This window comes from Coptis chinensis, chromosome 2 (assembly GCF_015680905.1).
Source record: "Coptis chinensis isolate HL-2020 chromosome 2, ASM1568090v1, whole genome shotgun sequence".
Lineage (NCBI taxonomy): Eukaryota > Viridiplantae > Streptophyta > Magnoliopsida > Ranunculales > Ranunculaceae > Coptis > Coptis chinensis.
This window is the reverse complement of record NC_141457.1, coordinates 2,500,389-2,644,567: the sequence shown is the minus strand read 5'-3', so window position 1 is coordinate 2,644,567 and position 144,179 is coordinate 2,500,389. Positions and strand designations below refer to the sequence as shown.

At 40.0% G+C, this 144,179-nt stretch overlaps 9 protein-coding genes, 2 long non-coding RNA genes and 2 pseudogenes across 12 annotated transcripts; 7 read left to right on the top strand and 6 right to left on the bottom strand.

Annotated features, from left to right (window-relative positions):
• Positions 1-13,248: 13,248 nt before the first annotated feature.
• On the bottom strand, positions 13,249-13,836 carry LOC147514364 (uncharacterized). Its single transcript, XM_086592566.1, has one exon. It carries the CDS (start codon positions 13,834-13,836, stop codon positions 13,249-13,251), a length of 588 nt encoding a protein of 195 aa, XP_086448692.1.
• A 22,921-nt stretch (positions 13,837-36,757) lies between these two features.
• LOC147514363 (S-norcoclaurine synthase 1-like) lies at positions 36,758-39,344 on the top strand (annotated as a pseudogene). Its single transcript, XR_015207669.1, has 4 exons — positions 36,758-37,096; positions 37,553-37,799; positions 38,610-38,933; positions 39,026-39,344. The product of XR_015207669.1 is annotated as an S-norcoclaurine synthase 1-like (transcript).
• Positions 39,345-49,477: 10,133 nt separating this feature from the next.
• LOC147514362 (uncharacterized) lies at positions 49,478-50,230 on the top strand. The gene has a single exon (XM_086592564.1). It carries the CDS (start codon positions 49,478-49,480, stop codon positions 50,228-50,230), a length of 753 nt encoding a protein of 250 aa, XP_086448690.1.
• A 3,399-nt stretch (positions 50,231-53,629) lies between these two features.
• On the bottom strand, positions 53,630-56,362 carry LOC147514361 (uncharacterized). Its single transcript, XR_015207665.1, has 2 exons — positions 54,480-56,362; positions 53,630-54,407 (listed from the first exon to the last, which is right to left on the bottom strand). It is a non-coding gene; the product is annotated as an uncharacterized LOC147514361 (long non-coding RNA).
• Positions 56,363-63,501: 7,139 nt separating this feature from the next.
• On the bottom strand, positions 63,502-64,128 carry LOC147514360 (putative pentatricopeptide repeat-containing protein At1g03510 pseudogene; annotated as a pseudogene).
• Positions 64,129-82,975: 18,847 nt separating this feature from the next.
• Positions 82,976-85,282, top strand: LOC147514358 (S-norcoclaurine synthase 1-like). The gene is made up of 4 exons (XM_086582534.1): positions 82,976-83,462; positions 83,604-83,851; positions 83,942-84,266; positions 84,994-85,282. The coding sequence occupies exons 1-4, from the start codon at positions 83,211-83,213 to the stop codon at positions 85,231-85,233; spliced, it is 1,065 nt and encodes a 354-aa protein (XP_086438660.1). The 5' UTR covers positions 82,976-83,210; the 3' UTR covers positions 85,234-85,282.
• On the bottom strand, positions 83,870-84,987 carry LOC147514359 (uncharacterized). Its single transcript, XR_015207664.1, has 2 exons — positions 84,815-84,987; positions 83,870-84,444 (listed from the first exon to the last, which is right to left on the bottom strand). It is a non-coding gene; the product is annotated as an uncharacterized LOC147514359 (long non-coding RNA).
• Positions 85,283-87,407: 2,125 nt separating the features above from the next.
• LOC147514357 (uncharacterized) lies at positions 87,408-88,976 on the top strand. Its single transcript, XM_086582523.1, has 2 exons — positions 87,408-88,149; positions 88,270-88,976. Exons 1-2 carry the CDS (start codon positions 87,712-87,714, stop codon positions 88,462-88,464), a joined length of 633 nt encoding a protein of 210 aa, XP_086438649.1. The 5' UTR covers positions 87,408-87,711; the 3' UTR covers positions 88,465-88,976.
• A 16,321-nt stretch (positions 88,977-105,297) lies between these two features.
• LOC147514356 (uncharacterized) lies at positions 105,298-106,128 on the top strand. The gene has a single exon (XM_086592563.1). It carries the CDS (start codon positions 105,298-105,300, stop codon positions 106,126-106,128), a length of 831 nt encoding a protein of 276 aa, XP_086448689.1.
• A 3,005-nt stretch (positions 106,129-109,133) lies between these two features.
• On the bottom strand, positions 109,134-109,478 carry LOC147514355 (GRF zinc finger protein). Its single transcript, XM_086592562.1, has one exon. It carries the CDS (start codon positions 109,476-109,478, stop codon positions 109,134-109,136), a length of 345 nt encoding a protein of 114 aa, XP_086448688.1.
• Positions 109,479-125,999: 16,521 nt separating this feature from the next.
• Positions 126,000-128,057, bottom strand: LOC147514354 (uncharacterized). The gene is made up of 2 exons (XM_086592560.1): positions 127,923-128,057; positions 126,000-127,367 (listed from the first exon to the last, which is right to left on the bottom strand). Exons 1-2 carry the CDS (start codon positions 128,055-128,057, stop codon positions 126,000-126,002), a joined length of 1,503 nt encoding a protein of 500 aa, XP_086448686.1.
• A 9,421-nt stretch (positions 128,058-137,478) lies between these two features.
• On the top strand, positions 137,479-137,913 carry LOC147514353 (uncharacterized). Its single transcript, XM_086592559.1, has one exon. It carries the CDS (start codon positions 137,479-137,481, stop codon positions 137,911-137,913), a length of 435 nt encoding a protein of 144 aa, XP_086448685.1.
• A 1,061-nt stretch (positions 137,914-138,974) lies between these two features.
• On the top strand, positions 138,975-139,769 carry LOC147514352 (uncharacterized). Its single transcript, XM_086592558.1, has one exon. It carries the CDS (start codon positions 138,975-138,977, stop codon positions 139,767-139,769), a length of 795 nt encoding a protein of 264 aa, XP_086448684.1.
• Positions 139,770-144,179: the final 4,410 nt, after the last annotated feature.

Sequence of the window (144,179 nt, the reverse complement as noted above, 5' to 3'; positions counted from 1 at the left end):
TACTAGATACCGAAATAGAAAATGAAGATCCTACACCTGTAGAGGTACCAGTTAAACCATAACCCAAGAAGAAACAAACGGCCAAGGTTAAACATCCTGTTGATCCATATGCTAAATATATAGAGAAACTACCGTTTCCCCAAAGACTAACCATATTAAACAAGGATACAAATTTTGATGAGATTAAGGAAGTTTTTAAAAATCTTACGATAAACCTACCTTTTCTTGAAGCTATTAAAAAGTTACCACAACATGCTAAGTTTCTAAAAGAGTTGTGCACTACTAGGCGTAAAACAAATATTCCAAAAGACGCCTTTTTAACTGACAGTTTTTAACTTTATCTAAACACAATGGAATCGTTAAGTACAAGGACCCTGGTCGTCCTACTGTATAATGCACCTTAGGGGATACCCACCCGACAACTGCTCTATTAGACTTGGGGGGCAAGTGTTAACTTACTCCTGTATTATCTATATAGACAAATAGGTCTACAAGAGATGCAACCAACTAAAATGATATTGCAATTAGCTGATCATTCTATTAAGTATCCTGAGGGTGTAGTTGAAAATGTGCTTGTTAAGGTTCAAGATTTTTACAATCCAGCTGACTTCGCTATCCTCGACACAGAAGTCGCTAACGACTCTGTTCCTATCATCTTAGGGCGTCCATTTTTGGCAACTGCCAATGCACTCATAAACTACCGCGATGGTTTGATGTCCATGTTCTTTGGCCATCTTTCTGTGGAGGTAAATGTTTTTAAAATGATGTAACAGTTACCCGATACGACTATCGATGGAGAATTTAGCATGATCGAGAGCTTAGCTCAAGATTATTTCAACAACATGTTTCCAGATAATCAAACGCATCAATTCCTTTCTTTCAGAAGTTCAGATTTTGATGATGACTCCTACGTAGAGGAAGTCAACGCCCTTTTCGAGTCTACTCCTATCTTAGATCCTTCTATAACTCCATCTTCCGAGTTTGAAGACCTTCTACCTAAACAAGTCTTCACTATTCAAGACGAGGACCCTCCAGAAGCCTTTATAAACATTCCTCCCACCCCTGTGCTTAAACCTCTTCCTTCTAAGTTGAAGTATATTCAACTTGATCCGGATGGTAGTCATCCGGTGATTATATCTTCTCAGTTGTCTGCTAATGAAGAGGCATGTTTGATTAGGGTGATTCGGGAACATCCTTCCGCGATCGGTTGGTCCCTAGACGACAGTAAGGGGATTGACCCTAATGTATGCACACAGCGTATACATTTGGAGGATAATGCAAAGATTTCATGAGAACCTCAGCATCGTTTGAACCCCGCCATGAAAGAGGTGGTCAGGGAAGAAGTCTTACGGTTACTCGATGCGGGTATCATATATCCCATCTCCGATAGTGAATGGGTAAGTCCCATTCACGTAGTTCCTAAAAAATCGGGGGCTACCATTGTGCGTAATGTTGCGGGTGAATCTGTTTCCACACGAGTTCCTATGAAATGGAGGATCTGTATTGACTACAGACGCTTAAACACCATGACACGAAAGGATCGTTTTCCTTTACCTTTTATAGATCAGATGCTCGAACGTCTAGCTAGTCATGCTTATTATTGTTTTTTAGATGGCTACTTTGGCTATTTTCAGATCATTATCGATCCTGATGACCAAGATAAGACTACCTTCACATGTCCTTTTAGAACATATATCTTTAAACGAATGCCTTTCAGCCTTTGTAATGCTCCTGGTACCTTCCAGCGGTATATGCTTCATATCTTTAGTGACATGGTGGAGCGCTTCATGGAAGTTTTCATGGATGATTTTTCTATCTATAGAGACTCTTTTAGTGACTACCTTTCTAAGGTGTTGACACGGTGTGAAGAGAAGAATCTGGTTTTAAATTGGGAAAAATGTCATTTTATGGTTAAAAAAGGAATAGTGCTAGGTCATATTATATCTAGTGACGGCATAGAAGTAGATAAGGCCAAATTAGATAAAATAGCGTCTCTACCTATACCACGAACTGTCCATGACATTCGAGCCTTTTTAGGCCATGCAGGTTTCTATAGGCGTTTTATCAAGGATGTTTAAAAAATAGATAGGCCTTTAACTAATCTGCTTTTAAAAGATGTCATCTTTGATTTCAATTTTGACTGCAAACAGGCTTTTGAAACTGTAAAAGCCATTTTAATGTCTGCACCGATTATACAGCCTCTCGATTGGTCTAAACCTTTCGAACTTATGTGTGACGCTAGCGATTATGTTGTTGGTGATGTGTTAGGCCAGAAACTAGATGATAAGTCCACTGTTATTTATTATGCTTGTAAAACTTTAAATGATGCTCAAAGAAATTATACTACCACGGAAAATGAATTTTTAGTTGTGGCTTATGCTTTAGATAAGTTCCGTCCTTATTTGGTCGGTACAAAGACCGTAGTCTACACGGACCATGCAGCTCTAAGGTACCTTCTCGCAAAGAAGGATGCTAAACAGAGATCGATCTGATGGATTCTTCTACTGCAAGAGTTCACCTTAGAAATTAATGATAAAAGAGGAGTCGAAAATGTAGTTGCCGACCACTTATCTAGATTAACCAATGACAATGATAGTGATTCTGAGTCCATACCTGACTCTTTTCCTGATGAGCATCTTTATGCTATTTTTTCTACACCATGATATGCTGACATTATGAATTATTTAGCTTCTAATATTATTCCTAATGTTTGGTCAAGAAATTAACATAAGAATTTTTTTGCCAGAGTTAAGCTATACTACTGGGATGAGCCCTACCTTTTTAAGTATTGTGCAGATCAGATTATTCGTCGTTGTATTTCCCAGTGGGAGTAGAATGAGGTTCTATCCTTCTACCATGACAAAGAGTGTGGTGGCCATTTTAGTGGTATGAAAACGGCAGCTAAAGTTCTTCAATGTGGCTTTTATTGACCTACCCTTTTTAAAGATGCCCAAGTGCATTGCAAGACATGTGTTCTTTGCCAACAACTTGGGCGTATCACTAAACGTAATATGTGCATTTAAATCCCATTATGGTAGTAGAAATTTTTTATGTATGGGGCATTAATTTCATGGGTCATTTTCTTGTTTCCCATGGTTTTATTTATATTCTTGTTGCCGTGGACTACGTGTCTAAATGGATAGAGGTCATGTCTTGCCGTAGCAATGAACATAAGACAGTTGTGTTTTTTTGTTAAGGAATACATTTTCTGTTGTTTTGGCATTCCTAAAGCCATCATCAATGATGGTGGAACGCATTTTTGCAACAAAGTTGTTACTTCTTTAGTTAAAAAGTATGGAGTTACCCATAAGGTGGCAACTCCTTATCGTCCATAAACTAGTGGCCAAGTAGAAGTCTCTAATAGGGAAATTAAAAAAATACTAGAAACAATAGTAAATCCTGATCGGAAAGATTGGTCTAAGCGTCTAACTGATGCCTTATGGGTGTATCGGACTACATTTAAAACTCCTATAGGTATGTCTCCCTTTAGACTTGTGTTTGGAAAACCTTGTCACTTGCTCGTTGAATTGGAGTATCGTGCTATGTGGGCTATAAAAAGCCTTAACTTCAATTTTGATGAGGCGGGTGTTAAGCGCAAATTGCAATTAAATGAGCTTGAAGAAATCCGTAGCGATTTTTATGATCTCGCGAAGGATTATAAAGCTAACATGAAATGTGTTCATGATAAACAGATTTTGCGTAAAGAGTTTGTAGTTGGTCAAAATGTCTTGCTTTACAACTCCCGTTTACATATTTTCCCAGGAAAATTAAAAACCGTTGGTCTGGTCTTTTTCTGGGTACTGAAGTCACCATTTACGGGGCAATCACCTTGGTAAATCCCAAGGACAATAGTACCTTTCAAGTTAATGACTAACGTTTAAAACATTTTCACGAGTTAATGTCCCCAGATGTGGAGAATGTCCTTTTGCAGGACCCTGTCTATGACGACTGACCTTTGATGTTTGGTGTACTTCCTCTTATTTCCATATATTGGTAAGTGCACCATTAAGATAATCGGGCCCTCCTATTGGAGTGTGTGGCTGTAAGTACCGGATCATAAGTTCACGTTTAACGTAATTCACATTTTCCACTCTTGCATGTTTTCTCGGTTTTTTAGTCATGTTTCTCTATTGAGTTATTTACGCCTTTATTGTTTTATTGTTTTCCTTTATATTAAACCTTATTCATAAAAAGTAAAAAATACTAAAAGCATAAAAATAGTAATCTAGCAAGTCTTGGGAATCTGACTTTAAAATACCCACATTTTAAAACAAATTTTTGAAAGCATAGAAAATTTTCTAAACTCTGCTTTCAAAAATTTGTTTGGGGGTAGCGTGTTTGGTTTTTCCATTCTTGATCACTCAACTTCCTATTCTTGTTGTTTATGTCGTTTAGTCGTATTTTGAGTCGATTTGACACTATCTATAAATTTAAATTTTATTTGATCACATAACTTATGTCATTCACGCACTTTGAGGCGTTTTCCATCTTCTTATATGTCAACCACGGTTAGATTTGTGTTTTTTTATAGATCATTGGATTGTACTCTTTGTGCTGATCGTTTTCATAGCTCATTCGCAAAAATCAGATCGCTAACGAATCGGGTATTTTAGTTTTAAGTTTACGAGGCAACGAATAGGATGGGTATTTCGGAATTTGTTTTGGGCTTGGGCCCAAACCAGTTTACCCTACGTACGCACGTGTCCCACACGTGATTTCCAAAAACCAAAAGTGGGAGAAAAACGCTTCGCGAGTTCATCTTCTCCACGCCTCCACGCCTCTATTAAACCACCGAAAAAAAATATATATATATATATATACAACAACCACCGCGACCCACTCCAAATTTTCGATAGAATTTCAATTAAAACTCTTCCCCACCTTGCATTCAACCAAAAATTCGAATTCCAAACCTCAATGGCTACTCAAAACCGAAAAATTCTTCCGGAACAAGCTTTTATTTTTGACCAATTTTCACCCTTTTACAGTAACAAGATGATTAGTAGGAAGTGGCAAAAGTTGTGGTATTCGACGAATGATTTTTATCACACCGATTTGGTGTTGAATTTTTATAAGAAAAGGGAGATTGAGGGTCGGAAGATTATTGTGAAAGTGAATGGTAAGAGGAGGGAAGTGAATGCAGCTGTGTTGTCTAGGATTCTTGGCATTGAGGAAAGAGACCTCATACTTACATTGCAGGAATCTCAGTGGGGTGGAATCGAGGCTTTGATGAAGGAGACTGTATTGGTAGGGCAGTACAATGCAAAATCACATTGTGTTCGACAATCATCTCTGAGAACCAACCAGTTGGCTGTAACTCAGTGGGTTGGTAGAAATGTCATTTGCACCACGAGAGTCAGTGACATTAATTCAAACTGTCTGCACGTTCTTTGGGTCCTACAAGAGAAGAGGTATGATTTTTGCATCCTCGACTTTTTGATATCTGAGATTAGGTGCATTGGTATAAATACTGCACCCTTCCCTACATTGATTACAAAGATTATGATGCATTTGGGATGTGTTCCGAAGATTGATAGGATTATGTTGAAGTTGCATGAAAATGCATGGATTTATAAGGAATGTATTCAGATGGAGTGGCGGATGCCTGAGGATAGGGGTGTTGAGACGGAAGCCGATGAGAAAGACACAACATGTTTTGATGCAGACGCCTTGGAAAGGGCTACTACTGATACAGAACGCATCGTATTAATTCATCGTGGCCTGTGTTCCCTTAATGACAGTTGTGAGGATCTCCGGACTAGGTAGGATACCATTATCACTAACCAAGTGAACCTGCAGAACAATTTTGAACTGATTCAGGATAGTCACCGGGATCTCCAGGCTAACATGGAGACTCGCGTCTAGCGAGAGGATGAGCGCTGGGAAGCCATGAGTGCATTTATGGAGATACAACGGAAATTTCAAGTAAAAGTTCTACGACGCTTGCCACCTCATGAGGGTTCTTCTTCTTATGACTCTGTGAGGCATGAGCGTCGTCGACGTAGGCCGGAGGACTCTGGCCCATCCTCATCTTGTGGCTAGTTTTGTTGGATTGTTGTTTTCATGTATTTTCCTGTTTTTAGTAGAATTGGATTTTTAGTTGTTTAGTTAAGTAGTTAATATTATATTATGTATTTGTTTTTGAGTAGTTAATCGTTATTTGAATTTTAAGTTAATTTAATTTTTGTCCAAGCATGCTATCCTTTTTTTCATGAATCTCACCTTCCAGATTTGTTTGGGGGTGGCATTAATTGTTTAGCATTGTATTTTACTCAATCCACCATTTTGGAAGTTATAATTGCAAGATTGTGAGAATATGAATTGTGGGAGCATGATGCTAATTTGGTGTCGCTAGAATTAGCTAGTGTTGGGTTATGCAACTTCAAGGAGTGGAAATTAATTGGAAGGTTGCTATTTTAGTTTCAGCCAAAAAACTATTGGTTTGATTTTGGAATATGCATCTGGTCTGTTTCTATTTTGGATGTAGAAATTTTTGTTTCCATCAAGTTGCCTTAAACAATTTGGGCAACTTGTGGAACTTAGATTAAGAAACTAATCCTCTATAAATCCTTGGTTCACTCTAAACTTAAAACCACACCTCTCACTTTGCACATCTCACTTTTATCTTCACTTCACTTCATAGCACTTCTGGTACACGGAGCGCGCACGCCCCCTAATTTGCCTAAAGTCTGAGCACGCCCACCCCCAAAACACTGTAGCTCTCGTCAAGCAAGAGCGCGCCCACGCCCTTCCACAGGCAATCTTGAGTGCGCCCGTGCCTTGGCCTCCGCAGTCACTTCCACTTCTGATTTTTTATGGGTTCTTCTGAGGTTGCTTCCAGGAATTCTAAAGTGTGTTTGTTGCTATGAAGGATCCTCATATCATACCGGAGCAGTCCTTCGAAGATTTGTTCTCGAGTGACACCTATGGATCTTGGTTCCGCGAAGTGATTATACAGGCAGGATGGCAGCCTCTAATGGTAAGTTCTGATGAATTATATTCTCCTGCACTTACAGCTTATTTCTATGATCATTGTAAGTTCTTTTATCGAACGGATGGAGAACAAGTATTCTCTATCACCATTAATGATGAAACAATAGACATAACCAAGTTCTTGTTAGCCTTCGCTATTGGACTTTCAATGCCTGCTGAAATCCCAAATTTATGGGGCTATATGGTAGACAGTATGTACACCTACAACTATGAATTTTTGCATGAGACTTATGGGGCAGGAATTTTCCGTGTAGAGGACCAAGGGCAATATAACGTAGCCCTTGGTAGCTTGTCCCTAAACGTGGGCACTATTATGTTTTTTTATCATGCTAAATATCTTAGGGGAATGGCGTTTTTCTTCTGCGAATGACGCCACTTGTGACATTTTCCTTCCTCTAGTTGAGGGACGTATGCTCTATGACCTTCCCAAGACCTTAGTGTCTAGTTTAGCACGAGCCCATAGTATGAGGCATAAGTACCTTCTTATGCCTGTTTTAGTTTGCCGCATAATGCTATGTTTCTTTCCTGCGTTTTGTACCCGTTTCACGGATTGGGTTGGGGTTGACATTGTAAGACCCACCAATTGCATTATACGTTCATTCCGTGCAATGACTTGGCGGGAGTGGAGGCTACAACCTAATTAGGTTGCCCCTTACACTCCATCCGACCAAGTGGCGCTTAATATGTTAGCAAAGGTAGATGATAAATGGCGTGAGGCCTGACAAATTATCATTGCATGGCAGGATGCAAAAGAACCTCACTTCTTTATAGAAGAGGAGGACAACACTTAAATGCTGGATATGAGGTAAGTTTTACTTTTTGTTCGTGTCTGCTTATGTCCCAAGCAATTTAATTTTTGTTATCCCCATAATGGGTGGAACTCATATAGAGTTGCGTCTATTTTTATTTATCTATATTAGTATGTTTTAAATTTGTTTTGCAAATGCTCTAAATTTTCATGCGTTTCCATGGTATTTCCTACCCTTCTTATTTCTATACTTTGAGGACAAACCATGCTTTTGTTTGGGGGTGGCATAGAAACACGCATAATTTAAGGCTATATATATATATATATATATATATATATATATATATTTTATATATATATATATATATATATATATATATATAAATATATATATATATATATATATATATATATATATATATATGCTTGTTTTCTAGTAAAAATTTCAAAAATTCAAAAATATAAATAAAAAGTTTATGTTATACACTTAGGAATACTAGTATTGTTTCTTTTTCTATGATGATAATAATCTATAAGTTTCACGTTAGCTCTTAAATTATAATAGTTTTTAAAAACTTAGGTTAATATGTAGGTAATAATCATTACATCTTTTTATAAATATATTGCATAAGCATCTATGTTTGTATTGGCAGCAAGTTTCTGAAATCTAGGTTAGTATACTTATTCTACAAATCTGGTGAGAATATAGCCTAAAAACCTTATATGAGTGAAATATTCAAGTAATGACACAAGGGATAAGTAAATTCCAAATAGAGAAATCACACGTCCACTTGCTTGATCACTATGCCATATCCTAAGAGAGAATTTAAGCCCTTTTTGGATTGATATAGGCTGAAATTTAAACCTATATGAAATTATTTTCCGCTAGTCGCCCCTCTAAGTCTTTCTTTAGCCTTTCATAAACCATAATTCCTTTACCCTTTTACAAAAACAAAACAAAATAAGAATCAGCCTACCCATTTTTGAATGAGTCTGAGAATAGAGATGAAATGAAGAATAGAAAAGAGAAAGACCTGTGAAACCAAGAATTTGTTAGTTGCTTCAAATAAGAAAAGAAAAAAAAGTTTCCATCCAAAGAAAAGAAAATAAATAAATAAATAAAATAAAATAAAAAGTTAGAACTCCAAAAACAGAATCAAAGGAGTCAAAAGCCAAAGAAAAGAAAAAAAAAATGGCTAAGGATGGAAACAAAGTATAGAAGCAAAGTAAGAACAAGACTTTCTCTAGTTACATAATATGAAGACTCTATTATCTCAGACTTGTCCTTTTGAATATCCATTTCCTTCATTCTTAAACTATCTCCTAATCCCCGTAACACCTAATAAAGACATCTAGCTCAATTAGGAATAGGGTAGTGTGATAGTAAGTGGCAGATGTGTTTGATCGACTTCGACTTCCTTGTGTGTCATTGAGATTGTAAGGTAAAGTGTGCCCACTGCACACTGGAGTGAGTGGAACTTGAGTGGAAAAATCATAGTGGTTTTTGTCTTGACATATTTGTGAGGACCTACTTAAGGACGTTATTCCAAAGTTTCAGAAACGGACCTGTTAGTGCATTTCATAGCACAGTTCATTATATATATGTTTATCCGTAGATGATTGATTATTATGTACATATTAGTTTAGGTTTCGACTTGATTATTCTGTATTCATTACTAGTGAGATGTATAGATATTTGAGAATAAATAAGGAAACAATAGTTTTATTTCTTAGTCGTTGTAGTATAGATGAAGTTTATGAGTACCTTCTCTGGAAAACTCTCACGAGGCTATAACTCGTCTACTAGGGAATTCTTAGTGGTTTAAGGCCTTGTTGCATATGGGCAATGCAATCGCACTCGGCGAAACGAGATTAGTTAGAACTCCATTTTTGGTCACTTATTTTAATTTCTCATATTTGCTTAAGGGCAAACAAAATGTTGTTTCGGGGTGGTTTGATAAGAGCCCAAAACTGTAGTTTTAACCCCTTAATAATATTACATTTAGACCAATTATGTGATTTATAAATACGAGTTAGTACTGTTTACGTGTTTTTGTGTATTTAAGGCATTGGAGTCAAATATGTGAAGAAATGTGTCCCTTTTGCAAGAGAAAAGAGCAAAGGCTGGTTTTTTTTTTGCAAGCAAAATGTGAATATATTAATATTAATATAAGGTTACATGATGAGTCAACCTTAACAATTTACATACAAGGATCCCACCATATTGCAAAAGGAGGGAACATACTCTAGCTAAATCTAAAGTACACCTGATCAGGACTCTCAATTTTGGGTACAAAAGATGGTCGTGATGCACTCCATTCCGATGCATCTAAATCCAGAGTCGCCCCATGCTTTGCTGCCGAGTCCGCACTAAAGTTAGCTTCTCTCCAACTATGTGTTATCCTGTAGGATATCAAGTTTTGAGTGGCTCTTTCCCATCTAGTCTTCAGTTTCCATGAAATGTGACCATTTGCAAAAGTTGAGCAACCGATTGGGAGTCAGTTTCTATCCATATTACCCTCCATCCATGCGCAATTGCTATCTCTGCTGCTAATACAATCGCAATGCTTTCTGCCTCATAATTGGTGACCACCCCGAGACCTTGTGCCTGAATTCCAAGTAAGTTGGATTGGTAATCTCTGAATGTTAAACCAGCGCCTCCTCTTCCCGGATTTCCAAGTGAACATCCATCACAATTGATTTTAATTTCTCCTTGTTCAAAGGGTACCAAATGACTGTTGAATCTACAGACCGCACGGCTTTGGCTTGCATTCGATATCTAATGAGTGTAGAATAGCAAGTTCGGCAGCAGTGTTGTACATGCAGCTCATAGATAGATGCCCAGTGACTTGAATGCCCTTCCTTACCTGGTTCTTTATGTGTCCGGAGCTGAATCTTGCGTCATTGTATCTTTGACAATTTCTCATCTTCCAAATAGCTACTAGCATGCTTAGAACTGCCGCAGTCCACAACTCTCTGATCAAAGGACTTGCAAGTCTTTTTGCTTTGAAAAGTCCCTTTATGTCTACCTCTCCTGCTACTAATTGCGGATTCAAATGAAATAAATGAAGAATCCATTCCCAAAGTGCTTGAGTGGTGGGACAGCTCCATAACAAATGGTCGTAACTCTCCTCCTCTTCTTTGCATCCATCACACCTGGAAACAATCGGAATGCATTTACTCTTCACCTTATCATCAGTCGAGATGATTCTTTGCAGTATTTTCCATGCTATACCAGCTGTCCTGGGGTCCACATAGCTGTTCCAAATGATTGTACCCCACCAAACAAATGCCCCGCTCTCTCTCGATGGTGTCGGGCGCGGGGACACCGAGAATTTGCCTTCCTTATCCGGTTTCCATATTCTACTATCCTCAATTTCGGTACTTGGAGGCAGCAGAGAGTTGAGATCCATCCCTAGAAGAGCGAAAACATCGATCAAACTATCAGGAAAGCTCCATTGATTGTTCACTATCAAGTCTCGAACTTTTGAAGAATGATTGCTCCAAATCGAAATGTGGATGCAGGGCTATTGCCGAAGTTTGGACCAGCCCAATCATCTCTCCGGGATGACTACCGATCCAATAGACCAGCCCATGTGCCCTTTCATTTCTTCCATCGCCCATTTCAGCCCTTTCCAAATGGATGAGCATTTGTGGCTAGCCAACCACCTTCCGTGCTTCAATTTGTATTTCTGCACCATATACTGCGACCACTGGTTGTCCGTCGTGATCATTTGCCATGCCAGTTTCATGAGCGATTAAGGTTCAACTCCTTCGGGGTCTAAGGCCTAGTCCCCTTCGCCTTTGGCTTACACACTTTAAGCCCATTTTAGCGTGATAGTCTTTCTTCTTCTTTGGGTTTCCGGACCATATGAAGTTTCGATGGCTTTTTCCCCTTCCTTTATGCTTTGTCTCGCCATTTGTAGATTCCCATGTTGTACAATCGGTATCTTTGCTCAAGATAGGCTGTGCAAGGACCACTCTCCCCTGAAAAGAAAGTAACTTTCCTGCCCATCCACTTGCTCTCTTTTTTATCTTGTCAACTAGAATTTGCATGCTGGATTGAGTGACATGACCTTTGAATAACGGGACCCCCAGGTATACTTCAGGCAAGGAGCCTTCCTTCATGTCAAAAATTGCTTCCACCTTTCTTCTTTTGGTGGCTGTCATGCTTCCGAGGAACAACTTACTTTTTTCCCTGTTTATGAGCTGTCCAGCCGCTAGTTGGTAGTCATTGAGGCAATTTCTCAAGTATCTGAGTCCTTTTAAGCTTCCATTTGCAAAAAGGATGATGTCGTCCGCAAACAGCAGATGTGATGGAGAATATGTATTCCCAACAAAAGCCATAGGGATGGTTTTGCCTGAAGTTTGCAGTCTCACTACGCTTCTGCTAAGAGTATCCTCCGCGATAGCAAAAAGAAGCGGGGATAGAGGGTCTCCTTGCCGAAGACCTCTTCCAGTGCCAAAGAACCCACATGGTCCACCGTTTATCAAAATAGAGATCTTTGCGCTGCTGAGAATGGCCTTGATCATATCGCGGAACTTTGGGCTGAATCCAAAGCTCTCCAGCACCATAAGAAGGAAATCCCAGCTTAGAGAATCAAATGCTTTAGATATGTCCAATTTGATGACTGCATTCCCACCCCATCTTTTTATATGCATATCATTAATGAGTTAAAGGCCATTGCAATTGCCGTACTTCCCGTTCTCCCCTTCAAAACCATGTTGCTCACAAATGGATGATGTTCATGACAATAGAGGTTAGCGGTTAGCCAAAATTTTAGTAACAATCTTAAAAAGGAAGTTACTTAAACATAGGGGCCTATACTGACCAATCTCCCGGGCGTTTGTGCACTTCGGAATCAGCACCAGAAAATTTGCGTTCATTCCTTGCGGGATGATGTGATCAGTGAAGAATGATTTAATGGCTCGACAAACATCAGTGCTCATAATGCTCCAACAATTCTGGTAGAACATGCCTTGAAAGCCGTCCGGACCTGGGGAGCTTTGTGGATCCATACCCATGACTGTGTCTGTTATTTCTATCCTGCTAGGTATAGCTATGAGCATTTCATTTTGCTGATCTGTAGCCGCTTGTGGAATGAGTTTCAGAAGCTCCTGGTTTTGCAATACCGGTATGGCCTCAAACTTGGCTTTGTAGGCTTGCACCATGTACTCCTTGATAAGGCCTTGATCATGCAAGATAGTACCTTCAGCTGTCTTGATCTCCTCAATAAAATATTTGAATTTCTTTGCATTCGTGCTTTTAACCCGGAAATAGGCGAGTTTCTATCCCCTTCAAGCTCCTCTTTGATGCTTGCTCTTTGTTTCCACATAGTGGCTTCCGTGTGCATGAGGTTTGAGATGAGTTTCTCCGTTTCCATTTCTTGTAAGTGCAGCTGGACATCAAAGGTCTCCTGCTCTTGCTGTTTTTGGATGTCTTTGAGGGATTTGGTTGCTGCGCAATTTTATCTCTAGTGCCCCGAAATGTATCTTTATGCCGGCCTTTAGAGTACCCTTGAGTCTTTTGAGCTTACGCGTGACAAGGCGAATTGGGCCATCACACGGCTTGGCTCAAATTTTAACTTTACCATATTCATAAACTGATTGTGCTCAAGCCAGATCTTTCTAAACCGAAATGGCACATTTTCCGGCTTAGTGTTTTTGTGACACCATCCCATTACTGGAGAGTGGTCAGAGAACTTGCGTTGCATTATCTTGCATCTCCAATTAGGATTTTCTATCAGCCAGCTATTGCATACAAGAGCTCTGTCTATCTTTGCCAAAATCCGCTTCTTCCCTATTTGCCTATTGCACCAGGAGAATCTATGTCCCAGAGTAGCCGTGTCCAAAAGAGCATTGTTGTTAATGAAATCCACGAACTCATTCATTGCTCTTTGGTTCGGACACCTTCCACCTTTCTTCTCAGTTCTTGTGGTGATGGAGTTGAAGTCGCCAATAACAAGCCAGGGAGTGTTTAGTGCACCAACAACCCCAAGATCTTCCCATAAGGCTCGTCTTTGTATATAGAAGCATTTGGCATGTACAAATGAAATGAAGCGCTGATTCAAATTTACAGTTATATCTTTGTTCATTAATGACAACCACATTCACTGCCATGTCATTCTTCCAAAAAACCGGATATTTCCTATTTTGCTCTCCGGTGGTTATCGCGCAAAATTATTATCAGATCCCCGTTAATCAGCCATGAAGGAGTAACAGTGGGTGCTATAAGAGGCTCTGCCAAACCGATCAAGTCTGGCTTGTGCTTCTGGATGATGTCTTCTAAGTATAACTTAGGAGATGTTCTTCTCATTCCGCGAACATTCCAGAATAGGACGTTCGTCATTGATTTTGCAGAGTTATTTTTCCTCGCCCTTGTGGATGGAGGAGAGTACTCCTGCAACATCCATTTCGGCTTATTCTTTTTCTTAACTATCGTCTGCCATTGCTCTTCCCCGGGCTCTTCATTCTCATCATCCACTAAGTCAGCCCAGTTAACTGATCTCATCAGTGAATTTGCCTCATCTATTAATTTGGATCTGTTTCCGTCACCCAAGGATGTATTCTCAACATGTCCCGCCGATGTCGATGATTCTCGAAGTCAAATCCTCGCCATTCGAACCCTCATCTACTTTGCGCCTCCTCCTGGCGGCGGTTATGTTAACCACTCTTTGATGCGGCTCGGTAGCTCCATTTTACAACCCAATCCTCTGTCAAAGAGTTTTCCTCAACAACCTCTTCATGGGTGAAGTTAGACACTATGTTGGAGGTAGGTCCATGTGCTTGCGGAGAGGAGCAAAACTCTAAGCCCATAGCCTTGGTGTTCACCACTTGTAATCGGCGACCTCGCAATATTTGTACGAAAATTGAGCTAAGATAGATGGAGGCTCTTTATGCTAGAGCGATCTTCGGCATCCCCCACTTTCGAAAAAGCGATCTTTGATCCGCAGTACCTTAGCCCCATTATCTGCCCTGCTTTCCATCCCTCTTGCCACATTTGGACTCTTCCAAATGAACCTCTGTTTTCGATCATTTCCTTATCGGTCATCTCACTTTTCTCTTTGGGTGACATAGCACATCCTCCACTGGTTTCTCGGTTCTACATCCCGCTGATCATACCCATCCATTGACTTACGCCCCACAGCTGAAATCACTTTCTCACCCTCGGTATAAGAAGTCTCCAAAGACGCCTCAATATGGTTCTCGGGGATCCCCTCTAGGGAAAGATTCACTGCTGTGGACTGCTCTTTTGCTCCCTCTGCATCACCTTTCGATGTTGTGTTACCTTCTTCACCTGGTAACAGCTCTCCTTCAAGGCCTGCATATGATAGCCTCTCCACGAAACGATATTGTCTGCTGTAGCGAGCTTCTCTGCACTGGATAGTGCCACTGCTTTCCCCATGTTATTCTCCGTATATTTCCCTGCTGTGAGGTCCTCATTGGGAGCCATAGTGTGATCGTTGTCCTCCACTGTGTGTATCTCATCCAATTCAAGCCCCTCGAACCGGTTTTGCGTCTGAACTTCCTTGGGCTTGTCCTTGCTTTTCACTTCCCACAAAGACTCCCCTTGCTTGCTGGTCTCTCCAGAGTTCTTTTTCTTTCCGTGTCTTCTTCGTCTTTTTTCTCCCACCGGTTCTAATGGGGAGAGGATGACATCCACTACTCCCTCCTTATCCTTGTTTCCATTGTTTATATTGTGCCTCATATCGTTTCTAAGCCTCCGGCATTCAGTTACCAAATGTCCCACTACTTTGCAATGTGTGCACATTTTTGGTAGTTTGCCCACCTCGACGGTTTTGCGGAAGTTGGTAAACTTAGTCCCTTACAAATTTGATCCGCAGGGCCGGTTGGATAGGTCCACATCAACCAATATATTAGCATAGTATCCATACTCTCTGTTGAGGGTTTTCTCATCTATTTGCATAGGATACCCCACTCCCCGAGCTATGGACATCAGAGCCTCCGGCTCCCAGTATTCCTGACCAAGTCCAGGCAATCTAATCCAAACCAAACCATGGGATTGCTTTTGATTGTTGGGATTGAAGTTTGTAGTCCATTGACTGATTCTCATAAACATTTTGTCAAAGTCCCACGAGCCTTTCGCCCAAACTCTGTTTAGATCCTCTGCATTCGAAAATCGGAGAAACAGAAAACCTTTCCCGATGGGTGTGATCAACCATTCTCCTGATGGATTCCAAATTTGTGAGGCAATGACTCTCACTCTCTCCAGCGACACTTTTTTCAAATCTATCCTTCCCACTAAACAATGCTTGCAAAATGTCAACCCTTTTTCAAGAGCCTTCTCTGGGATAGTGATTCTTTGGATAATCCCCCATCTTTTCGAGGGATTGGTAGTTCACGGAATTCCACCGGTTGCCTAATATGGAGCTTTCGCGGCATCCGCTCGTAAGAAACTCTCGTATTCTCTGCTTGAGCTGCGTCGGCTCCCTTCTCGAGAGGGATGACGAATTATGATGTGACATTGTGATAGTCGACATCGATAGGTTTTCTCAAATTCATATAGGTCCATGTTAGTATGCCTAGTCGAACACATGACGTATATCGATTAGTGGGATTTCACGATAGGTAATAGAACCCGAGAAATGTGGATGAAGAGAAGAAATACCGGTTTCAAGCTTTTGGAACTCACCGTGTTCAAATAAGGATTTAACCCAAAAGCTTTTGATTTTACCGCCTTCCGAACTCTCACCGTTAGCGGTGGAGGATTTTACCAAGAGGAAGGTTTATTGAAGATGAAGAGGATAAGAGTTTTTTCTAAATTTGGTTTTAGCTAAAAGCAGCAAACTAGAGGAGTACCGAAGCATTGAATTAGCTTAAGTTATCTCGCACCCTGTCGCCCCACTAAAGGACCCCATTGAATTAGCTTACTAATTACTAGCTATAGTATTTCAAATCCAGCAAAGGTTGGTTGGTAACATAGCTAGTAAATTCGTTGACGGAAAAAGTTCGGTACGTCAATTATTCGCCTAAGATTCGAAATTTTCAACAATAATACTTTTAAATATTCGGTCCAATAAAACGCTAACGGTAAAAATACGATATACGTGTTTTAAACGGGTATAATACGAATATATTTCTTTAAAATTCGGCTATATATTTTACATTTAAAATTTTGATATATAAGTATATAACGTTTTTATTTTTATTTTTACAATTTTATTCATGAAAAAATAATACAAATGTCATTTTATTAAGCCAAACCTTATAATTAGTGAATAATTCGCGAATAATTCGCAATTATAAGCCCGACCCAACCAATTAGCGAATTAAACCGTATCATTCAAAAAAATTAGCCGAATTATTCGTTTTATTCGCCAAACCTTATAATTCGCGAATAATTCGTGAATAATTCGGCGAATTACTAGCTATGGTTGCTAAGAAGTTCTATGGTTAAAGCCCAAGTTTCAAAGAGAAAAAACCTTGTTAAAGCCCAATCAAAGCTGAAAAGTCAAAGTCAATGCGGGCAGAAATAGCGCATAAAAGTCAGCAGAACTTCCGCAGGCCGTATCTTTGGACTCAGACCTTGGAATTGGGCCTACCATATGTCAATATGACCGACTTGGAAAGAGCTTTCTAATGGTCCAGGCCTTGATCCAATCAGAGTAGTAGAAGTGGACGAAACAGCTATTGCAGTAATTTCCAGCAGAGAAACCCTTTTTGAACTTAAGTAATTGGGTTTTGGGTTCGATTTTATGGCCCAAAACATGGCTCCAAAGCCCATACACGAAATTGTAGACCTAGCCCTCTTTTATATAAAAAGGACTAAGGCATAACTCTCTAGGGAGTTAGTTTTTAATCCATACTTAGATTTTAAATCATAGATTTAGTTTTTAATATAGTTTTGAATCCTTAGACTCTCTTCCATTTGATTAATAAAGAAAATTTATATTATTTCAATGATGCCTTCTTCTAATTCTTCTATTAATGATAGTCTGATAAATCTAAACTAAACCTCCATTAGAGGGGTTTGATGAAGGTTGGATGAAGACTTCATGTGTTAGTTAGATTATTGCTTTTAAATAGTTTATCAATCTAGAGGCTAGTTTATTCTCCATGAGAATGGGTGAAATTTCCTCTAATGCTTTCTATTATTTGGTTAGAGATGTCATGAATAGTTAGGAATCAAATATCTAAGCTTTATTGATTGGGGTTGCAATAATCTACACTAGCATATTAGGAATTTTTCTCAGTGAATTCAAATCCCCCTAATCCCTTATTCCCATAAAAATCCATATTAAAATTGCTATAATATAATTTAGTTATCTTATTACTAAGACCCATCACAGTAGTATAATTAAAATATTGCTCTCATTGATTTTAAGTAGAATTGATTAAACTAGTGAAACTTTACATCTAAACAACTACGAGTGGAACGAATTCTCTACTCAACATATTGCATGATTAACGAGAGTAGAACTTTGATCAATTAGCGTAAATTCACATGCTTTTACTTCTGCCTAAGTTTAATTAGTTAACTAGGAGTAAACACCTATTTTTACGTTTATCACCATGGATCTAGGAGGTCCTGCTCCACATCTCGTTCGGGCTTCATGAGCATCTCTTCCCCCCAGGTGGGATCCTCCGCCGGGAATTCTGCTAGAAACTCTGCCACTGCCTAAGCCTACTCCGCTGTCCTGATCTGATACTGGATTTCATAAGAACTTAACATCATTGCCCATTTCAGCATTCTCCTAGATTTTTCTGCCTTCAGTGCTTGCTTGAGGGGCAGGTTCGTCACCACCACCACCGAATGTGCTTCGAGGTAAGGTTTCAACTTTAGGGCCGAGAATATCGGTGTTAAAGCATACTTCTCCACTCTACTGTATCGGGTTTCTTCATCCAGCAAGGTTTTGCTTTGGAAATATACTGGCTTTTCCACCTTGTCCACAACCCGGATGAGGACCAAGCTAACCGCGTACTCTGTAACCCCCAGATATAGGTAAAATTTCTCCCCCTGTTCCGGTTGCGACAATAACAAAGGAGCCTTGCCTAGATAATTCTTCAGTTCCTGAAACGCCTTCTCACATTCCGGCGTCCACACGAAATCCGGGGTGCTCCTTAGCATTTGATACAACGGTCTACACTTATCGGATGACTTCGAAATGAATCTGTTTAATGACGCAACCCTTCCCACTAACCGCTGCACTTCCTTAACGTTCTGAGGGGAGGGAATTTCCACCAAGGACCTTATTTGTTCGGGGTTAGCCTCTATGCCCCGATGAGTAACAATGTAACCCAGAAACTTCCCGGTGGTCACTCCAAATGTACACTTCTTTGGATTGAGCTTTAAATTATCGTTCAGCGATTCGCGAATGTCTCCTCGGGCCCCTCTAAGTGTTATTCTTCCGACATGCTCTTTTCCACCATATTATCTATGTATATTTCAATTCCCTTTCGAATCTTGCTCTCGAACATCTTTTCTCCCAACCGCTGGAAGGTGGCCCCAACATTCTTCAACCTAAATGGCATCCTTGTATAACAATATATACCCCCTTCCACCACAAAGGATGTCTTTTCCTAATCCGGACCGTACATCGCGACCTGATTATATCCCATAGAAGCATCCATAAACGAAAATATTTTGAAACCTGTTGTTCTATCCACTAACTCATCCACTCGTGGCATGGGGTAGCTGTCTGATAAGAGCCCAAAACTGTAGTTTTAACCCCTTAATAATCATACGTTTAGACCAATTATGTGAGTAATAATTAAGAGTTAACACTGATTACGTGTTTTTATGCATTTCAGGCTTCAAAGTCCATTATGTGTAGAAATTTGCCACTTTAGCGAGATAAAGAAGCAAAGGTCAGTTGCTAAGGAGTTCTGTGATTAAAGGCCAAGATTCAAGAAGACAAAGCCTTTCTAAAGCCTGGTCAAAAGCTGAAAAAGTCGATTGGGCGTAAAACAACACACAAAGTCGCCAGAAACTTCGAGGCTGTATCTTTGGACTCAGACCTCGGAATTGGGCCTACCTTATGTCAAAACGACCGGATCGGAAAGAGCTTTCCAATGGTCTAAGCGTTGACCCAATCAGAGGAGCAGAAGTGGACAAAAAGTCTGTTGAAGCCAACTACAGCTGAAATGGCCTTTTTGGACTGAAAGAATTGGGTTTTGGGCCTGATTCTCTGGCCCAAAACATGGCTCCAAGCCCATGCACGATTTTTGGATTTGAATGTATAAAAACCAAAGCTTCACTCTTTGTTAATGGTAGATAGTTAGACCTAGATTAGAAATTAGATTAGTAGCCTCCATTAATTAGTTTTAGATCTTAGTTTTAGAATTTCATTCCCTGTTTCAGATTAAAACTTTAAATCATTGTTCTTTATTGATTAGATAAATAAAATAGTTATTCTTGTCAATTTCGATTTTTGTCATTTACAATTTATTAGATCTAATTTCAATTCTTGTTATCATTCAATTCTTAGTTATTAATTAGATTTCGATTATTGTTTAGTTAAATTTCATAAAGTTTGAATCTTTGTAATATGTTGTATTCAATTTCAATGGGAAATGATGGTTTGATGAATCAAGGCTAAAACCTCCATTAGAGGGGTTGATGAATCCTTGATGAAAACTTAGTTGTATAATGTAGAAGCGTTGTAGAGTCTATTCCATTCTAGAAGGTCGTGTTTCGCCATGAGAATGGGTGGACGACCTCACATGCTAGTTATAATTGGTAGAAATGCCATGTTAATTAGGGATTAGAACGAGCAATTCTTACCGTAAGAACGTAAGAATTGGATTACAACAGTCTATTCTAGGTGATTAAGTTGGATTCGAGGTGGATTCAATTCCCCTCTAATTCTTTATCTAGATTCAAGAACATTAGTATTTCCATATATTTCGTAGTGACATTCAACATATTGCTTTTCATATTGCATCGTAGTATAATTCCCCTTCGTAAAGCTCTCATTAGACTTAAGACCGACTAATTAGATTAGAAAACATTTCATGTTATAGCACTAGGAGCGGAACGAACTTCCTACTCCACTATATCTCATAAGATTGAGAGTAGAGAAATCTTTGATAGGCATCATAATTTAGCTTAATTTTACTTGCGTTTGTAAGTTTCATCGCTTATTTCGTAGGTAAAACTATTCATTTTAAGCGTTATATCAAATGGCGCCGCTGCCATCTTAGTTGCACTTTAGCATTGTTTTCATAGTAGAATTAGTCATTTTTGAGTCCCATTAAACCCACTCACCGTTGTTTGATTCATACTGTGGTTATTCGTTTCAGCGTTGAAAAATTCCGGGACAAAATTACACCGAAGCGATCGGCGCTTATAAGGAGCGTGCTGCTCATATAGTCGGCACCTGGCGACCATGCCCTCACTTATCGGACTTCGAGCGACCGCCCTCATACCAAAGCGCGACCAGCTCCCCTTTATGGACAAGGAGCTGACCAAGCTTCTCTCTTGCGCATTTGCCAGCCTAAAGCCAAATTTTCCGAGATTTCTTCGGGTTTGTTTGAACCCGATTTTTCAAGTTTTTCGTGTTTTAACTTGTTATATACACACTGAACACGCGTAAACAAGGCGCTATTCATAACCGAAGCAAGGGCCTTGTCGGTATTCCTTTCTTCTACACCTCGCATCTCCGGTTAGAGGTTTCTACTAGTATATCGAGAATTGTTTGGAGTGTTGCATGTTTAGTTATGTTAGACTTAGTCTTGCATGAGATTAAGGTCCGGTCGAAGAAAAACAACTAACATAATTACACGGCTCGTCAACAAACAAGTCTATCTAGTTTCCCACCCACTACACCTCTAGCTACTATTTCACACACACCACCCGATATTATGGTGAAGAAGAAAGAGACTCCTCTCTCGACTTTTATAAAGCCTTGGCGATAGCCCTAAATCTTGCATCGTTCTAGCAGACCCGATTGGGGATTTCGCATCCCCCAAATATATTTAATTTGTTACCCGTTTTCATGGTTTAGACCATGAAAAACCTTATTAGCATATCGTAGGATTGAACAAGTCCTTACAACATTCCACCATCCTACGGTTGGTGCGGAACAAATTAAATTGAGGGTATTCCCTTTCACCTTAGGCGATAAAGGCGGCGTCTTGGTTAACTGCCCAAAGCGCCTAATTCTGTGGACTCGTGGGCCAAACTTGTTCAAATTTGTTTATGGAACATTTTTACCCACCCCTAAAGGCCGGATGAAATGCTTTCCAAGATTCACTTCTTTCGGCGAGAATCCTCATGAATCATTTTCGAGGCTTGGAATCGTTTCACCGATCTCCTTATAGAGTGTCCACACCATCACCTAGCAAAAGACACGTTAGTTAAATGCCTTTTTCAAAGGACTTCTACACCACCATAAAGAAGTCCTAGACATAATGAATGGGGGTAGTTTCCTAAGTAAAGGAGCCTCGAGGCATATAAATTTTTGAAGATCGGACTAAGCGTAATAATAATGGGGGTAGTGACGATTACTCCGCTCCAGCTAGTTCTTCTTTAACGATTAAAAGGCTACCGGTATGTTTGAGGTTAAATCAGATCCTGAGCTTAAAACTCTAATTGAATCCCTCACTAAAAAAGTAGAGGCCATTTCTGTACAACAAAAGCCTATCCCCGTCATGAATGTAAATTCAAATCCATGTAGTTTCTATTGGAGTCCTGAGCATCCCGACTCCCACTGTCCTATAGCCTATGAACATTCTTGTTCCGTTAATAGTGAACCTAACGCCCCTTGGAGACAAAATCCCAACTTCGGTTGGAGAAATAACCAACAAGTCACACCTATAGGGTACAATAATCAATATGTTAGGCCAACGCACAGTTATAACCAAGCTCCACCACAACAAGGACAGGATTAGGGTAATTATAATAATTATATCAACCAAAGCGCCTTACCCTCGACAAAAGTCAAGCACAAGGTCAATGTAGTTATAATAATTATAATGCTAATAGAGGTATCGTTCGGTAAATAATAACTATCACAATCCGCCCATAAATAATCAACGCGAGATAGTTCCAGTCACACCACCCGTGACTACTACACCCACACAACCGGATCGTCTTGACACCTTCATACAAGTGAGCCAACAACTTTTCCAAACCATGGCTCAATCTAACCAACACATTCTACAATCCGTTAATAATTTAAACCAACAGTTAGCCCAAGAGAAAGCCCAATCAAAGGCGTGTTTCCGGCCAAAGCGATACCCAACCCTAGAACGAAAAACACAGCCTTTGAGGTAAACGGTAATACTAGTACGGAAACTACATTCGTAGGTCAGCTAAATGCCATCACCACTCTCCGTTCTGGAAGAGTGGTTGATAACAAAGTAACTATGCCTATAGTTACCCCATTAGTACTCCCTACACCGGATATCGAACTAGATACCGAAATAGAAACTGAAGAACCTACCACTGTAAAGGTACCAGTTAAACCACAACCTAAGAAACGTAGCCAAGGTTACACATCAAGTCGAGCCATACGCTAAATATAAAAGCGAAACCACCGTTCCCTCAGAAATTAGCCATGCTAACCAGGGATACTAACTTTGAGGAGATTAGGAACGTTTTCAAAAATCTAACGATAAACCTTCCTTTTCTCGAAGCTATAAAAAGCTACCTAACCACGCTAAGTTTCTTAAGGAGTTGTGCACTACTAGGCGTAAGACCAACATACCTAAAGACGCCTTTCTAACCGAGCGGTTCCCAACTTTATCCGAAAATAATGGAATTGTTAAGTATAAGGACCCCCGGTTGTCCCACTTGCATAATGCACCTTAGGAGATTCTCACACGGCGACCGTGCTACTAGGCACGGGGGCGGTGTTAACTTACTCCGTTTTATTTGTATAAACAAATAGGTCTAGAGGAGATGCAACCTACTAAAATGACATTACAATTAGGCGATCGGTCTATTAAGTATCCTAAGGGTGTGGTTGAAAACGTCTTTGGTTAAAGTCCAAAATTTTTACTACCCAAATGACTTCGTTATCCTCGACCACGAAAGTCACTAACGACTCTGTACCTATCATTTTAGGGCGTCCCTTCTTGGCTCTCGCCAACGCTCATAAACTGCCGTGATGGTTCGATGTCCTTGTCCTTTGGCCATCTTTACGTTGAGGTAAATGTTTTCAAAACGAGGACACGGTATCGATTCATCTACAAATGGCGAGGTTAGCATGATCGAGAGCTTAGCTCAAGATTACTTCAAAACATGTTTCCGGAGAAACAGATTAACAAATTCCTTTCCTTCGAAATTCCGACTTTAACAATGACTCCACGGTAGTAGGCGAAATCGAAGAAGAATTCCTCGCAACTCTTTTGCACGCTTCTTTACCACTTCAGCGAGTCCCCTTGCCAACAACCATTCATCCCTTGATGCTATGGCGGAAGATGAATTTTTCAATCTCTATCCCAGTGATCCTTTTGACCCACCTATTGAGGAATGTCTTGCATATATCAAGATTTCGATGATATGGACTTGAGAGCTCTAGGCGAGAATCATTCACCTTCCATCACCAATATTCCCCACCCTCCACCTTTTCAAAGGAACCTCGAGTTTGCACTTTCGATCCTTTAGTTTCTCCCGTGCTTCATGAATTTTTAAATCCACCTAGTCAACAAATACTTCCCAAGGATAAACCACTTGACACCTTCATTTTCAGACTTGGAGACAAAGTCCCCTAACTACACCATGAATGAGTTTTGTCGCGAAACCCCACATCCTCATTTTTCCATGCTTTTCTCTAAAACTTATCCCATCCACCATATCTTCCCACAACCATTCACTTTTCCACGGTTATTCACTAGGACACCCTCTCGTTCAAAGATGAAACATAAGGTGCATGCTTTCGGTTATGTTATAGGTATATCCGACTTAACTTTCATTCTACTAGGTCACAATCGTAGGAAATCTTGGTGCTTGATTGTGTTTGGATATGTTTTCTGTGATATTTATTTATGGAACGATCCACAACTATTTCGGTTGTTGATATATGATAAACCTGTATATTCATACATATATTTAGATAAAGTCTCGAGTATCGACTATAAATCCACTCAATTTTTGTGTTTGGTGCATTTCCTTTCATTTCCATATATTGGTGAATGCACCATTCAGGTAACCGGCCCTCCCTATGGAGTGTGTGGTTGTAAGTACCGGATCTTAAGTCCACGGTTCACATAATTCACGCTTTTCCACTCTTGCATGTTTTCTTGGTTTTGAGTCATGTTTCTCTATGGTGTGAATTATGTCTTTACTGCTTATTGTTTTCCTTTATATTAAACCTAATTCATAAAAAGTAAAAAAGTTTAAAGCTATAAAAATAGTAATCTAGCAAGTCTAGGGAATCTGACTTTAAAAGACCCAAGTTTTCGTACAATACCAACTTTCAGAGTATAGGCCAAACAAAATTTTTCAGGACTTAAAAGAGTTTTCCAATTTTGTTTGGGGGTGGCGTATTTTGGTATCCATTTCAAATCATGTTGCCACCCTAAGCCTGTCATGTTTACTCCAGTAGAGTTTGTGTTAGTTAGTACGTACCAGTTTAATTGTGCTTCATATTATCATATCATCTTTACAATATTTCATTACAGTGCACCGCCAATTTTTGCCACGTTTCTATGGTAAATTCTTTCCTTATCTCTTTACACTTTGAGGACAAAGCGTTCGATTGTTTGGGGGTGGGATAGAAACATTTGCAAAAATTAGACACTTTTAGGATGTAAATTACGCACTTTTATTTATAAAATGTTAAAAATTATAAAAATTAGTTAGTTACATAATTTAATTGTGCTATTGAATTGTTTCATGAACCCCTTCTCCCAAATTGTTTGGGGTGGTATAGAAACACGATGTAAATGTTAAGCACATATTAGGTTGTATATTACGTATTATTTGTCTTAAAAAAAATAAAAAAATAAAAAGTTTATGCTATACACTTAGGAATATTGGTATTGTTTCTTTCTCTATGCTCTTAATAATCTAGAAGTCTCAATGTAGCTTTTGCATTAGAATAGTTTTTAGAAACTTAGGTTAATATGTAGGTAATAATCTTTGCATCTATCTATAAATATATTACATGAGTATCTATGATTGTTTGGCAGTAAGTTTCTGAAATCTAGGCTAGAGTACTTATTCTACAAATCCTGTGAGAATATAGCCTAAAGTCTTATATGAGTGAAACATTTGAGAAATGACACAAGGGAGAAGTATATTCTGAATAGAGAAATCACACGTCCACTTGTTTGACCACTATACCATGTCCTAATAGAGAATTTAGGCCCTTTTTGGATCGATATAGCTAGAAATTCCGACCTAAGTATATTTTCCGCTAGTCGCCCCAATTGAGCCTTTTATTAGCCCTTTCATAAACCACAAATCCTTTACCCTGTTAAAAAAAAAAAAAAAAAAAAAAAAAAAAACCTACCCAAATTAGATAAGTCTGAGAATATAGAATAAGGAAGAAAAGAAGAAGAGAAAAAACATGTGTAAACAAAAGTTAGTTAATTGCTTCAAAATACGAAAAAGAAGTTTCCATCCAAAGAAAAGAAAAAAAAAAAATAGAAATAAAATAAAAACTCCAAAAAATAGAATAAAAGGAGTCAAAAGCTAAAGAAAAAAAAAAAAATATGGCTAAGGATGGAAACAAAGTGTAGAAGCAAAAGTAAATAACAAGGTTTTCTAATTACATAATATGAAGACTCTATTATCTCGGACTTGTCCCTTTTGAATATCCATTTCCTTCCTTCTTAAACCATCTCCTAATCCCCAACACCTAATAAAGACCTCTAGCTCAATTAGGAATAGGTTAGTGGGATAGTAAGTGTGCGATGTGTTTGATCAACTTCGGCTTCCTTGTGTGTCATTGAGATTGTAAGGTAAAGTATGCCCACCGCATTAATGGAGTAGCAAAACTTGAGTGGAAAAATCGAGTGATTTTTGTCCCGACTTTTATGTGAGAACCTACTTAAGGACGCTTATTCCAAAGTTTCGAAACGGACTTGTTCTTGCATTTCATAGCATTACTCATTGTATATATGTTTATTCATAGATGATTGATTATTATGCATATATTAGCTTAAGTTTCGACTTGATTACTCTATATGCATTCTTAGTGAGAGGTATAGTTAATTTAGAGCATGAATAAGGAAACAATAGTTTTATTTCTTAGTCGTTGTAGTATAGATGAAGTTTGTGAGTACCTTCACTGGAAAACTCTCCGCGAGACTATAACTCGTCCCACTAGGGAATTCCTAGTGGTTTAAAGCCTTGTTGCATATGGTCAATGCAATCGCTCACTCAAAAAACGAGTAGATAGAACTCCATTTTTGGTCACTTATTCTAATTTCTCATCTTTGCTTGAAGACAAGCAAAATGCTGTTTAGGGGTGGTTTGATAAGAGCCCAAAACTGTAGTTTTAACCCCTTAATAATCATACTTTTAGACCAATTATGTGAGTAATAATTAAGAGTTAACACTGATTACGTGTTTTTATGCATTTCAGGCTTCAAAGTCCATTATGTGCAAAAATGTGCCACTTTAGCGAGATAAAGAAGCAAAGGTCGGTTGCTAAGGAGTTCTGTGATTAAAGGCCAAGATTCAAGAAGACAAAGCCTTTCTAAAGCCTGGTCAAAAGTGAAAAAAGTCGACGCTTGGCGCGTAAACAACACACAAAGTCGTGAACTTCCGGGCGCCATCTTCTTTGCACTTAGACCTCGGAATTGGGCCTACCTTATGTCAAAACGACCGGCTCGGAAAGAGCTTTCCAATGGTCTAAGCCTTGACCCAATCAGAGGAGCAGAAGTAGACGAAAAGTCTGTTGAAGCCAACTGCAGCTAAAGAGGCCTTTTTGGACTGAAAGAATTGGGTTTTGGGCCTGATTCTCTGGCCCAAAACATGGCTCCAAGCCCATGCACGATTTTTGGATCTGAATGTATAAAAACCAAGGCTTCACTCTTTGTTAATGGTAGATAGTTAGACCTAGATTAGAAATTAGATTAGTAGCCTCCATTAATTAGTTTTAGATCTTAGTTTTAGAATTTCATTCCCTGTTTTAGATTAAAACTTTAAATCATTGTTCTTTATTGATTAGATAAATAAAATAGTTATTCTTGTCAATTTCGATTTTTGTCATTTACAATTTATTAGATCTAATTTCAATTCTTGTTATCATTTAATTCTTAGTTATTAATTAGATTTCGATTATTGTTTAGTTAAATTTCATAAAGTTTGAATCTTTGTAATATGTTGTATTCAATTTCAATGGGAAATGATGGTTTGATGAATCAAGGCTAAAACCTCCATTAGAGGGGTTGATGAATCCTTGATGAAAACTTAGTTGTATAGTGTAGAAGCGTTGTAGAGTCTATTCCATTCTAGAAGGTCGTGTTTCGCCATGAGAATGGGTGGACGACCTCACATGCTAGTTATAATTGGTAGAAATGCCATGTTAATTAGGGATTAGAACGAGCAATTCTTACCGTAAGAACGTAAGAATTGGATTACAACAGTCTATTCTAGGTGATTAAGTTGGATTCAATTCCCCTCTAATTCTTTATCTAGATTCAAGAACATTAGTATTTCAATATATTTCGTAGTGACATTCAACATATTGCTTTTCATATTGCATCGTAGTATAATTCCCCTTCGTAAAGCTCTCATTAGACTTAAGACCGACTAATTAGATTAGAAAACATTCCATGCTAGAGCACTAGGAGTGGAACGAACTTCCTACTCCACTATATCTCATAAGATTGAGAGTAGAGAAATCTTTGATAGGCATCATAATTTAGTTTAGTTTTACTTGCGTTTGTAAGTTTCATCGCTTATTTCGTAGGTAAAACTATTCATTTTAATCGTTATATCACTGTCCTTAGGACATTCTACATTGACATCTATGAAATCCACACACATACATACCTTGCCATTCTTCATGGGTACCGCAACTACGTTAGACAACCATTCTGTGAACTCTACCTCTCTGATTATTCCCGCCCCTTTCAACTTCGCAACCTCCTCCCGAATCCCCTCAGCATACTTTGGCCTCACGCTCCTCATCTTCTGTCTCATAGGCTTCGCGTCCTCCTTCATGTGTAGACGATGACACGCGAAGCCTGGATCCTAACCCCGTGATATCCTTAATTACCCACCCACGCAAAAACATCATTATTCTCTGACAAGCACTGTATTAGCTTACCATTCCACTTATCCGGCAAACTGGACCCCACTAATGTGAATTTCTCTTCCTCCCCCATCCCCAAATTCACTATTTTGATCTCATCCAGAGTCTTCAGCCCCACCAACAACTCCACCTCCTCGTCTATGGTCGCGATCTGTAATTGCTATGCTTGCCTCTTCCTGGGGTTGGATGACTCTACTTTTGTTCCGCGGATCATTCCCTTCACCGTCCCCTGATGACTATTCTTAGCTGCCACTTGATCACGCAGATTTCATACATCCCTGTTGGGGTGGGAAACCGGATTACCTGATAGTATGTGGACGGTACCGCCTTCATCTCATGAATCCACCGCCTCCCCAGAATCACATTGTATTGAGAATTAGAATCCACCACCATAAACCGAGTGAACACCGTCACCGGTCCCGTCGTCAATGGCAACAAAAGTTCTCCCATAGGCTCCATCATACTTCCATTGAATCCATACAATTTGGTCCGCGGAGATCTAAGCTGTCTGGGATCAATCCTCATTTCGTCCAAGGCTCCTCTGAATAATAAGTCCACTGCACTACCACAATCAATTAATACCCTCTTGACCATGTAATTGCCCATCGCCACAGTGATAACCAAAGTGTCCTCATGGGGGGAATCACCAGCTTTTAGGTCCGCGCTTGTGAACACAATCCGATCCCCTCCCTCCGCCGACCATGACTTGGGTCGCGGAACTCCTGTTGCTTCATTGATCTGCTGGATACTCACAGCTCTCCTGATCTTCTCTCTGTGAGTGTTATGACTCAGAACCTCTCAACTGAAAATAACATTGATGGTTACTAGTATCCTTCCTTGAGCTGGTATTTGCTCCTCATTCGGTGCACCCACTACAAACTCTCTCATCATACCCTTCTCGACCAACCTCTGAATTAACCATTTCAATGCATAACATTCATTGGTCTCATGATTTCGTACTTGGTGATATGCACAGTACGGCTTGTTCGGCATCTCGATCGGTGTACTCCGCGGTCCCTTATATCCCTGAAGATTCTTGATCAACGGCAAGATCTCACTCAAGGGCCTATTCAACGGTGTCTGTTCCGGTTCGTGGTATGGCTTTCTCTCCTTATTCTCCCTTCGCACTCCCTCCCTACTCCTTTCCGGCCGCAATGAATATCCGCAGTACCCACCATTTCCCCTATTTGATGACTCTGTCTTTCGGTGATCCCCGCCTTTTTCTAAAGATAACACTGTCTTCCCCGACCTTCTAGAATCTTTCTGCATTGTATCCTCATACCTTATGTATTTTTCCATCCGTGGATACAACTCATGCAAGGTAGCGATCTCATTCTTAGCCACAGATTGATGTACTCCCGTTCCCGGCAGCAGACCCCTTTCAAATGCTATTACCGCTGTCCTTTCATCCAAGTTCTCTACCTTCAATGTCTCGGCTTTGAATCGACACAGATAATCCCTTACCGATTCCGCGGATCTTTGCCTAACATTGAACAAAGCCGTGATATCCACCACTCGCCTTTTCTGATGTATGAAACGGTCTATAAACGCCTGCTCCAACTCCTAAAAATTATTTATACTCCTCGAAGGCAATCGGTAGTACCAGTTCGACGCTCCCCCTTTAAGGCTAGCTGGGAACATCATGCATCGCAGCCCATCATACCGAGCTTCTTGCCAGAGAGGCATTTGTTGTCGAAAATGATGAATGTGATATGCTGGGTCCCCTTTGCCGTCATACTTTTTGAACCTGGGTTAATTGAACAGTTTCGGCACCTCTGAAGTCCATATAGCATCCGCCAGCGGATTACGGTTCAAGCCAGCCACCACCTGACTAGCCGCTCCCATTTGGGTGTTCGCCTATTGAAGGTTTGCCTCCCGATCATTGTTTATCATCTCCTGGACTTGCTCCATCATATCGTGAGGCCGGCTACCGGGTTCTCCACAAGGTCCGGCCCCTCTTCTTCATCGTCAGACTCCTCACTTGCTTCCTCTCTCACTTTCTCCTCCGCCGTTTCTCTTTCCTTTCTTAGTGCATCATTCTCCTCTCTTAATCTCGCGATCTCTTCTTGCATAAGTCGTGTCTCCTCTGAAGCTGACCAAGCGGCGGTCTCCTCTCCTTGATCTCCCCCTTCATTGCACACTACTTCCGCCTCCAGCTCCTGCACCACCACCTTTCTCGGTTGGCCTACTCCTCTCTTTCCTACTATTGCCATTTTCACGTTGTTTTGATCTCTCGGTCCCCACAGACGGCGCCAAATGTTGTATCTTACTAACTATTACACTCTCTTTTGTTTCTCTCCCCTAGGTCTAGCCTTCTTTGGATAATGAAAAAACCTCCCATTTCTCTCTCCTTCCTCTTTCTCTTTATACCACTATCCCTTTTCATCCCAGCCATCCATCTGTCCCTCCATCCGCAGCCTTCTGTTCTCCACGTGTAGGCCGGGTTGCCGTACAGTAACTATGAGTCCACGGCCCGATCCTGTGCACCACACCTCCGCAGTGTATGTTACTTCGGGTTCATCCCACCACTGATCTCCCATACCCCGGATCCTACCACCACAATGCACTAGCATCTTTAGTGGTGGCGGTGGTTCAGAAATGGATGATTTTACAAGAAGAAAAAGGAGACGAAGTGGAAGGAAAAAAAAGAGAAAGAAGGAATATGGAGAATAGATCTAATGGAACTGGTGATGCTTTTAGTTGTCGTCGCTGGTGGTGGTGGTGGTGGTGGTAGTTGAGAGGAGAAAATGGTGGTGGATTGGTGTGGGTGGTGGTGGTGGCATGGTATTCCTTTTTTATGTTTTCAACTTAACTTCTCATATCTGCCATTGGATACAACGAAAGTGATGCTGCCACATGTCCTTGACTATGGATTTCCACTTGTGTGGCAAATCATCAACATCTATGTGCCACCTAAGCAAATGAACGGACACGTCTTTGACTCCGATCGCCATGTGAGCACTTTACTGACTGGAAATGGACCATAGTCCCAAAGTGCAACAAAACTAATAGTACAAGGTACTGCATTGCATAGAAAATTGTATAGTAGCCAAAGTGCAAAAAAAAAGTATAGTACATTGTATATTATGCCTATTAAGTGTTTTTTCAAATTGTGAAATAACTTTAGCAACGCTAATAAGTATTGCCAAAACTAGCTAATGATTTATAGTTCCAGAAAAGGTTATCAACGCTACAAAGCGTAGCGAAAGATTAACATTTGCTTCAAATATTGCGCGATATTTCCGATATATACCAATATATATCTATATTTTGACTATTTCACAAAAAAGATTGATATTTTTTATATATTGATATATATTGGAATTTGGGCCCTCCGCAACTTTGACATTTTAGGCATTGGAGCAAGCACTAAATACCCATATTTGGATGGACCAAAAGCTAAGAATTCCAATTGAGTTTTATTTGTTATTTTGATCCTTGTCTACCAAATAACTTTTTCATTGGGCCTTTTGATCCGTGGGCCTAAGTGGTTGACCTTTGGAAAAGGAAGCAAAGTGCAAGTATAATGGCCACTTCAACCTTTAACATGTGTTTTGGTGGAATGTTCATGTATCTCGGCCCATATCTCTGGGGAATGTAATCGAGTTGCTAACCATCTTGCTAAGAAAGGTAATAGTTGCGTATAGTATTCTCTTGATTTATTTTAAGCTTGACCCAGGACGTATTAATGCACTAGACAAGCTTAAAAGGTCTGCCTACCTTATAAATATATCGAAAAAAAGTGTTTGGTAATTGCCTTGACAAGTTATTTCTGATTTTGAGACCATCCACATGAAATCCATGAAATTAGCCAGTTTGGGTTAGTTATAAACACGAGCCTCAGGCACGTCAGCACGTGGCTTCCAAGTATTCAATTTGCCCGAAAACATAGTGACCCACCACTGTTGCAAAAGTCACCGAAAAAATAATAATAACAAACAGTAAAAAGTAGAGCCCTTTGAACTTTGTCTCCAATGTATTCAATTTCTTTTCTTTTTTTGGTAAAGATGTATTCAATTTCTCAAAATGTATATGTTTACCCACATGACAGACCCTATTTATAGAATTGCCACTATGACAGATATACATTTTACTACTAGAAATATAACCGTACATATGCACCGATTCTTTTAAAAACTTACTCAACAATCATAACTATACATATAGAAATTTTGTAACAAATCATGATTCATGTTTTCGTCACTAACCCATTTTAATTTCCTAATAAATTGTTTTAATCAAGTCTTAAAAACCTGTTTCAATTTCACAACAAATTGTTTTAATTAAGTTTTAAAAACTCATTTTTAAATTGGGGGAGGGATCCTGTTTCAATTTAAAAGTGTGATTCTAGTTTAAAAGATTATTGTTTTAATTAGAAGTGCTAGATTTTTCTTTTTCAATAGGAAAGGATTCTCATTATAATAGGAGAAAAATTCTCATTTTAATTAGAAATGCTAGAATTTCGTTTTTCAATAAGAGAGTAATTCCCGTTTTAATAGGAGTTGATGAAGTGAAATTTTAAGAGAGCTAGAAAAATACTCCTTGTGGGAGCTTTACTATTAACTAAAAAGTAGACCCGTACATACGCACCAGCTCTTTTAAAAACTTGCCTCAACAATCATCACTATACATATAGAAATTTTCTAACAAATCTTGATTTCTGTTTTCGTTGCTACCCGTTTTAATATCCTAATAAATTGTTTTGATCAATTCTTAAAAATTCGTTTTAATTTCTCAACAAATTGTCTTAATTAAGTTTTTTAAACCCGTTCTTTAATTGGGGGTTCCTATTTCAATTTAGAAGTGTGATTCCCATTTTTAATAGGATAAGGATTCCCATTTTAATTAGAAATGCAAGGTTTTTCTTTTTCAATAGAGGAGGAATTCCCATTATAATAGGATAAGGATTCCCGTTTTAATTAGAAGTGCTATAATTTCTCTTTTAAATAGGAGAGAAATTCCAGTTTTAATAGGAGTTGATGATGTGGAATTTTAAGAGAGCTAGAAAAATACCCCCGTGCATACGCACCGACTCTTTTAAAAACTTGCTTAACAATTATAATTATACATATAGAAATTTTCTAACAAATCGTGATTCCCATATTCGTCGCTAACTCATTTTAATTTCATAACAAATTATTTTAATCAAGTCTTAAAAACCCATTTTTATTTCTTAACAAATTGTTTTAATTAAGTTTTAAAAACCCATTTTTTAATTAGTGGAGGGATTCTGTTTTAATTTAGAAGTGTAATTCCCGTTTTTAATAGGAAACGAATTCCCATTTTAATTAGAAGTGCTAGATTTTTCTTTTTCAATAAAAGAGGAATTCCCATTATAATAAGAGAAGGATTCCCGTTTTAATTAGAAATGCTAGAATTTATCTTTTCAATAGGAGAGGAATTTCCGTTTTAATAGGAGTTGATGACATAGAATTTTAAGAGAGCTAGAAAAACACCCCTTGTGGGAGTTTTAATGTTAACTAGAAAGTAGACCCGTGCATACGCACCGACTCTTTTAAAAACTTGCTCAACAATCATAACTATACATATAGAAATTTTCTAATAAATCGTGATTCCTATTTTCGTCGCTAATCCGTTTTAATTTCCTAACAAATTGTTTTAATCAAGTCTTAAAAATCTATTTTAATTTCTCAACAAAGTATTTTAATTAAGTTTTAAAAAACCCGCTTTTTAATTGAGGGATGGATCCTGTTTTAATTTAGAAGTGTGATGATTCCCGTTTTTAATGGGAAAAAGATTCCCATTTTAATTAGAAGTAGTAGATTTTAATTTTCTTTTTCAATAAGGGAGAAATTCCCATTATAATAGGAAAATGATTCCCGTTTTAATTAGAAGTGCTAGAATTTCTCTTTTCAATAGGAGAGGAATTCCCGTTTTAATAGAAGTTGATGACGTGGAATTTTAAGAGAGCTAGAAAAATACCTCTTGTAGGAGCTTTAATATTAACAAGGTTTTTGACCCGGCCATATGGCCGGACTCTTTTTGATAATTTGTGTGTTACACAAATTTTTGATAATTCATGTCTTCATTCCTGTTATGCAAATTTTGCAAACATATATTTTGAATCTTTATAGATTTTATGCATAATAAAAAGATCCTTTTTGAGCAAGCCAAACTGACCTATTTCCTCGAGTAATGCATATTTGAGTATGTAGAAGGGTCTTCTTTAGTTACTCTATTGAGAATCAAACATTCAAAAATACTTCTTGATCTATAATTACTACTGCCTATCCATTATATCTGACTTGAGCCATATTACATTTCAAAATGTGGGGATTATACATGCATGAATTTTGTTTTTCTTAAATTCAGTAGTCAAAGCGATAAATAAGACATTAATTACACATTCTATTATATTTCAGTTAGACAAATTATTAGCCAATGTCGTCTTGGATAATAACAACGTAATCTTAAACCAATAATTAAAGAGTAATTGCACGCTATTATAAAGATATTCATCCATGAGTAATAATTCATGCATGTAATGAATATGTCAGACGACGATTGAGAAATAGTGCCAAAGAAATAACTCGTACACATTGTTCTACTAATTACATGGAATCCCATAGAATTTTCAAATTATATTAGTAGGAACAAAGCTCTCTTTCAGTAAAAACTGAAAAGAAACACAACTTTTAATTTGCTACATCTCACAATTTTCTTATAATTCTGAAAAGAAATACTTATTACATACATGCCACATGTTCTCAAAAATAATTTAATATGAATCCAAAGAGTGTAACTTAGATTTATTTTATTGTCTATTGCTTTCTTCAAGTAATCTAAAATAACAAATCAAGGTAAGGCATTTTCATATTATTGATTACGATATTAATTCTAGAACACCACAACGCCGCCCATAAGCAAACATTAGCTTGCAATCAGTGCTTAGTTGCATCGCCTGTTATGATTGGAGCTCTTTTGGTATTGATTGCAACAACAAAAACTGTCAGAGTGATCCAGATTATAAGGAGAAAGTGTATGGAGACTGTCGAATAATTAATACGTAACTGTAACAAAAAATCAAATATGTTGTCTGCTTCAAATTTTGTAATTTTTTGTGTTCAACAAAGAGGACTTCAAGATAGTTTTGAAAATATATTCACTTAAGATATGCCTTCACTTAATGTAATTAATTGAACTCTTCCTATTTCCAATACATACAAAGACGTACGCTAAACTTATCGAGGAAGAAATCCATTAACTTTGTGGTGGAGTTCTTCACATTAAGTCAATATATTGGTTTGGGCATATATTAATCTATTTTTTGGGGCGATCGTATGTGTGTCTAAATTGATCAAAATTAGAATTGATTTCTAATTGTGCTTATATTTGTTTACCATTTTTTTTAGTATAAGTTCTAGTTTAATTAGGAAACTAAATACACAAAGATATAATTATTAAGAGTGTCCACGCGGTTTCACTCTCTCTTGGGAGAGTGCCACCTAGGATAGAGACTGTCCATGTCAGATGTACTCTTCTTTAATAATATAGAGAGAGGTGATATATAGATAGATAGATATAGATATAGATAGATATATTGATTCCTCACACCCGATGTTTTTGTAAGTAGTAAGATGTTTGAATAAATGGCCCGGCTGGTTCCGGTTCGAAACGTGTTATCCATTTATCCTTGAGTTAGCTCTTTAGTTGCTGGTTATTAAGGATTCACGTGGTATATATGATGGATGTGAAATTGTGAATCCTTCATACTGGTTATTGTAGTTCTGTTTTCACGTGAATCACGTGGTATTGTATTTCTGTTTTCTTTCGTAGTAAAGCAAGTAAACCACGTGTTTTAAAAGCGTGTATTTTATATCTTTGTTGTGCCCGTTTTGGTATTTTGAGCTTTCTATCTAGCTAAGAAGGAAGTTGAGATTAAGAAAAAGTACGAGTGTAACCATGAGCAAGAATCTTACTGGTGTGGGAGGTTCATTACCTGTTGAGAACGTCCAAGTTCTTGCTGGTAAAGAGTTGAAAAACTTACCCAATCGATACGTTCGACCTGAGTTGGAGCATGATGATGATGTAATTCCTACTGATAACTCTTTGGAAATCCCAGTTATCGATCTATCCAGACTCCTTGATCAACAATATGCTTGTGATGAACTTGCAAAGTTCCATTCAGCCTGCCTTGACTGGGGCTTCTTCCAGGTATGTACGCCAGAAACCCACCATATTGGAGTATTTATTTGTATCCTTCGTTATAGGGGATCCAGAAATAGTCATCACTGAGAATTCCAATCCATCTGAAATCTTTATTGGAAATGTTAATTACCCTATCACTATACTAGACAGATAGTATACGTGCCATAATGATTACTGTAGTAGTACTATATTTCACCATGGAGAAGTCTATTTTGGTGCATATATACTCGTGCAGTCGTGCCTATTATGCTGGGAAAACTTGCTATTAATCACAATAAATGGAGATTCTGATTGAACACCCTTCTTTTGGGCCACACCTTGCCGCCACAACCACTACACGCACTGTAGTTTCATTATGTAAAATTGTCTTGATTAACTGTCAGCGTTGTTACGCATTTGCCACATTATACTTAATGTCGATCGTTTCTCAAGACGCACTGTAGTTTTGATGCACTTTCTTGAGCAGTTGATCACCATGGAGTACGAGAAGAAGTGATTGAGAAAATGAAGGTTGACACTGAGGATTTCTTCCGACTTCCTTTCAAGGAGAACAACGCTTATAGCCAGCTACCCAACGGTATGGAAGGTTATGGCCAAGCCTTTGTTACGTCTGAAGAGCAAAAGCTGGATTGGGCGGACATGCATTTCCTAATTACCAAACCAGTTCAGGAAAGAAACATGAGATTTTGGCCTACTAGTCCCACTTCATTCAGGTGAATATAAATGTGTTGCACTAATTTAGTAACTAGTGAGTTCCAGCAATCATAACCGTCTTGTTTTTTTACTTTAAATTTACAAAAAAATCTAGCTAAACCAATTCTAAGAGCATCTTTAGGTGAGACACTATCCTAGCATCAAACATAATTTGGTATTTTTTCATCTTCAAGAGAGTCACATGTTGATGAAAACACTAAAAAAACACCAAATCGGCCAAAATTTGGTGTTTGCTTTGGTGTTGTATCAAATCTTTTTTGCTGTTTTTCCCGCGGTTTTTTTAACACCGCATGGGCTTGGGCTAGAGTGTGGGCTTCAATCACGCGGTTTTGCAAAAACCACGCGAGAGATTTGAAAAAAAAATAAAGAAGAAAGTTGATGTGCGCGCGACACATCGCGCGGTTTCTAGAAAACCGCGTAGGCTTAGGGTTCTAAAGTGGGCTTCTGTGGCACGGTTTTGCGAAAGCTGCGTGGGCTATACGGCGCAGTTTATCCAAAACCGCGTCATATGATGTCAACTATTTGATATTGCTCTTGAAGTTGGTTGGTGTTTTTTTGGTTTAATTTAGTATTTGGTTTGGTTCAAAATTTTGTTATTTTCTTAGTTTCTCTCATAAAGATGCTCTAAGAAGGTAAGCCAGACCCAAAGCCCTCTCTAGAGGGCCAACGAGCAGGTAAGGAGTATTGGCCGGCTCTCAACACATATGGGCTGATGGCTGAATAATTTGAGGACCGAAGTGTTCCATCCCAGCCCGACTGTATTTTGTTGTTCTACTCTGGCAATTACCTTGTACATTTATTTGTTCCAGGGAAACAATGGAGAAATACTCAATGCAGCTGCAGAAACTTGCAATGTGTCTAACAGGAATGATGGCTAAGAACTTGGGACTTGAATCAGAAATATTGACAAAGCCTTTTGAGAACTGTATTCAAACCGTGAGGATGAATTACTACCTTCCATGTCCTCATGCGGAGAAGGTTTGGGACTTTCTCCACATTCTGATGCTACTGGCTTAACTCTTTTGGTTCAAGTCAATGAAGTAAATGGACTGCACATCAAGAAGGATGAAAAATGGGTTCCAATTAAACCCATTTTAGGGGCTTTCGTCGTTAACATTGGTGATGTAATTGAGGTATTCAAACTATTAATCGACAAAGGAAATTTTTTGTCATTTAAATTATCACTTTGTGATGTACTATTGTTCGTTCATTTGTTCATGTGCAGATAATGAGCAATGGGATATACAAGACCATTGAGCATAGGGCTGTCATTAACATGGACAAAGAACGCCTCTCAATAGCGGCGTTCCATGACCCAGAATATGGCACTAAAATTGGGCCTCTACCTGTGAAAGAAAATGGTGTGAAGTACAAGACCATGGATTATGAGGATTACTTGATACGTTCAAGTAATATTAAGCTTGATTGGTAAGAGCTTATTGGATCAATGAAACTATAATTAAGTTTTTTATTTTTTTTATAAGGAAATTATAATTAAGTTATGTACTCATGTGAAATGACAAATCTATTTGAACTTCTGGTCACGTGTGTTGATCTTTTGGATTATTAAGTGTTTTCCATTTTTTTCAATATGGAAGTTGTTAACAAATTACGCCTCCATTTGTTTCAAGCAAAATTGTTATGGAATTTTAGGATTTTGATATTTCAAGAAATTGGTCTAGAGGCTCATTTTTAGGTTAAAATTACCTTTAAGGATGAACCAGTTTTGAAATCAACTATTAGGACAGATTCCAAGTGAAAATAATCGAAAAAACCATGTGACGCTAAAATAACCTCCAAGGACAAATAATATTGATCGGGTCGCTAAAATAACTATTGTTGACGACACCCACTTTGAAATTTGGATAAATTGTCATCTTCTTTCTTTTAATTAAATAGAATATTGATGTGTTACCGAGAAAAAATAAATAAAAATACTGATGTCTCTACTTTTTTTTTTTGTGGCCTCCCCGTGTCGACTTCCGGACTTACAATCCATTATTCTTAGGAGTTGTGGCACAGTGCCTTTGGATGAGATTCTTAATGTTGCTAGCAATGCATTGATTTAATGTTGCTAGCAATGCATTGAGTCTCTGTCTACCGATTTTGACCACAGGTCTATGGCTGTGAATGCTACCGTCCCCTCAAAACCACAAAATGTTTTGGCAGAAGCGTTCTATGGTAAAATTGTTGCTGGTCTTGAGAGGGAGTTTGTGTTATCTGCTCGTCAGAAAGCAGTTATTGGATGTTTGCAGTCAGAACATGCAAAAAAATTTCTACTTGTTACTCTAATGGAGGGACTTGGACAGCGTATGTCTCCGGTGGAGTATATCGTTCTATTCTCCGGTACCGTCTCATGATTCCTTTGTACTCTGATGGTGGTTTATGCCCTGTTTGCAAAAAAAGTAGACTAGATGCTTTCGGGAACCATGCAGCACATTGTATATATTTTCCAGGTTTCAAATACCGACATGATCATGTCAAAGATATTTTATGTGATGCATTTTGGAGGGCTGGAGTGCAAGTGAAGAAAGAGTGTCACACCCCGAATTTCGACAAAATCAGAAAAACAATATTTGTTCCCGACTCTTCGATTTTTAAGGTGTGATGCACTCTCAACTCCCAAAAACCCATAACCAGTTTAAATACGCAGATAATTAAAAACCAATAAAAATTTTAAAATAAACAAAAGTCATCTTCATTACCAAAAACTCACAAATATGATTAAATTACAAACCTCCTTTCAACCCTCTTTAATTATAATTACCACTGAAAATACAAAACAACATTGTCTCAACTAAAATCTATTACATCTTAAGGGAAAACAAAACATATCCTGTAATGCGACGCTAACGCAAATCACAAGCAGCAACCAACCGTCTTCAACACTAAACCTGTCAAGACTTATCAACTATGTTCATTTAATGAACACACTCGATAAGCAAACATGCAAATCGGGTCAGCATTATAAACAATGCTGGTGTGAGTAGCTCTAAAATACAACATATATACTTATACATATATATACACAATCCACAAGGCAATTAGTTCCTCCTCCACCGGTTTTTTAACTTCCAAATCCACTAATACGACATTCTAAATTACAATAATTAAAGGCGTAGTTCCTCCAATCGATGCCTTTAGCTTCCAACTCAATAATAATAAGGCATTTAGTTCCTCCATCGAGGCTTTTAACTTCAAACCGTATTAGATCAACTGTATCTAATAATAGAATAACCAAACTAAAACTTACTCTATACTTACACTGTTGTAAGCCAAATTACAGAGTGGGTCACACTTGCTTAAATAATCAATTCAACCCACCCTTCTGCAAAACATTTATGAATGCAACATAAATTACAATAAACCAAATATATCATATACATAATTCCAATCATCTCATTGAACCAATTTCACAACCACCATCAATCATTTATTAAAGATTTAACGTACACTTTGATATATCATCACAATTATTGTTTAGAGTTTCTTCAAGTGTCTCTAGAATCACGTCGTCTCTATGTCTTACCTAGTTTCCCTAGCTACCACAATCGCTTTCCAACGCCGAACATGTACATCCACATGCCTCCCCTCACACAATGAACCACTCCGTGCGCAGCTACCCTAAGCGGGATATTGCATACCAGGTAACCCTCACACGAAAGCCATTATGTGAGTACTACCACTATTCGGCATAAAATATCGCACGTCTCGTTCTAGTTTTGCGAATGGAATAATCAAGCCATTATTCGGCTACGCAAGAAGGGCCATTCAGATTCACTGAAACGCCAGAAGGGCCAATCATATCGCATACGCCCATCACAAGGGCCAAATCACATGAGTTATGGTAGGTAGGTTCTAGGATTTTCGTTACGTAATTTATTCAAGTGTCATACATTTATATCTCATAATCATTTCACTATATCACGTGCATGTCAAATACATTATTGCACTAAGCCAAATATATTTAGAATTATCTCAATACATCTCATAACAACTTTCATTTTTTTCACGAACCAATATATTATTGCACTAAGCCACAATCCCGTGGGAAAATATCCACAAATACTATACTACATCATAGTAGCATCTCACATATATAATAATGGAGCGTTTATATCAATTTCTCCAAAAATATTGCATTTAATATATACATATCCTAACATATCATATAATGTCACAAGTTGCTCCAAACGTATCGCATAACATTTTTATAGCGTTTTAGGAATATTACGTCTCCTAAAATTTCTATCTCGTCACGTGTCAACAATTGCACAATATCAACGTCAAATCTTTCTTAGATAATGACGACCAAATTTATACAAGCTTCCCCAGCATTTTAGCATTTGATTTGTCCATACAATTTATAACATAAAATGTAGCACAATTAAATAATCAAAAGTCCACAATCAAAGCCCAAAACAAAAACCCAAAAGTCTAAACATTTAAAGACTCCATTTGGATCTATTTTTAATTCATATGGACCGGTCCAAACAAAGATAGAACTGGCCCAAACAAAAGAAATGAAACTGTCCCAAAAACTTAAACTGAACTGGCCCAAAACACAAATGGGTTCGGCCCAAAGAATAGATGAAATTTGCCCCAAAGACTAAACTAAAAAAGGCCCAAACAACTAACTTATTTCGGCCTAACCAAACAAAAGAATCTGGCCCATTGAACTAAACCAAATTGGTTCGGCTCAAGCCTAAGCGAATTAGAGTTAGAATAGGTGAGACTGGGAGCACCAGATCCAAATCTCGGGCCATCCCTCCACCGCCGCCAAATTTCGTCCGCCACCGCAAACCTCCACACACCAGCATCCAAAAACCAACCGAAATTAATACCCATAAAAACCAACAACATTTAATAAAAGTAAAATCCTCAAATCATTCAATCCATATTCTTCATCAAAACTAGATCTAGAATTTTCCGACGCCATTAACAGCTTCTTCAAGCTTCAATCTTACCCCTTTCCAGCACCCATTCAAACATTAATAACCCACATCAAACCAACCAATTCAAATCACAACAATAATAGTTTGCCTAATCTAATCTATTGGGCGATTTCTCTGAGCCGCCATTAACGCCCTTTCAAGCTCTAACAGTCCCCCGACATCACCCAAACATCAAACCAACAATCCACAATCAATACAACAATAGAAATTTAAAACCACAACAAAAAAAGAGTAAAAACTATGCAGGACGATTTCTGTCTCCTGGGCTTGCGCCACCATTAATGGGCCCAATCAAGCTTCTTCGACAGTTCAATTTCAATTTCCGATATTCAACAGAGTTTAATAATATGACAGGACGCCGAAAATAACAGGAGAATGAGCAGTAAAAATGGACGGAAACATTGGACAGACAAATATATATGTATACACGTAAAACTAAACTATAGGTTCGATGAAAAATAGCAAAATAACTACTCACCTGTATCGCGAAAAACATATCTAGAATATGAAAGAAAAATGATTTCGAGCCAACTAGAATACGCATGACCCGTGTTCCGTTCTTCTTTGTTTTAACTTGTCTAGTTCTAATGAAAAATTAGTTTTTCTTAAAAATCCTCCATTTTTTTTTGAAAAACCCTCCCATTCTAAAGAATTCTGCCATATTTTACTTTAAGAAACTTTCCATATTTCTCCCATAAATTTCGGAATTATTCTCTCCCTGTTTCCTTATTAATAATATCTATATACCTTATTTTAAAACTTAAAAACTTTCCTATTAAATCATTTTCAAACTAAACAAACTATTTTCCCCCTTTTTTTTTGCCAGAAAGTCAAGCCCACATTGATTAGCCCGTTGACCTAGAAATAAATATCAAATTCCGAAATTCTAAATATTATTATGAAATAATGTAAAAATAATCTGGGGTCTTACAAAGAGGCTCCCGTGAATTTTCTCACTGATCCGAATGAGGGAAGATCTACACTTCGGCCTGTAGATGTATTGATTTACAGTTGGTTTGATGGGAGGCATGTGTGTGTTCATGTAACTGGAGCCTCTCTGTTGGTAGGGCTTGGGAATGGAGTCTTTAAGGTAGGAGAAGCAGCTAATAGAGCAGCGGCAGGGAAGATTGAGAAACACGAGGAGGCTTGTAGAGCTAACCATCATTGTTTCATTCTGTTCAGTTTCGACACTTTTGGTTTCTTGGTACAACAATTTGTTGAGCTCCTTAAGAGATTGCAGAAAGTTATGGACTGCAACATAATGACAGCTGGTTCTAACGAGTTTGTATTTATGATGATAGGATTTGCCATTCAGAAAGGACTTGCGGTGTAGCTTGTTGCACGCTTGTCCTAATTATTTATAAAACTCGCTATCATTATCAATAAAATTTCCACTTGAGAAAAAAAAACGAGGGGAAGCATGCGTGTGTTGATGTGACGGGAGCCTTCCACTTTTAGGGCTTGGGAATGGAGTCTTTGAGGTGGCCTTGGGAAAAGCAGCTAATAGAGCAACGGCAGGAAAGAGAGAGAAATATGAGGCTTGTAGGGCTAAGTGGCTAACCAGCATTGTTTTATTCAGTTAAGTTTCGACACTTTCGGTTTTTTGGCAACAATCGGTTGAGCTTCTTAAAAGATTGCAGAAAGTTATGGATAATAACATAATGACAGATGGTTCTAACGAGTTTGTATTTAGACTGATAGGATTTGTCATTCAAAAAGAACTCGAGGCACAACTTGTTGCACACTTGTCTTAATTATTTGTAAAACTCGTTATCGTTATCAATAAAATTTCCACTTGAGATAAATAGATAGATATGATCTAATTTTACCATCTTCAGCACAACTTATCAAGTTAATTTCATAATATATTCCTCATCAACTGGACTCCCTAAATTTAGTTTTAGAAAATGTCACTCACCAATTTTCACGATAACATCTCAATATTCATTTGTTATTTTGATTTTCGAGTGTTTTAAAGTTTGAATGTTCTCTATTTGATTCAGGAATATCAATATGGATAAAATTGGTTTGGATAAAACAAAGAAACTCAATTTTCAAGCGTTTTTTTGAGTTCGCACTCTATTAATATGGAGGATTCATTAAAATTTAAAAGTTACTGTTTCGATGAAGAGAATAATTAAGAATTAGTTAAGAAAATTTGTGGGTTTAAAAATAAAGTGGGTGCAATATATATAATTAGTGGGTTTAGTGATAAAGCGGGTTCAATCATCAATACGGTGGGTGCATACATCTCCACCCTTATGATATTTTCATTCCTTTAATACCCCTATGGGCTGCGCACACATTGATTGTGCATATACCCCATTATGTATGCACACTTATTGCGCGTACCCATTTGATATGCACATTGATTGTTGATAAGTATTACTCTAACCCTCAATTACACCCTTTGTTAGTCCCACTTAGTGGACTAAAGATGCTTGTAAGCTAGATTTTGTGACTTTACAAGTAAAAAAGAGATAATTGTAAAATATATATTGTAGTTAAAGAGGCAAAAGAGGGCTATTTGGAGCATTAAAGATGACATGGAGCTCATGGACTATTACGGAAAATGCCCAAGGTTTATGAACTAATGAAAAGAATGGACCTAGACATGTTTTAAAGCTTATTTGGGTGCCCAAGACTCATTGGTTGGACCAAAGCCGCCCGCAAAGATGGACCAAAAGATGTAATAATTAATAAAGATTATTGCACCCCATGCGTCCAGACGCACGACCCGCCCAACAACCCACGAGTCCAAGATCAAATTGGAAATTAAACATAATATGAAATTAGAAACTAGACCCAAAAACCCATGCTTTTAGATGCTTCTAGAGCCCATTCATTCTTCTTAGTCTCTAGAACTTGAGGCAAAGAGATTAATAATAAGATATTAGGTTTTTATTGGTCAAGTCTCATTAATTAGTCTCATTGTTCTTATATTCTTCTTTTTTTCTTCTTCTCGTTCTTCGTACGTTTTATGTGGAATAACTAATCTTCTGCTTCAAGGGAGGAGATGAAGCCAATGTTTAGAGTTTCGTGATTCTTGTTATTCACGGTGTTCTCATGTTTGTTAGTTACTAGCTAGTCTCATGATCCCATCATCTCGACCAGGAAGTAGAAGTTTTTAATATGGTTTTATATATTGCAATTGAATATCATGCTAGCGTTTTTTTTTTTTTTCCTAGTTACGTAGTATGTAATAGATATGGAGGTATTTTTTCCATTTCCCTAGAAGACCTGGGCGGAATTTGTTGGTTACTAACCGTCAATAATAATTTTGACGGGTATTTCTATATTTGATGATAAGTGCCAAAAATTGTATATTATATATAGGCACTTTATAATATCATTATGCTAATTAATTACATATTTTTAACGTAAAACCATACATTCTCTTTATTTCATGGTGTTATGCACATTTTTTTTGTCATAATGGATTATTTGCATGTATGTGCATGTCTTTAAGAAGACCTATGCAAAATAAGTTTTATTAATTTGGTTTAATATTTTTGTAGGAAATAAATATGTTAGTCAAAGCCCAATAAAAACCCAAGCCCATGAGCCAAAGAGAATCATTTAAATAAATAATCAATAATTGAGAGCCAATGTAATAAATTGTGCAGCTATAAAGAGTGGAATGAAATGTTAGAGAATTGAAATATATGAAAGGAAATCAAGAAAGGAGAATTACATTTACCACCATATATTCTTATCATTTTTATCACATTAAATATCACCATTTTTATTAATTATTTATTCTTTTGATTTCATTATATCAATATCATTCCTTAATGAGTTATGATTTAGAAATGTTAACCTAACTGAGTAATTCCTCTGGTGAATAATCCAAAGGCTCATGTATTCTTGTTTTGCATCTCAAAGCAAAATATGACACATGTACCTCATGATGTGGATCCCCTGGCCAACCAACATAAAAATGGGTGAAATGTTAGCCAAGGAAAAAAACAAAAAAACTGTATTCTTCATTCTCTAACTATTTGGTTTCACACTATTAGTAGACTATTATTATTTTTATTTTATTTTATTTTTCCAAACCTTCGATTGATTGCAAAAGATGAACAAATCTAGAAGGGGCCACACCATCAAATTCATGTAGATCTATCAAATTGAGGGAGGAAAATTGTTTAAAATCCGATATATTATGTTGAATAACCACTTGAAGTTAAAAGAATCTATTTTTTCCAACATCTAGTTTTGAATTTGGTAGAACTTGAATAAGTGGATAATGAAGATACCCCTTCAACAAATTAATGGATTAAAGAGAACCACTCCCTTTCTTCCTGGGGGCATATATAATTTGCAGGGAAGTTTGTTTTTTACTCTTTCTTTTTGAAGTTTTAGTTTTTTTAAACTTGTGAATAATAAATGGAATGATCAAAAAACCAAAATCCACCAACTTGAATAGTTGAAGAGAGAATGAACAAGATGATGACCACTTGACTAGTTTTTCCCATTCATTTTGCCCTCTTTTATTTAGGTGGGCCCTGGACTCCATAACCTACATGTTGTCTCATTTTGTTTTGATATGCAAAACAAGAAAATTTGGGCCTTTAGATCAATTTACCTGAGGAATAGGCAATCAAGCTAAACCTTTCTGTATAACAACTAACTCCTCCTTAATAATACCTTATATTCAAGCCACCATATAAATATTCCTTCATATCCTCGCTATAATCTTGCCAATCACACCATTCATAATTAAAAACCAATTAAAATCATATCATTTCATTTTCTCTTTTACTTAATTAACAATTAATATTTCCTATTTATTTCATTCCTTCCATGAGCCAGCCAACCAATTGATAATACCTATCTCTTTCCAATTCCTTTTTCTAACTTCCTCACTTTCTCTTATATTTTCTTCTCATATTATCACAAAGATTATTTCCATTTCATGTGAAGATATTATGCACTAAGATCTTGTTTGTGAAAGTTATAAATATATATAGAAGAGAATTGGCATTATGCACTAAGATCTTGCTCACGAACTACTTAGAGGATATTCAAGGAAAACAGGGCAAAAAAGATGCGCTATAAAGTTGGACATAAAGAAGGCTTATGATTCAGTCTCTTGGCCAGCACTGAGAGTCATTCTCCAAAAGTTCAAGTTTCCCCCTCTATTCATAGAATGGCTCTACATGTGTTATGCCTCTCCTTCGTATTCAGTGATGGTAAATGGAACGCCAGAAGGGTACTTTAGAGGGCAACGAGGGCTGCGACAAGGGGACCCAGTTTCTCCTTATCTGTTTGTTCTTATTATGGAAGTGTTGAGTGCTCTACTCCATCAAGGGCTCCAGATGAAGTTGATAAAAGCCCACTCGAAGTGCAAAATGCTGAAGATCTCCCACCTCTGTTTTGCAGACGATGTCCTTCTCTTTTGTAAAGGAAACTTGGAATCTATCCAAACGATCAAGGACATCTTAACATCTTTCTCCAAAGCTACTGGGCTGAGCTTGAGTAATGAAAAAACCACTCTCCTTACAGGTAGTATGTCAGAAGAGGAAGGTCGAGAGCTAGCTGCAGTCATGAACATTTCGATTGTCTATCCGCCAGTAGCCTACCTTGGGCTTCCTTTGACTGCATCAAGGCTGGGAATTAAAGATTGTCTACCTCTTATAGAGAAGATCACTAGTCACATTTCCAACTGGAAAAATAAGGACTTGGACAGAGCGGGAAGAGTTCAATTAGTCCAATCTGTCTTGTCCTCCTTCCAAACGTATTGGGCCAAAACCTTTGTGTTGCCAAAAGCAGTACTGGATAAGGTGGGCAAGATTTGTAACAGCTTTATCTGGTCAGGACCAAAGATGGAAAGGAAGATGCACCACTCGAGTCATGCAACCCTCAGGATGACGAAAGAGCAAGGAGGTCTTGGGCTGATTGATCCAAAGTTTTGGAACAAAGCAGCGTATTATGGGTTAGTCTTTAAACTGGCCCAGAAAACAGACAGCCTGTGGGTAAAGTGGTCCTGGGAACAAAATATAAAACAGAACCATTTCTGGACTATGAAAGTGCCAAAGGACTGCTCCTGGGTTTGGCGAGGGATTTTGAAACATAGGGAAATCTCATGGAAGTTTGTGAGATATAGCATTGCAAATGGAAATGATACGAGCTTTTGGCATGATCCCTGGTGCTCGGGACCTCTTTTCTTAAATTCTCAAGCCTGAAATCTGCTAGCCCAATCTGTACCTCAGGAAGCAAAAGTGGCTGAAGTGATAATGAATAGGTGTTGGTCGAGAACAATTTCTGAATTACCAGACTCTGAAGTGAAGAAGTGGATCCTGGATACTGAGATAAACTCTTATCTTGCAGAGGACGAGTTATTTGGACTCAAGACGAAGTTCAGGGAGATTTCCGCGATTTCTTCGGCATATCTTTGCTATTAGAAATGTGCGGAGTAAGGTAAAGTGGTTCAAACTTGTGTGGGGAAAGCTCACAGTACCCAAGCACTCCTTTACTATGTGGCAGTTATTCTCTGGAGCACTGCCAACACAAAACCGGCTCATGGCAAAAAAGGTGATAAGCCAATCTCGATGTTGTCTTTGTGATTCCATGGAGGAAAGTTCGGCCCATCTGTTCTTTGACTGCTCCTACTCGAAGATAGTGTGGCAAGGTGTAAAAAAAGCTATGGGATTATCGAACAGGTTCGTGCATCCCATGTTGAATGGTATAGGCTTATGCGCATGTGCAGACCAAATACTATGGCGTCTGAAGTAATGAGGGCTCTTATATGTGCAGCTGTTCAAGCCATCTGGAGTGAACGAAACTGGAGGATTAAAAAGAAGCGATACACTCCTGCTGATGTGGTAAGTCTCCGAGCCCTCAATAGAATGAAACTATATCTGGGAAAAATGCTAGAATCAGTACAGGAGGATGTGGGGTTGCGACTGCTGCTGGAAAAGTTGGGAATAGGAGCAAGGTTCAAGCAAAGGGTGGAACATTGGGTTCGGTGGCAGGCAGCACCACCTGACACCTATACGCTAAATGCGGATGGATCTATGAAAGATGAGAGCACTGGATTCGGTGGAGTTTTGAGAGATAGTAACAGTGAAATGATTCTCGCATATAGTGGATCTTCTCCTAGAAGATCGGTACTGCACCAGGAGCTGCTAGGGGTAAGAAAAGGGTTGGAAGGTGGCATAGTAGTGTGTATACGAAAGCTACAAGTTCAATCAGATTCTATGAGAGTGGTTCGGATTATGACTAACAGTGAAGACCCACCGTGGCACTGCCGGAACTTAGTCTCCCAGATTAAAAGTTTGGCTACGCAGTTTGAAAAGATTGAGTTTAAGCATGTGTTCCGAGAAGGTAACCAAGTGGCAGATTACCTTTCAAAAGTCGGTAGCTCCTTATGTAATGAGTCTATGTTCTATATCCCCCCTATGGATCAAAAACTCGATGAGTTGATTAAAGGGGATAAGGATGGAAAAATGTATTTGCGTCTTTTGGCTTAATAAAGGTTGGGGTATCCTTAACCCCTAGTTACTTCAAAAAAAAAAAAATTGCATCCCATTCTAGTATTCAATTAGTAGAAATTTGGTTTTTCAGTTCATTTCATTAATAGGGAAGAGTGCTCTAGAGTGTAATTTTCCAAAGATCAACATCAAATAAAGCAATAAAGATGGTTTCAATGTTCATTCTATCTTTCGCCTTTTTCAAGCCATATGAAATGCTTGTTATTTTGTTTTTGTCATTTTTGTTAGAAACTACCTTATAAGTGTTTCCTAAAATCCAATGATATCTCTTTTTAATTGGTTTTTATACTAAGGTTAAATGTGCATGGTTAATATAATTTTTCATGAAATCCAATGATATCTCTTTTTAATTATATTGGTTTTTACACTAAGGTTAAATGTGCATGGTTTCTATCACCGTAGAAAATACAGGGTATTTTTCATTATTAGTTTATTTTTTTAGTTAAAACTTTTTTAGACTCGACTTTTTTAGTTAGTAAAGAATTTTTGGGATTTTTTGTACTACTTAAAAATAAAATAGGGCAAAATGAAGGACTGGTTTATTGAATGCTTAAAATTTTCACATTTAGAGTCAAAGAGAATAAAGGGTTGAAATTTAATATTGAGTTGTATTACTGTTATTAAAGTTATATTTTCCACTAATTCTAGAACTAGCGTTTAAGATTTAGTGAGATTTCGGAGAAATTAACAAGAGGTATAAAAATGAAATACTCGAATTATCGGTGAGTTAGTAACTTTCTTCCAAGGGTGTTGATAAATTGATGTTTGAAAATTAATTGCTTTAGTTAGGCATTATTTCTTTGCATGTTATTTTTATTTCTTAATTTATACAAGAAATTGGAAATTCTCAAAATTGTTTTAATAAAATTCCCTAGTTAGCGATTGTCTTATGAAATCTCTTCTCTCAAATTTATTCACTTCAAGATGTCGATTGATAACTCATTTACAGCTATTATAATAATATTTTATTGATTATTTTGTAGTTTTTGAGATTTTGTTGATTGACAAGAGTTTCTTTGCTCAATTGGTTGTGTACTCCTCTCCTCATGAGAGAGGTTGCAAGTTCGAATCCCACCAAGTGTTGGTTAGGATTTCTTTCTTGTGTAATTATGTGAGGGGCCTTTGGGCCAGGTGAGCCTTCGAGTTAAAGACAATGTGCTGCTATGATGGGTGGACCGAAGAGCGAAAACAAGTCTTCATGGACAAGGTGGAAGCAGTTGGGTCTACTCAAAATGGCGCATAGGCATCGGTGATAGCCTTCGGGATAGGTTCCTTTCGGGGTTGATGAGTCTTCGGGCAATGTAAGCCTTCGGGCTAGGGTCCTTTAATGTAACCGGTGTGGGTCTGCCTTAACCCTCGAAATATTTCAAAAAAAAAAAGAGCTCTAGATGACGGAATTAAATATTCAAAAAGGAGGACGCATGTCACACTCCAAATTTTGAGTAACCACATATTAAATAAAAAATGTGCATTTTCAACTAATATGAAATCACTCAAGACATAGGGTGTGAATTGGGAACGAAACATACGTGTACACTTCTGGCTAAACATAATCAAAGCATTTGAAGCTACCAAAGTAATCTTATAAGCAACTCAATCGTGTAAATTTTAAATAAATAAATAACTGCCTTCCAAAAAAAATCCATAAAAGCTCCACTTCCATTATCTAAATTGTCCATTGCATAAATTCAAACAATATAAATTAATATTTCAAATTGTACAACCTTCTAAAAATAATAAAGGAAACTGAAAACAACAATGACTCCAACGCTTAACGCATCCAAATTCAATGTCTCACTCCACTACTCCACACTAACTATGCTCCCAAGAATGCACCTTCCGTTGCAAAAGAAAAACAAACATGGGGTCAACAAATTTGAATTTGATGGTGTGAGTAGAGAAAGCAAAAACAAACTCAAGGGCATGCAACCAACCATGCATACCCTAACAATAACTTAATCAATAAATAAATAATTACAGTTCGGAAGACAAGTAGTTTTTTTTTTTTTTTTTTTTTTTTAAACAACGAGAAGTTTCTTCCAAGCGATTTCTTAAACTTTAGTTTGCATAGCATTTATGCATTATTTTAAAGCTAACCACGTAATAGGGTAGGACGTCATCACTGTGTAAAGTATTAATAGGCCCTTCCATCCTGCAAAATAGGGTTAAACATCACTAATAAAAATATTCATATCACATGGTCAAACTCTTCACTTATAATTAAACAAATTTTACGACATTGTAATCCAATTCATTAATATTGGTCACTCCCGCATATTCGAGGAATACCACCTACACTAACACCAATCCTCAAGACGATCACGATAGTTCCTTTCTTGGGTGGACATTCACACGATATCATTTCATCATAAAGTTTCCACGTACATAAACATATTTCTCAGTCTATATATAATAATCAATATTTTCATAAATAAAATTATCTTTAATACAATCCTTCGAAATCACATAATAAATACATGCATTTGTAATCATATAAAATAACAATAATAACATTCACTTGATTAGTCTAGTTCACCTGATCACCTCCTATTGACTTACTAGACACATACAATTGATCACACAAAATTAATTCGTATAGATACGAAAAACCTAAGTATGTTACACATGAACATATTTATTCAGTAGGTCTACATATATGTAAAAATTACCAAATTAAATTAGAATATTGTACTCAGTAATGTGAGCAAACTCTACAAATTTTAGAATTTCCTCACGACCAACAAATATTGTAAAATTCACTTAAAATAGAAATTTTAAAATTATTATAAAATCGAATATCTACCCAAACAGTACAAATGAGATATGCATTCTGACTACTTCAAAAATATCTATTCAACTAACCTTAAATCCCTAAATTCTAACAACTACATCAATGGAAAATGTAATTCTAAAATAACAATTTTAGAAAATTCGAACTCAATTACTGTTAAAGTATTTGTAACAATGAAGCAATGATTTTTGTAATGTAAATCTACAATATGAATTATTTAAAACACAACACTTTGTTTCTTAATCAACATATAAGTACTCTCAATAACAATAACAAAATAAAAATTAAAGAATGTCTACTCACCTTTTAACGTGAAAAATTATATATATCTTGATTTCCTTTCTACACCACTCTCTCATTTTCTTTCTTCTTCATTTATTATATTTTATTTTAAGGTTGCAAGTAATTAAAAGTAATGAAAATAGATCTAAAATTTGAAATTACATAAAACCTCATTTTTAAAACCCTAATATGTCACCTTTTGGGCTTCAAATATGACTCAAAAAGGCCCAAAAACATATTCTAACTCATGGGCCAATTTTTGGCATGTTAAAATACCCTCAAATATAAGTATAGCAAGACCATAATTGATTTTATAACTTCTAATTAATCAATAAATTTTACACAAGATTATAAAATTTTAATACAACAATCTAAAAGTGTAAGACATATGATGTTAATTACAATACAGAAATTAAAAGACAAATTCAAATTACAATCCTTGGAGATGTCTTCAGCTGGCGTCACCACAGGCAAAACAAAACAAGAGATTAATATTCCTAAGGATAAAAGCCTTCGGGATCCCTGCCCACCTGCTGACGGTAAATCTTAAGCAACTGCTGATACTTCAAAACAATCTCATTCCTCGCCTCAGTGGCCCTTTCTATCTGACGAAGCAAAGTGGCTACCTCTATATCTTTGGTGCCCAAATGGCTCAATGCCATTTCATATAAGTCCTTCAGCCGAACAATTTCAGGATCACTTGACTCAGCTGTAACCTTGAGGTAGCACACTTCTTGTTCCAGTAAACGAAGTTGCTCCTCACTACGCTCACGATCTCCATCAGTCCAACGGAGATCGAATTCATGTCGTTCCAAATCAAGCTTTAAAGCAACATTCTCTTCCTCAAGCGTGAGGTCCAGTCAGCGTATCTTCCAACTCAGACCTCATCAGCTTATGTTGCTCAAGTTCCTCAGATGAAACACTTCGAACAGCAGCAGTCTCCGCCTCCTTTAACAAGCACCTAGACGCTTCAGCTTCCGCATTAAGTTGTCGGACCTCAAATTCCAAATTCACAATCCTGGCTTGATGCAACACATAATTTTCTTCATGATGCCAAAGCATGTCATCCAGTATGCTTTGCACCTGCATTTTCGACATGTTAATCAGGGTATAACTCAAAGACAAACAATTTATAATAGAGTATTGAATACTTACAGATAGTAAACCGCTCTGGGCCTCCGCCACTCTAGCAGCAACGTAGTCTTGTCCCCACCGGGTATAGTACTACCTATCAACATCAACATCGGGCGGAACCACCAACAGACACAGGTGCCATCCCAACACCAACTCTCAAACACCGCTGGCGACCATTAAGTCCAGCCGACACCTTCCGTTTCTTGGGGACCTCAGTGACCTTCTCTTTCCCTTTGTCCTTCCGGGATGTTGTCAGAACACTGACTCTCTCAATCACAACAAACCTTCCACTGGTTCCCTCAACACAATCCCAGCAGCCAGTAACTGAGCAACTAGAGAAGTCTAAAAGGCAGGCCTCATCAGAATGATCAGATATTGATATCCAGAAGCAAGAAACAGTTGAGGAACCAAATACCTCCCACCATCAGCTCCAACCACCTCTACTGGCTCACCCGAATCTACAGCCTTAGTACCAGATGAACTGGCCACCATACCATTCTTATCACCTGAAGGCTCCAAAACATCAGCAGTACGGGCACCCCCAGCTATATGACATCATGCATTTCAACATCCCCGCCAACAGAAGCAGACACCCATATATCAGCAAAATTCAATCCAGAAGTACCAGGCATCATCTGAATGGAAACTACAACTGTAACTTGAACAACCTTAGCAATGACCTCGGAATACTTACTCCTAACATTCTCTACAGGATTATCAACAACGGGTTTCGGAACTCTTCTTTCTCTCACATGCACACTGAAAGCTTTAAAAATAGACTCACTAGGGACCGAAGCAAACCTTTCATCAAAAGGACCGATTCCAGAGGGTTCTAGAGCTCACATCTATTGGATCATCCCCTCCGTCAAGGGCTGCATAGCTATTCACCTCATCCTCCTCAGCGACCTCACCACCACTGTCTCCAGTAGGGTCCAACCTCGCTGCAATCCTCCAATTATCATGAAATGCATCAACGATCTCGTCGTCAAGATTTAACTAAAACAAACAATTCGGCAGCACACCACTGAAGTAAAAATCTAGTCTCTTTTGCGTCAAAACGGTTACAGGACCATACACAGTGGGATACACTACTTCATGAGTTGCACAAACAATATAAAAAATCAGAGCTTGCAATGGTAAGTGTTTTCAGACACAGTACAAACACTCACCAATAAACAGCGTCGAAAACGGATTCTGTCCATGCAAGGGAAACACTCCTAAAACAAAGAAAGTTGGGACAAAACAACCTTGATATCCTTTTGGCAGCCCTTTGAACTTCCTCATATATGCAGCTTAAACACTCCCACTCCGGAAAATATCAACCCGCCCTTATGTCTACTGGGACGATGGAATACAGCCATAACATCCTTCATCCGAAATGGCACTCCGAATCGATCAGCCAACTGAGCCATTTAACAGAGAGAGAATGATGTACACACTGACATGCAATTGCCCCAGTGCAATACCCCACGCCATCAGAAGGCACATCAATTCATATCCAAACATATTCAAACCATACAACAGCTGATAATAACTAGCCGCAAACGCCCCAGCAGGTGGTTCCGCATCCAAGTTATCATCTGACCGGGATTCCAATCAATCTGACACTATCAGGAATATTCAGATCTTCCCTTACTCAGCCATATCCAACTCGGTCTTCTTCTTCACCGGCATTAGAAATTGACTGTTATGATCTGAAGTAGTTCCCCATCTACGATGGTCTTCAACCTCTTTAGGTTCTGTCGCACCCAAATTACTGCGACATCACAATTTACTCGTACTCCCGCTCTCTTTTGGATCGGCTGCACCAATTAGGTTGCCTACGTACCCTTTCGGGATCAAGCCGCCGTAGTTCACCTCCACTCCCTCCTCCTCCTTCTCTCCTCCCTTCTCTTCTTTTTTATATCCCTCCCTTAAGGTTACTCATGGGGCATAGTTTGGCCCTGGGCCCAATTTCTAGGCCCAATACATACTATGGTCTGGGCCTTATCTCTTGGCCTAGTACCTATGTGATACATCCCTAAATATGGCTACTACAATTGTCCCTCTCGGGTTCGGCGGCGATGATGACGGTGGACTCGAGAAGTCCTCAAACTTCTCTGTCTCTCTCTTCGAACTTTAGATATCCACAGTGTCCTGTGACTGTACGTAGTCTTCTTCTCCTCAGGACATTTCATATCTATGTACTCTGCTATTGGACTGTATGCGTGAAGTGTCTCACTCTATCGGTTCTCATTCATATAACTTCGTTAAGCGTATCCACGAAGGGTCTCATCTCCTTCGCTCTCACTCTTCAAACTCAATCCTCATGCCAGCGAAGTGTCTCAACCCAGCTATCCACTCTCATCTACAAAATTCACTACCATACCCACAGAGTGTCTCGTCCCGGCCATAAGCTCCCCTCCACATAACTTACTACTATGTGCCCGGAGTGTCTCACCCTTTCGTAAAACTTAACATTGTATCCGCCAAGGGGCTCATCCTCTTTGCCCTTACTCATGGACTTCGATATCCCGTCCGCAAAAGGCCTCGTCCCCTCCCAATTGTAGTTTGGAACTCCGGCTCGCGGAAGGCTCATCCCCCCTGCTGTCTCTGTTTTGGAATGAAGCCTGATAAAGGACAACTCAGCTTGCCCCCATGTTTGATTTGGATCTCATGTCCGCGGAGGGCTCATCCCCCCCGCTGTCTCTGCTGTGGAGTGGAAAGTCTGATGAGGGGCAACTCAGCTTGCCCCCATGTTTGGCTCGGATCTCATGTCTGCGGAGGGCTCATCTCCCTTAAGGCTTCGGACACGAGGGTCCGGGACAGCTCTGCCTGCCCCACACGCGCTGTTTGGACACGAAGGTCCACGGATCCTATCCCGCTCGAGGCTTCGGACACACCGGTCCGGGACAGCTCTGCCTGCCCCACCACATTTGTTTGGACCACGAGGATCCGGAGGGGCTCATCCCACTCATGCGGGCTCAACCGGGTTATCGCCGGTTGGGGCTCTCTCATTACCCATGTATCTTTAGCATCTCTCGATCCGCGGAGGCTCATCCTACTCCGCGGGCTCGGCCACGGGGGTTATGTAGGTTGGGGCTCTCTCATTGCCCCCATGTATCTCTAGCATCTCGATCCGTGGAGAGCTCATCCCTCCACCACAAAGCTCGCTTGGACTCTCGCCTGTTGGGGCTCTCTCATTGTCCCATGTATCTCTAGTATCTCTGATCCGCGGAGGGCTCATCCTACTCCGTGGGCTTGACCGGGTTGTCACCGGTTAGGGCTCTCTCATTGCCCCATGTATCTTTAACATCTCTGATCTGCGGAGGGCTCATCCCATTCCGCGGGCTCGGCCGGTTATGCGCCGGTTGGGGCTCTCATTGCCCCATGTATCTCTAGCATCTCTCGATCCGTGGAGGGCTCATCCCACAGCGGGCTCACTCGGACTCGCTGTTGGGGCTCTCTCGTTGCCCCATGTATCTCTAGCATCTCGATCCGTGGAGGGCTCATCCCACTTCGGGCTCGCTCGGACTCTGCGCTGTTGGGGCTCTCTCATTGCCCCATGTATCTCTAACATCTCTGATCCGCGGAGGGCTTATCCTACTCCGCGGGCTCGACCGGGTTGTCGCCGGTTGGGGCTCTCTCATTGCCCCAAGTATCTCTAGCATCTCTGATCCGTGGAGGGCTCATCCCACTCCACGGGCTCGCTCGGACTCTCGCTTGTTGGGGCTCTCTCATTGCCCCATGTATCTTTAGCATCTCTAATCCGTGGAGGGCTCATCCCACTCCGCGGGCTCAACCAGGTTGTTGCCGGTTCTGTACAGCTTTGCCTACCCCACATGCACTGTTTGGACACGAGGGTCCACGAAGGGCTCATCCCCCCCGCACTCATTCGGATAGTCCCACGACATATCCGCGAAAGGTCTTCTCGAACCCCTCCGCTCTTCTTCGGAATGCACATCTGGGAACAGCTCAGCCTCCCCCACGTTTGATTTGGACACGAGGGTCCGCGGAGGGCTCATCCCTCCCGTTCTCTGGCTTAGAGGCACCTCCTCTCTATCTCTTCCCACCAGCTCAATGTAACGCCCGTATTTTTAAAATACGTTTTTATCTATTTAATTAATTAATTTAATTATTTATTTTCAAAATTCGTTGGATTGGACTCGGGACATGTGGGCCTGGTTTTTGGGCCCGAGTCTGTTTTGGGCTTGGGTTTCAGACCCAAGTATATATACACATTGTTCTAGAGAATAGGGTTCTAAGAAAAATAAAATAATAAAAATGGAGGCTCGAGCGTTGGAGCGCGACGACTCGGATTAGGAGCGATTCGTCGAGCTGTTACGTAAGGTGAGTAGTTAGTTTTCTACTTCACCGGTATACAGTAACGGTTTTTACTGTTTATCATTCTTCGTCATGTCGCGTCATTTATTAAATGGGTTAATTATTAGTATATTGTTTTGGTTGGTATTGAACTATTAAACTGTTAAACTGTTGAACTGTTGGAAAAGAGGTCGGCTTGTGTTTTCGTTTAAACTTTGTTTGGTTGTTGTTTTGGAAACTCAACTTAAGTCGCTTCAAGCTTCAAGCCTTCTTCGTTATTGGGCGTCGCCAAACCAAAAAAAATCGTCTCGTTCTTTTTGTTTAAACTATGTTTTGTGATGTTCAACCGTTGTGTTGTGTTATGGGATTGATTGATGATTTGGAGAGTTGGGGGGCTGTGGGAGCTTGGAGAAAGCTTGAAGTCGTTAATGGCGTTCTTGCCATTCTTGTGATCTTTGGGGTGGGGCGATTTTTGTAGGTTGAACTGTTTTGGTTGGGTTTTTGAATCTTGTGTTGGTTGTCGATTGAAGGGGTTGTGTTTGAGTGTGTGGGGACTGTTGAAAGGTGGCGGAAGCCATTAATGGCGGCAGTAAAATCTTTTAGATCTAGTTTTGGGTGAGGGTTGGATTGTATGATTTGGGGTTTTTGTTTTAACTAATGTTGTTTGGTTTTGGATTTGGGTTAAAATCAGCTTGATGAAATGGGAGTGGGTGGCCGGCGCGTTTTGGTGGCTGGTGGAGGAAGAAGGTTGGAGAAGATGAACAGTAAATTTCGGTTGGGCTTTGGGCCTAAACCTTTTGGTTTTGTGTGGGCCGAAATCTAATTTAGTTTGGTTGGGCCGGTTTTTAGTTAAGTTGTTATTGGGCCGGACCAGTTCAATTAAGCTTGGACCAATTTGGTTTAGTTCTATGGGCCCGTTTCATTTGTTTTGATTGGGCCGGTTTCGTTCAAATTTTCGGGCCGAACTCAGTTGTGTTTTGGGCCAGTTCAGTCTAAAGTTTTTGGGCCAGTTTCTAATATTGCTTGGGGTCAGTCCATAGGATTTAATATAGATCGCAATTGGGTCAGGTTGTATAATAAGTTGGTGTAGACTTTCGGGGCTGGGTTTTAAGGTTTGGGCTTGGCCAGTTGGGTTCGAACCATTACCTTGGTCATGAGCCCATGAGCCATTACCGCGTGCCATAGCCATGAACCATGGCTATGACCCTGAACCTATCGAACATGGAAACGGCAGTTTGACTTTGACAATGACAGTTTGATTTCGACCATGACGTGTTGATTTTGACTTTGACCATGATGGGTTGACTTTGACTTTGACCATGATGTGTTGACTTTGACCATGATGGGTTGACTTTGACTTCGACCATGATGTGTTGACTTTGACCATGACATGTTGACTTTGACCATAGCATGTTGATTTTGACTTTGACCTTTGACTTTGACTTTGACCGTTGGCTTTGACCATTGACCATTGACTGTGGAATGTTGACTTTTCCAGTTTTTCTCATATTTGATTTTATGGACTATTATAATAATAAAATGTTGCCGAACATTATATAACGTTGTTTGTCATTATCTAATTATGATTTGACGTGAGTAGTGTGTAAAACATATATATATATATATATATATATATATATATATATATATATATATATATATATATATTGGCTTTGATCGTGGATCGTGGATTTGTTTAATTGTGCTACATTTTATGTTGTAAATTGTATAGACAAATCAAATGTTGAAATGCTGTGGAAGCTGATATAAATTTGGTTGTCATTATCTAATTAAGATTTGACGTTGATATTGTGACATTATATAATATGTTGGGATATATATATATATTAAATGCAATAGTTTTGGAGGAATAAATGTATAAACGCTCCATTATTATATTTATGAGATGCTAGTAGAGTATTTGTGGATATTTCCTACGGGAGTGTGGCGTAGTGCAATAATATATTGGCACGTGAAATAATAAAAGTGGTTATGAGATATAATTGAGATATTTCTAAATAGTGTGGCTTAGTGCAATAAGGTAATTGACCTGCACATGATATAGTGGAATGTTTATGAGTCATAAAGGTATGACACTTGAATAAGTTACGTAACGAAAATCCTAGAACCTGACTACCACAACTCATGTGATCTGCCCTGTGTGAGCGTATGTGATATATAAGATGTTGTATATATAAGATGTTGATTGACCCATGTGTTGGGCAATCGTAGCCGAATAGTGGCTTGATTATTCCGTTCGCAAAATAGAACGAGACGCGCGATATTTTATGCCGAATAGGGGCATTACTTACATAATGGCTTCCGTGTGAGGATTTACCTGGTGTGTGACATCCCGCTCAGGGTAGTTACGCACGGAGTGGTATATTATGTAAGGGGAGGCATGTGGATGTACATGTTCGGCGTTGGGTAGCGATTGTGGTAGCCAGGGAAACTAGGTAAGACATAAATACGACGTGATTTTAGGGACACACAAAGAAAACCTTAATTAATCTAATTATGGTAATATGTTGGTTAATAATATATCTTTAGATAGATGATTGTATATGCTTGACTGGTTATTTGTTTAGTTAGAACCTAAAAGCCTGCGTGGAGGAACTAAATGCCTTATTTATTATCGCATTATAGTTTGTTGTGTGGTTAGTGGGAAGTTAAGGCGCCTCAGTGGAGGAACTACCTGCCTTAGTTATTGAACTTAAGGATGTTGTATTAGTCGTGGAAAGTTAAGGCGCCTCGGGGAAGGAACTAACTGCCTTATGGGTTGTGTATGTATATGTATAAGTATATGTTGTATTTTAGAGCTACTCACACCAGCATTTTTATAATGCTGACCCGATTTGCATGTTTGTTTATCGGGTGTGTTCATTAAATGAACACAGTTGATAAGTCTTGACAGGTTTAGTGTGGAAGAAGATTGGTTGCTGCTCGTGGTTTGCGTTAGCGTCGCATTTCAAGATAGGCTTTGTTTTCCTTTGAGGTGATATAGTTTTTCAGTTGAGACAAAGTTATTTGTATTTTCATTTGTTAATTTTTGTAATGAAGATGACTTTTGTTTAAGTTAAAATTTTTATTGGTTTTATTTATCCGCATATTTAAACTGTTTATGGGTTTTTGGGAGTTGAGAGTGCGTCACACCTCGGAGATTGAAGAGTCGGGAACAAATAATGTTTTTTTCCGAATTCTGTCGAAATTCGGGGTGTGACACTCAATCTCCACTCTCTTCTGCGGATCTTTCTCTTTCTCTGTAACCTGCCGCGGAGTATGCCTCTCTACATTTGTTGTAATCATCTTACCATCTGTATTCAGATGCTCCAAGCCGTCGATCTCAGCCCCAATCCATTGATCCCATTGTTCCTTTGTCTCCCACTTCCTCGCTGTCGATGTTGTTACATTGAATACTCTACAAAACTAAAATCACCAATAACACAAGGGAGAGGACTATATTGCCCCTTGTTAGACCCATCACCATTCTGACAATACTTGGCATGATCGTCAACCCCTTTCAAGCTTTCGATCACCTGCTTCCTTTTCCTTCCCTTCTTTCCTCTTAGATATGCCGCCCTGACCACTATAAATCAGCACATCCTTATCTTCGACATCATCCTTATACCCTCCAGACTAATACAACGCTTACAGCCACAGGTTCTTCTTCACGGTCAAACTTGAGACTCATGTAGTCGATCCCAGCCATACTTGGAACATGTAATCCAACAAAACACATCTCAATTCTGAAAACGACAATGTCCCCAATCTCAATCCGAGGAACAACTCCAATCCTTTTCCTTGTATTCACTCAAATCCCATTGTTCATCAACGCTGTACTAGCTCTTAATTCAGCCCGTTTATTACCAGAACTTGTTTCCTTAGCATCTTCAGGCTGAGAGAACCTCCGTCTAAGTGCATCAAACTTCATCTTGACTTCCCCAACCGATTCAACATCACCATCTACCGGCGCAAAAAATCTAATCTCGTCATTTCTCTTAACTTTCTTATGCGACTTCGTCTTCTGCACTCCATTACTAGTCCCTTCTTCAACACTACTAGAAACCTTAACTAAAGAAGGCGATCTGGCAGGATTAACTCTATGCCCACTTTGCATTTCATCAAACTTGCGCATATTATCACTCCACCCCTTATCTCCAGATTCCTCCCACAAAAATAAAGAGCCTCAGAGCCTCTGACTCTCACCCTCCATTTAAGTCCGCTAAATTACATGACTACACTCCAATAATCAAACCGAGACCATTTCCTGATAATTACTATTATTTGACCTGTTCAATGATGCCTGCAGAAGGCGTCGTCATATGAGCCAATAGTACTTGAATGCTATATGGGTGTACGTTCCGTCTATGACACAGCTACCCCCAGGTAATGTCTTAACGAACCTTTCCATCATTTTATTTCTAACTCTATCTGCTTCAGCAAATCTACCTACACCAGCGTAAATACTGGCTAACAACACATAATTTACCACGTTGTTTGGCTCTAACTCAAACAAAATGTTTGTTTGGAAGCTCATGGCTTCGGCTTCTTCGCCATTCCAACGACCTCCAAGAAGAGCTCCCCATGCCGCTCTTTGTTGCTTTTTACGGGCATTTCCTTTATAACTTTATATGCTTCGCAATCTCCCCGACCTGCTCAAAGCATCCACTAAACACGCTGCTTCGCTTTCGGCTGCGAGGTTCAACACCATAAATCTGCATTTGTCCAAAATACTTGGGCTTCATCGGCCCGATACGCATGACTCAAGCGCCCGATTACTCCAAAGCGCAATCCCATCAGACCGTACTCTTATTAATTCCATTTCTCGAAAAATTGACAATGCGCTCTCAGCCTCCCCATGAAGCGCATAGGCCGAAACCATACTGCTCCATGCCACTACATCTCTTTCATCCATCCTTTCAAAAACACACCTCGCGTTTCTAAGACACCCACACCGCCCGTAAACTTCTATAAGACCACTACTCAACTGCAAATGCAAATCTATTCCATTCCTAATCGAAGATCCATGAATTTCCTTAACCGAATTCAACGCTCCAGCCCCCACAAATACACATAACAAACCAAGAACTGTAACACAACTCGGCTTCACCCCAAACTCCCGCATTCTTCTATAAAACGCAAGCACCTTAGTACACCCACCATCCAACTCACTCAACCCAGACATTATCGAGTTAAAAGTAGAGGCATTAGGTTTAACATCCATAACTTCAAACAACTGAATTGCAGTCCCAACATTCTTACAACCCGCGTAAAGTGAAATCATCGCGTTCCAAACACCAACATTTCTTTCACTCATTTCATCAAATAGTTTTCTACCCGAGTTTAACGAGGCACATTTTCCATACATGTCGACGAGTGTGTTTAGTTCCGGAAGATAAGACCACAAACTCCATAAATAAATAAATTAAGGATTGGACAAGGGAGATTTGAGTTTGTTAATTAAAGGTGACACCTTTTCCTTGTATTTGCTGCGGAACATGGTATTAGCGGTAACTGCCCACCATCTTTGCCTCATCTACTGCCTCGTGTCCCCACAGACGGCGCCATTTGTCGCACCCAAATTACCGCGACATCACAATTTACTCATACTCCCGCTCTCTTTTGGATCGGCTGCACCAATTAGGTTGCCTACGTACCCTTTCGGGATCAAGCCGTCGTAGTTCACCTCCACTCCCTCCTCCTCCTTCTCTCCTCCCTTCTCTTCTTTTTTTATATCCCTCTCTTAGGGTTACTCATGGGGCATAGTTTGGCCCTGGGCCCAATTTCTAGGCCCAATACATACTATGGTCTGGGCCTTATCTCTTGGCCCAGTACCTATATGATACATCCCTAAATATGGCTACTACAGGTTCCATACCTACTGCATCGTATGGAACATGTTTAACAGGTTCATTGGTTGAACTACTACTAGATGACATTGTCTTTTATCTTGAACATATTCAAGGGAAAATTCAAAACCCTGACCCTATATGTTTACTCTCTTTCAATTCAACTAAAGAAATGAGGCAAAATTTCTCCTTAAATCCACTTATCAATGACAGTTCCAACACCATATTTAGAAAGTGGCACCTTTTTAAAAAGATTTTGCCGAAACTCTCTCAACTTCTATTTGCGCATTTCAGACCATTGTGAACCCTTACAAACCACACTTCCACTACATCTAGGGCTGGCAATGGGTTGGATCGGTCCGGATATATGCAAATCCAAAACCGATCCACTTTTCAACAATACAGACCCAGAACCGGACCTGATCCGAATGGATATTTGAGTTAGAGAACCAGAACCGAACCGAAAACTTTTTTTTTATTCCGGATCCGATCCGCTCCGAACCAATAAGCTCAATTTCAACCCGATGAATCAAGTTTTTTTTTTTTTTTTTTATAATTAGATCATAATTTTCGTTATATAAATATTAAATAATTTTTTTTGCTAAACACAAAAACAAGGTACACAAATCCAAAAGGCATAATGAATGATTTGAAATCCAAATTTGTAAAGGGTGATTTTCCTTTAGATAGAAACCATATTTTAATTATGTAAAAAAATATCGTAATATTACATATGTATTTGACATATTTTATTTTGGAACTTTAAATATTGCAATATTGCATAAGGTAATAGAAATATATGGTGGAGGAAAATTATGAAGAATAAGACTAAAAATTTTAATCGGATCCATAGACCAAAATATCGCTGATATATCCGATATATCGCCGATATATATCGGTATTTTGGTACACCGATATCGATATTTTTGACATATATCCACCGAATACAGAACTCTTTTTTTTCTGATATATATCGGAATTTCCGATATAAAACTTTATATCACCGATATAATCGATATATCCGATATTTACGATATATATCGGTTGACTTTTTGACCATTTTTTAATATAAATCCGATATTTCTAATATATTTCCGATATATTTTCGATATTATATGTCCGATATTTCCGATATTTTAAATAGTTTGGAATGGTCACCAAAAAAATGGATATATCCGATATATATCGGTTTTTGGGTACACCGATATATTGATCGATATCGATATTTTGGGCCTTGATCGGATCATGCCCATAACGGTTCGGTATATACTTAATCCAGAACCAATCCAATAAGAGTTCGGTTCTGATTTTCAAGACCTAGAACCGGTCCAATATGCTAACTACCTGTCTCAGACCCGCTTTTATTGGTTTGGACCTGATCGGGTATCGGTTCTTACCCGACCCATTGCCAGCTCTAACTACATCCACTTCTTTGGCTGCAACGTGACAAAAGGCGACATTTGGAACCCTCCTTCGTAGGCCCCTAATGGGGTACAGGCCCATCACCAAGACAAGACCAGGTTCACGTGCCCTAGCTGTAATGGGCATGGATCGGCCATAGACCATAGTCAAGCCTAATCGGCTTAGCTCTAATAAAGCCCAATGGCTCTGATCTATTGATAATTAAACTCGACCCATATTTATTGGACATTTATACTTAGAACAATCCAAAGCCGGAGTCAAGCTTTCCTAAATCAAACAAGGAACTAAGAAAGTCCAACATTGATTTGGGTTGTAATATGTCTGTCCCCATGACAGTCCAATTGTCCTTTAATCGAGTCCAAAATTCATGGGTGATCTTGGACACACCCATAAAACCATTCCCATACCCCATAACTAACTAAAGTTTTTGCCATGCCCCAATAACCACCTCAATCCAATAATATCTCCCAAATTCATTTGGGGTATTTCCAATAGGACAAAAAAAAAAAAAAAAAAAAAAAAAAAAAAAAAAAACAACAACAACACACGCCCTTATTAGAAGTTTCAGTTGAACTTCATTTAGATCTCTGATTGGATCCTCAGAATGCGACGAAAATAAAAGAGGCACTCTTATGAATTCCCAGTGACTGCAACTGGGTCGAACTCGTCAAAATAACCGGTTGCCTACCAAAGTACGAATGTGGAAGAACATATACGGAAAGGACAAACATAGAGCCCTACGAGAAGTTCTAACAATCTATATGTTGCCTCAATCACAAATGGGAACGAGCGGACTTGGAGCTGTAAAAACCAATCGGTGGCAGATGATAGCTTGAACAAATAGACCTGCAAGCTTATAATTGAGTACATTAGTCTAAATTTTATGTAGTGAACAAAATGGCTGTGTTTGGTCTGATTGTATTCAAAGCAGTGCTGCCAAAGTGATTTCTTAATCATAATTCACACGCTTGATTGGTTTGCAAATATGTAAAAGGAGCTTCTTCAGTATGGAATCATTCTTCGATCTTGTCATAGTAGTTCAACCAAAAGGTGCATCTCTACGTAATAAATTGTGGTGCAAAGCGAAAAGACTTCATCCGTCTTTCTCCATCTAAAGTTCTAAACTATTTCTGTTTCTTTGAGTTTATATGAACTTCAAATTGAAACAATCACCTTACTAGATTCTATTTATTAACAAATTAACTTATAGGCTCAACACTTAAATCACCTCACACAGGAGGCCTATGCTTTAAAATTGATCATCTCCAATTTAAGCGCATGGTTAATTTTCATGCACAAAGATGATACTACAAGTTTGCCTACCAAGAACAACAAACTAAGTAGATCTCTTAGAGCTCTTCAACCCATTCAGTGATTCAAATAGACGAATAGTTCACACGACAATGAATCTAAATTTATTCCCAACTGGCGCCCTATAATATCCCAAAAATCTAACTTACTCCTATGCGAGACTCAAATCGTTTGCCGTTTATGGATGTCCCCGTGACTTTGTTTCTATGAGCATGAGTAATTTTGACTTACAAAGGAGTGTGCATTTTACTATATAAAAAGAACATGATCGTGAAAATACAACAACACACGACTTTGTAATTTTGCACTTAAGAATTCAAAATCATTAGTTGTTGATTGAGACTTAGGCTGGATAAAAAACGTGGGTATTTGTACTTGTCCATTGTACTCATCCAAAGTATAATAAGTTTTTAAGTTCTTCCATTCGTCAAAATTTGATTTTTTTTTCTTCATCCTCATTACTTTGGTATAGTTGATTCATGTTCATGCTTATTGGTGAGAGAAATGTTGCTAGATAGCGAGGTAAATTATTGGAGAAGAATTCAAAAATATATCTATTTTTATTTTAAAGAAAGAAGAATAAGTAAATGACTTGTTTTGTATTGGGTACGCCTAATAAAAAAAGGATAATTTAGGAACTTAAATGTATTTAAAATAATTTTATTTATTTATTTTAAAATTGGGTACGGGAGTGTTTTTATGGGTGTGTCCAAGATCACCCAAACTCATTGTATGATTTGTTTGCTATTAGTTAATGATAATAGATAATAAATATTTAGTTTAAAAAAAAACCCCCAAAAGTCTGAGGTCGAGCCCACATCAGGCTCTGCAATTCTGCATTACAAAACAGTAAGCGAGCCTAGGAAAAATTCTAGAAACACGAACTCAAGATTGAGGGGTCGTTTGTTTTTCTGAGCCTCTGAATGCTAAATGACACATCTTCGAATCTTTGATTCTTTGAACTCAAATACATGTTTGTTTTCATCGAGAATGATCCGGCTCAAATCTTGAATATAAATCATTTGGACAATTTCACCCGTTGTTATCTACTTTGAGCACAACTTAATTGTTTATAAAAACAAAAGATATGAAAATACCAAGTTAAATTAAATTACATGTTATTATTATAGAAGCGAAAATAAATACATTTATTTATTTATTATTTTTTTGGCTAATTAGTTAGAAAAATGAGATGAGGTTATAATAAATCATTTATCTATTTAATTATTTCGGCTAATAATAAATCATTTTTCTATTTAATTATTTCGGCTAATAATAAATCATTTATCTATTTATTATTTATTAAGAAAAATGATTGTTTTAACTTTTAAATATGAGATGAGGTTATTATACATGTCGACTATTGGTGGACATTGAAGAAAATTTTGATTTTTCAATTCAAAGTTGGAGAGACAAATGTGAGGGCAAAAAGGGAATGGTACTTTAACATCTCTAATTTTAGCATTCAGCAAGACCTTAGGCGCGGAACGCTGAATACACTTTTAGCTACTGATCACTGAAACAACTTAAAAAAACAAACAGCTTTTACACCTTGTAAAGGTGTGATGTGATATTCCCTTACAAACAGTCTCTGGGGGACTGATATGGATGGATGGGTGAGACCGAGTTCGGCTTTGAGAGCGAACTGCCTACGTATCTTACTCTGGGTTCTTGGGGTCAGAGTAGAATAAGGTCTGGCGTAGTTCACAGGAGTGGTATTTATAGAGATTGAAATTGTATCCTCACCCTCCACGTGTAAAGGATGTCACCAACGTGGGGTGTGGATCATGGGAGCACGTGAGAAATATCTACATAGGTCTGCTGTGATGATGAGGAGTGGCAGTCTATGCGAGTAGCTTGCGGCCGTGACCAGTGACTGACAGTTAGGATGAGTGCAAGTACACCTTCAGTCATGATTGCTTATGGATAGAAGTGCGTGTCCTTTGCACAAGCGTGGTTTCGCATGATGTTGCGATCGTCCCCGTGGCGCGATGTTGGCTCATGGATGCGACACGAGACCATAGGTGTCGGTGTATTAGTTCCACCATGTTAAGCCGCGTCTTTGGATAGATATATCACCCCCCACGGCCCCTCGGTGGGTTGTGATAACGACCTGCTGGGAGAGAACGGTGGCACGCGCGTACTATGTGATAGGTGGGAATCTGCCATGATCAGTGTAGAACAGCTAGTGCTGACCGCTTGAGCTAGTTGGTGCGATCGTGTGACGCATGTGTAGCACGTGACAGGATCTGAGCAGTTGGAGAGAGGAAAACGTGGCGCACCATTTTTTCGAGATGTGAAAAGACAAGACAGTTGTTTGGAAGTCGTGGGTGGCTAGGGCTAGGGTGTAATCATGATGCCTTGGAAACTGGAGGGGCGGTTATTCAAAAATTTTACTTGCTTGGTTGAGACTTCATTTGGCTGCTTCGTCTGGTAGAGAGAAATTCATTAGCGCATCAATCTTCAGGTTAGTTCTCTGCCATTTTTGAACCCATTTCCTTTGTTTGGTGCTAAGCTTCTGTGCTAGAGTTGTTAGGGTACTCTGTTAGATACTAGTAGCTAGATTTGTTAAGTTTAGAGGAGAAAGATGTCGATTCGATGACACTCGTTCGACGAGGTTAAGTGAAGTTTCCCTCGTTGGGAAGATGAGGAGGAGACAGATCTAATCGGTTGGTATCTTTGGGTGAGGGTGATGGGGATGAAGAAATTTTGTGGAGGAGGAAGGCGATGCTCGATCGCTCTCTGTGGTTGCGGGACGTTAGCACTTAACCGGGGCACGCGGTGAGGTCTTCGGTCTTTACCGCCTAGAGCCTAGTGGATAGACACGCTTTGAGGGCGTTTCCATATCTAAGGAAGAGATATGGTATAAACATGGAAGGTTTGGAGATTCACGAGCCTGGGCGAGGTGATTTGGTCTTTGGCGAGAGGTACGTCCCACCGCACCACGGGGTGATCGTCTGTGAGGGGCAGCTGAGGGCGCATATGACGATACCATTTTCTAGAAGTTGGTTTGCGAATTTTTGAACCGTTGTGGCAAAGCGCTCGCGGTTTCGTGGGTAACGCGGCGGTTGTTGAAGGTGTTCGACTGTTGAACGCCCGAATAATACCGATCGAAGTCGCTGATATTATTGAGCACTTCACTTTGAAGCGATCTAGGGCATATAACTTTAGCTTGCAAACCCGAGCTACTCATCGCCCGCTCGGATGGAGTGAGTAACGAGTCTTGGGATAAAAGACCGTTCTGTTAATCGGGTAATTACCGTGGTGAGCGGGTTTAGTGTGGACGGAAGACGTGTGATTTTACCGGTGGGTCCTTAACATTTTCTTAGGTTTCACGCCGATATCGACCGATCCCAGATTGATCTAACATTTGTTATTTTGTCTTTGTACGATATACCGGCCCCGCACAGGAGACGAACCGAAGCGGTGATCGAGAGCTTAAGCTAAACTTTCGGCCGAAAATCGCGAAGTTACCAGAGGTCGCCGGATTCTTTAAGGAGCGTGGAGGGCCTGTCGTTCGGAAGAGAAGGGAAGCTCAGAAAACAAGGGCTCGTGGTAAGGGAGCGTCCAAAGTACGTGTTATGGAGAAGCGTGGGAGTGATCTGGTGACCAGAGAGGATAGAAACCGGGGCCGTACTGGGGTGAAGCGACCCCTCGGGGGTGCTGGGGCCTCCGGGTCTGGATCGGGGAAGGGTCGGGAGGACGCTCCTTTTGATGTGGAGGACGCTCCCTCCGACATTCCGAGAACCTGACCGCTAAAGGCTGCGAGGTGGCCAGGCGCATGGTGGGTGGTGAGGTCTGCGAATGGGTGGGAGGCGGCTCGCAACCCGAGGTCGAGGCCGATGCCCGACTTCAGCGTCCTAGTTGAGGACGGCCCGGAGGTTACTACGGAGGCTGCTCCGGAGGTCGCTCGTCCCCGGGTTGTTGGAGATGCCTCAGGCAAGATGAAGGGGAAGGTTGGCTCGAGAGATGCCGGTAAGGGGCAGTCCAGTACTGGCAAGGACGATCTGGAGCGCAACCTGATGTACATTGATGAGGTGACTGGGAAGAAGCGCTATGTGAAGAGGTCGGACTGCAGCTACAAATCCGCACCCATAGCTGCTTGCTTGTTGGAGGGGATGACGCTTGATGGTGATAGGAAGGACCTTGATGCCATGGAGCTGGAGTCGAATCTGAGAGGGGTGGATAAGGCGATTTGTCTGGTAAGTGGTCACGTTGTTACTGTTTGTGCTATTACTTATCATACATACACCTTATCGTTTGTTTGTGGTACTATAATGCGAAGCCAGCTGCCCGTGGTTCTTTGGAGGTATCGAAAATTGAAGACAAAATTTGACTGCGTGTTATTTGAAATGGAGAAGTCGGAGGTCGAGTCCTTGAGGCTCGAGGTCTCGATCTCCGGCGATAGCTCAAACGGAGAAAGGTGGAGCTGGATACTCTGAAAATCGGTCACGCTTATCTCTGGAAGGGCGTCACCGTTGTGAACGAAGCGATTGATGAGGCATGAGGTCGCTGATCCAAGAAAAAGGTGTTCTTTGCTAATCGTTCACCGAACGTTGTAAAGCTACTGCGATGGAGGCGAGAGAGGCCTATCTTGCTATCCGTGCTGAAATAGAAGAACTGGAGGCGAGATACGGCGACCTGCCCGAGGAACCAGCTCAGGGACCTATAATAGACCGACAAGTCGATTCACTAGAGGTCGGTAGTCTTTCCCCTGCGGTCGTTCTATCCCCGAAGGTGAGGTGGTTGCTGATCAGCCTCCTGCTGTTGGTGGTCTAGGTGGGGCCTTCTTCGGAAGGAGTGGTGGCGTCTCCTCGGTGATCCGAAATTTTATTCGGAAGTCTTCGACCGTCCCTCTTGTTGAAGGTTTCGATGATGTTATTTGAGCGGTCTATGTCTGGTTTTTGTGTTTGTATGCGGCCTCTGGCCTAAAACAATAGAGCTGTTTTCTTGGGGTTGCCCGGGCAGTTCGTCTTTTCCTTTACTTGTTTTATGATACTGATGTTTAGTCATTGGATTTCTGGGTAGACCAAAGCAACTTCGGCTTATTCTGACTGACCGGATCGGGTGTGGTCTTCAGTTTGCCAACTGTTTTATATTAAGGCTATATTGTTATCCTTTGTCTTTCTTCCTTGCGTACTGTATGTCTGCTTAATTTGTTTGCATTTGGGTTGGTGGGCTTGTGTCACTCTTGAACTGTTTTGCGTGTAAATTTGTTTTAAGCGTCCTCTAGTTAATCGATCTTGGTATAGTTGGAGCGTCTGTGGCGATGGTCACCTCCATTACTGATCGTGGCTTGGCGTGTCGCGGATATGAAACGATGCGTGAAATATGAAATGATGGTTGCCATTGATTGGCGTTTGGCGTCTCGATGCCATAATGAGTTGCCTCGGGAAGAGACGTTTCCCTTGCATAAATATAAACTGTTCGGGGAGAGCGACGGTATTTGAATTTCCTGTTGCTGCTGTCTTTTCTCCGCTGAACTTGCTTGCTTTCTTTGATCATCTTCTCAGGTATGTTTGCTCTTTCACTCTTTGATCGTGATGTTGGATGCTATCTCTCCCTTATTGGCTTTGTTTTGTTCCTTGTGCTCTAGCTTTTTTTCTATGGCTTGGTGTGACGCTTTTGTTAGGGGAGAAGGCGGTCTGACGAGAGTTCTCCTCTCATCGATGGAGGAAATGGAGTTTCATCCTCATGTGCACGGGACCGTGGCAAGAGGAAGGCGGTAGCGTCGGGGGTCCAAAAACTAAAAGCGGCCCCGGAGGTCGGTATTGGCACGGAGGTATTGTGATCGTCGCCCCACGGGAGGACGGCGATCCCTCGGCTGCCCGAAGGGTAAGACGCGACACGGGCGGGGGACACGCGTCGGTGGGGAGCTCGCCGTCAGCGTTGGGGGCGTGGGAAGTGAGTTCTTCGTCGGGAAGGCGAGGGGAAGAGGCGTCTTTGTAAAAGCGCCCGACGACTTCCACTCCGCCTATAGCGACTAGTCTCCCGAGGAGTATCGTCTTTGGGCGGGGACAAAGCCGAGGTCGAGGGGCGAAGATATGGATACGCTCACGGGGACCATGGACATGGCGAAATGTTTGGTGAGTGCGTTGTTTGTTAACTTTTTAGTCGTCCGCTTTGATTGATTTTCATTGTCTTTCCGTGCTTTGTAGTTTCTTGTCGGCTATGATAAGTTGAAGAGTGTTGTCAACGCCCGACGATCGCGATGTTGATGCCCGAGTCGGTACGCAGGATGTCTGCGAAATTTGCTTTCGGGTGGTGACAAGAAAAGGTTGGAGACTATGTCGGAGAGCTTCGGGTATGTTTGCTCTTTCACTCTTTGATCGTGATGTTGGATGCTATCTCTCCCTTATTGGCTTTGTTTTGTTCCTTGTGCTCTAGCTTTTTTTCTATGGCTTGGTGTGACGCTTTTGTTAGGGGAGAAGGCAGTCTACGAGAGAGTTCTCCTCTACTGATGGAGGAAATGGAGTTTCATCCTCATGTGCACGAGGACCGTGGCAAGAGGAAGGCGGTAGCGTCGGGGTCCAAAAACTAAACGCCCCGAGGTCATTGGCCAAATGGAGGTATTGTGATTGAATTCGCCCCATCGGGAGGACGGCGTCCCTCGGAACCCGAAAGGGTAGACGAATTGGAGCGGGGGGACCGCCGCTGGGTGGGAGCTCGCGACTCTCGCGTTAGGGGCGTGGGAAGTGAGTTCTTTCGTCGGGAAGGCGGGGAAGAGGCGTCTTTGTAAAGCGCTCAAACTGCGACTCCCTCCTTTGCCTATAGCGACTAGTCTCCGAGGAGTATCGTCTTTGGGCGGGGACAAAGCCGAGGTCGAGGGCGAAGATATGGATATCGCTCACGGGGACCATGGACATGGCGAAAGCTGTTTGGTGAGTACGTTGTTTGTTAACTTTTAGTCGCCCCGCTTTGATTGATTTTCATTGTCTTTCCGTGATTTGTAGTTTCTTTCGGCTATGATAAGTTGAAGAGTGTTGTCAACGCCTCGATATCGATGTTGATGCCCGAGTCGAGCTGGGATGTCTGCGAGCTGCTCGGGTGGCTGACAAGAAAAGGTTGGAGACTATGTCGGAGAGATGTCGTGCTGTTGGTGATGAAAATGCGAGACTTGCTGCGTCTATGGCTGATCTGCAAGTGGAGATCGCGGAAGTCACCGAAGCTACGGCAATGCCGAAGGTTGCCCGTAAAGGCTCGAACGCGTATACCACTTGCTTCAGAGTGAGTACGCCAAATTTGGATGAGAAATACCGGGCGACTAAAGAAGGCGAGGGGCTCGAGAGGCCGATATGCGTGTTGTGCTGCGAGCTGCCAGGCATGTTCCCTCAACCAGCTCTGTTCCTGAGGATAAACATGTGGTTGCTGCTCCGTGATGCCGATTCTGTCTTCTGGTGAGAATTTTTCTTTGTATTTGATTAGAACGCAGTGTCGCCTTTGCCCTACGAGGGTTAAACACTAGAGCTGCGTTTTCGGGCTTTGCGAAAGCGATTCGCTTTTGAAATTTGGAGAACTGGTTTCCACGAAAGTGGCAGTTCGTTAACTTTGGTTTTTGTAATCTAGTAGCCGACCTAGATTTTCTGGGTAGACCCAGCAGGTCGGTGCCTTAGAGCTGATTTCATTGGATCCGGAATGTGTGTTCCTTTTGGTGCGTACTTGATTAATGCTGTATACTTTTTGGTCTGATTGTTCATGGCTTTGCTTCTGTCCATGGACTTTGCTTCTGAGATGTATTCTCGTTATATGTTAAGCTGGTATGATAATGCGCAGGACCGCGACATTTAAGTGTTTGATCTTTTTGGACGAAAGGGGATCGTGCCCCTGCGAAGTTCGTGGGTCATGTTGCTCATGGGAGGCGTTTTCTTTGGTTAACCCAAGCGATCGGTCCTCGTCGCCTAGTGAGGATCAAAAAGAGGCGTGGGCCTGTAAGCTCCCGAACGCCCCGCCGCGTGAGAGCGTGTTTAGCCCCTGAGGGCGTTACGCCTCCCGAAGGCGTTCGAAGTTGATCCTAGATGTATAGGTCCTCAACTTAGCGAGACTAGGAGAGGCGATAAGCCTGTAAGCTCCTGAGAGCATCCCCGCCAGATGAGAGCGTGTTTAGCCCCCGGGGTGGTGCTCTGAAGCGTTCGGCCGAGTTGATCCTAAATGTATAGGTCCTCAACTTAGCGAGACTTGGAGAGGCGATAAGCCTGTAAGCTCCTGAGAGCGTCCTGGTCGCATGAGAGCGTGTTTAGCCCCTGAGGGCGTGGTGCTCCTGAGAGCGTTCTCGTTGAGTTGATCCTAGATGTATAGGTCCTCAACTTAGCGAGACTCGGAGAGGCGATAAGCCTGTAAGCTCCTGAGAGCGTCCTGCTCGTATGAGAGCGTGGTGCTCCTGAGAGCGTTCTCGCTGAGTTGATCCTAGATGTATAGGTCCTCAACTTAGCGAGACTCGGAGAGGCGATAAGCCTGTAAGCTCCTGAGAGCGTCCTGCTCGTATGAGAGCGTGTTTAGCCCCCTCGGCGTGGTGCTCTGGAGGCGTTCTCATTTGAAGTTGATCCTAGATGTATAGGTCCTCAACTTAGCGAGACTTCGGAGAGGCGATAAGCCTGTAAGCTCCTGAGAGCGTCCTGCTCGTATGAGAGCGTGTTTAGCCCCTGAGGGCGTGGTGCTCCTGAGAGCGTTCTCGCTGAGTTGATCCTAGATGTATAGGTCCTCAACTTAGCGAGACTTGGAGAGGCGATAAGCACATGCGACGCCCTCGAGAGCGCCCCGCCAGATGAGAGCGTGTTTAGCCCCTGAGGGCGTGGTGCTCCTGAGAGCGTTCTCGCTGAGTTGATCCTAGATGTATAGGTCCTCAACTTAGCGAGACTCGGAGAGGCGATAAGCCTGTAAGCTCCTGAGAGCGTCCTGGTCGCATGAGAGCGTGTTTTGGTATGGAGCTTGCTGTGTGAGAGGTGTGGTTTGGGGATGTGAGTAGATCCGCCATTTATGATAACAATCTTGAGTTTCTTTCATATGAACTTTGTAGTGCCTGGGAGCAGGAATTACAATGCGTAATACAACTATTGGTAAAATTGCTTTAGCAGGTATGTGTTCCATGGTCGTGGCAGCAACTTTCCTTCTTGAGTTTTAATCCAATACGCGCCGTTGCCAACGACGCGTTCCACTATGTAAGGGCCTTCCCACGTTGGTGCTAGCTTAGTGTCATCTTGAGTTTTCTTCAAAACGAGGTCTCCCGGTTGAAAAGACCGTGGGTTCACTCGTTTGTTGTAAGATCGCTTGAGGACCTGTTGGTAGGCTGCCACCCTGATGGCTGCTAGGTCGCGCCGTTCCTCGAGGAGATCGATCTCTCGAGCTAGAACTGAGTCATTAAGGCCTGATTCGACAAGTTCAGATCGGGTTGTCATTGATTGTCATTTCGGTGGGGATGGCGGCCCGCGCCATAGCACAGGGAAAATGGTGACTCGCCGGTGCTTGAGCGAGCTGTAGTGCGATGAGCCCATAGTATGTTCTCCAGCTGATTTGGCCACTGGCTCTTGTTCTTTTCAATTTTCTTCTTCAAATTCTCCAGAATGGCTTTGTTGTGTACGCTTGTCCATTGCTTTGAGCGCATCGTGGGTGGAGAATGCATGAACGATCTTCCATTTGGCCGTAAACTCTTTGAATCGTTTTTCCCTTGAACCGAGCCATTGTCCATCACCGATTAATATGTGGTAAGCCAAACCGGGTGATGATATGAGTCCAAATGAAATTTCTGACGTGTGATTCTTTGACGTGTGCTAATGAAATTGCTTCAACCCACTTAGTGAAGTAGTCTGTGGCAACAAGGACGAATCGGAAGCCGGTGCTCTTCCTCGAGGGCGAATGGTCCCATAATGTCCATGCCCCACATGTGGAAGCGGCCAAGGGCTCGCGATGTTAATCAATTCGCGAAGTGGTCAGATGATGTTGTGACCAAATGTTTGGCATTTGACACTAATTTCGAGGACATACGCTTTAGCATCAATCTGCATCGAGGCCGAAGTACCCTTGGGAGATCGCTTTGTGGGCTAATGATCGACCTCAAAGATGGTTGCCGTGACTCTCCTTCGTGAATTTCAGAAAAATTAGTCGGCCTTGCTCGGGCTGATACATCTCGGATGAGGTCCCCCGGACTTGCGGAATATCTGCCGCTCACCAAACAATAGCTACGTGCTTGGTGTGGAACCTCTTGGCTTTGGGGCTCCCTCGAGTGTGCCGTCATCGATGTATTGTATAATAGGCTGCATCCGGGATTGATTTCGTCGATCTGGAGAGAGTGGGGCACAGTCGCTAATTGTCAAGACTTGGTCCGCTTTGGTAAAGCCGGGTCGATCGACTACTTCGATAATCGGTTGTCTAGGGACACGATTCCGTGTCCGAGTGGCTAAGTATGCTTGTTATCCGCGTGACGCGGTTCTCGCCACGCAAAAAATGGTGTATCGTCGTTACGCTAAATGACGGAAGCAAATCGTTAACAACTTGAAGGTATTTAGAGGTTACCTTCATTTGGTAGTGTACTCTTTTTTGCAACTGGGGCGACCGGTTCGCGAAGTCACTAAAGATTTGGATCTCCTTTACTCCGAAATGGATCGGGCCAGCGATTCCCATTATTAGTGCTTCAGAGGCCGTTGTTGGGCGTTGCGGGTCTATCTGAACCGCTTCTTCTACCATAGCTCCCCTGGGGAGACTAAAACGATTCCCATGCCATCGCCTCCGTGGTTCTTTGGAACCATCGACGATAGAGACCCGATTGTTTGCATGCTTTCGCTTTCTTGGGTGCGACCTCCGTTTGACCTCCCCATTAGGGTCGCCGACCGAAATCTGCTAGGAAGTCCGCGAACGACGACCCTTCTACGATATGGCGGACGAAGTCCATGTGGTGCTCCCGACTCTTCGCCCATATTGCCATCCTAGTAGTCTTGTTTTCTTTGTGAAGAATCCTCTTCAAGGGGAGATCGGTAAGTACTTTGATTGGATGAGCCCGGAAATACGGTCCCGAATTTTCTTGCCAAAGTATAACAAAGCAAGGACCTCTTTCTATGTAAAGAGTAGTTCTTCTCTGCTGGAGTGAGTGTCTTGCTTGTGAAGTAGACGGCTTTTCTGAATTGTGCTCGTCCTTGAATAGGACCGAACTGATGGCGAAATCGAATACCGCCAGATAGAGCCCCAAAGTTTCTCCGTCTGTTGGTTTGGCTAGGACGGGAGGTGTTGTGAGGTACTCCTTAAGGGTGGCGAATGCTTGGTGGCATTGATCGTTCCATGAGAATTGCTCGCCTTTCTTTAGTATCTATAAGAACGGTCGGCATTTGTCTGATGCTCTGGATATGAATCGGTTGAGTGCAGCGACCATACCTGACAACTTTTGTATCTGTTTCTTTGTTTGCGGGTCGGGCATGTCGATGAGCGCCAATTTGGTCTGGATTTGCTTCGATGCCTCGTTGCGAGACGATATCCGAGAAATTTTCGGAGGGCGCTCCAAAAGACACTTCTCCGGGTTGACTTCATTCCAGTTTCGTCATTAGTCCGGAGAACGCTTTGCTCGAGGTGAGTGAGGTGGTCACCGCTTTTTGCTTTTTGCTTTTGACAACCATATCGTCTATGTAGACCTCCATGGTATCGCGCCCTAACATGTCCTGGAACATGTTAGTTACTAGTCGCCGATAGGTCGCTTCCCCGCGTTCTTTAGTCCGAGCGGAGAACGTTGTAACAATAAATTCCTTGCTTTTGATGAACGATGTCTTCTCCCCGATCTTCTTCAGCCTAATGGTATCGATTGTACCCACTATAAAGCCCATAAATGATAGCAAGCTTCGTGCCCACAAGTCCGGTCGACTAGTTGGTCGATTCTTGGTGGGGGAAGCCGTCTTTTGGAGTTTCTTGATTGACGCGTTGGTGAAGTCGACGCACAAACGGATTGTGCCATTCTTTCGGGATCGCTACTATCTTGGCGACCCAACGGGTAGTCGACCTTCCGGATGAAACCTACTTGTTTGAGCTTATCTACCTAAATTCGTTGATTGCTTTTTGAAAGCGTAATGACAATCGTCTAGGACGCTCGAACCGGGTTTGGCACCGGGGTTGACGTTTAACCGATGGCATGCAACACTAGGGTCTATACCAAGCACATCGATATCACGACAAGCCGAACACATCTTTATTTATGGACGAGAAATTTTACAAGTTGAGCCTTAAGTGTGGGGAGGAGGTTAAAGCCCACATAGACGAAGTTTAGGGTCGCCTTCGGTTCCGAGTTCACTTGTCGCTTGTCTTGAGTCGGTGCTTGGCTCATGGCGTTCCGGGCTCTCGGAGGATTGTTCTTTGCGGTTTCTGTGGTTGGTTCGCTGGTCGGCCGAAGTAGTCGAGGAACTGGGACGATTTCGTGGTTACGACAACGTGGTCGGTGACCGCCATTGTTGCGGACAATGTAAACCGGGTAGTTCCCCGCCATTCTTCCGGGTTGGAAGGGAGGTGGTGATGGTATCACGAGACTTTGCTTGCTCGTGATGATGCTTCCAATGGGGCGACCTCGTTGATTTGTTGCCGCTGGTACTTTGCTTTGGTAGTGGTCGATCGGGCTGGTGAGTGGAAACTCTTGTTGGAGCCCCCGTTCGTTTTATTCGCTTAGCTCTCACCCGACTACTAAATCTTTGGCCATCAGATAGTTGGTAGGTTCGTTCTCCGACGGAGATGGAGGTTCCGTGGTTTTGTTTTTCTGCGATGATCCGGGTTACAATGATGGGCCTCGAGCTGGTTGCTTCGAAGTTCCATCATTCCCCTTGGGCCAGGAAAACGGATGACTTGGTGCAACGTGGACGGTATGGCTTGCATCTGATGTATCCACCGTCGTCCTAGGATGGCGTTGTAGGACGACTTGGTATCTAGGACGCTAAAGCGCGTGTTGAAGCTGACTTTGTCTTCCCGGGAGCCCACTGAAACTGGGAGGATGATGTCTCCTATTGGATCGGCTCTGGAATCGTTGAACCCGAAGAGGGGTGCAATGGGGTCTATGAAGACCGACTTTGGTAAGTTCATCTCTTGGATCGTGTGGTAGAACAGAATATCGCAAGAGCTGCCAGGGTCGATCAAAAACTCGCTTGACCGGTCCGGGCCATCGATTTTGGCGTGGACCACGAGTGCATCGTTAATGCGGGAGGCGAACCTTGTTGAGGTCGGCCTCGAGAAGGTGATGTCCCCGTTTCTACGAGCTGCGCGGCACGGCCGCGCAGCTTTGTGAAGAGAAATTGTATACTTCATGGAGGGCCCGCAGCTTCTTCTTTTCCCCGTGAACTGATCCGAGTCGCCTCTTGGAGAGTGATCATGTGGATGGTTATCGTCGTGCTTTCGCGACCTCTTGACGGCCGACGGCGATCTTGAGGGATCGCGTTCGAGCCGCGTCCTCGATATGAGGAGGGCGACTTTGAGACCTCGATCGCTCGTCCGGGTGGGGACTGCCATTATCCCGCGGGCCATGAGTTTGTGAATTAAGCGCCGCCGTCGTATATTAGTGTAATCGCTTGATGTGCCCAACCGACCGAAGTCTTGCAAGTAATGCTTCGAGCCCCCGCCAGACGCCGGTCTGCGTGGCACCGGGCGCGTGAAAAGTGAAAGCTAGTAGGGTCGGTCCAGGCGATCCGTTGGTCGCCTTTATCTCGGGTAGAATGCATTTCGCTGATCTTTTCTAGTATGTAACTAGGAGATCCGTGAGCACGGCTTAATTCCCGATCATTTTCTGGTTTGGGTCCGGAGGGGGTTGCCCTTCTTTGTCGGGTCGTTTCCTAGAGGATGATGCTACTTCGTAAACCCTCCCTCTTACGCTTTTCTTCTTCGCTTCGTTTCGCTTTATGAGCCTCTTTGCAGCTTGATGTATTTATCTACTCGAAAGCGCATGCCTTCGCCAATAACGTTCGGGTTGGTCTTTCAAGAAGCGACACGGTTAGGTTGGTGTTCAAGGGTGCGGCAAGGCGGTTGTGAAAAAGCCACCGCGGCAAATGATTCCTTGAGGTCGCTTTCCATGTCCAAGAGCTCTGTTTTGAACCGGCTTAGAAGGAGGATTTGTAGGTTTCCTCCTTGCCCGTGAGCGAAATGGAAGAGTGAATTGAGATCACCCTTCTTGCGCGTCATTTATGGCATCGATCTTGGTTCGCGAACGTGTCGGTAAGTCGTTCTCGAAGCTTCAGATGGAGTCCGCTCGAGGGAGAAGAACCAATCGAGCCGAGTGAAGGATCCTTTAAGCTTCTTTGGAAAGAGCTCCGTGATCGGAGATGGTCGAACTCGGGCGCTATTTGTAGAGTCGCGAGGCTTTGAGCATATCGTGCTATATATCCTGGGCATGTCGCGGTAAATCCCATATGATGGGAACCGTGGTTGGACAAAATCGAGGGAGACCTTGTGAAGTACTTCAAAGAAGAAATGGAGATGCACGATAGGTTTTCAGATTTTCTCGCACTATATGGGTGGAATCTTTCTTGACCGCATTCTTGTCGAGCCTTTGGTTTAGCTCGGTGATCTGTTGACTGACGTTGATGACGTCGTCTTCCGCGGTGCCAACTAGTGGGCTCTGTGTATCAACTTGTGCACGTAATGTGACGTTTGCTTGTCTGAGTTGGGCAATTTGTTCATTCATTGTTCCTAGCTGGTCTGCCAAAGTGTGGAATTGAGCTTCGAGGCTTGCCATGCTTCGTGGGCTTGAGAATCTTTTGTTTTGATTTTTGGCTTCTGATTGTAAAGTGGTTTGGTTTCTCAAGTAATCGAGACCACAGACGGCGCCAATGTAAAGGTGTGATGTGATATTCCCTTACAAACAGTCTCTGGGGGACTGATATGGATGGATGGGTGAGACCGAGTTCGGCTTTGAGAGCTTAACCGCCCCACGATCTTACGGGTTCTTGGGGTCGACTTAGAATCAGTCCGCGTGGAGTTCACGTGGAGTGGTATTTATAGAGATTGAAATTGTATCCTCACCCTCCACGTGTAAAGGATGTCACCAACGTGGGGTGTGGATCATGGGAGCACGGAGAAATATCTACATAGTCCGCTTTGTGATGATGAGGAGTGGCGGCTGGTAAGTAAACAAGCGCCGCGTGTGATGATGGACAGCGAGTTAGGATGAGTGCAAGTACACCTTCGGTCATGATTGCTTATGGATAGGGTCGTGTCGCTGGCGAAGTTCATAATAATGTTGCGATGACCGTCCCCGTAGTAGCGATGTTGGCTCATGGATGCGACCTGAGACCATAGGTCGGTGTATTAGTTCCACCATGTTAAGCGCGTGCTGGATAGAGAATATCACCCCCCTACACACCTCTTAATGCTTAAAACTTATAATTGAGAAGTTCTGAATGCTGAAAAGTCAAAAAACAAACAACACCTGAGTTAATATGTTTTCGTTGGGGTTTTTCGTTTTTTAATTTGTCAGTTTTTTCAATTGCAATTCAAAATCCGCGTTACCGATTCCACGTGCATCGCGTGATTCGGCGTGCATCTCGTGTGTAATTAAAAAATAATATATGGCTCCCAGACAATTTTCTTTTCTTTTTTGGCAAGTGGCTCCCAGACTAATGTGCACGTTGTTTTCTTTAACCTAATTGTCCTATATACCAATGACTTTATTCAAGTAAATTCTAACATCAAGAATCTTCGAAATAGTATTAATTTGAAATCGGGATTTTGTTTTTCTTAATGAGTTTTATCTTAAGTAACTGTAATTATCTAAAGTAAATCCGGCCAATTTAATTTTTCCATACACATTACTTACTAAAGCCACTTATAAAAGCAGGTCTTACGAACTTAGGATTCTCGTTGATTCCCTTTTTTCGTTTAGAGCTTGAAGAAGTATATTGAGGTAAGAGAGTGAAGTGAAAGGATGACCAAAAATCTGATTAGTTTGGGGGGATCGTTACCTGTTGACAACGTCCAAGCTCTCGCAGGTACAGAGTTGAAAGACGTCCCTGATCGATACGTTAGATCGGAATTAGAGTATGACAATGATGTAGTTTCTACTGATAACGACGTGGAAATCCCAGTTATCGATCTGTCAAGGCTCCTCAATCAAAAGTCTGCTTCTGATGAACTCGCAAAGTTCCACTCAGCCTGCCTAGATTGGGGTTTCTTTCAGGTCAGTCAATATAAGCAAAAAAGGTAGTACACCATAAAATTATTTGGCAGTAAGATTCCATGATTTCCATCAAAAGTATCTTACGTTTGTAAAGATTGTTGTGCATTGACGTCACTGTCAATTTGGTGCAATTTCTCCCAGTTGATGAACCATGGAGTATCAGAGGAAGTGATTGAGAAAATGAAGGTTGACATGGAGGACTTTTTTCGGCTTCCATTAGAGGAGAAAAAAGTTTATGGACAGCTACCGGACAGTATAGAAGGCTATGGTCAGGCCTTTGTCAAATCTGACGAGCAGAAGCTTGAATGGGCGGACATGCATTTGTTAATTACAATTCCATTTAAAGAAAGAAACATGCGATTTTGGCCAAACAATCCTACTTCTTTCAGGTAATCAATCATTTAATTTCCCTCATAGAATTTTAAGGGGACAACTCATATGAGATTGAGCACGTACTTTTTTTCAACCTTTTATTTTAGGGAATCAGTGAACAAATTCTCAAAGGACGTTCAAGAAGTTGCAATGTGTCTCATAGGATTGATGGCTAGGAACTTGGGGCTTGAATCACAAGTATTGACAAAGCCTTTCGAGAACTGTATTCAGTCGGTGAGGATGAACTACTACCCACCATGTCGTTACTCAGACAAGGTTTTGGGACTCACTCCACATTCTGATGCTAGTAGCCTAACTCTCGTCCTTCAAGTTAATCAAGTAAATGGACTGCAGATCAAGAAAAATGGAAAGTGGTTCCCTGTTAAACCCATTTTAGGGGCTTTCGTCGTCAACATTGGTGATATATTAGAGGTATAATCTTACAAGATAGGGAAAACTAAATCTGATTTTCTCTGCATTTTTCTTTGTCAAGTAAAAAATTCTGGTCAGACTCCATTACGGGACTCCCTAACTGCCCACTATAGATTTGCATTGAGTAGTCACCATGTGATGGTCAGTACAAATTAGACATTTTCGTGTTTGGGAGTCCCTAAAAGCTCTATTGCATGGGTACTTCATATTTTCTGTTGTGTCTCGTGTCGCCGTGTCCAACACTCCTGTGTCGGCGTGTCCGACGCGGACACACAACCCAGATACGACACCTACACTTCTACAGTAAGAGGTGTAGGATGATGTATCTTTTATAAGATATGACCCACAGAAACATAAAATATTAGAATTGAGATCCTATAACCACATAATTTTACTTATCTTTTCAATAACCTTATTGCCAAATAGTTTTTCTAATAAAAAAATTAAAATTAAAATAAATATTAACCGTGCGTATCTGCTTTTTAGACCATATTGTGTCCAAATCTCCGTCCAAATTGGACACTCCTACCCGTACCATGCAACGCAGCCTAAAAGTAGTCCCTTCATCTATTTCATGAACCAAACACAGCGTTGACATCTTTTACGACATATCTAATAGCATGGAATGGAAGAATCTTTATTTGCATAGTATAAGACAATCGAGTACAAACCTTGCACATGAATTTTGTTAAGGATTTTTGCTTTGTATCATATTGTCGATGTGCAGATAATGACCAATGGGGTATACAAGAGCATTGAGCACAGGGTTGTCATTAACCCTGACAAAGAACGCCTCTCAATAGCAGTGTTCCATGACCCAGAAATTTCCGCTATAATTGAGCCTGTCCAAGATCTTGTGAAAAAACACGGAGCCAGATACAAGACCGTACGTCATGCAGACTTCTTGAACCAATCAATTAATAACAAACTCGATAGTAAGACCTTTTTGGATCAGTTCAAACTGTAGATTATGTAAGAGACTACTATATATGGGAGTAAATTTCAACTTCTGGTCAGATGTGTTGATCTTTTGGATGTTTGAGTTTGTTATGTTGTTAGCTAAGGACAAATACACGAATTGGGACCCCAAATTAACTAACATACCATAATAGGGCATTGAAAATGTTGACCGATGTTTTGTACCAAAACAGGATGTCGGACCCACTTGTTGATGTCAGCAAACAAATGTGAACTTCCTATCATGCTCTTCTTTCTCTTAGGGGCTATTTGTTTTTTTGGGTTAAGTTATAAGAGGGTCTTATAAGACCATGTGTTATAAGAGGGTCTTATAAGATGATCTTATAAAGTGGTTTGTTTTTCATTTTAAGTTCCTCTTATAAGCACTTGTAAAAATAGAAAAAACAAATACATAACATCTTATAGATGGTTATTTGACAAATATAACCCTACTTTACATCACATTTAACATGAATAGATTAATTTGAAACAAAAATATAGTTTGATTTTCGATTTCAAATCAATTTTGATAATTAGAATATCGATTTTAGGAAACTACTTTAGTTGGCAGTGGTGGTAGTGGTCTTAATAACACAGTGGTGGTGGTAGTGGAAGTGATGATATTGGTCTTAGTAACACGGTGGTGGTAGTGGTAGTAGTAGTAGAAGTGGTGGATATCTTAATAGCACGGTGGTGGTAGTGATGATAGTCTTAATAGTACGGTGGTAGTGGTGGTGATGGTAGTGGTAGTGGAGGTAATGATATTGGTCTTAATAGCACGGTGGTAGTGATAGTGGTGGTGGTGGTGATAGTCTTAATAGTACGGTGATAGTGGTGGTGGAGGTGATGATGGTGGTGGTAGTGGTGGTGGTGGTTGTAGTGGCGGCAGTGGTGGTGGTGGTTTTAATAGTTTGGTGGTGGTGGTGATGATGGTGGTGGCAGTGGTGGTGAATTGGTGATGATGATGGTGGTGGTAGTGGCGGCAGTGGTGGTGGTGATGATAGTCTTAATAGTACGGTGGTAGTGGTGGTGATGGTAGTGGTAGTAGAGGTGATGATATTGGTCTTAATAGCACGGTGACAGTGATGGTGGTGGTGGTGGTGGTGTTAATAGCACGGTGGTGGTAGTGGTGATAGTCTTAATAGTACGATGATAGTGGTGGTAGAGGTGATGATGGTGGTGGTAGTGGTGGTGGTTTTAATAGCACGGTGGTGGTGGTGGTGATAGTCTTAATAGTACGGTGATAATGGTGATAGAGGTGATGATGGTGGTGGTAGTGGCGGCAGTGGTGGTGGTGGTGGTTTTAATAGTTTGGTGGTGGTGGTGGTGGTGGTGGTAGTGGTAGTGGTGGTGAATTGGTGATGATGGTGGTGGTGGTTTTAATAGTTTGGTGGTGGTGGTGGTAGCTGGTGGTGGCTAGGGCAATGGAATTATTTGGAGAAGAAGATAATGAAAAGGAAAGAAGAGATAAATGAGGTTAGGGGTATATGGACGGGGGTGTTTGAGTCATTTTTCAAGTTATAAGACTTATAGAATTGAAGTAGATCCAATTTTGGTACTTATAGAATTGGAGCCTCTTATAAGACATTTCTAGTATAATGCCTCTTATAAGAGGCAAAAAACAAACCAAAAAAATGTCAAAAATCACTGGGCCACATCTTATAAGAGGTTATAAGACCTCAAGGTCTTATAAGAGGCAAAAACAAATGGCCCCTTAGTGTTAGTACTATTTTACCCTCTTCCAAATTAGGACCTCATCTTCTTCTCTCTACCCTTCGTTTACAGTAGGTTTCAGAAGAGGACTTAATCTTCTTCTCTCTCTTCCACGCACTCAAATAAAGCACATTTCCCTCTCTTTTTCCTACCTTACCCGCCCAATGTTCCTACCTTTCCCGCCCAATGTTCCCTACCTTTCCTTCTGTTTCTTTTGAACACATTCTCTTGGAGCAGGAGAACATGTATCTTATAACAGGTAACCCCACACTTCCTGCCCAATTTAGTTTCTTATAATTTCATTATAGTGCTGTATATTTTGTCACCAGTATACTCAAATCACCCGGCCCCAAATCACCAATATCTTATAATTCCATTATACTCAAATCACCAGTATCATCAATATATTAATGGAATTTAATGAGTCTCGTGAAGAGGAGAGTTCTGTGAGGGATTTTCATAGAAGGCGAACAAGTGGTGGAAATGGCATGTAGAGGAAGGGACTTTTGATGAATATTGGATAGTGGGGAAGAGTTCGGTTGCACTTCTGGCGATTGTGAATGCTCCGGCTTTTAGGGGTTTCTTAAAATGGCATCCCCAGTCACCCAAGTGTCAAGATATTGACACTTTGGATCATCTGTGGGAGATTTTCATTATAGCAGTGAACAAGCTATACAAGTTCAAGCCAGAGACGAGGTCAGTAGTTAATAAAGACTTTTACAATCTGGTTGTGGAAATAGATTTGCTGAGGTCTTGGGGTTTTGATGTCAATTTCATGGCGAAATATCTGTGGGAAATGGTATGTGATAGTGAAGAAGATTTAGGCATGTACACTTATAGTATACAAAAGAACATTAGGAGCCTAAATGTTCTTTCTGTAAAGTTTTTAGTTGGATTTGCGAAGATAGAAAGTAAGCACAAGGCTATGACAATACAAAAGTTGCGATGGCTACAAATTCTAACGGATGGTATGTTAGGTAAAAGTCATGTTGGTGGACTTGGAAAAGAAACTGATCCTGTTAGAGTCGAGTTATCTTGTGCGGCCAGAAATATCAAAATGGCTATGACAGTGATGTTTCTTCGCTCTTCGGCTTTCATTTCAGTGTTTAGCTATCTAGGGGGGTTCGATACTCCAGAAGAATTTGGTTTGATTGCACCCTTTCTAGAGGTTATACTCCAACCATATCCCCCACCACCTCATGCTAGATTGAAGGTAATTTCTATTTCATTGTTACTTTACAGTGTTGGAGAGGTTCTGTATAATGTCAGGTTGTAATTTTATTACTGTTGGTATATATTAATTAGTCGTATTGTTTGTTGTTACTTGTTACAGTCGATGAAACGAAAACACTCTAACATGGATTTAGAGATGAGCATTTTGGAGGAAATAGAATTTGATGCTTTTTTGCTTACAACAAGACGAAGACTAGAAATCGTCCAAGGCGTCGGGTATCCTCCAATGCCAAAGAAGCACTCTATAATTTATACACTCCCCTGTGGAAGAGTGGAATTGGAAAACCTCTTCTAGTGGTGGATTGAAGTTTTGGTACGGTGGTAGCCCAACCCACATGTTAGTGTGCTAATTTTGTTGTATCGTGGATGCATGCTTTGATGCCCCAGTAGGTCATTGTAAGTGATGTGAATGTGTAGTTTTGTGATGTGTAATGTGGGGACTGTGAAGATGTAGTTTTGTGTAGTTGGGACTGTGTAAAGTGGGGACTGTGAATGTGTAGTTTTGTGATGTGTAGTTTGGTGGTATTTTGAGCCCATATGTGCTGTTGCAATATATTTTGAAGCACACTCATGTTAGTGTACGTGCTGATTTTGTTGTACTGTGGATGCATGCTTTGATGCCCCGTGAGTGTGTAGTTTTGTGATGTGTAAAGTGGGGATTGTGAAGATGTAGTTTTGTGTAGTGGGGACTATGTAAAGTGGGAACTGTGAATGTGAAGTTTTGATGAATGTGAAGTTTTGTAACACTACTAAAAAAAAGGCTTTTTATGACAGCTTTTAGCAGTCATGAAATACATATTATGACACTTTCTGATTAAAAAACTAGCCATCATTACTGGGGGTGTCATAAAAAGTCAACAAAAACCGTCATTAAAATTATGACGGTTCATAGAAAGGTGTCTTAAAAGTTCCTCCCATCATGACATATATTAGTCTTTAAAACGTCATAGTAGGTAAATTTTATTATGACACCTCATACGTAACCGTCATAAATTATAGTTAGAACCGTCAAGAAATGCCCATTGACTATTGTGGAACCGTCATTTTATAGAAGAAAAATACGTCAACAAATAATTTACACTATGATAGTTCTTCTAAAACCGTCATCTAATATTAATTTTTTTAAAAAATAATTAATATTATTTATATTATTTTCCTGCCAAAAATACTGCATAATAACTTCAATTCCTAACCTGTAAACTTATTTTACCAATACAAACAACTATAAAACTCTCAAAAATAAAATTAGAACATCCACATTAACTCCCATATATTTTCAAACCATTCGAAAATACTTATTCCTTGCATCAATTATTTCACCAAGAAAAAATAACAAGTTATTATTATTTATCTAACATCATTGAAAAATGCTAGATACATTTATTTGATAACACATTCAACCAAACTAAAAATCATTTTAATCAACTCCAACATCAACAAATTAAGTATTATCCATCAATCAATCATTGTCAAACCTAAGAAACAAAATAAAGAAACATTATTAGTAAATTTGTTACTAAAAGCAGGCTATTTTATATATGGCATGAGAGGAACAGTGCGATGGGACCTAATTCTCGCAACAGAAGGGAAAATAAATGACAAATACCTATAATGCAAATGGACTGTGGTTCAAGATATACATGTAGCGCCCCAATTTTCTAGACAATTAAATATTTAGATAAAAGAGTTCGATCCAAATATTCAACCGTCTAATAAACCAAGACGTGAGCGGGTTCGACTCATATGAGTCCAACTAGAACTAAAATATAAAACACCCTTTGAACTTCGCGTTCAATGAAATTTCGACAGTTTCTTCTGTATTTCCAACATTTCATAAATTTAAAACCTGTCATAACCTGAAATTCAAATAATATACTTCCATTTAATATATAAAAAACCTCAGCCGTAACCTAACTACTAAAAGATATATTGATTCGTGGCACCGGCTACTTAACCATCTCGACAAATGCCAGTTAAATCAAATAGCTGCAGCGCCCCGAAACTAATCTCTTACTCTAGATCGGTCTTCCACACTTGGAACGCTCATCAACGTCATAATTTCTACCTAATGGATGCATTCTAATATGGATTCATTTTTAGAGACAATAAAGAAATAATAATTTATTACAACACACACTTAGAAGGAATAAATTTGAAATTAAAATAAATAGGTAAATGAACCGTTGTATCACTCAGAGTGCGCTTCATTCACGTTAAATTGTTCTTAACTTGCCCATATGCCTTTTCTTGTCTTATGGAATCACCTGTTCATCCCTGTGAAGATACTCCAATGCTCAACGTTGGATATGAAGTCAATATATAATAATCAACTTGAAATGAAATTGAAAACAAAAGACAAGGTTAACACATACCTTTAGCTACTTAATACCACTTGCCACCATCTCTCTCTCTCCTTATTAGCAGCCCAATATTATAACGACCCAACAGAATAACAAGCCCAATACAATAAACATGCCCAATATAAAAATAACCTTCAATGAAAAGCCCATAATCATCAAAGTCCGCCAATAATATACGTTACCACCCCGCCATTGATAAACGTTAAACCCCGCCATATATCTAGTAATTGACCGGTTCCATATTAATGGTAACAACAATAAATTTGCATTAACTTTGGAATTTACCGCGTCAAACACCCATACCAAAAATTGTAACTACTAGAATACTTAAATAAAACAGATACCAACACTCGTCACCCATATCAGTCTACACCAATTACTCTATAGTAGTACTGAACTAACACGTGAAATTTATATATAGTACATGGTTGTCAGAGAGCTGAAAACAAAAAAGACCCACAAATGCAAGGGTCATAGCACAAATATTTACTAAAGCCATCCATACCTCAAAGCAAACAAAACAAAAACAAAATACAATTTTCGTAATACATACACATACCTTTGGCTTGGCGAGATAAATTGTTCGATAAAAACAATAAGTAGAAGAATTATAGGCATGAGTTTGACATGATGTAAGAACTACAATCTCTATAGTTGTCAGTGCATAAACATAATACATTTTGTTAAAATCATCTCTTTATGAAGGATCAAGTAGTCCTATCTATTGTGCTTGTATAATGTTCACATTAAAGCATAAAGTAGCATGAACAGTTGAATACCATGTCATCGAAGGGGTTTTAGTCGGGGTGGAAGATCCAACTCTAGATTAATTCCTTGTGTTGATTTTACTAAAGTGAGAGACTATTATATACATAAACCAGTGATTCGCAAAACCAGATATAAAGATGGCGACCAGGGTTGCTATAAGCAATGTGATTATGTTGTTTCCAAGTCATTTCAGAAATCTCTAGTTAGTCCATGTCAAGTTACATGCATTTCTTCTATATAGGAGATTTCCTAACCACACTGAAGTGCAACGATCTGAAGGAGGTAAAAGCTTTAGTGTAACACTTGTTAGCTAAAATTATGACTTTAAAGCAAAATTTCCACCATAAATATGAATTACATAGCCATATTAGGCCATATCTATAATGAAATTTATACCAAAATACAAACAATAAACTAAAAACATAGATCTATCTACTGTAACAAAAGATATAAAACTAGTGAAAGCTTCTCGATAGTTATTAGTTGATAGTGATATGAATAGACAAACAGTTCTCAGCAACATGTGTAAAACTGCAAATGAACCGTGTAGTTCAAAATTAAACAGAGAATTATCAAAACATTCCTTCCAATCACAGTGGCTCTAACCACACATTTAAGGACTCAAAATTTTAAACTTTAGCAGTAACCAATTTCCAAATAAGATAAAAAGAAAGAGAGGCAAGAAAAGAAAAGCTCTTACAAAACCTTCTTCAATTTGAAACAACCAAAATATTCAAAGTGTCTTTTATGTCATGCTAAGTTTTTTGTTAAACCAATCACAAACATAATATTTCATATACAACCCCAAGTACTTACAAAGAATATATAAAAGTTGTAGACATGTATATATATCATACAAATTTAAAAAATAAAAATCAACTCACGTGTTCACCATCACTTTTAGCTCGATATTAGGGTAACCCTTTGTGCTATGAGTCTTCCATGGTCCAAGCTAGTCTTTCACTCATCCATCTAAAAACTTGAAAAAAAAAAAAAAAAAAAAAAAAAAAAAAAAAAATCATTAAAACATTGAAACCCAAGCACTTATAGCAACAATACTAGGTGTTAAAGATTGATAATACCTCACCCTATAAGACAAACAAGAATTTGTCATTGTAAGCAAAGACTTCCATGACCGCCATAAGAAGAGGTAGGTTCCTTTCACATGCAAACTTGGTCGCTACGTACAATAACCGTCCTCCTCAAGTATATGAATCTACAAGTACGCCTTTTCCTGTAACACCAGAAACAAAGATTATGAATTGATCATCTTGATTAGCAAGAAAACTAACATTGTCACAAACTAAAGCTAACTCCTAGTCTAGGAAATTGGACAAAGAGGTTCTCTCACCAAGGCTTGAAAGAGAATCTGACAAGCACCTCAACATTATATACACAAAATACTATGATCACTTGACACCTTAGCAGCACCTCATCATTTACTACTATGATTTCCCATAATCCCGGCCCATAATGTATTAGAAATTAAAAGGAAGAACAACTACCACTCAAACACCATAGTGTGGTAATGAGTTTTCTAACTAAAGGCAAACAGCCGACATTGCAAGCAAATAGAGAACTCATCGGCCATGGCCCAAGTCAATCAAATGCAGGAAACAATATCTAAACAATAAAAAAGTACACTACCACCAATAAATAGAGCTAGGACTTTTCCAGAAGGTTAACTTGAATAAAGTTTTATCGGAGGATAATTTTCAAGAGTAGGCATGCTAACAAGAAAACCAATAATGCTAGGAGTTAGAAACAATTTTCTCAATGGGAAGCTAGGCCCAAATGGGAGTACTAGGTGATTAAAATTCTACCACCAAGCACGAATAACCTCATTATCAATGACATACGAAAGCAAGAAATGTACCATCCACACTACTGTACACTAAATGAGCATTGAGCTACAATTAACACAAGACAATGACAAAAGGAAGATTAGATAATAAGAGAAACCCCTTATGAGCAACTACAACAAGGATTCACATTGTTCTAGCACTATCAAAAAGAGCTATTTGTCAATCAAGCCCTTGTTATTTACATAAAAGCTAGAGAAAACTAAACACAAGCACCATATTTACAGTTTTTACCACTTATTATATTTATATCAACAACTAGAGCAACTGCTTTCCACTTCTCTTCACACTTCAAACACAACCCATTGTTTTAATCATTTTCGTCGTTTACTTTTATCAAACATGGCCGGCCACCGAAGGAATCGAACTCACAAATAAAACAGTAAAACTCAATGTTCATATTGTACAATCGCCTGCATATTGTACTAAAGCTAAGCTGAAATATGGAGCTAAAGTATGGAGATATCTAATACAAGCAAAACACAAAGTTCATTACCAACATCTCTATTTCTTGTTTGTGCTGCATAGTTACACCATACACATTATGTAATTTGTTCAAGGTTGCAAATTAAGCTAAGAATCAGGAGTAAAGGGTGAATAGCAAAGAAAAAAAAAGGATGAAAGGTACAACAATGTTAAAAATTTAAGTAAGCATAATTCTATTAGAAAATTATTCAAACAATTTCCATACACTTTCATAAAGACCCCATGCAGTGTAAGAAATCACAAGATCTATAACCCCATCCATTAATATACAAGAATACACTACTACAAGGAAAAAAAGTAAAGGAAACTAAGAAAAGGGATTTTTTTTTGGGGGGGGGGGGGGGGAGGACTCTATAATTGTTGTATTCCTCCTTTCCTTTTAACTGGACGTTTTTCCTGATAGCTTGAACATTAATGGGGCCAAGAAACATCTTAAGGAATTTACCTGTGTATCAACATTCACATAATATCAAATGTGCAACATGGAATGAAAAATGAAAGTAACTAATAAATAATAAATACACACGCACCATGGGATTTGTTAGGAAAAAATGAAGCAGCATCCCCGTTTAAAATGCATTCCGCTCTGAATAATTCTTCATCCAGCTTTGGTCATACAATAAGAATTAGTCAATCGATCAAAATGAAAGTGAGAAAACACTGTAGGGATTATTTACCTTTTCACCTTCTTGGGGAACAAGAGTAGCAGTTCGAACAGAGGAACGGAGCTTCTGAATGTTGGAATCTATGGAGAGGGCACGCTGACGGTCTTTAATTTGAAATGAAACTCGATGCTAATTCTTGCAACACCTTTGCTAACTTCCCTAATCTTACTGTTTCTTCCTTGCTTTATATTCTTCTTCAGGGAGCAATAATCTCTTAGAAATTTTAGATCGAAGCTTAAGAAACAAATATCAATATATCGATGGTCTCGTAATTTATCAATAATTACAAATTAAGCCGCTCTCGTGTTTCTAAAAAATTCTAGGAATTAAAAGTCGAGATTTTTAAATGACGCGCGAAATGATTAGAAGTAGTGGGCAACTAAATTCAAATCTGGGAGTGAATAGAGTTCGCAACGTCTTGGAGCAATCTCTCAGAAATTTCAGAGAGGGGAAGACAATCATTTGTTGGGTTGGGGTTTTGAAAGAGAAGAGAGAAGGGGCGACAAGAGGCAGTACGATGTATGCGTATGCCCATTTAATTCTTGGCAACTCTAATTCTTTTTGATTCAATTTCTCACAATGGTTCGGAGACCTTGACTATTTTCTTGACACTTGACTTAATGACTTCTTGACGCTTGACGTTTGACTCTGGTTTAAAACACTAGTTAACCAGTAGTCTAGTATGGTTTAACTTTTGGATATGCTAATCCGTCATAAAATTTGTTGACGCCTCTCATACTTACGTCATTAGAAAATATGTAAGTTATCGGTTTTGCTAAATCCGTCATAATATTTATTGACACTTCTTTTAATTAGGTCATAAATTGTGAGCAGGCGTCATACAAAAAAGTTTAACCTACTTATCTTGACGGTTTCTTATAAAGCCGTCAAGATAGAAAAATAACAACCGTCATAATAAGTCCTTTTTTTAGTAGTGTAATATATTTTGAAGTGCACTTATAGTGTCTTGTTTAGCTTATATAGTTCTGTTCTTAGCTTATATAGTTCCGTACTTTGCTTATGTAACGTTCATTACTTATATATTGTCGTTCATAGTATATATAGCGCCGTTCCGAGCTTATTGAGTGTTTTATATTAGGTGCTTATTACAAGTTAATAAGTATAAATTACAAAGTTATGAACGACACTATATAAGCTGTCCCAGACACTATATAATCTTATCCACAAACTTGTATTAACGGACAAAGTATTCACGTACACCGCGTTGCAACTACTGTATCCAGATAATTATGTGATTATATATCTAAAAACAGTCGAAATTGCACATTGAAATTTCGGAATAATAACTGAAAACCTTTTCAGTCACCAAGCCAATGCATTGCATTACTAAGATAGACTGAAACTTTTTCCTCACACAATGGGAATTATGTGACTTAAACTTGTTTCTCAGACAATGGCACTATCTCCTAGAGAAGAAGAAGAAGATGCCAACCAGAGCCTCTACATCCCCCCTGAAGTATGCCAAAAGATACTTGCACATGGTCCACTCCAATTGCTTCAGAAATCCAAATTGGTATCCAATGATTGGGAGTCGCTCGGTTATGAGAGTTCATTCATAACTGATTTTGTTCTGAAGAACAAAGCATTTTACGACTCGTGATTCGGACCAAAGACTTTTTGCGAACCCTATGTTACAGCCAGTACTACATAATTACTATATATTTTATTCCGGTCCCAGTCTTTATCTAAGCCCTTATCTACATATATATTTATACTATATTGAACATTCCAGACTTATTGAATGTTCCGAGTCTTTATGTTATCAATCATGTCCACATATTAACCATTCCACACACTTATGTTTATTCTATGTCCTATTGTTAGCGTATGTATTACATATCTTCATGGCACGTTTCGTATCTTCATGTTACGTGTCTAAAAATGGTTATATTGTCAGACTCAACCTTGATATGCTTTAATTTAATTTGACAGATGTAATTAGTAGTAATTAATTATTGATCATCCAAAAAAAAAAAAAAAATTGGTTCAGTCCTGAGCTGGCATTCTCTTAAACAGATATGTTCTTGGGAAGCTTATGTGGTGTCTTGGACCACTTATACAGTATTTCCCAAAATATTATTATATGTTCCTTATTTACTACTATAACGAAAGACACTATATACGATTTAGAATACACTATATAAGCTTACAACAATTTAAGGTCTGAATGGTGGAGAGGAACATGATCGTTGTCAGTTTAAGAGAAGGGATTTTGAGAGTTATTTTACTCCAGTTTTGAAAAAGTGGCGGGAAAGACGACAAATCCTATTTACATTGATATTTGATATTGCATCCACAGAACAGTGTAGAACACATGAAAGAGAATAGGAAGCGACTTGGACAAAAAGAAATGAAGTGACTTAGAAAAATCTTGTTTGTCGACAACCTCGAACCAATTAATCCAATATTGATTAATATGTTATTGATGGAACACTACTTGAAAATGACTCTTATGCTCAGAAACGAAATGTTCCAAATGTTTCTGGAAATTCTTGCTCCCATTGGACCATTTGTATCTATATGCATCAGGATCCCGATTCATGGATCTCTCGGTTTGAGAAATAAGAGGATCGAACCATTTCTTCTGACTCTTTTTCAAATTCGATGAATGTTGGTTGCTCATATATTTCATTATAGTTCTATGATTCAGAGTATCATTTCCTATTTGATGTATAAGGATACAAGGATAATCCAATAATAAGCCATCTTATATATATATGACACTACATAAGCTGTGAAAGACACTATATAACATGTCCGTAAACATAAAATAAGTTCAACAGAAAGGCTGGTGTTCAGTATATTTGAAGCACACTTACACAAGAGTGCAGTTAGAGAAAGGTGTTAGCAAAATAGCCAAGTACAAAGCGCAGCCAAGTACATAGTGCAGCATGCAAATCAACTAGTACGTACATACATGGCAAAATACATATACATAAGCAAAATTACCATAGACATAGTTTTTGCACCTAGAACAGCAAAATCAACCTAACCACTAGAGCAATAAGAACAACAAGTAGGCCAATAATGACGACAACCATGTTCCTAAGTAAAACTGATTGGCTGTTCTGCTCGGTTTGCACGCAGGTCTCCCCGGCCTGTAGTAGTGCTGACCGTGGGTATGGGCTGTATGGGTTGTACGGTTGTCTCTTCTAATGTCCGATTGAACTCATTGTAGTAATTGTTGATTCTTTTCTTTCTAAGCAGTAACTCCGCCTCTTCGATAGAATTACATCTAATGTAGTCTTGGCAAGCAAATTTGTGTACCTGTTCACAAAATGGTTCACAGTCCCGTGTACTAAGGGATTGAGAAAATAAACGGAATTATGAGAATCTGGTTCGAAAATCATTGGAGGGAGAGAATTTTAGTTACTTGCTCCCTGCAGCTACTCTAGTGCTTGTATATACCTGGTTGCCACCCTCTAATGACCGCGTAGCAGAACTTTGCCATAAGATTTAGAGAAATAGAATGTAATGCTACTGAAAAAGTAGTGCAGAATGAAATTTGAGTATGAAGGATTTTATTTAGTTGGGTGACAGTGAAGTGTCATAGGACTTTCACTCACTACTCTAATAATAATAATACAAATTAAACAAAATAATAATGAAAAGTACAAATCAACCTAGTTCGTACATACATGGAGAAATACATTTACATACATGGCGAAATAATGACACTGATCATGTTGCCTTTAGGTTACCAAAATTGGACCGATTGCAGAGATTGTGTATTTTTCTACGTAAACGACCGCATAGCAGACCTTTCTCTGCATTATAAAAAATCTACCTAAACTGACTGTGTATTTTAGTTCTGAAATCTAAGCAAATGTTGCCAAAAGTAGTATTTGGGACATGTTTTGAATAGTTGGTTTTATTTGTTCATGGTTTGTTGTCTGTCATTGCTATGTTATAAACTAACATTGTAAAAAAAGTGTGCAACGGTGTCATATCATTCTTGTGCCATGCGGATAACAATATGAATCAACAATACATTATACAAGCCTAGTAAATCACTATATAAATATATGCCAAGAACCACGTCAAGAACATCAATTGTGTCATATACATTCCATTATACGTATCATACTTTGTTTTCTGCATTTCTTGAATGGGGAAGTCAGTTATTAAGTTAAACTTTCAACAAAATGTGGACAGTCACTTCAAATATCCTTGACAAAATGTTTTGGCCTAAATTTATGGCTACAAAATTAGTAATTCGTTTGGCAAAGTGGTAAGAAATCAATTAAATTTAGCTTGCCATAAAAAATGAAATTTTTACCGAAATTCTGGGAGATCCGGACACATTGTTCTCCTAAATAGCCGCTGCCTTAATCTGTTAGCAACCTCTTCTTCTCTTACTTCAGGACCAAAGGTTAGTTTTGACTGAATTCTTCTCACCCTCTCTCTCTACTGTATGGATCTACACCGAAAGTAAATGAGATCTGAGATTGTGAGGTGAAGGCAATGCTAGGTCGGCCTGAGGTTGGTTTTAAAAAATGGTCTGAGGTTGGCTTCAACACAACGGAGCCCTAATAACTATAGGATGGCCCATTTACACAGGGAAGGCCCAATCTCAATGAAAGGGTCGAACTTACCTTTAGCTATGCTATACTGCTATAGTACTACTGTAATATAACAGTGCGGCCCATAACAGTGACTGCTCTAAGCTCGACCCTCATTGTGCCCCTCAACTTTTATGACACGTCATAAAGGGCCGCGGTATAGGCACCCCATAAAATAGGACTAGCACACATTTTTCTATGTTATATAGTGTTTTAGTTATCTTATATAGTGAAGTTCATAGCTTATGTAGTGAACTACACCAACCAAAGGGGGTGCTAGTCCCATTTCATGGGGTGGCAATACCGCCATAGAAATTTATTTATTGGGCTTATTTTAATGAATCTTCTTGCTATAGAAATCATTTTTGGCATTAATATGGTAAACATCATTAAAACGAATGGTTATCATTTTAAGTTTGCTAGGCTTCTAATTCCATTTAAGATTCCAGTTAGAAGGTCAATGGCTAGAGACCGAGAGTACGGTTCCAGTTATTTCCAATAATCTGTGTTTTGTGAAATCCAATCTGGAATATTCTTCCGTATTTGGCAAGGATATTTGTGTTCTGATTGTCAAAAAGTCTATATCCGATGGCATGCTTGTATCTGGTCAATGTCTGATTTCTGATTTTTCTGGTTAATTATATCGGGCCGAATTATATCCGAATATTTCTTATTTTTGGCAATTTTCCAAAATTTCCAAATTCGGAAAAGAAATTGCTCCATCCGAAAAATCAAAATGGATCAGAATCGGATAATGCGATCCGAAATAAATTTGATTTTTTTTTTCCAAAAGCCCTTCTTTCAATCAAATCTGAAGTCAACCCTAGGTGAGACACATAGAAACCGCATAGAAAATATAGATCACTCTAAATGCAAACGATAAAAAGATTATTCAATTAGTACTATAAAAAGGTTATTCAAATACAGATTAGTCCTATACATTTGTTTCGAAACATGTCCATTTATAGTACTTGGGTGCTGATAGTACTTAGTAAATTTAGTATAGTGGTCGTGGATTGTCTTGGTTAGGGGTGCAAACGGATAGGTTGGGATTCAGATAAGCCTGTACCTGAATCCGAAGAATTATCCTAATATCCAAATCTGACGGATATTATAAATCCTATCCGAATCTGATTTCGAATATCCGAATCGAATATCGAATACATATACGATCGGAAAATGAATATTAAATAAAATGTTATTTGCTATGAATAATGGCCCCGTTGAATAATTCATTTTACCACTATAAAATTGGATCAAATATTATGGGATGCAATTTAGTTTGGCCGAAAATATGGGATGCAATTATGTTATTTGCTATTTAGTTTTTTAAATTGGATCAAATATTATGGGATGCAATTTACCAAGGCCGAAAATATCGTCGAAATATCTTGTTTTTTGGGTACACCGAGATGGAAATATCTGATATATCTCAACAGAATATTGAATATGTATTTTTCAGAAATATTTCGCAATTTCTGATATAACAATATATCTCGACAGATATATCCGATATAAATTGTTGAATTTGACCAAATATTGTTGACTTTGACTGATATATTGACAATATTTCTGATATAATCGACGATATTTCAGATATACCTGATATATCGACATACAAAACAAAATTTTGACTGGTTAACAAAAAAATGGATATCGCCGATATTTCTGTTATATCTGATATATCTCGGTTTTTTAGTACATTGAGATATTCACCGAATTCGATATTTTGGTCATTGCAACTTACTACGTCATGAATGTTTATGTTTTGGGGGGAAAGTGTTTTTTGGAAATAAGCCGTATGAAAAAGACATACGGATCCCATTAATACAGCACAGAGCCCAATACATTTGTTTTTAAAGGTTTAAAGGTTTTATCACAAAATCAAAACCCTTTATACCCAATCTCTCTCATCTCTCATCTCTTTTCAAAGCCAATATCACAAAATCAAAACTTGAATTTGAAAGAACAACGAACATTTAAAGGTATGTTTTTTAATCTCTACTTGCATCCTACTATTTATTTGTTCGACAGAGATGACCTAGTCTAAACCATGTATATTAACTCGAAGTGTTTGTTAGCAGACAGAGATGACATAGCCTGAAAATTAAATTAAGTTTATTATTTTATGCTAAGTGAGCTGAGAATTTGATTAAGTATAGGAAAAAGGGGAGGGAAATTAGAAAAGGTGAAAGTTTAAAAGAAAGAAAAGGAAAACCAGAATCAGTGTGATACTGTCTTAGGTAATAGTATTTGAGGAGTGAATTGCAACCGTACTAGGTAGGCCTCCAATACAACACTTGTTCAAGCACCTCACCCATTCAGTCCAATCTAAATTAAGTACTTATGCAAGCCTCGCATTTATATAACCATGGAGGCTTGCCATGATATAGAAAACGTGACTCAGCCGACATAGCTGTTGCTTTTTCTGCCGCTTGATCTGCCGAGAAGTTCACTTCCCTCCAAGTTACGATTATAAAATTAAGTTATTTGTTGAACACAAGTGTTTGTTGGAAGACTCTATATAAGCTATCCAAAACAGTAAATAGCTTTACCAATAAACTATATTAGGTTAAGAAAACCTTATAACTTGTTGTTTCTGATAAATTATCTAAGCAATCTTGTTTCAATATGTTTAGGATGAAAAAGGGAGTAGAAGGGAAGGGGAAGCAGACTCTTGTAAAGGAGGAAGATTCTGGATCAGAAGGTGGACCGGAGATTGACATCACGACGCGTTGTAGTCCGAAAAAGCTGCATGCACAGTTTTTTGAAACATTCGATGCAGATGAATTAAATGACTTCAAAACTTGTCCATTTGGTTTCCTTCTTCGCACCACAGAGGAAAAAGATCCAGAAGACGACAAGGTGTACTCGTTGGTAACCCAGAACAACTTAATTGTTGCGATTTTGAACCGGAGGGTTTGTAGGCTTACTTACAGAATTAGAGATGTGCATTTGAATTTCAAGAAGTCCGATGTTACGATACTGATTGGACTGTTCACCACAGAACCTCCCGATGAATACTGGAATATGGAGGATTCAAAGCCCACACCTTTTAGGCTTAAATATTTTCTCCAGAATAAAAAAGCCAAAAATAACAAGATTGTTAAAGGAGCGGTTCTTCTGGATCTGATACTGGAAGCCAGGGAGATGGCGAAGAAAAAAGCCGAGTCAGATCCGGAAGCACTCTCGGATGTCTACCGACTCAACCGGTTGTATGTCCTTGGTGCCTTCTTGATTCCATCGGGGAGTAAGGGTGTTAATGTACAACATATTGACCTTGTTGATAATCTTAATAGCTTTGATTCTTTCCCTTGGGGTTACCTTGTCTATGAAGGAATCAAGGATGGGGTAGAGACGCTCCATGGTCAACTAGTAAGTCACTTCGAAAATGCTCCTCAAGAAAAATTTATAGCCTGCCTTCATGGTTGTGCAATCTTGTTCACTCTTTGGGTTTTCCTCCATGTTCCATCTTTGGGGCCTCGCCGACTAGATCCTAACAGTTTCCCTTGGGTGCTTGGGTGGGTGAAAATTCCTGGGAAAAGCACCCGTGGAAGTACCTGGGAGGCTAGGTTGGCAAAGGTTAATTTCAAAGTGAAGAAACTATTGGAACTTCCAAACTCGGTGAAATATGAGGATGTCGTAAGGCTTGCGCTAAAGGTTTGTTTATTTCTTTATTAGTCATTGCACAAGTTAGTGTCCTTACCATGTCAATAGTTGACAATATAGTATTGTCGATGGCGCAGATTTAAAAGTTTTGAGAATTCTTATACAGCGCCCTGCCCAGCCTATATAGAGTCCTCCTCCGGTAGTATAATGTTATGTACTCATACATAGTGTCCTGCATGCAATGCTTGTGTAGTCCAGAGTTCTACAACACAATGAAATTGATCACATTACCCTCCTTATATTGTATTTCCTATGAGTACTGTGTATAAACATTTCCATAGTTCTAATTTGTTGTTCTTCCATAGGAGGAAAAGAGCGATCGATCGTGGTTGTACGACGTCTTAGATGCGATTGTGGACAACTCCCCAACTTTTGTAAGTGATTGTTGTAACTCATTGTGTTTAAATATTAGAAGCTCTTACTACGTACATTGACAGCACAACAATTTGAGTATTTGGTTTTAAAATTCAGATAAAGAGACGAGAGATGAGGGAGTACGTAGAGAGTGAAGAAGAGGTGCAGTTGGAGGGAGTTAGTACACGACAGAAAAAGGTGCCTCGAATGGGGAAGAGTACGGTGGCATTGGAGGGAGTTAGTACACGACAGAAAAAGGTGCCACCAGTAGGGAAGAGTACTTCTAATAAAGGAGTCGGTGTTACCCAGAATCGTAAAAGGAGAGCAACAGTAAGAGTGTTAAAGAGGGTAACCACACTGAAGCGCCTTTGAAGAAGAAAGCATGTCTTGCGACTGGAGGGAGAGAGGTCATAGCGACTAGCGGGAGAGAGGTCATAGAGGGTGACCAAGACCCTTTGAAGAAGAAATTTACATCTGGAAGGAAAAAGTTGCATGTTACCCGTGTTGGCATTCAGTTGAGGAGGAGCACTAGATTGATGGGTTAGGATGATGTTGTGCTTCTTCAACCAGCTACTGATGAGGATGTTGACATGTCTGTTGGACATAATGATGTTGGCCTTGTTGAACCTGGCACATCAAGTGATGAAGGAGATGACACGTTATTCGCTCAGGATAAGGTGGTGGGTTTTGAACCTGGCACAGCTACTGAACCAGAGTTGGCTGCCATGTCATATGCTGAGGATAATGCTGTGGAAGTTGAAGCTGGCAAAGCTATAGATACTGAAGAAGTTGATAGTGTAGTAAGTTGTTGTCTATTAATTGTTAAATATTGTATTGTACTAGTGTACTTGAGTTGCATAATAGGAGACTGTAAAAACGCAACAAGTTATCATTTTGGTTTCAGGAAACTGAGTCTGTCAATGAAATAGAGTCTGACGTAGAGAAAATAAAGGGCCGAAAGAAGAAAGCTGCTCCGCAAGCTAGTTCTCAAACTGCCTCTGCCAAGAAAGCATGTCTTGCAACTGGCGGGAAAGAGGTCATAGCGACTAGCGGGAGAGAGGTCATAGAGGGTGACCAAGACCCTTTGAAGAAGAAACCTATATGGTAAATTGGCATATTTCACCCTCGAACTTGTCAAGTTTTACCACTTACCCCCCTAAAGTTCAGTTTAGGCAATTTTAACCCTGTACTTGTAAAACGTATCCACCTTCATATTTCCGGTTCATTTCCGGACCAAGAGTGACGTGGATTAATTTTTTTTACGTGGAATTTCTAATTTTGAGATGTATCAAATTCTTGCACACTCAAAGACACTCGGGTCAAGTCAAGTCAACAAAGACATGAGAAAATCACGTGACCTACCAACAAAACCACTCGCTACAACACAAAAATTATTCCCTCTCGTGATTTTCTATCCCCAAATCCCCAAATACCTAATTTGAAACCCTAATTCACAAATTTTCAAATTGAAACCATGGAAAATCTAAATTGAAACCCTAGTTCATCTGTTGTTGCTCAAACTCATCATTTCTGCTCAAACTCTTCATTGTTGCTACTCAAATTTTAGATGTCTTTTTGTTGAATACCTAACTGAAGTAAGTAAATGTTTGATTCTATGATATGTCCATAGTAATTTCGTTATATAAATGTTAATTGTGCATCTTCCGATGTTAATTTCATTACTTAAATGCAGTGGATCTTTTTTTTTATCTTGCCGTACATCATGGTGGGACTTTTGTGCGTGAAGCCCCAATTGATAAAGATATGATGGGGAGAAACGAATTGTTCTTATGAAGATATGAATGCTAAAATGACATACCTTTATCTCAGAAATATGGTAAAGGATTTTGGTTATCCTCCTAGTAGTATAGCTGAAATTTTATTTAACACTCCTGGGGTGGAATTAGAAAATGGGTTAAGGCCACTTAGGACTGATAGTGATGTAAGCTCAATGGTAAAAGAGGCTGATGTATTTAGGAACATAGAAGTTTATGTTATATACAAGCAATCTGATGCTAGTGATGATAGTGCTTCTCAGAGTGATGCTGAAAGTGAAGTTGGTAGTATAGACAATGTGAGTGATGAAGAGTTACTTGAGGTTAGGCATATGAGGGTTGAAATGAAGAAGTGTAAGCAGAACATAGATGAAAATGGTGAAGGGGCTAGTCAAACTGCTGCAGATGACATAAATGGTGAAGGGACTAGTGCTCCTCCCGATGTGGCATTGTCCGAAGAAACAGAGCACACCGGGTATGACCGGTGAGTATGGAGAAGATGGAGATTACAGCCCATCAGAGAGTGATGAAGAAGATGAAGCAGTAGAACCAGAGGTTTATAGAAAGAAAAAGAAGAGTTGGCCCACATTTAATACAAAGACAAATATGTTTGCAATTGAACCTGCTTTGGGTATGAGGTTTACAAGTAAAGATGAGTTCAAGGACTGTCTAAGAGATTATGGAGTGGCAAATGGTTACCCAATTAAGTTTATAAAGAATGAATCAAGCAGGGTAACTGTTATTTGTGGTGAAGGATGTAAATGGAGATGTCATGCCAGTCCAATGCAAGTTGAGTGTAGCTGGCAGATTAAATCACTAAATGATCTGCATGAATGTAATAGGGATTTCAATGCCAAATTTTGCAATGCTAGATGGCTTTCTAAGAAGTACAAGACTCAAATCCTTGCCAACCCTAGGTGGAAGCTAGAGGACTTTGTTGCTTCTGTTTTGCATACATATGCAATCAATGTTTCATTGAATCAATGTTCCAGAGCTAAGAAGTTTGCATTGGGGGAGAGGGATTCAGTTATGATAGATCACTATGCCAAGGTTTATGATTATGCTCATGAGTTGCTGACAAGAAATCCAGGTAGTACTGTTAGAGTGCAGGGTGAAAGTGCTACAAATGAGCTTAATTCACCAAAATATTTTAGAAGGTTTTATGTATGCCTAGATGCTCTAAAAAAGGGATGGGTGCATTGTAGACCTGTGATAGGGTTGGATGGTTGTTTTTTGAAGGGTTATATAAAGGGTGAATTGTTGACAGCTGTAGGTAGGGATGGGAATAATCAAATGTATCCAATTGCATGGGCTGTAGTTGAGGGTGAAAACAAAGATTCTTGGTTCTGGTTTGTGAATTTGTTGGTTCATGACATTGGTGTGGCAGATGGGTTTGGGTGGACTATTATATCGGATAAAACGAAGGGGGTTGGTTGATGCAGTGCACACACTTTTGCCATTGGCAGAACACAGGTGTTGTGCAAGGCATGTATATGCCAATTTTAGGAAGAGATTTAATGGTTCTATGTTAAAAGGACTTTTTTGGATGACTGCTAGAAGTACCACCATTCCAGTTTATGAGAGGAACATGAAAAGGATTGAATTAGTGTCAGTTGATGCAGCAGAGTACTTGAGGACCAAACAAAATCCAGAACAGTGGTGTAAAGCTTTTCAGTTGGATACATCTTCTTGTGATGCAGTTGAGAACAATATGAGTGAGTGTTTTAATAGTTGTATTATTAGAGCAAGGCTCAAGCCCTTAATTCATATGTTGGAGGACATCAGGATTTATATACTAAACAGGATGCAAAAAAAGAGGGAAGCAATGCAGAAGTGGACTGATGTGTTTGCTCCAAGAATTAGGAAAACCATTGAAGAAAACAAGATGGCAAGTAGAGACTGGTTGTGCATATACCATGGGGCTGAAGATTTTCAGGTTAGTAATGGGAATGATGGATATTCAGTTGACCTAAGAAAGAGGATTTGCAGCTGCAGAGAGTGGATTCTTACTGGGATTCCATGTTGTCATGCAATTTCTGCCATCTTTAAAGCTACCAAGAGGGTGGACAATTTTGTGCAGCCATGGTATAAGGTTGAGACAGTTAAGCATGCTTATGAAGAACATATAAAACCTTTGAATGGAGAAGTACAATGGGTGAAGACCAAATGTATAAAATTGTTGCCTCCAAAGGCAAAAAGAATGCCCGGTAGACCCCAAAAAGAAATAGGAGGAAGGACCCACATGAGTCACCAAAGAAGGGACCACAAATTTCAAGGAGAGGGAAACATATGAGGTGCTCTAACTGTAAGGAGATGGGGCATAACAAGAAAGGATCGAAGAACCTATTGCACCAACTCAAAGGCAACCTAAATTGATTTGTAAAGTGGTTATTTTATTATTTCTATTTTTATTTTGGATATTTACATTATTGACTTATATTGTTGTTTGGGTTATTTTGGATATTTATATCTACTCGAAGGTGAAAATAAAAAACAAAGAGGGGAACACAAGTGCACCACCACAAAAGAGATCAAAGAAGAAACAGGTATCAATAATGCCATTCTTATCTTTAAACATATGATGTTTAATTTGTTTACTTTTGGGTCAACAATGTTTTTTTTGTAGGCCCCAAGTATTGCAGCTCCAAGTACTGCATCTCCAAGTGCAACAGCTCCACCTTCAAGTGCCCCCACAAGTACAACAACTCCACCTCCAAGTGCCCCCATAAGTACAACTGCTCCAAGTACAGCAGCTCCACCTCCAAGTACCCCCACAAGTACAGCAGCTCCAAGTAATGCACCTCCAAGTACAACAGCTCCACCTCAAAGTAAAACAAATCCTAAAAGCAGATCCAAAAATGATATGGTATTGCTCTATTTCTAGTAGTATCATGTACTTCCTTTATTTGTCTCTGAGTACACTTCTTCTTCTCTTTTACAACTTCTTAGTACTTCCTTTACAACTCCTTTATTTGTCTCTACTTCACTGTGTACTGCCATATATAGCCTAACTTGCTATGTGTAGAAAATTAAAGTTTGCTAGAAATCAGAAATTTATAACTTGTTTAAGAGAAAGCAGAGACTTAAAAAGTAAAGCGGCTTAGAGCTTTTAAAAATGAAAGCTGATAACACTACATTTATAAGAGGGAGACTTAAAAGTATAAGAGAATGTGGTATGGTCTTGCTCTGTTTATTGGTAAATGTGGTATTGCCCTGTTTATTGGTTTTGTTTTTAATTTGTATACTTCATACATATACACACATGTCATATTTGTAGGCCCCAACTATGACAGAACCATCAAATCCAGTTGTTGCTTCACAATCTGCATCATCTACACCCAGAGGTAAACAACCCAAAGGCAAAGTTGTGATTCTTGCTACAAGTCCTGCCAAGAATACAAGGTCATCAACTGCTCTTACTGAGACACAAGCATCAGCTGCACCCAAAGGTAAACAACCCAAAGGCAAAGCTGTGATTCTTGCTACAAGTCCTACCAAGAATACAAGATCATCAACTGCTCTTATTGAGACACAAGCATCAGCTGCACCCAAAGGTAAACAACCCAAAGGCAAAGCTGTGATTTTAGATACAAGTCCAGCCAAGACTGCACCTAAAGCCTCTGCCAGAAAAACATCAGCTGCACCTGCAGGGACAGAAACATTAGCTGCACCTAAAGCTCCTACTAGAAAAGCTGCATCAACTCCAGCCGTGATTCTTGATTCAGGTCCATCCAAGAATACAAGATCAACAAAGACTTTGGGTATTAAGCCTCAGGGTACGGGCTATAAGACCAAGACCAAGACCAAGACCAAGACCAATTGGAGGATATAACACCTCTATTTAATTTGGTTATGTCAGTAGGCATTGTTAGTATTGTCAGTAGGAATTGTCAGTATTTTGGTTCTATATTTTGGAACAAAGTTGTTTGATGTTGATATGTTTAATATTGCTTTGTATTTTGGAACAAAGCTATTTTATGTTTCTTTGTTTAAGTTATGTTGCTATGTTGGAACAATTGTCAGTATTTTGGTTATGTATTATGTTGCTCTATTGCTCTGTGCCTTTAAGTTATGTTTCTCTGTTGCTCTGTGCCTTTAAGTTATGTTGCTCTGGAAAAGATTACCATTCAATTTGCTCAATTCTAAGTTTATAATGTGGAATGTGATGTCTATCTCATTTGAACAGCAGGAGGCACAAATTTGGTTTGTTTTTTCATTCAGAACAAATTGATAAATAGACACTAATGCTCTCATCATCTATAGCTTGTTTCATTCAGAACAAACAGACACTACCGACTCTAATGCTCTCTACTCTGTAATGGTTCACATCCACATATCATCTAAAAACTCAACGAGTAAGGTTTGCATAAAACATACTTCCAAAGACATCTCAAAAATCACTTCAACCAGTCAATACATTCAATCTTTAAAGTCGATACAATTCACTTAAACCAGGACAACAACAAGTAAGCAAAAACAAACACTATAATCCATTTCTTCTTCTCGTTCTTCTTCTTCAGTTCTGTAATTTCAGCTCTCAATTCTGCAATTTCAGCTCTCAGTTCTGCAATAATCACTTCATGATCATTCCCTGCCGGTGGATCAACCCAGACAAAGAATAAACACCTTTCTGGGTGTGGAAACTTTCTACACCCAACAAATCTTCTTTCGGGGTTCGTTGGCGTCTGAGAAATCCATAACTTGGGTTCAAGTCCACAATAGCAAACGGTTCGGAATCGGGAGTTGCCTCGAGAGTTCACAGATGTGGTAGAATTAGACATAGACATCTAGAATTTGAGTAGAAATGATGAGTTTGAGCAGCAACAATGAAGAGTTTGAGCAGAAATGATGAGTTTGAGCAACAACAGTGAACTAGGGTTTCAATTTAGATTTTCCATGGTTTCAATTTGAAAATTTGTGAATTAGGGTTTCAAATTAGGTATTTGGGGATTTGGGGATAGAAAATACGAGAGGGAATAATTTTTTGTGCGCGCACAAGTGGTTTTGTTGGTAGGTCACGTGATTTTTCTCATGTCTTTGTTGACTTGACTTGACCAGAGTGTGCTGAGTGTGCAAGAATTTGATACATCTCAAAATTAGAAATTCCACGTAAGAAAAAAATTAATCCACGTCACTCTTCAGGTGCCGGAAATGAACCGGAAATATGAAGGTGGATACGTTTTACAAGTACAGGGTTAAAATTGCCTAAACTAAACTTTAGGGGGGTAAGTGGTAAAAGTTGACAAGTTCGAGGGTGAAATATGCCAATTTGCCAACCTACATCTGGAAGGAAAAAGTTGCATGTTATCCGTGCTGGCACTCAGTTGAGGAGGAGCACTAGATTGATGGGTTCGGATGATGCTGTGCTTCTTCAACCAGCTACTGAACCCTCATTGGCTGCCATGTCATATGCTACGGATAATGTTGTTGAAGTTGATAGTGAAGTAAGTTGTTGCCTATTATTAGTTAAATACTGTATTGTACTAGTGTACTATAGTTGCATAATAGGAGACTGTATAAATGCTTTAAGTTATCATTTTGGTTTCAGAAAAGTGAGTCTGTCAGTGAAATTGAGTCTGATGTAGAAAAGAAGAAAGCTGGTCCGCAAGCTAGTGCTCAGATTGCCTCTGCAAAGGAAGTAAGTTATGAGGATGGTGATGAGGATCGTCCTATTGATTCTGAGGCAGAGAAGAAAACAGCTGGTAGTGAAGGTACTCCTGATACTGAACAAAAGAAGGCTGGTATTATGATAGGGTTATATACTAAAAACATTACTTTTGTATTAACTCTAATTCTTTATATTTTGAATGCGAATCATATGGGCAAATATTATGCATATTATATTTGTTATTAGTTATATGCATATGTCTAATACTTTATGTTGTAGATGATATGGTGTGTGGTGACACACAAAAGATCATATCATCAGTACCTTATAAAGTATAAGCAAACGTTCACAACCTAGATAGATTTGGACAATCCATTGGTACGGTTGTAGTATAATCTGGTATTAGTCTATCTTGACTATAGGATTACACTAGTACACTTTGTGTGTATTGAACATGACCAAGTCAGGTTGTTTCTCTTTATATTGACTATATAAGAGAACAAACACCTATGTTATTATGGATGCTTGTCCTCTTAATCCGGATATAATAACGGGTACTTATGTGCATTGTACATTGCTTTAAATCATCAATTAGTGAGATTCATTTGTGAATCAACAAACTCGATGGATTGGGTATTGACATTGTATGTAAGGTGTGCTGTTGATTATAGAAGGAATCCGTGACCCACAGAAAGTCAGGTTGATGATGTTCCTTTGAGGAGCTCATAAGGATTATCATGTAAAACCTTGCAGGTGGATTTAATCCGACATGACAATGAGGTTGAGTGGTACTGCTCAAGGACATAAAAAGTTGATTAATGTAGTTGTAAGTAACTTGACTTAATCAACGAGCATTCGATATCTTAAACACGGGGAGATCAACAAGCATATAATATGGAGCCCATAAACGCTGACACTTAATTTGGGATTAGAGCGGCAGTGCAACAATAGCCTTTAGTGGAATAAGTCATTTGTTGATGGACTTGGGTCGTGTGTTCAGGGCGAACATGGGAAGCCCAAGCCCGTCAGGAGGCCCAACCCTAATTTCTCCTCATGGTCCCTGTTGTAGCCTATATATAAAGCAACCTTTTCTTCTTGGCCGAATTGACTATTCACTTGATTGGAAAAAGAGGCAAAGAGAGAGACAAAGGGGATTGGTAGATCGTTGCCCACACAACGTCCAATCCAGGCATAGGAATACAACAGAAGACCTTGAGGTTGTTGATTCATTGCTGATTCGTATTCTCAGAGATAATCAAGCTGATCTAAAGGTATGAATTCCTAACCAAAACCGTGAGAACCCTTATTTCGTTGCGCGTGGTTTTCGCAGTTTGTAAATCAACCATAACGGTTCCAACAGTATTAGTCATGTTAGTGGTCAGAATGACTCTGTCACTGATATTGAGTCTGAGGCAGAACAGAAGACGGCTGCAACCGAAGCTAGTGATGACGAGAGTGATAAAGATACTATGTACGATATTTCTCCTTCTAGGGTGCGTATCATAGGGGGGCGCACAAAAGAAATGGCTAGGTGGGTGAAGAAGGTTAAGGGTAGTGATGAATCCGATAGTGAGGAAGACGAGGACAATAAAGGTGGAGGTACAAATAATGAAGACTAAGATGAGGGTATGATGAAAAGAAACAGGCAAGGGTAGTCACTCTATCGTATTGGATTGTCTTAACATTTATTTATTTATTTTCGCAACTACTAGACAAGTGAAACCTTTAATTTAAGATGGTTGTGTGAGACATCATAAAGGCTGAATCATACATTATACTGGACACTACAAGAGGAGCACTTGTAACAAGTATTCTTCAGAAGTTACCAGTAACAGGTATTTGTGGTAGAGGTTATTTCCTCAGGATGGCTAACAGGGTATTAGCCATCCTGTGGAAAATATCCTTTACCAGAAATACCTGTGATAGGTACTCTTCAGAAATTACAAGTAAAAGGTATTCTTCAGAAGTTACTTGTAATAAGTATTCTTCAGGAGTTACCAGTAACAGGTATTTGTGGTAGAGGATTTCCTCAGGATGGCTAACAGGGTATATAGTCATCCTGACTTAAATATCCTTTTTCGAAATACTGCGGATGTGTACTCTTGAGGGTTACCAGTGACATGTATTCTTCAGAAGTTACCAGTAACAATTATTTGTGGGAGAGGATATTTCTTCAGGATGGTTAATAGGGTATATAGTCATCCTGACTGAAATATCCTTTCCCAGAAATACCTGTGACAGGTACTCTTCAGAAGTTACCAGTGACATGTATTCTTTAGAAGTTACCAGTAACAGTTATTTTTGGGAGAGGATATTTCTTCAGGATGGTTAACAGGGCATATAGTCATCCTGAATGGAATATCCTTTCCCAGAAATACCTATGACAGGTACTCTTCAGAAGTTACCAGTGACATGTATTCTTCAGAAGTTACCAGTAACAGTTATTTGTGGGAGAGGATATTTCTTCAGGATGGTTAACAGGGTATATAGTCATCCTGACTGAAATATCCTTCCCCAAAAATACCTGTGACAGGTACTCTTCAGAAGTTACCACTGACATGTATTCTTCAGAAGTTACCAGTAACAGTTATTTATGGTAAATGATATTTTCTCAGAGCAATAGAGAGAGTCTTTTCTCCGTATTCTTATATAGTGTCGTTCAGAACTTGTATAGTGCCTCGAATAACTTGTATCGTGTCTGGAACAACTTTGTGGTAAAGGAGTTTTCTCATAATTTATTCTTGAAGACCCAATTTTCTCAGGATGGATCACAATTATGAATAATTTATTTAGAATGGTTCCAGTTATTTCCAATAATCTGTGTTTTTCTGAAATCCAATTCGATATTTTGCCGAATTTGACAAGAATATTTGTGTTTTGATTATCAAAAAGTTTATATCCGATTTTTCCCAAAAATAATGGACGGCAGTATTGGCAACCCATAAAATGGGACTAGCAGCCCTTTTGATGATATAGGTCCCCAAATAAGCTATTTAAGACACTAAATAAGATGCATCAAAACACTATATAACATCCATAAAATAGGACTAGCACCCCTTTTTTATGTTATCAAGTGAGCGGAGCGAACGATCTTTTGCCGACAGGGGGTAAGTGGACAAAAGGTTATTTGGTTGGTTTCTGTCTGTCCTCAATCTCGCTCATTCCCTCTCCCTCTCCCTCCTTCCTTGTCAACCAAACCCAACTTTCTCTTCTCCACCTCTGCTCACACCCCACTGATTGCAGTTATCTAGTATAGTGTCTTGATGCATTTTATTTAGTATTCGGAATTTCCAATACCTATTAAAATTGTCATGCTAACAATTGTGATATATAGCTAGGGGTGTCTCTCTTTTCCGAAAACCCAATTTTTCCAAATTCCGATCCGATAATTTTTCGAATTTGGCCATGATATTTGAGTTCCGATATCTGAAATTCCAATAGTTTACAAACCAAATAAAAACCCTAGAGAAGTAGAACATTGTCTCTCACAATTTCAAAAAATCAGTATTGTCATTCTAGTATGGGCGACGGTATTGACACCCCATAAAGTGGGACTAGCACCCTTCGGATGATATAGGTCACCACATAAGCTTTACACGACACTAAATACGTTGTTCAAGATCAACCATGAGGGGTGCTAGTCCTATTTTATGGGGTTCCAATACTGCTGCCCTTCTAGTACATGTCTCAATTTCTCCCATCTTCCTATTTACTGAATTAATGCATTAACATGAAGACAAAACTTGCTGAATGAACGTGTTAAAAGGTGTAACTTGTTTACTGAATTAATAGATTTCACAATTATTGCTTAATGAATGTATTAATTGGATAAAAATATGGTTATCCTAAAAGAGATTCCGATTATATAATTCATATTTCCGATTTACTTCCATATTTTGTGGATTATGAAATTTCCGAAAATTTATCGATTTTCTGAACTTTCCAAATTCGGAAAAAAAATTGTCATCTGAAACATAATTGGATCGGATTTGGAAAGGATATTGCCATCCGAAAAAAATTATAAATTTTCCCAAAAGCACTTTATCCGATCCGATCTGCTCCGATCGGAAGTCACTAGGGCTGGTCATCGAGCGAGTCGAGCTTTAGCGAGTTTGAGTTGAGCACGTGTGTCTCTCGAGTCGAGCTCAAATTCTTTTGAGTCAAGTTCGAGTTGGCTCATCAAGTATCCTAGTAGCTCTCGAGTTTGGATCTTGACGGTTCAGAGCTATATGTTCGAACTCTATCACAAGTTTTCAATATTGATTTGATTTGTTTTATGCATAAGTTTGAATTCGAATCCGAAAATTTATCTCGATATCCAAATTTATCCCGATATCCAAACCAGGATAAATTACCGATTTATCCCGAATTGGACCCCCCGAGTTTAGTTTCATATCGAATCCGAATCAGATATTGGATAAATATACGATCGGAAAATGAATATTAATTAAAATTTTATTTTCTTTGAATAATTTATTTTACCACTATAAAAACTAGTATAAATATATATTTTTGTCATTTATTATTATTATTTTGTTATTATAGTTTTATATTATTAGTTTATGATTTGATATAATATGATATACAATAATAAAAGAATAAATTAATTATATATATAATAAATTAATAACTATTAGTGTTTTAAATCAGATGGAATATTATGGGATGCAACTTAGCACGTGACGAATGTTTTAGGGGGTAAAACACTTGCCCAAACTAAGCCAAACGAAAAATATCTAAACCACTTTTATATTTAAATTATATTTTGATCGGTCTATCATATCTCATCTGATTCATCTCTCTTCAAAGCTAATCTCAACCCAATCTCAAAACCAAAACTCGAATTGGAAAGAACGACCGACATTCCCAAAGAATTTCCGTTCTATTTAAAGAGGAGGGGTACTATTTATCAAAAAGGTATGTTTTTTTTTATCTCTACTTGCATACTCTTTATTTATTTGTTCGACAGAGATGACATAGTCTAAACCATGTATTTTAACTCGAAGTATTATATATATAATGTTTGCTCTATATTGTTTGTCCTCAAAATGGTTTAAAGCTTTAGAATTTAAATTGAGTTTTTCCTTGAGCAGACATTATAGTCAACACATATCTGTAATGTTTCCTTGAACACACAGTAAAGCCCGAAAATTAAACTACATTAGAGTTATTTGTTGAGTTATTTGTTGCCGTTTGTTGTTTGTTGAATTATTTGTTGTTTGTTGACTCTATATAAGCTAGTCGTGACACTGATTTGCTTTTCCAATAAAGTATATTAGGGTCAGAAAACATTTTAAGTTGGGTTTTTTGCTATTTCTGATAAATTATCTAAGCAATCTTGTTTCAATGTTTGTAGCATGAAGAAGAAGATTACAGAGAGCAAGGGGATTACAGAGGCGAAGGTCAAAGCGGTGGCAACAATTGGGAAGGCGAAGGGGGCCCCGAACAGTGAGACTGTGAAACGTAGAAGAAATGTGAAGCTGAAGATCAATGTTAAGATAACAACACGCAGTTGTACAAATAGTCTGCAGTCCTTGTTTTCAGATTTTTGTCAGGAGGAGGTAGACGATTTTAGGCGGTCGCCATTGGGTTTTCTTCTAGATATAGAAGAAGATATGGTTACGCAAGACAATCTGATTGTGTCTGTTTTTTCAAGGAGGGTTGCTAAGATGACATACAGGTTGAAAGGAGAATATTTCACCTTTAAAAAAATCAAATTTCACCCTACTTACGGGCCTCTCTACAGCTTATCCTCCCAAAGAATATTTTGAAATGGATGAGTTGGATTCATCTGAATTCTGCCAAAAGTATTTTCCTTGCTTGGAGAAAATGCAGAAGACATTCAAAGGTGCGGTGAAATTGCAGGAGATTTTGGCTGCAAGGAAGGAAGCCAAGGCAGACCCTAACTTACTAGAGGATGTCTATCTGCTGAATAGGTTGTATGTGCTTGGCGCGTTTCTGATCCCGGTTGGACACAAAGGAGTGAGTGTCATCCATATTGATCTTGCAAGCGATGTGGAAAAGTTTGATCAGTTCCCTTGGGGATGGGTTGCTTTCGATACCTTCAAGCAAAGTGCCGACAAATTGTGTGATAAAATGGAGGAGAAGTTTAGGGAAAAGACGAATGAACTCTTCACTGCGTGTCTACATGGTTGTGCTATGACTTTTACACTTTGTATTTACCTACACTTGCCCAAGTTGGGCTCGCGAAGGGTGAATGATAACAACTTCCAATGGTTTCTTGGGTGGTCAGATTTCCCTGGGAAAAGCACGAGGGGGAATACATGGGAGTCGAAGTTGGTCAACAAGAAACTGTTTCTCAGGAATGTGTTGACGATACCAGATGATGTGAAAGCTCGTCCCGCTGTCAGAGCTGCATTGGAGGCCAGTTTTAAAGTGTTCTCAGTAGTACATAATGGCTTGTCACTCTTATATTATGACACCTACCTCTGTTTGTATGTCTAACTCTTCATTGATGGTTTGTAACTATTATTTGATATAGTCTCCCTCCTATTTGGTATCTTCTCACTCCTATTGGATGTCTCCTCACTCTTATTTGATCATATGTAACTGTATTGCTCTTTTACAGGAAAAAAAGGGAGAAACAGAGCAGAACCTTAACTTTAAAATCATGGATGTCCTCTTTGAAAGCCGCCAAAAACTCCGGTTCGACCAGATTATGGTGGACCCTTCTGTGAAAAGAAAATGTTCCATTGGAACAGGGGACACAGGGCAGGATAGTGGTTCAGAAGACTTTGAAACAGGGGATAGTGGTGAGGATGACGTTGAAAAACAGCCAGCTCCTAAGAGAGCAAGAGTCGAAAGCGCCCTTGAAGAGGAACACGAAGGTCGTGGAAAGTCGTGACCCCTCAAAAAGAAGGTCAAGCAGATAAAAGTTGTCCCCCCTCAAAGAAGAAGGTTGAAGCAGTAAAAGTCCTCCCCCCCCCCCCCCTCTCTAAGAAGAAAACTAAAGCAGTAAAAGTTGTCCCCCTCAAAGCGAAAAGGCGTATTACAAGATAAGTCCCCCTCTAAGAAGAAAACGGAAGCAGTAAAAGTTGTCCCCCCCCCACCGGAGAAGAAAGCAATAGCACTAAAAGTTGTGCCCCCTTCAATGTAGTCAACCTCGAAGAAGGCGTATGAGTAAAAGTCGTCCCCTCCAAGAAGAAAGTAAGTATCGTAAAAGTTGTGCCCCCTTCAAAGAAGTCGGCCTCGAAGAAGGCCGAAGGAGTAAAAGACGTGGGCAAGGATAAATGCTCTACAGCACCTATACCGAGGAGTTGTCCGGGAAGAAAGGATAGCAAGCGACATGTAACTTTTGAGGAAAGTCTTCTCGATGATAGCCCCATTGCTAATGTCACTGAAGAAGAGTCTTTATCGAGTCCTTTACGTCGTTTGCGTGACTTGCCCGAAGATGAAGCTGATATTAGTTGGGGCCAGACATAGATGTTACATGCTGTTATGGATAACACCATTCCTTTTTCAGACCACGCAGGTGTTGTTGGAGGGACCATCAATGGACGGGTATGATTTCCGTTGTTTCATTTACAGGCTTAATTTGATATATCAGCAGTGATACTGTATGTAATAAATGTCACTAAAAATTTGTTTATTTTCAGTCCCTGGACGAAAATGATGTTGAAGCCCAGGAAAGTGTTATGGACACTTTGGAAGACATTAACACTACCTTAGTGGAGAGGCTGAGATCTCCATGCAAAGTAGCTAATCTCCAGTCAAAGTCTTCGTCTTATGACAACACTGACATACTGAATGGTAGCCAACCCAACCCCGAAGAAGGTGTTGGACTGCACTTGATACCTCAGTTACCCGATTCCGAAAAGCTAGATTGCTATTTGAATCGGAGTCAGCCAGAGCTGGAGAGAAGAGCAGGTGATCACTTAACGAAAGGCATATCTAATGCTGACATCCGCAACGACTTTTTTCAAAAAAAGCAGTCCGAGCAAGCGAGAGCGGAAACACGAGGTGAAGCTGTTAAGGACATGGACATTAATGATCACAATGCTCTGAACAGTCTAAACGATGGTGATGTAGTAAAGACAATCGACGAGAATGGCAAAGAAACTTCCACTCCAGAAAAGGTGAAATTTGAGTGAATTTTCTCAATATGTTGTTTAAGAAGTACTGGTAGTAATCTTCTTCCCTTTTTTTAAGTAATTTTTTTTACTTGTGATGAGTTGTATGATTGAACACATTATTATCCAGGTGACGGTCAGTGGGGAACAACAAGAGATTGTCCAGGAGGTTATGTTATAGAGTCCTATTGATGTTGGGGATGGTGCGGACCTTGAGGAATATGTTCCTGCTGTTGAAGTGGTTGATGCGGCAAAGACATATGATGGGAATGTAAAAGAAACTTGTGCTGAAACAAAGGTTAAAATTTAAATAGCATTTACTTATGCTGTTAAATAACGTTTTTTATATTTTATTTGAACTGAATCAAAGTTCTATGATTGAACATTTTTACGTTGGTATCGGTGAGTGGTGAACAGGACGAGAATGTAGAGGATGGTGAGCAGTCCAGTGACGCTGAGGATGAGCAGTCCAGTGACGATGAGGATGAGGGACGAAACTCTGTGTCTCCCCCATAGCGCAGGCCGACATGGTGAGTAGGTGACCGTGCAAATTTGACACAGTGAACTGTCCATAACTTTAAAAGGAAGTTGCCCGTTTCTGCCAACCCTTGATTCGGAGCATTTTCAACAAAGGCCCATTACTGGATAGGCCACCGGGGATTGCAAATAGGAAAAGGCTCTCCAATGACTATTCCAAGTTGACTACTACTGCTCAACGGGTAACGTATTACTGGAAACTGCACGATCTTCCTGGTACAAACCCAACATATGTTGTTAGACGGTACAACTACCAAGATGACATTTATCTATCTGCCTTCTACACCTTGTATAAGAATGGTTGGCTCAATGATATCGTATGTCTCTCTCACTGATCTTCTACTTACGCGGTTGTTTGGAAATATATTGCCTAAATATTTGTACTAATTCTGTGCTGGTCTGCAGGCTGTCGATATGTACATGGAATTGCTGCGGCGTTGGTACTTGGACATGGTACATGAACGAAAGTACCACATTATATCTGCGTCATAATTTTTGGTAATCTTCACAACTTATAGTATTGTGTTTATGGACATGTTATATAAGGTTTTCAGAATCTTATCTACTGTCATCCACTTTGTATATTGTCTCATATAAAAGCTTCCCCAAGCAAGTTAACAAGTTAAAAATTGTTAAGGACATATAAAAGCTGACCCACCAAGAAGTCCTTTTATGAGAAAGCTTGCATGACGTCCTTAACTAATAAATTTTCCTTTCCATGACTACAGCGTTGTATGTACTTTTCCCACAATAGTTTGGCAGCGACCTTTGACGATGACAAAATTGATTTGGAAACCAAGATCAAAGAAGTCACATATTCTGTTTTGGGAGGCTCTTTAATCATAGGCAACATGACAAGGGTTTTCCTTTCATTTGTTAACGACATAGCGGAGAAGCAGTGTTTGATGATGATGGTTAATATTGGAAACATCCATTAGATTCTCATTATAGTTAACTTCAGAGACTGGTCTGTTCAGATCTTTGATTCTTTGGCTACTGCTGAGAGTGGTGAGGAGTGGGAGCTTGACCCCAGGCCGACTTTGGAGAAGGTACTCTCCATATTGCCTTACGGGATGTTAGCTTTCAACAAAGACTGTATCGATCACTCCAAATTGCGTACCAAGTGGAAGTTTGTGTTCGCTGATTGCGGCAAACAAAATGATGACAACAGTTGTGGGGCCTATGCATTGACCTTTGCTGACTGTCTTCTCATGAATAAGTCACCAGATTTTGACCCTAGGCGCAAAGTATACATCAGACAGAGAATTGCAAAGGATTTATTGGAGTGTGGAATTACTGCTGCAGAGTATGTTAAGATGGCTGCTCGTTGTCGTCAAGTGGACTTCGAGGACGGCGAAGAGGGTACTGTAAAGGATGGTGGTGACGGTACTGAACAGGAAGTGGATGGAACCCAGACGAATGATAAGGGGTAAACCAAGAGTATGACACATATTCAATATGTCAAAGATAATTTTATTTGCTTTTTCACTTAAACACTTAGCTTCAACATGATCGTGGGGGGCAGCTTATATAATCTGTTCGAACACCTTATCTAGTTTCGTGAACAACTTTTTAATGTACACTTACTAACATTTTAATTTAGGCTTATATATAACCCTATTTAAGTTGTGCAAGACCCTTTATAATGTCGTACGTCTGATCTTGTGACGTCTGATCTTGTGTCATATATAAGCTTCCCTCGAACAAGTTCATAAGAGGAAATTGAAAAGTTATTGAAGACTCCATATAATCTTCAGCAGCGTATGTAGTGTCTTGTCACGCTAATGTAGTGTCATATGTAAGGTTCCCACGAACAAGTAGATAAGTAGAAATTAGAAGTTATTTAAGCCACTATATAAATTCTTAAAGACACACTATAAGCTGTTCACGATCCTATATACGTTCCACCATGAACGTGTCTCTTCACATAAATGTCCGATGAAGAGAAAGCCTTAAGTTCTGAATAGTCTTGAGTATGTACTAACGGCCTATGCCACTAATCTGGATTTGTCAGAATGTATTTGAAGGTACTGTCCTCAAACAATATTGTTAATTGACGTAGTCACAAAAAGGAATGCACGAATGAGTCCCAGTGGAACAAATTTAGTGTACTAGAAGAAGAAGTGGCAAAACTATGCCAAAAAAGATTCAAACATATACTTTTCGGGACGAACGCGCTTAATTGGCGTAAACTCTATCGTATGCACTCGAGGTGAACTTACGGATGATCCAGTGAAAAGGACCACTACCGTCTATGTCACAACACAGTACTGGTGGCAGCATGATCAACCAAACATGGAAGCTATTGCACCAATTATTAAAGTCAGATGTTTTGGCCGAGGCTTACACATTAATCTAAGGAGCTTCTACTTGCTTTATGACAAACAATGGCTGAATGATGAGGTTTGAAAACAATGGCCTGTAGGTACACACAATGGCAAACTTCTTTTCCTTTATTTATTTATTATTGTTATATTTTTTCCCCCACAGGTTCTTTCTGTTTACACGGAACTTTTGAATAGGTGGAATAATGAAACGGTGGATCCAGATTTCCGCACACATTATGCTAGATACACTATCATCCCTGACACGCTTGTCCCAGTAATTTATTAGACATTCCCAACGATCGTCCTTCTTCATTTTTTCTAATACAGTGATGCAAATTACTTATGTGTCTATTAACTTAGGTTTCGATGGAGGTGTTATATGGAACCCTGCAAGCCACCCTCAGTGATAGGAGTCTAACCACAATAGAAAAGCTTACAAAAACTACTTCAGTAATATCGTGGAGCCTAAGCATGACCTTCAAAGACTTAGTTCAAGAAAACAGTCACATCCCTCACGCGGCAAAATTGAAGGGATTGATGATGGCTTTGAATGTGGGAAACAACCAGCACTGGATCCTTGTTGTCTTCGACTTTAATAATTAGACGTGATTTGTGTACGATTCATTGGTTTCCAATGTGATCGACCCTTCCCCAACTATAGATAAGCTGTGTGCTTTGCTCCCGTACAGTCTCCTGTTGCACGACCTAAATTGTATACACCCTACGTTCTTGCAGCGGAAATGGCAAGTAGAACATGTTGATTGTATAAAACAAACTGATGGGTGGAATTGTGGAGTGTTTGTACTTGCATATGCAGTCCAATTAATCAGAGGTGATCACCTCCAATTCGGAAGACCTGCAGATTGCATCCGTAATACCGTGGCAAAGGACCTAGTTGACTGTGGTATTACTGAACATGAGTTCCTCGACATCGACAAAAATCTGAAATACTCTGTATAGCTTTTATTCGTGGGGACTTATGTCTTTTTCGGAAACTTGTTTGTTATAATGTAATTTTGGTCAATTGTCTACTAATCAGGCTACTGTGATGTACCCAATAATGTTAATCAATCTTAATATTTGTTTGTGATAAAACATAGAAACATTGTATGATATAAATATATCATTGTCTTAAGATTTACCTGAATCATTATACCTACCTACCAACATAATCTCAAATATCTCAGAAATGTCAGATGTAATAATATTCGAAACATTACAAATTTACTATAAAAACATATTTCCTCGAGTACTTATCTATAAAAAATAAAATAGTGTCCGATATAAACAAGTTAGTAAACTATATAAAAGTTGTTAAGGACACTATATACGTTTTTCGTGAGCCTGTATACGCTTTACACGAACATGCCTTATCTTAGGAAGCTTATCAAGAACTTATCCAGCAACCAACTATAAGAATGCAGATTTGATAACAGGAGAGAACGATCTCTAACTGCATCTTCAAAAATTCTCGTCCAGAAACGCCTTCCATCTGCCCCAACTCGACTCCCAACCATACCTTGACATACTCATAAGGCGTTCGTTTGGTACAAAATCTGACATTACTTAATGAATGTGGTTCCTGCCAACCTTTGGGATTTCTTTGATTATCAAATCCTCAGTTTTTGTTAAATTATACCACACCATTTGCCTTCCACAGTTAAAAACGGCAACACCATTATCCAGTAGGTTCACAAAATGGGGTCGACGGATGCCTTCAGCATACAAATTGTCCAACTTAAACCTCCGACCTTCATCCCAACAGTTGTCAATTAAAAGTCGAAGCTCCAATTCATGTGTAGGATACCCAACCCCCATAGGAGAATATAACTGCAATTGTTCCCTGAAATTGGAAAGCGTTGAAACTCTTCCAGCGGTAGCCTGTCAACGGTAGTTCAATCTTACTCCATCTCTCGGTGACAATATTGAATCGCAAAATCCCCCCCCCCCCCCCGTCACGAATAGGCCAATGAAAACATCCTTTCACCACAATACCCGGATTCATTTCAATGTGCTCACTTTTGAAGGACAACTCCAAATCTTGCAACCTTCTCCATTTGCGTATGCGGGAGTTGAACTTTTCAACCACATGGGAAATGACTACCCTGCGGTTGTTGACTTCAGAATGTCTTATAGTGTCTCTGCAGTCTTTTGACAAATGCAGTATCGTAAACTCCAATGGTTCTACAAAACGCACATACAAACCCATACACTGTGTCCGAAATCTAGTTTTAGGACTGGGCAACATAAACATTTGCTGCGTCGTGGGTTTACAAAGGTAGTACACGTCCTTCATTTCAACTTCCTTCTGACTTAAAAGGATACCTTGCATTGAAGACGCCAAGATTTTGAAACCATATCCATAGAAGTCCAGAGAAGGAGTAGGAAGTGGTGGAATGTGATCAACGTTCGAAGAGAAGGATGTTGTCGTTTCCCAACTGTGTGCAGTCTGAATTATGTAACCTAGAAGAGTTCTCGTCTTCAAAACATAATCTTTTATGAATGAGGGGTCAAACCTACTCTTTTCCCACTCACGACAAACAAGCTTTGATTTGTCGAACAATGGGAATGGAGCACAGAGAAGAATCTGTCGGCACATTTCCTGAGGAAGAACGCAACCCTCATCTTTCCCCTTTCTTTTAGAAGATTGGGCCATCGTTATGAGAAGTCACCAATAGTTCATGCACCAACACCCATGCTTATATAGTGCATGTTTACTATTTGGGCCGTTACTATTTACTGGAAGGTGGTGGTGGAAAGTCACCAATAACATAAAGACGTTTCACTCCCAAAGGACACTTCCAAAGGATGCATCACTTCGGGGAATCTCTTCCAAAGGATGCATCACTTCGGGGAATCTCTTCCAAAGGACGCATGCAGCACTTCAAATAATCTACTTATTTTGTGAAAGGTTATTATTTTGTATGCATCACTTCAAACAATTCAGTTATTTTGCAAATGGGTTAAAGAAGCATAAAGAACAAACTAGAAGAAATTAGCGAAAAGTAAGAGTCATTTCGTCAAACACATACAATTCATACTTAAAGGGATAAAAACAGAACAACATAATACAAGCCGTTCTCCCTCATGAATCAAATCGGACTCCCGCCAGAACTGTTCTCTGAATCTAGCAAAACAACAGATTGGATGCCTTCCAACTTACGTTTCTTGAGCTCACATCTTTCCACTTTCTTCCGCAACGACACAATTTTCTTTCCCTCATTTTCATCAGAATATCACTATCAGTAAAAAAATTATCCATCTTCCCAAAGAGAATATCAACCTGCTTCATTACTGACGGATTCACTTGCTTATTTATCATATTGATCGTAGTTAGTATGTCTTCGAGTAAATTCACCAACCCAATTGGGGAACGAGACGACACTGACGAAGTTGACAACAAGAAAGAGAACGATTATAGTTAAGAATATCGGCCCTAAGAATATCGGTATTGGGGAAGTAGGGCACAAACCATATTTTATACGACCTATCTTATAATAAGAAGGGAAAGCCATTTCACAAGGCTGCTATCTTAGGCCATCCAACCTCAGGTTCTTAATCTCAACCGTTGATCAAGTAATAGAGCAATAGCCATTAAAACCTTCCTTGGACGACAGTCAATTAAAAGACACTCTCTAGGAAGGTTCTAAACGATGGTAATCCTAGACCCAACAACTATGTATGGGATTATTGCCTTATTTATGGTCCGCTTATTAAATTATATATGGAAAGATAGAATACACAAGTTAGATTCTAGAAAATAGCAATAGTACTATCGAAATGGTTCATCAACACCTTATCAGCGTTTAAGGCACATTATAAGCTTCTCAAGGCACTATATATGCACAAAATCCCACTAGAATGTTATATAGTGCCTTTAATCATCTTATGTAGTGGCGTACTACCATGACCATGTTAATAAGCGTATTTGAACGTGGTTCACGGCACTATATACGTTACTCATGGATAATCTGTTTAACAGAAGGCATGATATATATGATGTCCGTTTGCATTTTAAGCTACGTAAACATGTCCGTTTAATACATAAATCAATTCTACCAAGGACAAGTCAGTGTAACCATTTACGGCCCCAAACCATTTACTAGTACCAAAATCCAACTTTTGCAACTACCAAAATAAATACTGGCCCTAACAAATAAGAGATAAAAAGGGGGCACCCGTTAGTCCCACAAATTCCATCTGTTACTTGCCCAAAATTCACGTAAAAAATTGCGATAAATGATACTTTAAATTCTAGATCATCATTTAAAGTAAGAGGACGATAATTTCCCCGTTTTAGTCACCTCATTTACAACCTCAATAAGAAATGTCTCAACAATACTAACCACACAAAAATTGAGCAACTGCACAAGTTAGAATCATTAAAATTGCAATAGTATCTCCCAAATCATTTGCCAAGATACTTTTTGCATGGACCTACTATAGGACACTCGGAAGGCTATTTAATATTGTCAATAACTTATATCCTGCCATATACAACTTATATAAGAGGATCTTCAAAAGAAACTATAAACAGTTGAAGCCACATCAGATAATTGCAAAATTAAAGATAAAGCAGTTGAAGCCATAACCAATTACATGTTCAAAAGCACCCACAAAATCCCATTCTTGCAACAACCAAAATATCAATAACAAACAGTTGCAATTCCAAAAGGGAAGAAGGGCAAAAAATGTCAACTGCTTTATCTTGTGTCCTAGATGGTGACAAAGTAAGAACTGTTACTATCATAGCCTACGATGTTTGTCAACTGCTTCGGGGTTCGCAAGACGGTGCTCAGCCCCCTTGTCATCAACGAAGTTTTTGCATGTACGTCTGTTGTGCCCTTCTATGTTGCACAAAGTGCAACATCTTTTACACTTTGGACCCTTATGCTCTGCTCTTATCTTCATTCTCTTCATAGAAATCCGACCAGGTTTGAGCTTCAAGGGAGGGGGCAGGACGCGCTCTTCCTCCTCATCAATGTCCCACTGCTCCTTACTCGGAATGTCAACCCACACCTCACGATAACACCGTTGCCAGTTTGCAGTACTGTAGTACGAATCGACATATGTCATATGAGAAGCTTGGCGGCTCACACTTATGGCTTTGCATGCATGTGCACACGAGATTCCCATATGTTGGAAATACCCACACGAGCAGACCCTATTTTCAAGATTGACATGAAATATTCGACAATGGTCAGTCTTGATTAGATACTCCCCAGTCCCAGCCCTTGAGTGTGTGAATTCCAATGCCTTGGTGATGTTGGCTCGCACCAAACCAGTAGCCCTGGGTGTGAACCTCTCACCGTGGGCAGCCCAGTCATCCGCCATTTTTCTATACTTGCAGTAGTGCGCACTGAGATTCTCCCTAATTGCTTCCACTAAACAAACAACTGGAAGGGCCCTATCATCCTTAATCATGTTGTTCCAGCACTCAACATGGTTAGTGTTGGCAATGCCATATCTCTTTACTATGGAGGTGTGACATGCCCACTTATCCAGCGGAATCTCCATAAGCTTATCGTAGACACTTGAGTTCATTTTCTTTATATCTTTCATCACAGCATGGAAAAACCACTCTTGAGTTGTCTTATCTCCTGTCTTAATCTTCCTCATAAGCGAAACTGACGGAGTCAAACCCGACATGTTCTTACAAATGTGGTTCATGCAAAAGACATGTTTTGCCCATGGAAACACCTCAGGGACTTTGACTACCAGATTGGGATGCCGGTCAGATATGATAACTAACAGAGTCTCATACCCAACCACTTGGTCTCCTAGGCAACGCAAAAACCAATTGTAGTTCTCATTGTCTTCACCGCTTACCAGACCAAAAGCAACAAGCAAAACATGATTATCACCATCAACAACAATGGCTGAAATCAGACATCCTCTTGATCTCCCCCTCAAATGTATGCCATCTATTTCTATGTGTGGCCTACATGTGTGATGGAAGCTCCTCACAGTAATCTCATAGCTCCAGAAGTAACACTTGAAGCGATCTGTGTTTCCCACTCTTTGCAGCTCTGTAAAGCTGAAGCGATCAACATTCCTCAATTCTTTACTGTAGGTGTTGAGTAGTTGATAGGATTGGTCGAAACTACCTTGAATCTGTAGACATTACAATTATAGTTAATACAACTTCTTCCTATGGGAATACAATAACATATCTAAATACAGTGCTGAGCTGAAACACAGTCTGTTAGGTCTAAAAGGTGTAGGGATTATATTATGAGATTTTAAACTTATCCAGTGTTGTGCACAACCGGTATAGTGGCGTGAACAACTTCATAAGTTTAATTTCTAAGTTGTCTTTCACATCCAATATAGTGGCACGCATAGCGTATATAGCGTCGTGAAGAACTTGTACTATGTCTGTAATAACTTTTTAAGTTACATATCTAAGCTCTATTTCAATTCTTATATAGCGGCATACGCGGCTTACAGAGGCTCTTTCAGATCTTACTACATCTTCGTATGAAAATACAATAACATATCTTAATACATTGTTCAACTGAATCACAGTGTATTAGGTCTACAATGTATATAGTGTTGTTCAGAGCGTATAAAGTGTCTCGCACATCTTGATCAGTTACATATCTAAGCTGCCTATATGACAGGCATTTCAAATAGGAACATAAGTTGACCGTCTTGCAATGCACGCACCTCTTCGAGAGCCTTTTCCCTTCCCCGCCACGCAGTTCTGTAACTGATATCTACTGAAGTCCACTTTTTAACCATTGCTCTCATGTGCATTGCCTTATATGTTCTGTCATTCTGCAAAAGGTCTTTACATGACATGGTGACATAACTGCTTGACACCTCACGGTTAAACTCACCAGCCTTTTGGCAACCACATGTGTGAAAGTTATTTACGGTTCTCACACCCCATATATATGAACCTTTCGTGCTGCAGTACACGCGAAATGGGCATGTGGAACTCAAACTATTCATCTCAGCCCCCTTACATCCAAACTGCACCCTTCTCCATTCCGTTTTCAATCTTAATAGTTCAAAGTTATGTTTAATTGCAAAAGTCTTCATGTGAAAAATAAACAAACTCCTTTCAGGGAACTCCTTACCCACAATCAGTAAATTTGGATCTGGAGCTACCCACTCAGTTGGAGGTGCATCTTCTATGCGACCATCGTCAACCACAACCTCCTTTTAGTGTTGGGATTTCTCTCTTCTTTCCTTCAAGCGGTCAACTCATTCACTACTGCACCGATTCTCTTCTGTCAGTTGCGCTCCTTCTCCATCACCCATACCCCTACCAAATGATGGTAAAACGACTAGTGGTTTGTCAAATATGTCATTATTAGTACCACCACTGATATTTGGATTGTCGCCGCCACCATTGTCCTGCCTACACACACCGTTATCCATTACTTGGGGGCTGATATACTCCGAAGGAAGCATTATTAGACCAAATGGGCACACTCCAGGAGCGGTGTGCGGAGTTCCGAGGACGTGCTGGTATAATACTCCACCGTAACGTCCTGCACATATTGCCTGACCATCATTGCTTTCTTCCCCCGCCGGAACACCAGCAACACCACTAACCTTTTCTACATGACCACCACTCTTTTCTACCCCTGCCGCAGACACACCATCAACTCCATTAACTTCTTCAGCATGATAGCCACTTTCCACCCCAGTAACACAACCTGGGCTATCACTACCACTAAATTCTCCATAAACTAGACCATCATCTTCAACCATACAATCACTGTCCATAACATCATCCCTATCTGTATCCTTCACATTCTTAGAGTCCATACCTATAGGACCCAGTGGGTTCATATCTCTATCCATCCTGGACATACCTGCCACATCCATAGACACATGACCTTCGCCTTCTGAGTCACTGTGCAATTCCAATGGAGCCCGTTTGTTACCCAACCCAGTTATAATAACTCTGTTAGTTGGTATGTCCGGAATAATAAGCCTCAAAGTGCTTGGAAGTTGCTCAACATTGAACATGGTTGCCTTCACATTGCGCAGTTCAGATTCGTCTGTTCCAATACAACTACTTTGGACTAGAACCGTTTCTACCACTCTCGAAATATCCAGACCACCTGCGAACATGACAATCGACTGGTTAATGCACAACAATTTACTCATTGGTATATTGCATCTCCTGAGGGACATGTCATATAGTATCTTCAGCAGCTTATATACTGGGGCAACTTACTAAACATACTGCCCTTCACATCTTATATAGTCTTGCCCATTCAACCATTTAATCAGTGTAACTTAATTAACAAGATGGTACAAGCACTATATAAGCCATGAAAGACTATATAAGCTTTCCACAAACTTATCAGGTACTCTCTTGAGGGACATGTCATATAGTACCTGACTCATCAATAGGCTCTTCACTATCACTTAATTCATCATCACTTGGGTCATCACTATCACTAGATTCATAATCACTTGGACCATCATCCCCAGCCAAAAGGCCAATGTCTTCGCGCCAACTAGAACTATCCATAACTTCATCCCAATTTGTCCCTTCCCAATTCGATCTACTTCGACTCACATCAGTATTCCTCCAACTCACCACTTGCTGAATAAGGGAAGTAAAGCCCCCTGGTGTGAGGCTACTTTCTCCTAGGCCTACCGACACATGACCTTTCCCTTCAGACTCACTCGGCTCTTTTCCATGACCACTTTCGCTACCCAAACCATTTACAACAACTCTGTTAGTTGGTATATCTGGAATCATAAGCGTAGAAGCGTTTCCAACTTGATCGGTTCTGGGAAGACAAGATTTCTGGCGTTCCCGCACGTGCTGAGAAGATGGAACATCTACTCCAGCTGCGAACAACAAAGTGCTCTATTTTAGTACCATTTTAGTCACCTCTTTTAACGCAAAACAATGCGGGAGTCCACAATAGCACACTTACCGCCACAAGGGCCAGGTACTAGGGATGCTTCAAAAAACTGATTTTGAAGCGTCTCGCCTACAACAATGCTAACTGCAGAAGAATTTAGTCAGTTGCACAAGTCAGTTTTATAAACTTGTCAATATTATACAATATCACATCCTCCAAGTCATTTCGTAAATCTAATACACGGTAAGTGACACCTTAGAAAGTGTCCTCTTATTTACCTCTCATTCAGTCACAATAATTTAGAACACCATAATAACACACTTACCATCATAAGTGTCAGGTACACGGGATGCTTCGAAAAATTGGGTTTCGAGTGTCTCACCTCAAGCAATGCTATCTGCACAAGAATTTAGTCAATTGTACAGGTCTGTTTACTAAACATGTAAATATTTTACCATCGCAACCGACAAACCACAGACACATTGTTTTTTAAAGACCTTAGAGTGATTCCGTAAATCAAATATACTGTATGCAAATTCTTAGATAGTTTCCTCGATCTTCTTTACCCGTCATACAGTAACGATTATTTAGAAAACCACAATAACACACTTACCTCCATAAGTGTCAGGTACACGGGATGCTTCCAAAAACTGAGTTTCTAGCGTCTCACCTCCATCAATGCTAACTGCACAAGAATTTAGTCAATTGCACAGGTCCATTTACTAAACATGTCAGTATTTTACCATCGCAACTGACAAATCACAGAAACATTGTTTTTGAAAGACCTTATATAGTGGTGCTTAAATCATATATACTGTCTGTGAGTTTTTATCTAATGGCATGGATCTTTTTTACCCATCCTACAGTTATGATAAGTTAGAAAACCACAATAACACACTTACCACCATAAGTGTCAGGTACACGGGATGCTTCACCTATCTGAGTTCGAGGCCAATCACTTCCAATAATACTAACTGCAAAACAATTTACTTATTGCAAGAGTGTCTTCCTATGCTTATCAACTATCGGCATCATGCAATTTCACAGTTCTATAAAACACTTCCCACCAACTTCTCCATATTTTATTTCAGGCAAAAATGATGCTTCAGCAACGGTCGTTTCAACAACTTGGTAGGGTACTATAACATCTACACAAACATTTCGTCGACCATAAGTTATATTCCAAAACACCCATATATGTTACTTAAAACTTGCTTATACTGCCAGTAACAACCAAAAGTGTACTTACCATCAACTTCTTTGGTAACAGGCAATTGGGATGATTCAGCATAATTGTTGTCCACAACTTCAGATCATCCAAAGCAATATGCACATACATATATGTTTCAAGTACTACTTTGTAAGGAAAACAACATATCATGAGGCTTTCTCTAAAACAGACTGGCCGTTTATGGACATGTTAGCTAGTGTCATGAGAACCTTATATATGATCGTGCACAACCTATGTAGAGTTATATATAAGCTCCCCACGAACAACTTAATACTTGTAAATTCAGAAGTTAGTTAACACACTCTATAAGCTCTTAAATCCACTATATTACCTTCCCAACGAACTTGTCCGTTTAAGAGAAAACATGCCTATTTAACAGTTAACAGTTGATGGACGTATATATCTTATTTTACTTGCTTTCGAACTAAAGGTCAGCACTTACCAACACCTCCAACTAACCCAGTATCGGGCACAACGGATGGTTCCCCCAATTCGGTTTCATGCAATTGAGATGGTTCATATATCGGCCCTTCATATATATCTACAAAATGATTTGGTCAATCGGAATATTAGTTTCGAGTGAATCCATTAAATAAAGAACAATGAGGATCACAAACATACCTTCTCTTATCCTATTATCATAAACAGGTGATGAGCATGATTGTGGGACATCCTCCTCCATCATATCTTCGTTCTCTTGTCTAAATATCAACAAACTACCTTCTCCAATGTTTTTCTTCCTGTGCACATCCATCATCTCGATGAAATCATTCTCATCTTCAATTGTGCAAGCGTGTCCGGAAACTAGGTAGCTAAATCTAAGAGGTTTGATCTTCGTTACTTGTTCCAAAAAAACTTTAAGTCACCAAAACATATGTTCATACAGCAAGACCTAAGTATGGTTGATCCACCTACATATGTCACAACTCCACTACCAAGAGTTCTAACATTACCCCCACTTACAAATAAAATGTCCCTTCTGGTCTGCTATTGTATTGTCGATTGCACCCACTTTATTGCAGTCGGAGCCCATTGTAGTGCCTGTTATTGCCAATTAATATGGTTGTCTTATTTTCTACTTCCATTCATCAAATACTAAAACTTCCATTTAAAAATCTCTCTAACATTCAAAAAATGACAACCAGAAACAAAAAGATGAACCAATTATTGTCTGTCCATTGAAGAGGAAGCCTTAAATTGTGAATAGTCTCGAGTATGTATACAACTTTTGCATGAAGTCGATGACACTGTACTAACGTTCTAGGCTACTAAACTGGATTTTACAAAATGTATTCGATGGTACACTACTCTAAATACTTTTTTAGAGACAAAAAGATGAACCAATTACTTTACAAGTTGCTATTTTAAAAGTTAAAACAATCATATATCAAAATACTCTAGTGTGGTTAAAGTTTCCAACTTTACTCCAAACACTAACTTTGAACTTGGAATGTTAATGTTGCACATAAATGAAACGCCAAACGGCCCTAAATGAAACACATTTATTACCAAATACATCATTAATGAGCCTATGTATACAAACATTAAAGAATATGGAGCCATAAAGTAACGAATTTAAAGCAGACATTATTAATGCTAGAATTTAAAGCATACCGAGAAGCTTCAAAAGACACCTTGACTGAACCTTCTAAGAATCTGTTGGTTGGTGGAAAAACGTTGTGCACTTGGGATGCTTGAAATCAATTTCGGATTAAATGACAAAGAAGAAGAACAATAGTGTTCAGATCGAACAAGGGCGAGATGTTCCCGCGAGATATTTCTTCAGGCACCGTATTTCTTCTCTCCCATGCATTTAATGCATGCAATGACGCATCATTTAGAAATGGTACAATTGGAATTTCAATTCTTAGCTGTAAGGGCAAATATGTCAATCTGCGTGGGCCCCAAATTTGGGTTCCACATCCTATTTTGGAATGTATTAGTGGGGGTCGAATTCTGGTATGAAACTCAACTCGGGGTCCGATTCGGTAAGTTGCCCAAGTGACCTTCTGTTTGCTTCAATAAAAGTTTGTATCGGTGAAGTCAATTATCGTTTGTATTGCTTTAATAAAAGCTTGTATTGGTGAATTCAGTGACCGAGTAGAATTTCCCCATGTTGGGCACCGTGAAGTGACTATTGCGCGCGACATCTTGATTATTTTACATCATTACACAATAATTACAAGTTTATGTTAAAAAATCAACTGTGGGTGAGACTAAAACGTTTCACCAGTGGGTGAGACTAAAACGTTTCACCAGTGGGGAAATTTGGATTGGATGAAGTCAAAACTTCTGAACACATGATCCTAGGTTTTTTCACTTTTGGTCGGAAATTAGACTTTTATTCCATTTCCGTATGTTGACCATTTGACCAAAGAGTTGAAAAGGTATCCGATATCATGATGGCTAAATAGATCTACGCATGGGGCTAAGAGCATCTCTAGGTGGCAGTATCACCCATCATATGTCAAAATCTTCAAATTTGAAGAACAAATTCAGAATTTCTCGGAATTTCAACTCTAGGTGGTAGTACATTCAGTCGCATCACCTGTCCGTTCGCATTCTTGTTCGCAAATTTGGCAATTTGGATGCGGATGCGGAGAGACATTGGTAATGTTGTGTGCCATTGCAAATGTCGCCGAATTTTTTATTTTTTTACTTTGACCAACACCACGCGCCAGTGGTATTGGTGCGCGCCACTACTAATATCGCGTGAGTTATTTTTTTTTTTACTTTTTCAATTTGGTGCGACAGTGGGAATGTCGCGTGAGTTTTTTTTTTCAACTTGGGGGACAATAGTACTGGCGCGCGCCAGTACCAATGGCGCGCGGGTAGGGTCTACAATCGCATTTGCGGTCGATATTTGCGACCAGTTATAGTTGGTCAAAATTTGCGACCAGTTTCTCTAAATTTCTTCTTCAAATTTGAAGAGTGTACTACCACCACCTAGAGATGCTCTTAGTGTATGAACATCGTTTACCTTGAAACCAAGCGAGACTTCATGGATTTTTTTTTGAGTACTAGGCATGTTAACGTGGCCATAGCACATTTTTATTTTGAATCAGATAGAGGGGCATCTATTTGGGAGAGGGAAAAAGAAAGAAAGGTGCGACAGCCTGAGACAGTTAAATCTATTTACTAGTATACTGCATAGCAGTGGGAGTGTGAGCGGAGCCCCTCGTATGTTATGGTCATTCAACAAAGTTACTCGTTGAATCGTATGCTATGGTTATTCAACAAAATTACTCGTTGAACAATGGTTCAACCATTGGATTGGATGCTATGACAAACTCCCCTCAATATCCAGAGTCAAACTTTAAGGTTGATCCTTAATAGGATAGCCCCTAAACACAATCCAAGAACTGATTTCCTAGAAAGCAATATGCTACTGTCAACTAAAAAATTAACATAAACCTAGAACATCAAAAAGTGAAAAACAATATAATTGTAGTAAATAGAATACAAGTTCAGAACAACCTAGATATAAGTTTATTATGCAATTATTAACACATTCTATAGAATCCCCAAATTGTTGGAAAGAGATGAACCAAACAATAATAGAATGCAAGCAAACAACAAAAACACTTCTCATAATTTCAATTATTTCTCATGCTTTTCATTACCGCAGAAATCTGACTGAAAACGGAATTTGATATCCACAATAACATAATCATTTCTTCTGCTTAAAAATCATTCAATAGAATCAACAGTTCTCAATCACTTGAAACACCTCTCAACCACTAAAAAAATTTAACAATACAAAGGAAAAGGTAACAATATAACTTGGTCATAATCTTATATTATTCCAACACCAAATTCCAAGCGACTGTTATGTTATGCAGTGCTATATCACTGTAGTAGTAGTTTCTACTGCATTTCTCCAGTATTCCCTAGCCTAGTTCATTTACAGACAATTCCTATTTCTTATTTTAGCAAACATAACTACATGGTTCCTTTTTTCTACTTAAAACCATAAATCCATCTAACATTAACACATTCAAATTTCCAATAACTCTAAAATCCCCAAATGCACCAATTCAACAGTTAATTACTCAAAATAAACAAATGCTTAAATAATAATTGTAGCGGTAGGGTCCGCGGCATCGAGGGTCAAAGGTCAGAGTGGGGCCAATGCGAGCCGCGGTAAGGGAAGTCGAGGAGTAGCAGATCCCATTGAAGAGAGGTCCCGAAGCAAGATAACCCGAATACGTGGGAGTAGAGGATCATGTCACGGGGTGTAAAGGTACGTACAGTGATAACCCTACACGTGGAAGGCAGGAAAGCGATGGATGGGAGGACAGGTGGATGACTGCGATGTGCAAGAGGGAGTATAAAAGGAACAGTGATAGAGAGAGAAGAGAGATCGCTTCAGAAAAAAGGAGGCGAAGATTAGAGAGCGAAGAGAGAGGGTTTGTATTAGTGTCTTGAACATAACAGTGAGAATAGCTATAATAGTGCATGATAAATAGTGAATAGTGATCGTAACAGTAACATAAATACAACATTTGGCATTGTTTGTGGGGAACGAGTGCTAGCAACTGAGGAAATTGCTACAAAAGGGAAGAGAGGAGTATGGAGGCCGAGGAAGGTGGCAATTGTAGAGGAGGACGGGGAATCGGTAAGGGATGATAGGGAAGAGTAAGGCGGAGAAGATACCACCGCATCGGTATCAAAAGGGACAAGATTGTTGTACGAAAAGATAGCAAGGTTGAGGGAGGAGAATGAAGGGTTGCGAAGGGAAAAAAAGACTATAGAAGAGTTAGAGAGAGGCGCGGCTGAGTCAGAGGGAGAGGAAGAGAGGAGGCCCAACTTGGTGGACGGTGTTGTGCCGGGGCTCACAAGGGAGCAGGTGAGGGAAATGATAGCAAGTGACTTGAGAGCAAATCTAGAGCAAGCTAAGAACGTCGGAGGGGTAGCAAACCAGGTGGTGGCGGGGTTGAACCGCAACCCATTGGCTGACGTGATCTAGAAGGCTGAGGTGCCAAAGTGGTTCAACCAGCCCAGATTCAAGAGGTACGACGATACGGGAGATCCAGCAGACCATATCCACCACTTTCGGTAACAGATGCTGTTGTGGCAGGAGCCTAGGTATGATGGACTGCGGTGCATGATGTTTCCAGCGAGTTTGAAGGGGGGAGCTTCGGACTGGTATTACCGACTGCCGTCCAAGATCAGAAACAGCTTCCAAGAGTTAGAGCAAGCCTTCATGGACCACTTCATACACCAGAAAAAGCAGGTTGTAGATATCGCGACCCTATTCAATGTCAGACAGAGGAACACGGAGTCAGTGAGAGAATTCTTATGCAGATTAAAGGCAGAAACACTGAAAGTGGAAAACTTGGATGAAAGAACGGCATTGATTGCATTTGAGAGGGGATTGCGACCGAGGACGAGGGTTCATGAGTCCGTGGCCAAAAATAAGATCGCAACGTTACAAGAGTTGTACCCAAGAGTGGAGAAATATATAAGGTATGAAGACACTATGCAGAAGGAGACAAAGAGGATGGGCAAGGACGTGTTGTCATTGGAAAAGATTGAAGACCGCGGAAGGTCTGAGGCAATAAACAAAGGAAGCGGGGGAAGCCGGGGATACAGTTCGCGGCCAAAAAGGGAGAGAAGCGAAGTCAGAAAAGAGTACAGAGAGAGGAAACTGTATCGGGAAACATAATCGACTCTGTTGAATCGGCCGTTGAGTGAGGTATTGCCGTTGATATAGAATGTGTCGGGCTATGAGGGGTCGCGAAACAAACTGGATGAGATACCAGGAAAGCCTTATTGTGCCTACCACTAGATACAGAACCATGATACGAATGAATGCTACGCGCTTAAATGGTTGGTGCAGAGGATGATAGGGAAGGGTTTACTAAAGGAGTTTACAGCGGGGAAAGAAAGAAGAGCAAGAGCCCAACCAAGGAAGGATATTGGGGACCATCAACGTCATCTTCAACGGGGAGATTCTGAGTCATATTGCCCACCGGGATAGGATAAGACGGACGGCGAGTATACAGCAAGTTAATGAAACATCAGGAAGGTCGCGGCCTGCCCCGCGGTCAACAACCAAACGGGGAAGAATCGTGTTTACTGACGCGGACTTGAAGGCGGTTGACGCCCTGCATGAGGACGCACTGGTGATCACTGTGGCAATGGGCAATACATGGTGAAAAGAGTGTTGGTTGATCGTGGCAGCGCCGTGGACTTGCTATTTTGGGGAACAATAGAGGAGATGAAGATCAACAGGAAACAGTTGAGACCTTCGCGAACAAATTTGTACCGGTTCAATAGAAGCATGACTGGACCTTTAGGGGAGCTCCTGCTCCCTATGACAACTGGTCCAGTGACAGTGTTCTCTCGGTTCAAGGTGGTAGACGCTGAGTCACAGTATAACGCCATCCTAGGAAGGCGATGGATTCACGAGATGAAGGAAGTGTCGTCCACCTATTACCAGGTGATCCAGTTCCCAACTCCGTCAGGGATGTACGAGGTTCGTGGAGATCAGGTGGTGGCGAGGAATAGTCATCAGGGGACGGTGAAGAGGATGGTCCATGGCGATGAAGGAGAGACCTCGGATCCGAGGAAGAGGCAGGCATAAAAATTACAGTGTGCCTCTGCAGAGGGGGAAAGGGAGTCGACAGCGGTCCCAAAGACTCTGGATGAGATTGAGATAGTGAATGTGGGAATGGGAGAGGAAGAAAAGTTTACATCTATAGGATCTAGTTTTCCAGAAGAGTGGAAAAGTAAGTCGATAACGTTTCTGTATGAAAATAAGGATGTCTTTGCTTGGGCAATCGAAGACATCACCAGACTGGACCCTAACTTCGCCTGTCACCGCTTACACATGAGGGAGGACGCGAAGCCTGTGAGGCAAAAGATGAGAAGCGTTAGGCCGAAGTATGCAGAGGGAATTCGCGAGGAGGTTGCATGGTTGAAAGAAGCTGGAATAATAAGGGAGGTTGAGTTCGCGGAATGGCTATCAAACATTGTCGCGGTACCAAAAAAGAATGGTAAGGTTCGCATATGAGTCGATTTCATAGATGTCAATTCGGTGTGCCCTAAAGACAGTTATCCAATGCCGCGGGTGGACGAACTAGTGGACATGACAGCGGGATTCAAGATATTCTCCTTCATGGACTCGTCCATGGGATACAACCAGGTTGCGATGTATGGACCCGATCAGGAGAAGACAACATTCATAGTGGAAGGAGGTACCAATTGTTATACAAGGATGCCTTTCGGTTTGAAAACGTCGGGGCCACCATCCAGCGGTTGGGTGAAAAGATATTCGAGAGCAAGATTCAGAAGGGAATCGAGATATACATAGATGACATGGTGGAGAAGAGTATGTCGGAAGAGGAGCACATAGAGGGATTGAGGGAGACATTTGGCATACTGCGAGCGCACAACCTAAAACTCAATCCATAGAAATGCACCTTTAGGGTGACCACCGGGAAATTCTTAGGGTACATTATAACTCATCGAGGAATAGAGGCCAACCACAAGCAAATACGAGCACTAGTAGAGATGCCTTCACCTCAAAATGTTAAGGAAGTGTAGCGGCTGGTTGGGAGAGTCGCAGCATTGAACATATTCATTTCAAAGTCATCAGACAAATGAAGGCCGTTGTACAGACTGCTAAGGAAGACTCCGGATTTCATGTGGACGGCCGAGTGCGAGGAGGCCTTTCAAGAACTGAAAGTTTATTTGGGCAAGGCGCCCTTGCTGTCTCAGCCTGAGCCGGGAGAGAAGCTGTACCTCTACTTAGGGGTTACTAAGTACGCAGTCAGCTCGGTCCTCGTCCGAGTGGTTGGCAAGGTAGAAAGGCCGGTATACTTCCAGAGTAAAATTTTGTTGAATGTAGAGACAAGGTACAGTAGGGTGGAGAAATACGCTTTGGCATTGATCTTCTCGGCACTAAAACTGAAACCTTACTTTGAGGTACATGCCGTGGTGGTAGTGACAAATTTGCCCCTAAAGCAAGCACTGAAAACAGAGAAGTCAGGAAGGATGCTGAAATGGGTCGTGATGCTGAGTGCTTATGAAGTTCAATATCAGATAAGGACTGCGGAAAAGGCACAGACTGTGGCCGAGTTTTTGGCAGAGTTCCCAGCAGAGGATCCTACGTGGGGAGAGGAAATGGTTATGGAGCCTGAATGCGAGAGTAAGCCGGATTTGCTAGATCCATGGGACAAGAGGAATGGGTGGAGAGTGTTCGCGAATGGGTCTACCACTGATACATGCAGCGGAGTGGGCGTGGTAGTGGTTACGTCGGACAATGACAGGATCGAGTTGTCTATGAGATTGGGGTTCACGGCAACCAACAATGAGTCAGAATATGAAGCGGTGATTGCGGGGTTAGGGATGGCAGAGGAGCTGGGGGGTAAGCGAGTTGACAGTGTACTCAGACTCGAATTTGGTGGTGTGTCAGGCGAACGGAGGGTTTGCGGCTAGGTGTGATCGAATGTCGAGGTATCTGGAAGTAGTGCACGAGAAAGCGGCAAAGTTTAAAAAGATCAGCTTCATAAATCTGGGTCGCGGTGAGAACAGGCATGCGGATGCCCTGGCTTACGTTGCGGCTGCAATACCCGAATCAGAAGAGAGAACCATTAGAGTAAGGAGGCTGGAGAAACCGAGTACTGAAAAGGTGGACGAGATACACCAGATGCGGAAGTTACAGGAGGGTGGATGAACCTAATCAAGCACTTTTTATCAGGAGGCGAAGTGAGTGATTCCAAGGAAAGAAGAAGATGGGAGCAGACTTCGCGGAGGTACACACTGATAGAAGGGGAGATGTATCGAAAGAACTTCGACGGACCACTGTTAAGATGCCTAGGGCCGGATCGCGCAAAGGAGGTTTTGGAGGAACTGAATGTCGGGGACTGTGGAAGTCACTCCGCGGGAAGGACCACAGCTCATCGGTTACTAACACAAGGATATTTCTAGGCTCATATGAAAAGGGACGCAGTGGAGTTTGCGAAGAGGTGTGAAAAATGTCAAAGGTTCTCCCAGTTAATATTTAGTCCGGCAGAACCCCTGCACACCGTGTCAAGTCCGTGGCCATTTACGATGTGGGCTATGGACATCGTGGGTCTGCTGCCCATGGCCAGCGGGAAAAGAAGGTTCATGCCAGCCGCCACAGATTATTTTACCAAATGGATCGAGGCGGTGGCGCTACAACAGGTCAAGGAGGAGCATGTGATTAAATTTCTATGGGAAAACTTCATATGCAGATTCGGTGTACCTCACACCATCATAGCAGATAATGGAACACAGCTCACGGGATCGAAGGTGAAAGAGTTCTTGCAGGCATATCATATGAAACAGGGGTTCTCGGCCCCGTACAACCCCGAAGGAAACGGACAAGCTGAATCATCTAACAAGACCATAATGAACAATCTCAAGCAAAAGTTGGAGGATCGAAAAGGGGTGTGGGCCGATGAAATGAGCAAGGTACTTTGGGCCTACCGAACCACACCACGGACTTCAACCGGGGAGACCCCGTTCTCATTGGCATATGGCGTAGAGGCCGTGATTCCATCAGAGATGGTGGCATCGACGACCCGCACTAGGGCCGTGGAAGAGGGTTTGAACTGGGGCATACTGGCTAGAGACTTGAACTTGGCAGAGGAAAGGAGGGACACAGCACGCATCCGACTAGAGGAATATCACCGTCGCTTGCAAAGACAGTACAACAAGCGATTAAAGCCGTAGAAATTCCAAGTGGGAGATTTGGTCCTCCGAAGGGTGACTCCAAGTACTAAGAAGGTAAATGATGGAAAGTTGGGGCCTAATTGGGAAGGACCCTACATGGTGGTGGAAGTCGGAGGGGCTGGAACATATAGGCTGCAGACTGTGGAAGGGAAGCTGATAGAGAGGCCTTGGAATGTAAGAATGTTGAAAAAGTTTTATGTCTGAATGTACTACCAATCCGTGGCAAAGGACTTGGGTTGTTTACACATATATAAAACAACAGCACTTTTGAGAAATGAACATGTTGACTTAGCAAATACTAGTCAGACTTAGGGGCAAGGCGGTGCCCCAGCAGGCTTGTCAGCCTCAGAGAGAAAGTGGGGGGAGGATGAGCCCTTCATGGACATCATGTCCGAATCAAACCTAGGGGCAAGGCAGTGCCCCCAGCAGGCTTGTCAGCCTTAGAGATACAGCGGGGGGGATGAGCCCTTCACGGACATCATGTTCGAATCAAACCTAGGGGGCAAGGCGATTGCCCCAGCCGAGGCTTTGACACCGAGGAGATACAAATGGGGATGAGCCCTTTGCTGACATCACGTCCGAATCAAACCTAGGGGCAAGGCAGTGCCCCCAGCAGGCTTATTAGCCTCAGAGATACAGCGGGGGGGATGAGCCCTTCACGAACATCACGTCCGAATCAAACCTAAGGGGGCAAAGGCCCCCCCGGCTTATTAGCCCTCGGAGATACTGGCGGGGATGAGCCGCCCTTCGCGGACACCACGTCCGAATCAAACCTAGGGGCAAGGCGGTGCCCCAGCAGGCTCAGCTGCCTCTGTGAGACGCGACACTTTCAGCACCCAAGAGAGAGCTACCGCGAGGGATGTGCCAAGAGATAAAAAGCGTACAAGGGTACAAAATAGAGTAAAAAAGTGAACAGGTTCCAAGATTGATCAACTGATAGTTGCACAAGACCAGAGACGACCAAGGACTTAATTAAACACAACATAGGGAAAGAAAGCACCCCAACATGAGTTACACATCAGGAACATTGTCACACAAAACATCAAAACTCCATTCAGGAGGAGTAAAACTAGAATGTAAGTTATACAAGACCGCCAACAATCAAAATAAGAACAAACATAGTTTGGATGCAAAGGTTACAATGACAGATTCAAAGGGAATCTATAGGGGTCTCCATAAAAGTTTCGACGATGTCATCAAGAGTGATATCTTCAACAGAAGTATCAACGGCTTCAGTGACGGCTTCCTCCGCGGCCCCTCTAGTAATCTCCCTAGTTTCGGCCAGCCCCTCAGGGTTGGATTTGTCTCCGGGGTGCGTCTCTGCGGCGGCCTCATCATTGGCCGGCGGCTCCTCTGGGAGAAGGCGGCCCTCTTTGAAAAGTCGCGCGTACTCTTCCTATATCTTTCTAGCCACCCTTTTGTCAACTAATGACCTGTAATGGACTTGAAGGGTGGCCATGTCCATCTTATGCTGAGCCAGAAGAGCCGCAGTATCATCCTGGTGTTGTTGAAGGAGGGAGACGCGTTGCTGGCTCAGACGTCCGTTGACTGAGTCCATATACAGCTGATGATTGTTTTCCGTAGTCCTCAGTTCATCTTGGGCCTGGGACTTGGCTAGGTCTGCGGCTTCGAGTTCTTGCTGGAGTCGGGCACAAGTAGCCCTCAGGCCGTCGGGACCGCTTACTTCTTTATCTTGGGAATATACCTAGGACCGGGGATCAGGAACAAGATGTTAAGACTCACCTAAATACGAAAAGAACAATAGGTCAAAATTGAAAGATGAGAAAGCAGGAGCAGAAGGCAGAGTGGGTACCTTCTCCCAATTGGTGTACAGGGAGGTGCGATGATGTTCAAAGGTGCCTCCTTTGGCATAAGCTAGGTCTCTTGGCAGATGAGAGTCGTAGAAGATGGAGGAGGCCACGGCGGGATTCTCGAGAGCCGAGTTTGCAATATTAACTTTGCGGTGGCGTACCTTGAAGACAGGGACAAACTCAGTAGGGGCGGTAACTGGGTCGGTGGGGAGAGCAGCCTCTTTGCCTGGCCGACAGACGAGGGTAGAAGGAACTGTAAGAACCGTTATTTCAGAATGCAAATTTCTACAAACCGCGAGAACCACGCGCAGCGGAATTAATGGGTTCTCACGATTTTGGATAGAAAACATACCTTTTGAGAATCGGCTTAGATGTAATCTCTGAGAATCCAAGCTTTATGAAATCTGAAATCAACCCCTTGATCTTCTGTTGTATTCCTTTAGAATAGATTGGACGTTGTGTGGACAACGATCTACCAACCCCCTTCTTTCTCATAAAGCTAGATCCAATTTTGGAGCTATCTTTCCTTGCCGCTTTTTCTAATCCAGTGAATAGTGAATTTCGGCCAGAGAGAGAGTATTCTATTTATAGGCTACAACAGGGACCATGAGAAGAAATTAGGGTTGGGCCTCCTGACGGGCTTGGGCTTCCCATGTTCGCCCAGAACACACGGCCCAAGTCCGTCAACAAATGGCTTATTCCACTAAAGGACATTGTTGCACTACCGCCCTAATCCCAAATTACGTGTCAGTATTTATGGGCTCCACATTATATGCTCGTTGATCTCCCTGTGTTTAAGATATCGAATGTCCGTTGATTAAGTCAAGTTACTGACAACTACATTAATCAACTTCTTATGTCCTTGAGTAGTACCACTCAACCTCATTGTCATGTCGGAATAAATCCACCTGCAGGGTTTACATGACAATCTTTTTGAGCTCCTCAATGGGACATCATCAGCCCGACTTCTTGCGGGACACGAATTCCTTCTATAATCAACAACACACCTTACATACAATGTCATTACCCAATCTATCGAGTTTGTTGATTCACAAATGAATCTCACTCATTGATGATTTAAAGTAATGTACAATGCACGTAAATGCCCGTTATTATATCCGGATTAGGAGGACAAGCATCTATAATAACAGAGGCGTTTGTTCTCTTATATAGTCAGTATAAAAAGAAACAACCTCACTTGGTCCGGTTCAATACACACAAAGTGTACTAGTGTAATCTTATAGTCAAGATAGACTAATACCAGATTATACTACAACCGTACCAATGGTTTGTCTAAATCCATCAAGGTTATAAACGATTACTTATACTTTATAAGGTA

Excerpts from the sequence above, each read along its gene's own strand:
- LOC147514364 (XM_086592566.1), bottom strand. The coding sequence starts at position 13,836 with ATGAACAAAGATATAACTGTAAATTTGAATCAGCGCTTCATTTCATTT.
- LOC147514362 (XM_086592564.1), top strand. The coding sequence starts at position 49,478 with ATGGCGTCTGAAGTAATGAGGGCTCTTATATGTGCAGCTGTTCAAGCC.
- LOC147514358 (XM_086582534.1), top strand. The coding sequence starts at position 83,211 with ATGACCAAAAATCTGATTAGTTTGGGGGGATCGTTACCTGTTGACAAC. Across the intron at positions 83,852-83,941 it reads AACAATCCTACTTCTTTCAG|GGAATCAGTGAACAAATTCT; the intron begins GTAATCAATCAT and ends CTTTTATTTTAG. Across the intron at positions 84,267-84,993 it reads ACATTGGTGATATATTAGAG|ATAATGACCAATGGGGTATA; the intron begins GTATAATCTTAC and ends GTCGATGTGCAG.
- LOC147514357 (XM_086582523.1), top strand. The coding sequence starts at position 87,712 with ATGGCGAAATATCTGTGGGAAATGGTATGTGATAGTGAAGAAGATTTA. Across the intron at positions 88,150-88,269 it reads CACCTCATGCTAGATTGAAG|TCGATGAAACGAAAACACTC; the intron begins GTAATTTCTATT and ends TACTTGTTACAG.
- LOC147514356 (XM_086592563.1), top strand. The coding sequence starts at position 105,298 with ATGTTTGCAATTGAACCTGCTTTGGGTATGAGGTTTACAAGTAAAGAT.
- LOC147514355 (XM_086592562.1), bottom strand. The coding sequence starts at position 109,478 with ATGTCTATGTCTAATTCTACCACATCTGTGAACTCTCGAGGCAACTCC.
- LOC147514354 (XM_086592560.1), bottom strand. The coding sequence starts at position 128,057 with ATGTCATGTAAAGACCTTTTGCAGAATGACAGAACATATAAGGCAATG. Across the intron at positions 127,368-127,922 it reads GGGAAAAGGCTCTCGAAGAG|ATTCAAGGTAGTTTCGACCA; the intron begins GTGCGTGCATTG and ends TAATGTCTACAG.
- LOC147514353 (XM_086592559.1), top strand. The coding sequence starts at position 137,479 with ATGGTGAAAAGAGTGTTGGTTGATCGTGGCAGCGCCGTGGACTTGCTA.
- LOC147514352 (XM_086592558.1), top strand. The coding sequence starts at position 138,975 with ATGTGGACGGCCGAGTGCGAGGAGGCCTTTCAAGAACTGAAAGTTTAT.